The sequence below is a fragment of the Molossus molossus genome, unplaced genomic scaffold, assembly GCF_014108415.1.
Source record: "Molossus molossus isolate mMolMol1 unplaced genomic scaffold, mMolMol1.p scaffold_m16_p_1, whole genome shotgun sequence".
In the NCBI taxonomy this organism is placed as follows: domain Eukaryota; kingdom Metazoa; phylum Chordata; class Mammalia; order Chiroptera; family Molossidae; genus Molossus; species Molossus molossus.
In genome coordinates, this window is record NW_023425344.1 from 57,225,645 (window position 1) to 57,369,706 (window position 144,062).

Consider the following 144,062-nt stretch of genomic DNA (forward strand, 5'->3'; position numbering starts at 1 on the left):
GGCAGCCACTCAATGTGTCCCTTTCACATTGATGTTTCTCTCTGTTTCTCTCTCTCCCTCCCACTCTATCTGAACAAAAAATGGAAAAATGTCCTCAGGTGAGGAAAAAAAAAAAGAAATGAGTATGATGTTGGCGGTAGGTTTTCATTTATGGCCTTTATTATGTTGAGATATGATCTCTCTATTCCCACATTGCTGAGCGTTTTGATCAAAAATGGGTGCTGGATTGTAACAGACTAATTTTTAAGTTGATAATTTTGTATGGCCTATGAGTGATGTTGTAAATACCAAATGGCCCTTGGCAGAAAAAAGGTTTCCCACTCCTGCAAGTGCCTAGTCGTGCTACATTTTATATATTTATCTTAAAATGTTGTCTTTTTTTTTTTCCCCAAATTTTGTTCTCTTTTCTTGGGAGCTTACATTTCTTGGATGCTTCCTTCCCTGCTGTAGTTCCCTATCCTGGATACAGACCCAGGTCCATAGTTGACTCGTCTTAACCAGCCAGCTATGTAATTTTGGAAAAATTTCTTTGCCACTAGGACCTCAATTTTCTTATCTGTAAAATGAGAATTTTGGCCTTGATATCCTCTTAGGATATTCCTTATTAAATGTTCATTGACTTAAAGGCATCAAAAATATTCATTGAAGAAATAAGTATCAGCCTATTTTTTTTTTTTTTTTTACATGTGTGTTTGATCAGAATTATGACGGTCTCTTAGACATCAATAGAATGAGACTACTGGGAAATGGGGCATGTTAAAGGCCTCCTGGCTGTTAATACCCAATATGTGGTGTCATGAAGTTCAAGTCATTAACAGGATGTGCTAAAGCCTTGTGAAGAGTAATGAGCAAATTTTGATACTGTGATAATTTTGACATTTTCAACTCTTACTGTTATGGACATCACAAGGACTAGGAAGGGATTGGATAGATATGTTCTCTGTACCCACTTACTCTTATAATACTGTGGCAAAGAATCACAACAGACCACTGATACCTGAGAGAGACATACAATGTTGACTGTACACTGTTGGCAATCTTTAGGTAACTGAAGATTCTTTTGATTTCTCATCAATTACGGAAGAGGTTTGTCAAATTTTCCAGTATTTTGGGAATTTCTATGTTCTTGGGTAACCTATTATAATTACTGCATAAAAAATTCTCGATGAATAAACATGTTAATAGTACTTACTCTAAAGCATAAAAATTACTGGAGAGAGACTTCCATTTTTACCAATATCCTTTGGAATTACTTGTATTACTCTTGGTATTAAAAAAACTTTAATGTATTATATTAACAACCCAAAACTGAAAATAGGCCTGTTATCCAGACATTTCAATAAATGGGTGTGATTCTCAGGCTTAAAAAAATTATTCTTTACTTTCTATGGTAAATTTTACCAATACAGCAAACATTTATGAGTGTTTGGCAGAAAATTATTTTCACTCACTTCTCTCCCTTCACCAGCATTTCATTATTTTAGTGTATCCAGAGCATTATGTGTGCAGAGGGAGGGCAGACTGGACTGGAACTGTGTGAGGACACTAGGGATTTGGAGGGTGCTCAGGGGTTTTGCTGAGTTGCGGCCACACAGGACTGTGGCCATATTACTACTTTCCAGGGCTCTGGGGAGAGTTGGTAGACCCACCCTAAGAGATTCAGCCCCACCCTGTGGGTCATTGAAATGCAAATTGGGGCTCATTAACAACCAGCTTCTGCCCCACCCACTGGAAATCTCCTTACTCTGAACACCTGAGCTAGTTTTTCTTTCAACTGAGAAACCAAGGCTCTTCAAGTAACCAGGATGAGTAGCCTTCAGCCAAAAAGTTAGAGGATAACTGAACCTTTTCTGGGCTTGCAACTCTACCCAGGAAAGTAAGGCTCGACAGTGGTGTTTAATGTGGGTCCTCTCTGGATCATCCAAACCCAGGAGAGAGAGCCACAAAGAGGAGAACACCAACACCCACAGGGAAAATTTGGCAGGCTTCAAAACCCACTGAGATAGCCAAAGTGGTTTAACAACAACAACAAAAATATCCCAAATGAAAGAACAAGAGACCTCTACCGAAGAGGAGATAAATGAAATCCACTTAAGCAAGTTAACACAGCTAGAATTCAAAGCCATGATCTTGAGGAAGCTCAACAGCATGTGTAAGGACATGAGCACCATGAGTAAAGACATAGAAATGTTGAAAATCAACCAATGGGATAATAAAAACCACAAGAAGAAATGAAGAATGACATAGCAGAAGTAAAGAACACCTTAGAAGGTCTAAACAGTAGAGTAGAGGAAGCTTAGGACCAAATCAGTGAATTAGAAGACAGGGTAGAAAAAATCAACCAATCAGAAAACCAAAAGGAAAATACAATTAAAAAACAGGAAGACAGCTTAAGACAACTGTGGGACAACTGGAAATGTAATAATATTCGCATCATAGGAGTCCCCGAAGAAGAAGAAAATGAGCAAGTGTTAGAGAATACATTTGAAGAAATAGTGACAGAAAAGTTCCCTGATTTGGGGAAGGAAGAGGGCATTCATGTTCAAGAAGCACAGAGAACCCCAAGTAAGAAGAACCCAAACAGGCCCACACCAAGACACATAGTAATTAAAATGCCAAAAATGAAAGACAAAGAGAGAATCCTAAAGGCAGCAAGAGATAAGAAACAGGTTACCTAAAAAGGAACCCCCATAAGGCTCTCAGCTGACATCTCAACAGAAACATTAATGGCCAGAAGGGAATGGCATGAAGTAATCAAGGTCATGAAAAACAAGGTTCTGAGTCCAAAACTACTTTATCCAGCAAGGCTATCATTCAAAATAGAAGGTCAAATAAAGAGCTTCCCAGACAAAAAAAGGCTAAGGGAATACGTTAGTACCAAACCAGCACTGCAAGAAATGATTAAAGGACTGCTGTAATTAGCAGGAGAAATAGGAAGAAAAATATAACCACACTAAACAAAAATGGCAATAAATAAGTACACATCAATCATCACCTTAAATTTAAATGGATTGAATGCTCCAATAAAGAGACACAGAGTAGCTGATTGGATGAGAAAGCAGGACTCATATACATGTTGATTCAAGAGGCCCACCTCACAACAAAAGACTCACATAGGTTAAAAATGAAGGGACGGGAAAAAAAATTTTCCAAGCAAACAGAAAGGAAAAAAAAAAGAGCCGCAGTAGCAATACTCATATCTGATAAAATCGATTTCAAAATGAAGGCCATAACTAGAGACAAAGAAGGCCACTGCATAATATTGAAAGAATCTATCCAACAGGAAGATATATCCTTGGTAAACACATTTGCACCCAATATAGGAGCACCAACATATATTAGAAATCTTCTGGAGGACTTCAAAAGAGAAATCGACAGCAATACAGTCATAGCAGGGGACTTCCACACCCTGCTGATATCACTGGATAGATCCTCTAGACAAAAAATTAACAAGGAAACACGGACTCTGAATGAAGCACTAGCTCAAATGGATTTAATAGATATTTACAGAGAATTACAACCCAAAACTGCAGAATTCATATTCTTCTCAAGTGCACATGGGACATTCTCAAACACACACCACATATTAGGGCACAAACTAAGTCTCTACGCGTTCAAGAAGATTGAAGTCATATCAAGCATCTTCTCAGATCACAATGGCATGAAACTAGAAATCAATTGCAATGAGAACATGCAAAGACATTTGAACACATGGAGGCTAAATAGCATATTATTAAACAATAAATGGGTTACCGAGGTTCTCAAGGAAGAAATTAAAAATTTCCTGGAAAGCAATGGAAATGAACACAAAAACACACAGAATCTATGGGATGCAGCAAAAGTAGTTCTGAGAGGGAAGTTCATAGCACTACAGGTCTACCTCAAGAAACAAGAAAAATCTCTAATAAACTTTCTAACCTCACAACGTAAAGTACTAGAAAGCAAACAAACAAACAAACCCCAGTGCAAGTAGAAGAAAGGAAATAGTAAAGATCAGACCACAAATAAATGACATAGAGTCCAAAAAAACAATGCAAAGGATCAATGAAACAAAGAGTTATCGTGTTTTTTGAAAAGATAAACAAGATTGATGGACCCTTAGCTAGACTCACCAAGAAACAAAGAGAACCCAAATACACAAAATCAGAAATGAAAGAGTAGTAACAACTGATACCACAGAAATGCAAAAGATTGTTAACAACTACTATGAGCAATTATATGGCAACAAATTCAACAAACTAAGCAAAATGGACAAATTTCTAAAAACACATAGTCTCCCAAAACTGGACTGAGAAGAGATAGAAAACTTGAACAGACCAATAACAACTAAGGAAATTGAAGAGGTAATCAAGACTCTCCCAGCAAAAAAAAAAGCCCAGGGCCGGATGGCTTCACGGGGGAATTTTACCAAACATTCAAAAACTAATACCCATTCTTCTCAAACTATTTCCAAAAAATTGAAGAAGAAGGAAGACATCCAAACTCGTTTTATGAGGCCAGCATAATTCTAATTCCAAAACCACAAAAAGAGACTACAAAGAAAGAAAACTACAGGCCAATATCCATGATGAACATAGATGCCAAAATCCTTAACAAAATACTAGCAAATCAGATACAGCAATGCATCAAAAAAATTATTCACCATGACGAAGTGGGATTCATCCCAGGGTTGCAAGGCTGGTACAATATTTGCAAGTCAATAAATGTGATACACCACATGAACAAAATGAAGAATAAAAGCCACCTGATCATATCAATAGATGCTGAAAAAGCCTACGAGAAAATCGAGCATCCATTTCTGATAAAAAGGCTCAGCAATGTGGAAATAGAAGGATCATATCTCAACATAATAAAGGCCACATATGAAAGACCTACAGCCAACATCATACTCAATGGGCAAAAACTAAAAGCATTTTCCTTAAAAACAAGAACAAGCCTAGGATGCCCATTCTCACCACTCTTATTTAACATAGTACAGGAAGTCTTAGCCACAGCAATCAGACATGAAGAAAAAATAAAAGGGATCCAAATTGGAAAGGAGGAAGTGAAACTGACATTATTTGCAGATTCCATGATATTATACATAGAAAACCCTAAAGACTCCATCAAAAAACTACTACACTTAATAAATAAATTTGGCAAAGTAGCAGGATACAAAATTAATGTCAAGAAATCAACGGCATTCTTATACACCAGTGATGAAGTCATAGAAAGAGAAACAAACAAACAAACAAAAAAACAATCCCATTTACCATTGTGGCAAAAAAATTAATATACCTAGGAATACACTTAACCAAAGAAGTAAAGGACCGATTTGCAGAAAACTACAGAACATTGAAAAAAGAAATAGAGGAAGATATAAAAAAGGGGAAGCACATACCTTTTTCATGGATGGGAAGAATTAACACCATTAAAATGTCCATACTATCCAAAGCAATCTATAGATTCAGTGCAATCCCCATCAAAATACCAATGACATTTTTCACAGAACTAGAACAAATACTTCCAAAGTTCATAGAAAACCAAAAAAGACCCCGAATAGCCACACCCATCTTGAAAAAGAAGGACAAAGTAGGTGGGATCACAATACCGAATATCAGGTTATACTACAAAGCTACTGTAATCAAAACAGCCTGGTACTGGCACAAGAACAGGCATAAAGACCAGTGGAACAGAACAGAGAACCCAGAAATGGACCCAAGACACTATGCTCAATTAATACTTGACAAAGGAGGCAAGAACATACAATGGGGGTAAAGACAGCCTCTTTAATAAATGATGTTGGGAAAATTGGACAGCTACATTCAAAAAAATGAAACTAGACCATCAATTTACACCATACACAAGAATAAACTCAAAATGGATAAAGACTTAAATGTGACTCATGGATCCATAAAAATCCTAGAAGAAAATGTAGGCAACAACATTTCAGACATCATACACAGCAGAATTTTCACTGATACATCACCAATGCAACAGAAACACAGGGAAAAATGGACAAGAGGGTTATATCAAACTAAAAACTTCTTCACAGCAAAAGAAACAACCAAGAAAATGGAAAGGCAACCCACTGTATGGGAGATTATAATTGCCAATGATATATCAGATACGGGGTTAATTTCCAAAATATATACTCATACATTTCAACAAAAGGAAGACAAAGAACCCAATTAAAAAATGAGCAGAGGAGCTAAATAGACAACTCTCCAAGCAGGACATACAAATGGTCAAGAAACATATGAAAAAATGCTCAACATCACTAATCATCAGAGAGATGCAAATTAAAACAACAATGAGGTATCACCTCACACATGTCAGAATGGCTGCCATCAACAAATAATCAAACAACAAGTGTTGATGAGGGTGTGGAGAAAAGGGGACTCTAGTACACTGCTGGTGGGAATGCAGACTTGTGTCACTATGGAAAACACCATGGGGATACCTCAAAAAATTAAAATTGAAGTGCCATTTGATCCACTCATTCCACTCTAGGAATATACCCTAAGAACCCTGAAACACCAACAAAAAAATATATGTACCCCCATTTTTATTGCAGCACCTTTTACAATTGCTAAGATTTGGAAACAGCCCAAGTTTTCATCAGTAGACGAATGGATAAAAATGCTGTGGTACATGTACATAATGGAGTGAGTACTATGTCGCTGTAAGGAAGAAAGATCTCTTATCGTTTGAGATGACATGAAGGTACCTGGAAAGTATTATCCTAAGTGAAACAAGCCAAGCAGAGAAAGACAAATACACATGATCTCTCTTATTTGTGGAATATAATGAACATAACAGTCTGAGGAATTGGATAGACCCAGATATGTGGAAGCAGGGTACAGACTGACAACCCTCCGAAGAGGGGGTGATGGAGGGAGGGAAGAGAAAAACCACAGAACTTATATGCATGTACACATAACTGATGGACCCAGAAAACAAAGCCGGGTATGGGATGAGGTTGTTGGGGAGGAGGGTTTCTTTCAGGGAAAAAAGGGAGAAACATCTGTAACAAAAATAAATTAATGAAAATTATAAAAATAAACAAAAAACTTTGCTTATGAAAAAATGCCTAGTCTTTTTTAAAAAAAATCTTTATTGTTGAATGTGTTACAGATGTTCCTCATATTTCCCCCATTGACCCCCTCCTCCCCACTACCGCCCTCCTCCCACCTTTTTCCACACTATTGTGTGTGTCCATTGGTTATACATATAAGTTCTTTGGTTTATTTCTTCCCACCCCTCAACCCCTTTCCCTTTGAGGTTTGTCAGTCTAGCAATGAATTTGTACTTCTTAATCCCTTCACCTTTTTCACCCATTCCCCCAAACCCTCTCCCATCTGGAACCAACAAAATGTTCTCTGTATCTATGAGAATGTTTCTGTTCTGCCTGTTCATTTTGTTTGTAGATTCCATTGTCGATAGATATGTATTCATTGCCATTTTGTTTGTTCATGTATTTTATTTTTTTCTTCAAAAAGACTCTTCATTATTTATATAGTAACGGTTTGGTGATGATGAACTCCTTTAACTTTTTCTTGTCTGGGAAACTCTTTGTATGGCCATCAATTCTAAATGACAGCTTTGCAGGATAGAGTAATCTTGGTTGTAGGTTCTTGCTTTTCATCCCTCTGAATATTTCTTGTCACTCCCTTCTGGCCTGCAAAGTTTCTTTTGAGAAATCAGCTGACAGCCTTATGGGAACTCCCTTGTAGGTAACTAGCTGCCTTTCTCTTGCTGCTTTTAAGATTCTCTCTTTGTCTTGAACCTTTTGCATTTTGATGATGATGTGTCTTGGTGTGGGCCTCTTGGGGTTCATCTTGTTTGGGACTGTCTGTGCTTCCTGGACTTGTATGTCTGTTTCCTTCACCAAGTTAGGAAAGTTTTCTGCCATTATTGTTTCAAACAGGTTTTCAATTTCTTGTTCTCTCTCTTCTCCTTCTGGCACCCCCAAGATGCAAATGTTGGCATGCTTGAAGTTGTCCCGGAGGCTCCCTACACTATCCTCATTTTTTTGGATTCTTATTTCTTTTTGCTGTTCTGATTGGGTGTTTTTTGCTTCCTTATATTCTAAATCAATGGTTTGCTTCTTGGATTTACGTACTCTACTATTGAATCTGTGTAAATTATTCTTTATTTCAGTTAATGCCTCCTTCATTTCTGACTGTGCATCCTTCATTTCTGACTGGTTCTTTTTTATGCTCTTGCGGTCCTCACTACGTTCATTGAGCATCCTTATAAGCAGTATTTTGAACTCAGCCTCTGTTAGGTTGCTTCTCTCCATTTCTCTTAGTTCTTTTCTTGGGGTTTTGTTCTGTTCTTTCATTTGGAACCCGTTTCTTTATCTTCTCATTTTGGCTGCCTCCCTTTGTTTGTTTCTGTGTGAGACCAGATGCTGTTTGTTTGAAAGAATTTAGGAAAACCTGAAGCAGGATCCAAGACAGGCCAGTCCTATGGTTAAGCAACTGGCAACAGCTTGGGTGGGCCTGAAAGTTGGGTGGGGAGGGGCCTCAGGGAATCACCAGGGTGGGGCTACCAGTGTGAGCCAGGTTGTTGGAGTCCCAGATATGGCGACTGTCTGCCACCCCAGGGAAGGGCTCACCAAAGGAACAAAGGCCTCTGACAGCACGTTTGTCCCCGAGAAAGCCTCCTCTCCACCCTTCGCTTCAGTGCCAAATAGCTCAGTTCCTTCCTGTATGTCTCTGGTGCCCCTTGAGCTGCTTCCCCTCCAAGCTTAGAGGGAGTGAGCCTGATAAGTCCATGCATGGGCCCTTTAAGGAACTGCCTGGGGCTCCAGCTGTGTCAACTTCCCTGAGCCTCAGTTCCTGCTGGTTTTTCCAGCCAGAAGTTATGGGGACTTCTCTTCCTGGCACTGGAACCCTGAGTGGGGCGTCTGGTGTAGGACGGGGACCCCTCAGTCCTCAGGGAGGACCTTCTCTGCCGAGGTGTCCCTCCTGATTTTTATCCGCCACACTTGGGTGTGGGACCAGCCTCAGCCCCTCTGCCCCTCTGCCCCTCCTACCAGTCTGGATGCGGCTGCTGCTTTAATTCCGTAGTTGTAGGACTTCCATTCAGCTTGATTTCATTCAGTTTTGAATGATGGTTGTTCTGTAGTTTAGTTGTAACTTTGATGTGGTTGTGGGAGGACATGATACAGCGTTTACCTATGCCACCTTCTTGACTGCAAGTCCCTAATCGTTTTCAGGGAATAGTTTATATAATAAAAAATTTGATTTAACAAGTAAGTTGTATATGACATTTCAATGTCTAAAGGAATTATTATATAAAGCATATATGTTGGCAAATCTTATATGGTTTAGTTAACTTTTCCTTAAAACTACTTTGGTGTCCCCTATCAGTTCAAAGAAAGTGATTAAATGAATGAATGGATGTATAAATAAATGCATTGCTTAAGATCCCAAAGGCGCCTGGCTGGTGTGGCTCAGTGGCTGAGCATGGACCCATGCACCAAGAGGTTGCTGGTTCAGTTCCTGATTAGGGCACATGCCCAGGGTTGGGCCCAATCCCCATTGGGGGGCGTGTGGGAGGCGGCCAATTGATGGTCTCTCTCATCGATGTTTCTATTAGTCTCTCCCTCTCCTTTCCTTTCTCTCTAAAAATCAATAAAGAAAAAAAAATTTTAAAAACTATCCCAAAGGCAAGGAATGGCAAAGACAGGTGTTCATTGACTCTGTCACTTCAAACTACTGTTTGGTCTCCTGAGCCCTATTGTCTCCCCAGAACAAAGAGGTTCTGCAATGCTTTTTTTCTGTGGCAGTAAATAAGTGGGTCATTTGTTATAGTAAATGCTTGACAGGAAATGATACAAGACTAAGCCAGATAAGAAATGTCTGCTTTCTATAGGTACAGTTTAGCATCTTGGTTTATAACAAAGTAAATGTTATGATCATCATTAGCAAGACTTTGCAGTCTTTAAATGTGAAAGAGACAGTTTTGGGGCAGTGCCTGGGCAAGGGGTGGGGGAGATAACGTTTTACTTCTTTTGATAGAAAAAAGCTGCTTTTGTAACTAAATTGGAATCAGTGGCTGGTTAGTTATATAAAATGATAATTATGTATCTTAAATTTTTTTCATTTGAAATGTATACAAATCATTGATTTGCTTAACTCTTCTTTGAATATGGATCTGATGATTGTTGTTTTGAATTGTCTTTTTAAAAATAAAACACACACATAAAACAATTCCTATATTATCCAGTGTTTTTAGCTAGAAGTCAGACTTCTTAGGTTTAAAACTGGGCCCCACCATGTAATTATTTAGAACATCTTAACCTCTCTGAATTTTAGTTTCCTCATCTATAAAATGAGAGTAATAATAGTACCTACCTATAAGAGAGTAAAGTGAGTTAACATACATTAATCACTTAGAACATTTGTCTGGTACATAGTAAGTATAATATAGGCATTTGCATTAAAGTGGAACAAGAAGTTGAGCAAGAGCAAGCTGAAGGAACAATCCTCTTGATTTTTTTCCCCATACTTTTATAATTGGCTTATTACTCCAAATTTGGCAGTAATGGTTTTTAGCAGCATGCCTTTATCATGTCTTTCTAAAACACTCAAATTAATTTTTACATTAAAAAAACCTTTTTTTTTCTTTCTTGTACATATAGTTCATCAACAAACATAAACAGATTTGGGTAAACAATGAACTCTAGACTATAAAACTAGTCGTGGGAGAATTGGTGCGCAGACTGCAGAATAGATTACCAGCCAAGACTTCAAAGTGTTGTGGGAAACAGTTGATGTTTTTACCAGAGGACTGAAAAAGTTCAGGTAATTTGCTTGATTGATTCCATGTAAGTTGGTTAATAAGATATGTACTACAAATGCAAAGAGACTATCTTTTCTTTTTTTTATCCTCACTGGAGGACTTTTTCCATTTTTGTTCAGGTAGAGTGGAAGGGAGAGAGAGGAACAGAGAGAGAGAGAGAGAGAGAGAGAGAGAGAGAGAGAGAGAGAGAGAGAGAAAGATCGATGTGAAAGGAACACATCGAGTGGCTGCCACCCGCACAACCGACCAGGGCCGGGGACGAACTGCAACCGAGGTACGTGCCCTTAGCGGGAACCGAACCCAGGTCTCTCAGGACCGCAGGCCGACGCTCTAACCGCTGAGCCAAACCGGCCAGGGCGAGACTATCTTTTCTTTATCATTATTTTTAAGTCAGCAGTGACTAGATCATGGCGAAGTGTAAATGGGCACTGTGAGATGCCCCAGTGCACGAACTAGTCTTAAAAGTTTTAGTACTTTCAAAATGTGAATAAAGTTTTCCTAGGCAATGGAGATTCCATTTAGCACATTACAATCTTAGTACAATACCTATTTAATAAATTAAGTAAAATGCTCCATTCTATTTTCATATGCAATGCCAGAGATCAAGTTTAAACAATCAGTTGGTATGGTATTGAACGGGCTTTAAATGAGAATTCTGGATGGGGGATAAACAAATGTCTCAGCTAGCACTATATTTTATTCTGCAGCATATAATTCAAACTGGACAAAACACAGGACTCAGATGAAAAAAAATCTTTTAGTAATTCATTAATTAAAAAAAGAAATGATGCAAGACTAAACCAGATAAGACATGTGTACTTTCTACAGGTATAGTATAGCATCTTGGTTTATAACCAAGTAAATGTTATGATCATCATTAGCAAGACTTTGAGTGAGTTTAGACTAATTTACTGAAAGCTAGTTTACTTCAACCAATTTGACTAAAGTTTTTTTAATTTTTTTTAATTATTTTTTTATTTTATTTTTGTTACAGATGTTTCTCCTTTTTTACCCCATTGACACCCTCCTCCCCATCATCCCCACCCCTTCCCTGGCTTTGTTGTCCATGTCCATTGGTTATGCGTACATGCATATAAGTTCTGTGTTTTATCTCTTCCCTCCCCCCACCACCCCCTCGTCTGAGGGTTGTCAATCTGTACCCTACTTCCACATCTCTGGGTCTACCCTATTCCTCAGACTGGTTCAGTTCCCGCTAGGGGCACATATCAAAAACAAAAAAAAACAAAAAGAAAGAAAGGAAGAAAGGAAGGAAGGAAGGAAGGAAGGAAGGAAGGAAGGAAGGAAGGAAGGAAGGAAGGAAGGAAGGAAGGAAGGGAAAGAAAGAAAGAGTTGTTTCTACACCTCACACTTGAGAGAAACACTAAAGAGGATCTGACTGCAGTGCCAGTATACTCTGGGGCTGTTCTATAGTCCTTGCAGAGTGTGAATAGACATAACAAAGTGTTTTATGGGATTCTCCTAACTTGACTAAACAATTCCAAATACTGGATCCATATTGTATTGGAAAGGTTGTAAATCATGAAGTATGGGCATCCATTTTATGAATAGAAGGGTTTTCAGCAAAGGCTAAAAGTATAGCATTTTACTATTGGACGTACAATGAAGGTGATATTCTTACAGGAAGACAGACTCCAGGACAGGGTTAAGAACTAAAGCCCTGGCTGGTTTGGCTCAGTGGTTAGAGCGTCGGCCCACGGACCAATGAGTCTTGGATTTGATTCTGGTCCAGGGCACCTCAGTTGCGGTTCATCCCTGGCCCTTGTTGTGTTGTGTAGGAGGTGACCAGTTGATGTGTTTCTCTCACATCAGTATTTCTCTCTCTCTCTTCCCCTTCCTCCCACTCTATCTAATGATAAATAGAAAAATATCGTCAGGTGAGGATTAAAAAAAAACAAACAAAAAAACTAAAGCCAACCATAATGGGACCTGCTATGAAAGGCTTGACTTCTTGCCTATGTTTCTTTTGAACTATGGCAATAGTTATTGTTAGCATAGTATTAAAATGTTTTCACCAATATATATAATTCTCTTTGTTTACCTCACCCTTTCAGTTAAAGTCTGATCTAGCAATATATTGACTAGTTGTCTGCTTTTAGTTCTTTTCTGTGTATAAAAAAAGGCACTAGATGTGTCACAGGCTACAGCATGCTGCATTCAAGAATTTCTCTTATGTCCTCTTTGTTACCTGGTTTCCATAAACAAGAAGTTCTGTGCTCACAGAAGGTGTCGGTGAAATGTTTCTTTTTCATAGTTCTCGTTTGCCTTGCTGCCCAGGTGCTAATACTCATTCTTGGAAGGCACTGGGCAGAAGCAGGGCCCTGAGGAACACACTCAGAAGTGCCTTAACTTTCACATTAATCTTGTGCCCTTCAAATGCTCTCAGCTCCCTTAGGATAAACTGCTCCTCAGAGCCATACAAAGACAAAGGGCAGATCCTCTGTATGTCTAATATGTATTTGAGTCTCAGGGTGCACACAGCTTGGGTTAAGCAGAACCTTCCTATTACATAGCTGCTACTTCCTGAAACTGGTCTGTGAACTGTTTAAATGGTGAGTTGTGGTGACTGCAAAGTCCCCCCCCTCACCGTCAACCACCACAGAAGGCATCGGGCCGCTTTCTAGAGCAGAGCCTTAAAAACCAGGGCATCTTACTCTCCCTCGCCTTTCTTTTGGAGAGGGTTCAGGAAAGCAATGCATTCTTGTGTTTTCTTGAAGAATTACATGTTTTTATTGTTGAAATAAATTTCTATACCCAAGATGAAGCTGCTTCAGCCTGGGGTGCCACATCAGCAAACGGAAAACTTAGATAACTTTCCTGTCCCAGTAAATGCTCGGCTTGACCAGAAACACAGTATGTATATCCCGTCAGCTAATCCCCAAACTCTGAGCCAAGTCTGGGCCTTCTCACCCCAAATAAAGTTGACTATGTGGCCCCACTCCATCAGATATTTTCTATTTTCCCCTTCCTTGTTCTTTATTCTATAACAGCTTCCTGACTTCTGTCCCATTTTACAGTTCTCCACAGGAGACTCTCCAATTCATGTGGTGGTAAAGTTTGTTCGTATTACCTCTTCTTTCATCATTCAAGAATACCATATATAATGCCACAAAGGAAAGATAAGCAATTACAGTACTTTTTGTAGAACCTAGATTATTATAGCTGAATAGAAATTTTAGTTAGTAGCACTTCTATCCTTATCCCTATGCCCAGCCATTATTATTTTCCTTTGACCTATGGAGAAATCCATTAATTTTCCTAAATACAATCTATTTTTCCTGATGGATCAGAACACTAGTTACTCCCTTTTCTTTGGTGCCTGTGTATCCCTTTGAACTTTTTTTTTTCTTTCTTTGCTTGGGTAAGGGCTCTGTCATCTCTCCCACAGAAATAAAAAAAACAACAACAAAACCTTTTATTTATCTATTACAAATTAACCCTTAACAATTATCCATAGTTGTTTAGCATAACTTAATAAGATGTCACTGGAGCTGAGGAAGTGCAGTAGAGAATCATGTGCTACAAAAATGTTGTCATTCCTGTTTTCAGGTGGAAAAACTGAGGCACCAAGTGAGGATGCAACTCGGCTGGGGTTAGCCATGCGGAAAGCCTGACATGAACCTCTGACTTCTTGATTAGTCAAAGCCCCTCCACTCTGAGTCTCTTTTTCCCCATCTCTCCCCTCATTCCCTCCAACACAACAACTATTCTACCTTTCTCACTTGATAACTATGGGAAGAAGAAAAATGCTAACCCAGTAGCAACAATAGGAAAATTGTTAAATGCAATAAAATAACTTAGACAAAGATGAGATGTTCCTCCTATACATGGGCGAATATTGGAGTATTTGGACTCAATATTTTTCAGATAAAAGTGACTAAGGAACAGTTTCCAATATTCTCTAAACACCTTAGTCTCATTTCCGGAAGCAGTAAAAAGGAGCCATCTGGAGCCGGAGAAAGAGCTTATTAACCCTTAAGGTTCCTGGAGCTTGGTAAGGGACTCAGTCTCCTTTAGAGCTAATCTAAAAGGAAGACAGGACCTGAAAGGAGTACAACAACAAAATGTCAATTTCACTTCTAAGTCTACAAAACAAAAAAGCCACACAGTACAAAAGGGAGGAAAAGAGTCACATCCTTTCAGTTACTAACAGCCTCCTCTTGTGAGTTGTGCACACTCTTCTATAAAAATAAAACATCTTCCTGGGAATTGCTTTGTTGATATTTTTACTCTTCTCAGATCTATGAAATTTTTTAAAAATGCATTTCCATATTTTAGGTAAACATTTCAAGCAAGTTTTACTCCTGCCTGCATTAGAGATTTTAAAAAGTTAACTCTAATTAGTGTTTTGTTGGTGCTTGTGACTCACATGCTTGGCTTTGAAGATCAAAAATAATGTACATATGCTTCCATGCTATTTACTTTCTCCCACACGCTCTGATATTATCTGGCCGTTTTCTAATTTAAAACACTGGCATAAAAAATATTGGGTCACAGGTGCATGTATGTAAACAGCAAGTTTCAGGGTGGCAGTAAAGCAGGAGGAGGCAGTGATGACATGCACTGACTTTGCTGTTATGCTCTAACACTAGTTGTGTGGCCTTGGGCAAGTCACTAACTTTTTGGATCCTCAGTTTCTTCATCTATATAATGGGAATTAAGTAAGATACTATATGTACAGTGCTTTCACAGCATGCAACATGAAATATATGTGTGATACACATATAACACTGATGGAGAATATGGTCTCTGGTCCTGGCCAGTATGGCTCAGTTAGTTGGACATTGTCCCAGGCACTGAAAGGTTTCAGATTCAATTTCAGTCAGGGTATGTGCCTGGGCTGTGGGCTTGATCCCGGGATGTTTCCTTTTCATATTGATATTTTCTCTCCCCCTCTACTTTCCTCTCTCTCTAAAAATCACTTTTAAAAAAGACATTATTAAAAAAAAAAGAACATAGTCTCTGTAGCTAGGCATCCTGGGTTTAAATCCCAACTCAACTACTTATTAATTGGGCAAGTTATTTAACTTCTCAGTACATCTGTTACTTCATCTGTAAAATGAGAATGATTATAGTGCTTATCTCATAGGGTTATTGTGAATGTTTAAAATTTTTAAATATTTAAACACCTTATAAAGCACCTGGCGTACAGTATGTGTTCAATAAGCATTAGCTATTGTTATTAAAATTGTCCTGTCCAATATGGTAGCTAAATATGGATAGTGAGCATTTGAAATGTAGTTAGTCCTAATTGTGACATACTGTAAGTATAAAATACATATCAAATTTCAAAACTTACTATTTAAAAAAACAATGTAAAATATCTCAATTATTTTTATATTACATGTTAAATGAAAATTTTGTGAGTATACTAAGTTAAATGAGTTATTGAAATTAGTTTTACTTATTTATTTTTGCTTTTTTAATATAGCTACTAGAAAATTTAAAAGTATATGTATGATATGCATAGCCCAAGGACACAGACAACAGTGTGGTGAAGGCCCTGGGAGAGAGAGTGGGGGCTCAATATAGGTGGGCAAAGAGGGGAGAAATGGGGGACATCTGTAATAGTGTCAACAATAAAAAATTAAATTAAATTAAAATATTTTAAAGTACATATGTGACTTGCATTGTATTTGCATTGGACAGAACTACTGCAGAATATAGAAATCTTAAAGCAAGAAATTTATCAAGAAGAACCTTACCTTTTAGTCTAGTTAAAAATCTGGAATACTTTTGGTATGCTTTTCATTATAAATAAATATTGCAGAAAAGTAAGGGAATCACAAAGTACTAAGCAAAGCCATAAAATTGCCAAAGAAGTTAGTGCAGTTTTAGGTTGCATTGATTTTCCTAGGAAAAATTAACATTTTCTTTCTTCTCTGGAGTATTTTTGCTTGTGTGTGTGTGTGTGTTTGTTTGTTTTAAGATTACATTTTAAGAGAGATATATAAGCAATCTAGAGTGTATCCTTGGTGAGGCTTCTACGAAGATGAGAATTTCTCATCACCATGCCACAGAAAGGAGCAACTGTGGGTGGGTAAGGACATGAACAAACTCAGCCAAGTGAGAAGACTTAAGAGGTGTGATAGCTGTTGTCATTACCAGGAAGTTTGCCATGTGAAGATGGAATTGACCCCAAAGGTTCAATTAGGTCCAAGGTAGAAAAGATGATTCCAGCCTTAATACTATATGGAACAATTTTAACTATTAGAGTTGTCCAAAAAGGAAAGGAACTAACTTACAAAATATTCAAGAATCTGTCACCAACCATGTAAGCAGGGAATTATAAAGAGGGTATAATCAGGTAGCTAGAAGACCTTCACAAGCTTTTCAAACTCTGAAATTCTATGATTAAGGCTTTATTTACAACCAGTTCTGGCAGAGAGCTGCCAATTCATGAATGATGACCAGAATAACTAGAGTTCCATGTTTTTAATTAGTTTTTTGTTTTTGTTTTTTTTTAAAAAAGATATAATAATTCACTTGTGTAAGCTCAAGAAAGCAGGGGTTATTATAGGAAAATATATGGTAGATAGGGATCTCACAGACCCAGGGAGAGGGACAGTGATACAGCAGCCTTGGCGGAAACTGTAACAGGAACTGAAGCAGCATCTGCTATCTTCCTCTCAGAGGCTGGTTGATCTCTTTCTTCTTCATGATATCTGCTGTTCTTGACATTCTTGCTCCATTCTATTCTTGATACTGACTGGCTTCATGTAACTCTTCTTATGCATCATTTCTGCTTGCTTATTAATTTCAGCTTGCCTTTCAAGGCTTCTCCAGCCTTGACTCTACTCCATGAGTCCTCAAAGAAAATGTTGTCTTTCTTTTTTCTTTTTCCAATTTTCCAAATTTCAGTTTCACGAGAAGAACAACTGGCTCAGCTTTTCTTTTCAAGCCCAGATCACTAGCTACAGAATGGATCAGATCCAAATAGCCAGGGCTGGGGAATTTTACTTGTGTAGGAGAAGGAAGTTTCTACCAGAAGCAGATGTGGGCAGGGCAGAAAATTATTATTTCTAGTATCTCCACTGAAAATTGGAGGTCATGGAGGGTATATCTAGAAATTTGGAGATCTGCTTAAATTATTCTCTGTATGAGGCAGACAGAGCCTATTCAAAAGGTTCTGGTTTGGGACTAATGATAAAAGTACAAATTTTGCTATGGGGTGTATTCTAGAAACCTGCTTCTCAAAGTGTAGCCATGGACCAGCACCATCACCATCACTTAGGAGCCTGTTAGAAATCAGAATCTAAGGCTCCACCCATTAGAATCTACATTTTAATAAGAGTCCCAAGTGATTTACATTCATAGTAAAGTTTGAGAAGTGTAGCTCTAGGATGAATTGATTTGGTTTAGTTCTTCTGAAGTTACCAAAGGCTTTTAGCAGCAAACTTCCAGAAGTGTGCCATGGTGTTGTCAGAAATTTTGTGAGATAGTTGATTTCATGTTTGGTAGCTTGAAATCAACTATTGTGTGAATATTTACATGATGGAAACGGGAAAATTCATTTCTTTTGTACTGGAAGCCAGTTGTTAAGTATTTACCAGCAATTCCACTGGACAGTTCTAAATCTCTCAATTCAATTTGGAATTAAAATAGTCTCCTAGGGATTTTTGAACAGAGAAGCTCCTATATATGGGGGAGGGAGGACAGAAAAAGTAAGTTCCAGTTCCTTTCAAACTTTCAACTTTATGACTAAGAAATCATTATTCTAGATAGTCATTTCTTTATGAAAAAATAATTTGGGTCTGAAGTAAGCCCAAGGAAGGAAGGGAATCTAGGAGTTGGTAATACTTATAATCCAGATAGCAGACAGGCAACCACTGGAAATTTACCCAGCTGACAGCTGGATAGTTTTGGAGCTGAAATCCAGGTGTGGAGCAGCAGTTTCTGTATAAAGGAGAAGAAGATAAGAGTGGATAGATTCCGGTCCTAAAGACACAATGTGGGGAAATTCTTGTTTTTATTGCCTACATTATATGGAGCATTACATTGTTAAACAAACAACAACTCCTCCCAAAATTAATTGTAGGTATGGATACAGATGTTTTATAGTATTACAGAGGGAGTGTTATTTATTTATTTATTTATTTATTTTCCTCTTATGAATTATTTATTTATTTTTTGTTACAGATATTTTACCTTTTTACCCCATTGGCACCCCCCACCCCACCCCACCCCACCTCCGCCCCGTCCCCGACTTAGTTGTCCATGTCCATTGATCATGCATACATGCATATAAGTTCTGTGGTTTATCTCTTCCCACCCCCCCACTCCCCCACCCCCTCTTCTGTGGGATGTCAGGCTGTGCCCTACTTAGAGGGAGTGTTATTTAAAGTGTGGTCCCTGGACTAGTACATCAGCATCACCTGAAAATGTATAAATGCAAATTCACAGGCTTGCCCTAGGCCTACTGGATCAGAAAGTCTGTTGGTTGGAGCTTGGCAATATGAGTTTTAACAAATATGGGTGATTCTGATGCACACTACTGAATTAGGAAGTGTCATAGAGTTCCTTATTTTTGTCCAAAAAGAAAACCCATTTTCAACTTGAACCCCAAATGAGAAGTGATTCTTCCTGCAATGAACTTTTCAGCTCAACTGGAAGATGGTTGAGGAAGGCAGAAAACACAGATCATGAGAACCACAAGTCTAGCAAATATTTAGAAGCTTTTCTTAGCCAGGCAGGCAGCTGGAATGTTGCCAAGACTCCTAGAGAGTATAAGCCTTCCTAGAAATCAACTGGGAAAAGTTGTTTTAAAGTGAACTTTGAGGAAATGCATAAACACAGTCTAAAAATTTTCTTCAAATACTGATAAAATATCTGATATAAAGAAAGTGACATCCACCTGGCCGGTGTGACTCAATAGTTGAGCCTTGACTCATGTACCAAGAAGAGATTGTTGGTTCAATTCCCAGTCAGGGCACATGCCCAGGATGTAGGCCTGATCCCCAGTGGGGGGCATGCAGGAGGCAGCCAATTGGTGTTCTTTTTCATCAAGGTTTCTCTCCCTCTCCATTCCTCTCTCTCTAAAATTAATAAAGACAAAAAAAATTATAAAGAAATAAAATAAGCAGATATTGGAAGAAGGGATACTAGACAGCTTACTCATTTTGCCTCTCTGGTTAAGAACTCTTATTGGTTCCTTACTAATGACAACACTTAACATTAAATGAATGTTTATTTTGTGCCCAGTACTATAGTAAGTACCTTAGTAAATTATTAGCTCCATATCACAGATGAGGAATCTGAGGCTCAGGTATTCTTTCCCTAGGTGACATAGCTAGTAAGTGATGATGCTGGGATTCAAACCCAGGAAGCTTAGCTTCAGAACACCACTGCTTAACCAGAATGTTCTACTGCCTTTCTTCAATGAGAATCTCATTATGCATTAAATATTTAGATGCTTGGAGTTCCCACTTCAGAGTATGTATTTCTGTCGTTTTTATAAGTGTCAAACTAAATAAACTCTTTATATAGTGTTAGACCCAACTTGACTAAAGTCATCAAGTTCTGGTGCTCTAACTGGGCAATTAGGTGAGCTGCATCTCTATAGGACATTGCTTTAATAAGGCTACTACTACAAGCATACTACATGAGTTCCAATTCTGACTACTGAAATTTCTTGTTTTCATAGAAGAACACAGATGTGGGCCAACTGACTCCAACTATGAAAAGGGAGGGATATAGAGTCTAAGGATCAGTGACACCTCTAATGTGGGTGTTTCTTTTTCTGAAAGGATTTGGTGAACTTACACCAATTCTGGCATTTATCCCTAAATGAAATTTATTTTTAAGTATCATGACAGCAATGGTTTTATTCACCAGATCTATGCATAGTCAAGCACATGGCAAGTACTCACATATTTGTGAAAAGAAAGAAGGAAAAGAGAGAAAGGGAAATTATAAAAGTAGATTCAAGTTGTTTTTTTGTTTTTGTTTTTTGTATAACAGCCATAAATGGGTGTGGAACATTTGTAGTAACTGCTTAGGTATTAACAAGACAGGACAATAAATTAGAAATCTTATTCTTTATGTAGATAAGTCAATATATAAATATAAAATAAAACATTTGTGAAATTTCTAACTTTAGTTCAGTTCAGTTTTTTGTAGGTAGCTTCATGGAAGCAAGTTAATTTTGCAGGCTTGCTATTCTAAGTAAGTCACTAATTCGTGTATTCATTTATTCAACAAACATTTATTGAGAGCCTCCTATGTGCCAGGTACTGTAGAATGTGCAGAGGTTAAAAAAATGAACAAGATGTGATTTCTGCCCACACTGTTCTCAGACTGGTGGGGAAAACAGTTATATTGTGGTGATGGTTGCACAACTTTGTGAATGTTTGAATTGTACAATTTAGAGTGGTAAATTGTGTGGTAAGTTAAATCTCAATAAAACTTTTCAAAAATAAACAAATTAGATATCTCCCCTGGGTACTGTACAAAATCATGAAGAGATGGCCATAACTTAGCCTGGAAAGAGAGGAGGGACGCTTCATTAGTGAGTCAAGTCTGAGCTGAAATCTTTTTAAAAAAGCTACCTAGGTGATATGGTACACGATATTCCAAACAGAGGGGACAGAATGAACAGCAAGGTGAGAAACCCTGCGGGTGAAGGGGATATTGGCAGGAGGATTGAGGTTGGGGAGGTAGGTTGAGGCCAGAAGCAGCTCCAGAGGTAGTCACTGGAGGGTTTTGTTTAAACTGGGAAGTGCTATACTCTGTGACCAGATTTGTTTTATTTAAACCATACCGACAGCTATAACGTGGAAAGGATACTGATTTATTTTTTTCCCCCAGTCGGAATAACCTGTGTGTAGGTCTCAGATCTGTCATATTAAAACTAGAAGTTTTATTTAAAAAAAAAATTTTTTTTTAAATTATATAAATTCGTTTAAGTATTGTTGTCCTTCAGTTGATCCTAATGCTCCAGTTAGCCGGCAGGGGCAAAGTGTGGTGATTAAAGTTAAGATGAACTTAGAACCCCGCTGATCTTGCGCTGAGTTAAGAGAGAAGTTTGTTAGTGATTGGGACACCCACCTTGGGTGGTAGTGGAAAACCTAGCTAATTTTTAAAAGTTTTTACTAGGCTAGAAATGTGGCAGTGGAAGCTGGTGAGATTCTTCATATTTATTTTTCATGCTTTCCTGGATCCTCTCACAATCTATTAAAACGATCGTCCTGAGTACACTTGCAGATTCAAAACATAAAATGGTTAGGGCATCCTCAACAGGACCGTATTCTGCATCTGCAGGTTTCCCTGAAGACGGGTCGGCTGTTCTAGCGGAACCGTGAAACACAGGGTGCTGGGCAGCACGGAGGACTGACGGTAACACCGCCACGGGGCACCGGCGCCCCGCCCTCCCCGCTCTGCCTGATAGCCTATTTTGGTTCCCGCCCTTTTCTTGCTCCTTCTAATTTCTTCCGCCTCCGACAATTCCGGAAGGGAACCAAAAATTTCTTCCAAATTGAAGCGAAGGACCAGTTTAATCAACACAATCCGGAAATGGTCAACATGGCGGCGGCCGTCGGATCCCTCGGTAGAGGTAAAGCAACGGTGATCTTGGGGGAAAAGACCTCTAGTGCCCAGTCTCCTGTTGCAGCAGAATGCAAGCCATACTCTCCTACCCACGGGTCTGCACTGGGGGCTGGAAGAGCGTCCTGCTCTTTTGGGGCTCCAAGTTCTTCACAGGGTTACTACTACTGAAAAGCGACCTTATCAGCGATTTTACTCCCTCTGGAGCTGCCCACCCTAGGAGTGGAATGGGAGGGGGACGTACCTCGACATCCCTCCAGCCACCCGTAGGGACAGAGGCAAGAGCGGGGCGGGGAAGGAGTTAGGTACGTGAAGTGAGTTCTGATAAGGTAAGGTGGTGTATATGTGTGGCTCGCAACTGCACACTTGGACGTTTACAAAATGCTTTTTGGTGCTTTCAAAGTACTACATAGTTGCAGGAGATTTCAGTTCTGTAACTTCCAAAGATGTTGTCTAATTTGGATCAACATTTGTCATTGGGAGGCTAATTCAGGCGCACTTCTTGATAGCAACCCTTCTCAGCATTTAGTAAGATCCAATTAAGGGCCAGGATGACAGCCCTTTTTTGGTACAGTGCTTTTTAAGTTTTGTTTTGTGTGTTTGAAGCACAATGATATGTTTTATTTAATTTAAATAGGTCTGTAGGTGGAGGCGACATCCAGCATCATCCCTATTTTACACATTTTGAATATTCATATGTGCACGAATCTGTTGGGCTGTTTATTGTTTTATTAGTTTGTCTTTCTATACTTGTGCCCATACCACAGTGTCTTAATTACTATAGCTTTATAAGAAGTCTTGATCTCTGGTAAGGCAAATTCCTTCCCTTTGTTGTTATCTTTCAGAAGTACCTTGAGCAACTCAATGAATCTATTATTTATTTATAAAAATGAATAAAATTTAAATTATTTTAAAGATTCAGGATACATATACATATTCTGTAATAATAGAGGTAACATACTCTGAGCCTGAACTAGATTAAGTTAAAAATAAGTGAAGACAAAATTGTTCAATTAGTTGTGTTTACTTGGCTTTAGTTTCAAGAAATGGAGTGTCTATTATTATACTTTTGAAAGAATGGTTAAGAATTGCAAAATATTGTATGTTTTTGTTTTGGAAAACACTGATTAAGAATATAAAAATATGAATGTAATTATTATTTAATATTAATATTTTGCATGTTTTTTCTTTCAAGTCTTGATACATCAAAGGCATAGTCTTTCCAAGATGGCTTATCAGACACCTCTTTATCCTTGTTCTGCCTGCGTTCAGGTGCCGAACAGACATTTTGCTGCTGCTGCTGCTAGGAAGTAAGTTTTTTTTTAGTTTTTTTTCATTTGCTATCATTTAAAATTTTGATTAAAAAAATATTATGTATCTAGGTTCCATAAACACATACAGGATATACAGTTGTAGAAGTCTTATCATCTCTGCTACTCTGACCTTATAGTCTTGAATGAAAGAAATGACTTGTAATAATACTTAATATTTATTGAACACTGATATTTAATTATGAATTTAATCCCTACAGCCACCTTGTGTGAAAACTATTGGTATTATACTCTCTTTTAGAGACAGAAAGCAAGGCACTGATAGATTATGTAATTTTCCCAAGGCCACAGAGCTAATAAGTGTTGTGGCCAGGATTTTGTGACGTAATACATATTTATATTGATCTTTGCCCAGTTCCTGACACAGAGCTCCTAAAACTCTTATAAATCTCCTGAGTGATAGGGATGCTAGGAGCATCTTTGGTTCTAATGTTGGTTCTTTGACCCATTTCCTGATACAGGGTTCCTAAAACCCTTCTAATTCCCTGGGTGATAGGAGTACCTCTTTACTAATGAAGCAACTCTTGATGGTCTTCTGGTTTGGGGCTGGTCACCAGAAGAAGCTTGGAATTTTCAACCCCACTCTCCATCCTCCAGGATGGGGAGAAGGCCTAGAGATTGCGTTCATAATTGATCATGCCTACCTAATGAAGTCTCCATAAAAATCTCTGAACTGTGGGGTTCAGAGAGGTTCTGCGTTGGTGAACACAATCCATGCGTCAGAGGGTGGCACTCCCAAACCCAATGGGGACAGAAGCTCTTGTGTTCCAGATTCTTCTGGATCTGGTCCTGTGTACCTAGTTATCTAGCTGTTCATCTATATCTTTTATCATATCCTTTATTATATAAGAAACTGGTGAATGTTAATAAATGTTTCTCTGAGTTCTGTAAGCCATTCTAGCAAATTATGAAGTCTAAGGAAGGAGTTGTGCTACACCCTGATTTGTAGAAGTACTGGAGGCCCATATAGTGATGGGCATCTTTAGTGGGGGTAGACTTGTGGGACTGAGCCTGTCACTTGTGGGATCTAATGTTAAACCAGGTAGATAGTGTTAGAATTGTATTGAATTGTAGGATACCTAGCTGATGTCAGAATATTGGATAGTGTGGAAAAAAACCCATGCATTTGGTGCATTTCCTTCTTTTTATGGCTTAATAATATTTCACAGTTGTGAGTACACAAAACACAGAGTTTATTCTTGTATTATTATTATTGTATTATTTTCCATATGAACAACTGTAAACCTACTTTTGCCCCACCCTGTATATACCACATTTTCTTTGTCCATCCATCCATCAATTGATAATTAGGTTACTTCCATGTCTTGGCTATTGGAAATAATGCTTCAGTGGTATATTTCATTGTGTGAATTTACCATAATTTAATCATTTTCCTATTGATACACATTTATCATTTTAGTCTTTTGCTAATACATATGATCCTGCAGTGACTAGTCATATACATAGATCTTGTCAAACATTATGCATATGTTTGTAGTATAAATTTTGAGAAATAGAATTAAGTTAAAAGATGTGGGCATTTATAATTTTGATAGGTAATACCAAATTGCCTTTACAGAGATCTTGCCAGTTTATGGCCTTATCAGCAAGTATTAATTATTAGAATGCCTATTTTTCCATATACAGTGTAGTCAATTTATATTTTTCTTTACTGTGAATTTTCTGTTCAAGTCCTATTTCCATTTTTTTGTTTGTTTAGCAGGAGCTCTCTATATATTATAAATTAGCATATCTGCACTATAACATTGATGTTTTTTGTTATTGTTAATCCTCACATGAGGATATTTTCCCATTGATTTTTAGAGAGCGTGGAAGTGAGGGAGGGGAAGGGAGAAAGAGAGAGAGAGACATTGATGTGAGAGACACATCAATTGGTTGCCTTCCACACACACCCCAACCAGGGCTGGGGATTGAACCTGCAACCCAGGTACATGCCCTTCCCCGGGAATTGAACCTGTGACCCTTGAGTGTGCAGGCTGACACTTTAACCACTGAGTCACAGTGCCCAGATCTATTAGCAATTTTTTTAATGCCTGACAGTGAGTTGCTTGAAGAGACTTACAGTATTCGTAATTCTAGTTGTGGTTTTAATTCTTTAATATACTAAATTTATAATATACTAAAAAATAGTTTAAAAAAAATATTTTTTCTTTATTGATTTTAGAGCGAAAGGGAGAGGGAGAAAGAGAGAACAACATCAATTAGAACATTGATTGACTACCTCCTGCATGCCCCCCACTGTGGATTGGGCCCACAACCTGGGCATTTGCCCTGACTGGGAATCAAACTGGTGACCTCTTGGTGCATGGGTTGATGGTCAACCAGTGAGCCACACTGGCCAGGCTAAAAAATAGTTTTTCACAGCTAATTTTTAAAATTAGGATCTGAGACAGAGCGGCTTGTGTTTGCTTTTATCTTTTATCACTTGTCATTGAATCTCCCCACTCCTACACACACACACACATATGTGTATCTCCATGGTTTGCCAATGGCAGATCCTGTTAAAAAAAGGCCACTGTGTCATCTCTTACTCTGGTTCTTTTCCTTTCTTGACAATAGGTTATTTTTCTTGCTTATTCTAGTATTTCATACTTTTTTGTGGACTGCCAGACATTTTGTGTAGAACAGGGGAGAATGAAGTACTTAGTATTTATGCCTGGAAATGTGCAGGCCTCTTCTGTCATAGTCTTGAATCAATCCAGTCAGTTGATCTAGGTTTTGGTTTTATTGTTGCTATGGTTACCATCAGCTTCCAATTTCTGTAGTGTCACTTTGTGCTTTGGGTGGGGCTGGGCTGTGGAAAGTTTCTCTCAGTGTTCCTGGTCCATGTTCAGTTTTCTGTCGTGTCTGTGTAGCTGTGGAGGTGGCAGTAGGGAGTGCATGGGATGGGTGGGGGGTGTCCATACTCTTGCCCCTCCCTTAGTAGTAGACTGCTGTTGCTTATTACTCAGTGCTTGTTAGGGTGGGGATAGGTGTGTGAGGGATTCTCTGTTTTTCAAACCCAGCCTTCATCTTAAGTAGGCCCAGTGTGGCTAAACCTTGGGGATGGGGTCTTCTCGGTATTTTTGTCCCTTGTCCCCATGGTATGTATCTATTGCAGATCTTGTGTGAGAATGTCCAGGCCCTTCCCCAACTTTATTGGCAGAGGATACTGCATGCAGGACTGTTTTGTTCCCTACCCCCAAGTGTAAGAATTTTTTGTGTTTTTTTCTTCTTTCTTTCCCCTACACAGAATGGGTGTTTACCTGTGCCCTAGAAGGTTTCAGAGTTACAGGCTTTTCTGGCAGCAGCGGCTGATCTCCTCCTTGCTGCACCCTCAAGGGAGGATTTCTAGTCCCTTGGCCTTCTCCAGTATTTCCCAGGAGTATCTGGTGGAGGTCTGTGGAAAGACCCTATGAATTAAGTGTGAATTCCCCTTGTGTTTGGATCCCCCAGGGAATTTATACTATCACACTAGCCCTAAAACTTTAGCTGATTTTTTTTTTTTTTTTTCCTTACCTGGTTGCCTTTCTCTCATACTCTGTTACAGCTGAGACTTGCCCTGGTGGTATCAATGTGGGGCGGTGGTGGGGAGTGTGGGTTGACTCCTTGGGTTTCAGGCTATTCTTGCCCTGTGATCATAGCTCTGCGATGGATTCAAGAAAAGTTGTGATTTTTATTCAAATCCTTCTTATTGTTAAAGCTCTTTCCAGCTTTTTAAAATTTTTTTAATTATTTGTATTATTAACAACTGGATTTTCTTCTGTCAGCTTTTACATGGTAAGTGGAAGCAGAACTTCCGCATTTAGTTTAATGAATAAACCAGCATCAGAAATGTTAGTGAATTTATTTGTGTGATTTACACTGAGAAATACAAATTCCGGACATTTGCATACTATTAATAGTTACATGCCCTAGGCATTTTCTCTTTAGTTCTGTTTAATTCAGTGTAGTTTGACAGAGGTTGAATGCTTCCCCACACTGCCCCAATTCTTCAATGTAAAAAGTTTCTTTTCTTCAAAGGACCTGAATCTCTGGGGTCACAGAACTTCAGAGGTCTTGAAGTGAGCTTTATTATAATCCTGCTTTTTTCTTATATAGTTTTATTTGGGTGTAACTGTGGAATTATTTTTCCTTTTATGCTTTTGGAGTGAGGAGACAAATGAGGCAGGGAGAAAGTTATTACCTGAGTACAGTCTCTTTTACTCATTTAATCTATGTGGTTTAGTTACCTAGGCAACTGCAGCTAAATTCTGTTCTCTTTGATTCAGACTGCCAGGTGTTTCTCCCTCATTTTCCAAAAAAAAACCTTTCTAGTATGATTTATTTTAGACTCTGAGAATTATAGTACTTAAGCTCTCCTGATAGGGCCTTATATAATTACATGAACAACAAAGTTTTTCTGCACCTGATTCTTCTGAATAAACATAGACATTTTGTGGAGGGTCACGGAAGACAGGCAGTGGATCTATGAAATTATTATTGATAGATTTTGTTCAATTGCAGGTTGTTTTTTTTTTTAAATTTTGGAAGAAAGTGTTTTCCTTAGGGTCCTATTTGATCTGTGTTATAATGATTTATACTTTTTTTTTTACTAAAGCAGTGTTCCATCTGTAACTTAAAAGTGTTTTCACTGAATCATCTCAGATATGTATTTTGTGAAACAAGGCCCAAAGTATAAATAAGTAAATTGTTGTATACCCAACTCTGTCTCTTTATGTATCAGACTTTTATTTGGTTTAGCAAATATTTATTAATTTAAAAATCATATTTCAGCCCCTGGGAATTTCATATTAACTGCAAATTAAATAGACAGGTTCAGCCATGATTAAAAATTTAGTGGTGCCCTGGCCGGTTTGGCTCAGCGGTTAGAGCGTCCACCTGTGGTCCGGAGAGACCCGCTTTCGGTTCCTGCTAAGGGCACGTACCTCGGTTCCAGTTTGTCCCCGGCCCTGGTTGGTCGTGCGGGTGGCAGCCACTCGATGTGTCCCTTTCACATCGATGTTTCCCTCTCTCTCTCTTCCTCTCTCTCCCTGCCACTCTGTACAAAAAATGGAAAAATGTCCTCGGATGAGGATTTAAAAAAAAAAAAAAAAATTTAGTGGTGAAATCAGCATTTATGTAAAATAAATTTGTAGGTTACCCACTAGGACTCTTAATTCATTTTGTTGATTTTAGGTCCAGGAGTTTATTACCAAATAGATTCTCTAGGCTTCTTTTATTGGCCTCACTGCTCTTTTACTAAATATAAAATAAAAATGTGATTTTTCCAGTTTGGAAGGTTTTAGGATTTTGTGGATTACTTCCCAGGTAGCTGAGGCATGATGTGTCCATCCACTTGGGCTCCTGCTTAGTCTAGTGATCAGTCCAGAAGGATACCTGTGTCCCATTAAAAATGAGCATTGGCATTATCTGCTATTCTGTTAAATTGTTCATTGGCTGAGAGAATATTATTAGTTGTGGTAATAAGGTTTTGTTGAGTGCTAAAAGTGAAAATGGAATTATATTTTGAAATGGTTTTTGAGGTCCTTTTAAAAAATTATCTGTCATTCATTTCTTTCACATACATTTTATAGACACTTATGCTAATTTCTTGTTGCTGCCATAACAAATTACCACAAATGTTGTGGCTTAAAACAACACAAGTTTATTATATTGCATTTTTTTTTAATCCTCACCTGAGGATATTTTTCCATTTATCTTTAGATAGAGAGGGAGGGAAGGAGAGGGAAAGCGAGAGGGAGAAGGAGAGGGAGGGCGAGAGAGAGAGAGAGAGAGAACCATCGATGTGAGAGACACATCATTTGGCTGCCTCCTGCACAACCCTGACCAGCGCTGGGGACTGAACCACAACTGGGGAATGTGCTGGAATCAAACCCTCGACTATTTGGTCTACGGACCAATGCTCTAATTGCTGAGCCAAACTGGCCAGGGCTATATTACAGTTTTGTAGGTCAGAAGTCTAACATGGATTTCATTGGGCTAAAATCAGGGTGTCAGTAGGGCTTCATTTCTTTCTAGAGGCCCTAGGGAAGAATCTATTTCCTTGACATTCCCAGCTTTGAGAGGCCAGCCACCTACATTCCTTGGCTCATGACCTCCCTTTCTCCATCTTCACAGCCAGGAACAGTAAATTGTGTCTCTTTTCATGCTTGAATTTCTCTTGTCTCTTTCCATCCTGGTCAAATGCAGGTGGGAAAGGGGCAAGTTTCTCTGCTTTCAAGGATTTGGTTTGATTAGATTGGGCCTACCTAGATAATTCAGCATCCTCTTCCCCATTTTGAGATCTTTAACCTTAATCACGTCTGCAGAGGCCTTTTACCATGTAGATATGGATGTCTTTGGGAAGCCATTATTTTGTCTACCACAGAAACCAAACATTTTTATAGAATATTATTTCACTAATTTAAAATTTTCATGCTTAAAAGATTATAGATGTGATTTGAATTAATGTGCTTCTTTGCTTCAGACTCTTAACTGAGATTACCTGTTGAACTTATTTTCTTAGATATTTTGTAAGCACCTCGTTAGCTTTGCTTAACAAACCGCCTCACAATTATTTGTCATTGCCCACATATCTGTGCGTCAGCTGAACTAAGCTAGGTTTGGATGGTGTCTCTGATAACCTTGGCTGGGCATGTGGTGCATCAGTGAGTAGGCGGGTCAGGTGAGGATTGTCTAATCTAGCCTGGGGCTCTGTCGGGGCAGCTCCGTTTCACATGTCTCATCCTCCCACCTTTGGGTTAGCCCAGGCATGTTATGGAAATGGCAGAAATACAAACAATAAGTGGAAACACATGAAGCTTCTTATAACCTAAGCTTAGAGCAAAGAAACTGTCACTTGCTTATTCTGTTGGCCGAACTAGTCACACAGCCAAATCAAGGTGCTGGGAAATATATGTCACCTTTTTTCATGGGAGAAATTTAGCAAAGGGACTTGAGTGGAGAGTGGAGAAAAGGGTATAAAGAATACTATAAATGGAGCCACTTTAAAATGGAGTTGGAGCTGCCATCCCAGAGGAACTTGCCTTAAAGGTCCACTCCTCAGAACTTTGGAATATTAAAATGGGGCAAGGTAACTTTTAGACTGGGCCTAAAGCATCCTTGTATCCCAAACAATGTTTGTAAAGATACCATGAAAGCAGGTAATATAGCAATGACTATTGGGGTTTCTGCCTGGATCAGTTTTTCCAGAATCGCTATTAGTTTGAATCTCAAATAAATGCTTACTACTTTGTTTTCACTTTGGCCTTTGATTTTTAGGTTAATGGGATAACAAATTGGGGCCAGTGATGTAACTAATCCCACACTCAACTCTGTATTTCCCCAAACTGAACTCACCTCTGTGACTACCTTCCTGTTTTACTTTATTTCTGGTCTTACTTAGTGATACTACTCTATGTCTGGTCATCCAAGCCAGAAACCTAAGAAGTATTTTAGAATCTTCTCTATCTCCTTTTCCTATATTCATTATCTACTCCGTAAATATTTCTCTAATCTCTCATCTTCTCTAGCCTATTACCTTCACTGCTCTGGTTGAGGCTGTCCTATCTCCTTAAGAAATGGAGGAAATAGTCTCTTACTTGTCTCTAATCTAGCTTCCTTCAAGCCCATTCTTTGTATTGCAGCTGAAATACTCAACTTGAAATACATTGCCTTTAGAGGGTGCCCAAGTGATCGAGATTTACCAACTTCATCTTCTGCTATGTCCTGTCTTCTGCTTTACTCTTTAGTTCAAGATTCAGCAAAATATGACCAGTGGGTCAAAAAAATCTGGTTCGTTATCTATATTTGTATGGTTCATGAGCTAAGAATGGTTTCACATTTTTATTAATTTTTTTAATCCTCACCTGAAGATATTTTTCCATTTATCTTCAGATAGAGTGGGAGAGAGAGAGAGAGAGAGGGCCAGGGATCAAACCACAACTGAGGCACATGCCCCTGACTGTAAACGAACCCAAGACTCGTCAGTTCATGGGCCAACACTCCAACCACTGAGCCAAACTATCCAGGGCTGGTTTCACATTTTTTAATGGCTAGAAAAAATAAAAAGAACAGTGTTTTGTGACATGTGAAACTTATGAAATTTAAACCAGTGTTCATAAATAAAGTTTTATTGGAACACAACTGTACTCATTTCGTTTTTGTATATGGCTGTTTTCATATTACAGTGGCAAAGTTGAGTGATTGAGACAAGAGACCATAAAATACTTGATCTGATCTTTTGCAGAAAAGCCTTGCCAACCCCTACTCTAGTCAGGTAGAACTTAAAATTGCTCCCTTTGTATACCATTCTATGTCATGCCTCAGTACCTTTATTATGTTATATCTTTGCCTGGCTAACTTTATTTTGTTAACAAAATTATTGAGATATAATTTACATATTATACAATTCACCCATTTAAAGTGTACAATTCAGTGGTTTGTAGTATATTAACAGAGTTGTGCAACCATCATCACAGTCAACTTCAGAACATTTTCATTACCTTCCCCCAAACCCCATGTTCATTAGCAGTCACTCCTCATTTCCCTAATCCCCTCCCCCTAGCCCTAGACAACCACTAATCTACTTTCATCTATATAGATTTGCCCATTCTTGATATTTCACATAAGTGGAATCATATAATATGTGGTGTTTTGTGACTGGCATGTTTAAGGTTTATACATAATGTAGTAGGTATCAGTATTTTATTCCTTTTCATTGCTGATTAATATACCCTTGTGTGGATGTAACATATGTATGCATTTGTGAGATGATGGACATCTGGTTTGTCTTTACTTTTTGACGATAATGAGTAATGCTGTTATGAACATCTGTGTACAAGTTTTTGTGTGGTCATGCATTTTCATTTCCCTTGGTTATATACATGGGCTAATTCTTCTTTATCTTTCAAGAATTGACTTTGAGATTATCTCTTCCATATCCCTTCTAGCCTCCTAGGCTGGATTAAATGTTCATTCCCTATGGCTCAAATAACACTTGTAGTACTCAGCAAATTATATTGACATTATCTGTTTGTATGTTTATTCCTCTAAATTTCTGGAGAGCAGCATTGACTTATTCAACTTTGTATCAACTGTAAACAGTACAAAAGTTCACTTAATATTTGTGGAACTAGAAAAACTGTAAAGCAGTCTATGCTTTTGAATTAAAGTAAACGTTATCTTTTGTTATTTTTTTCTGTCTTAATGTACGTGGGCATTTTTTTTTAAGTCTTTTTGACTATGAATTGAAATAACTGATCTTGAATTTATCTTTTTTCAAGGCCTGACAAGAAAACAAGAAAAGGTGTCAAAGAAAAAGCATCAAATGAAAAACAAGATGAGATAGAAAAAATAAAGTCATACCCCTTTATGGAAGGCGAACCTGAGGATGATGTCTATTTAAAACGCTTATATCCCAGGCAGATATACGATGTGGAGAAAGCTATTCATTTACTTAAGAAATTTCAAATTCTGGACTATACGAATCCAAAGCAAGGTGTTTACCTTGATTTGACACTGGATATGGCACTGGGGAAGAAGGTATATAGACTCAATTAAAATAAATTTATTTGTGGACTGGCTGTATGAATTGACATTTCTTAATTTTTTAAAATTATTGCCTTTTGTAATAATTTTTAGAAAAACTTAATGCTCTTTGCCTGACTGGTGTGGCTCAGTGGATTGAGCATTGTCCCATGGACTGGGAGGTCCTGGTTCTATGCCCAGTTGGAACACTTGCCCTGGTTTCAGGCTCTATCCCCAGTAGGGGACGTGCAGGAGGCAGCCGATTAATGTTTCTTTCTCACATCGATGTTTCAATCTCTCTCCCTAAAAAAGTCAATAAAATCATTTATTAAAAAAAGAAAAACTTATGCTCTTTTTGTACTTTAGCATGAAAAATGTATTATTTATTTATTTATTTATTTATTTATTTTTGTGGTATGTGCCTCTAGCGGGAACCGAACCCAGGACTCTCTGGTCCGCAGGCCGATGCTCAACTGCTGAGCCAAACAGGCCAGGGCTGTATGTTTTTTTTTTAACTTCCAAATATAAAATAGAATGTTAAGCACACTCTGCATAGTTGATAGAGGTATGCTGTTTAGCAGAAAATCACTGGTATAAATTTCAACAAAAAGAGTATTAAAATTAATTGAGGTATTACTGTAACTTTGAAAAATAAGTTGTCTGGGTATCATGTTCTTTCTCTGTAAATGAGGGTTTTGGATTAGCTCAGTGGCCTTCAGATATTTCTTTAGAGTCCTGGATTGAGACTAAGTTTGCATGAGTGGGGTGCCAACCCCCTCACTTGCTTCAATCAGAACCTCTCTGCTTTATCTGTTCATACATTGTACCATGGAGGACTTGTTTGTAAAACTGTAAAAGTAGGGAAAATACCAGATTAGATTTGATGTCCATTATAGCTCTAGATTTTGTAAGCTTCTCACTTCAGAAATCTAATTTTCTTGAAAATGATATTTAAATTTTTATTCTTGAGGTGTCATTTTTTGGTCAAGCCAGAAGATATGTTTTTTTTTTTTTTTAAATACAATAATAACAGTTGAGCATGTAGGAGGAGGCAGATTAGTAATGCTTAAGAGCATGGGCTCTGGAGTCAGATTACAGTACAAGCCAGCATCTTGATGTCACCACTTATTAACTTTTTGAGCTTGGGCTTCTGGTTTAACCTCTTCATATCTCAGTTTTCTCATCTCTTTAAAAAGGGAGAGAAAATGCTTAGTTCATACGGTTATAGCAAAGATCGACTGAGATATTGCATGTAAGACTTGGTAGGTGTTTAATAATGACAATAAACATTTACTGGAAACATTTTATATACCAGCCAGCCACAATGCTAATGCTTTGCATGCATTTTTTTATTTAATTCTTTAATAATCTCAGAAGAAGAAACAGATGCAAAAAGTGAAGTAACTTACTCAAGGTCACAGAGTAAGGGTTATGGTTAGGATTTTAACCAAAGTCTCATTTCTTAGTTTTTATTTATTATAAACAGTTTATACTAGCCATGTTATAATTTTATTTTAAACCATGATATTACTGTTAGTTCATTTATTTAAAGAATGTTGTGGTGGCCAAGATGATCACTTTCTCAGTCTACTGTTAATATATTTCATAAAGATGTCTTGTGGACTACAAGCTTCATATAAATTAGGCACATTGAATGGATACTGTTGTCTTCTTAAGACATTATCTTTTTTTTTTTTTTAATCCTCCCCTGAGGATATTTTTTTCATTTATCTTCAGATAGAGTAGGAGAGAGGGAAGAAAGGAGAGAAAGGGAGAGAGAGAGAAACATTGATGTGAGAGAGAAATATTGATTGGTCGCCTCCTGCATGACCCCGACCAGGGCTGGGGACTGAACTGCAACCAAGGTACATGCCCTTGACCAGAATCAAACCCGAGACTCTTTGGTCCATGGGCTGATGCTCTAACCATTGAGCCAAACCAGGTAGGGCCTAAGACATTTTCTTAATCTTGATAGACTGCTTGTACAAGCCAGTATTCCCCAGGGGATGCTATTACTATGATTACTTGCCATTGAAAAATTTACTGAAACCAGTTGTGACATGTTAATGGCAAAGGAATGCCAGTGGATAAAACTGAGTTGCATCTGATAGAAAGTGTACTTAGGAATTTGTGCCTTCTTGTCTGAAAAGAAATCCTCAGGAGGTTATCTATTCTCAAACTAAAAATAAATTTTTTTAGTTTTAATTAGGGAATAACCTCTTTTCTCTTTTTTTCAGACCTTAGGATTGCACCAAAACTTTGGACCTAGAACTTGTTTAAATGTGAAGTTTGCGTAAGAGATCCAAATCACAAGTCTAGACAGAACCATGACCAAATGAGTAAACAAATTAGTTCTGAGGCCTTGTAGAATCTCCACCCATATTAGGGTACCTCAAGTGCATGCCACTGTTTTAGATTTTCCAATTATCTTCCCACATATATTTGAAACTGGTAGGTGGTTTAGGTGGTTTCAAAATAGACCCACTCAGAAGAGCCATTCAGGCTTGGCATTCTGTTTTGGATTTATAGTTAATATCACCAGATTGTTTAGAGCCAATTATGGAGATTAGAGGTGACCTACTGAGCATATGAGCTGGATATTGTCTATTGTTTAGTATGCACAGTTGCATTCATGTCCTACTTGATAGTGTCAAAAGATTACATGTTTCTTTACATTTAATTCAAGTTGGCAAACATTTATTGGCATCCACGTGGAAAGAGTTGTATTAGGTGCTGGGGAAGATATGGATATGCAAATCTCTTAATATATGAAAGACTGATGAATGATGTAGAGATAGAAGCTAAGTACCATGGGAGTATGGAGCTGGGAAGAGAGATTTAGATTTTCATTATGGTTTCTTACAAAAGAAATATAATTTCTTATGCCTTAAATTGTAATCAGTGAGTAGTTCTGTATTAATGAGAGGATATGCAGAAGAATTAAAATATTAAAAATAAAATGTCAGTTCTGATTTTTATAGATGTGAGAGATACAGAAAAGATGAATGAATTTTTCGTAATCATTTTTCCATTGTTATGTCTTTAGAAAAAAGTGGAGCCATTTTCCAGTGTTCTTAGTTTGCCATACCCATTCGTGTCAGAAATCAATAAAGTTGCTGTATTTACATGGGTGAGTAACTTTTATCAACTTTTTAAATCATTTGTTTAATATAACACAGAAATAAGTGATTAGAATAACTGAATGAGTAGAATTAGAGAAAATTCTAGCATTCACCTAGTCTTATTTTCCCCATTTGAGCTTAAAGCAGTAAGATGACTCATTTGAGGTTATGTCATTAGTGTGAGAATAAGCTAAACTAGAACTTTAACTTCATCATTATTGGTCTATCACATTATATTTCTCACAAAAAAACTGAAGAGAGGTATAGAATTTATCTTACTAGCTCCTGCTTCCTACTCAAACCTCTCAAACAACAATAAAATTATTTTAAAGCAATAGGCCCATGTAGTGCTGTGAAGACACAGAAACTATACTTTTAAAAATATCTATTGTGGAAAGTGAAGAAATTCAAAGCTATAAAAAATACAGTAATAATAGCTCTTTGTCATTTTTTTTGTATTATAAACATTTGTTTATAATGCATTTATGAATTTGTTTTGTAAGGTGTTTTAATTCTTCTCTGTGTCACTTTCAAGGAAGGAATTCTTTTCCAGAAAAGTGAAGCATGTAGCTATTGGAATACTACAAAAACTTGAGTAACGAAGGGAGTAATACATTTTCACAGTAAAATCAAATAGTATAAATGAAACATAGAGAAAGAAAATAACGAATGCTGTGTCTTTTTCTTTGAATATTCAGACAACAGGCTACTTTTGGTTCTATCATTTATTAAATTAAAGAAATGTTTCTCGCCCTGGCCAATGTGGCTCAGTTGGTTGGGCATTGTCCCATGCATCAAAGAGATGCCAGTTTGATTCCCCGTTAGGGCACATGCCTGGGTTACAGGCTCTGTCCTTGGTAGCTGGGGTGCAGAAGGCAGCCAGTGGATGTTTTGCTCTTTCCCTCTCCCTTTCTCTAAAAATCAATTTAAAAAAATCTTTAAAAATAAATACATAAATTTTCCTTTTCTACATTGGTTTGTTAAAATATCATCATTTAAGTTAACAAAACTAAATATATTTTACTCTTTTACTTTTGGAAGATGATGTACTTGTGGTATTAAAGACTTTAGGTTAAACTACTTGGTAGGTTCCTCATGTATTTTTTATGTATTTGCTCATATTACAAGAAATACCTCAGTCACTTACAAACTGAACTTGTTCTGTATGTAATATTTCTGATGCATTGCATTGAATATTGATGCATTTTCAATTAAAAGTAAAAGCCACGATTTTTATTTTGAACTGTGATATTGTTTCTGATAAAATACTTGAAAGCAGACTAAATTTGTTTGAAGATTGATGTTTAAACTATTGTATTTTGGTAGAATGCATCAGAGATTAAAATAGCAGAAGAAAATGGAGCTGCATTTGCAGGAGGAACTAATCTGATTCAGAAGGTACAGTGTTGTTTTCACATTCATTAGTTATAGAATTGTTCTTGTTATCTTTGCATCCATTTATTTATTACATGTGCAACATGGCCACTAAACTCATATTTTTTGATAAATGGTTAGTAGAGCTTTATAGAACAGAAAAACATTTTTCTATTTTTTTGAGTTTCAAAATCAAACTAAGAAAACACTGTCCAGACGTTGTGGTATTAATTAAGCTTGATTCATATAGTGATTGTTTTTTTTTCTTGCTTCCTATATGTTTTCTAGAGTATCATGGATAGACTGGAAAGGGCAATATGACTCTTCATGGTTTTGAATATGAGGTTTAAATGAAATCCTAAAAGTAGCATACATGTATCTCTCTATTCGTCTTTTGAAGATCAAATATTTGTTTTGCTTTTTTGGAGTGAAAAGTGTGATTAACTTTACTAGATCACAAAGGATAGTATCTGACTTGTATAATATGATGATTTGGGTTACTCTTAACATTTAACACCCTACCCCTCATCCGCCCCACCTCAGTTCAGAGTGGCATAGGTTTAGCATGGCAGCAAAAAATGATTATGTAGAATTTATGGAGCCTGTTTCAAACAGGACTTTTCTTTTTGGTACGTGCATCTCACCCGGGACTCTCTGGTTCGCAGGCCGACGCTCCGACCGCTGAGCCAAACTGGCCAGGGCTTTTTTTTTTTTTTTTTAATAAGTGGGAAGTAGAGGCATGTCTGTTGAATTTTTTATTATATCTGAAAATACTAATAATTTTATAGAATACATTACATTCTTTGTTGTTTTTAGAATAGGAAAAGGTAATTTGAAAATTTATCTTTTTTCACATTTTCAGATTTTGATTTGGGGGAAGTTTTTTTTTTTTTTGTTCAGGTAGAGTGGGAGGGAGAGAGAGGAACAGAGAGAGAGAGAAACATCGATGTGAAAGGGACACATTGAGTGGCTGCCACCCGCACGACTGACCAGAGCCGGGGACAAACTGCAACCGAGGTACGTGCCCTTAGCGGGAACCGAACCCGGGTCTCTCAGGACCGCAGGCGGACGCTCTAACCGCTGAGCCAAACCGGCCAGGGCGATTTGGGGGAAGTTTTAACTGGGCCGTTCCTCTGGGATGTAAAACAGTGCTTGTAGGTTTTTTGTTTTTTTTTTTCCCAGTAATACTATAAATTTGGTGTGGACCCCGGATTTTTAAGGAAAGTCTCCAGAATGATGATTGGGAGTAGAACTAATGGGAAATATGAAGAGATTATGCTTTCATACAGAATCTAGGTCAAAGTCAGAGAGTAGTACTCAATTCTTACTCATGTATCATGAAATTTATTTCAATAAAATTATTAAAATCATTTTAACTATTAAAAATAATACCACAGAGTCTTCAGAGTTTCTGAGTAGAGCTTGGTGTCTGGAGTCAAAGAACTGTTCTTATCAAACTTGGTACTGCCTTCCATTTGTTTTCTTCCTGCAAGCATAAGAGTATCTTGTAAAATTGTGATAGCATAAATGGAATTTAAATAGATTACCTCCACTCTTTAAATGTTAAGAAGTTACTTTTCAAGAAAGTAATAGTAAGAGAGTAGAAAGTGTTCTGCAGCATTAAGTTCATTAAATAAAATATATTTGAAAAGTAACACGAATAAGGAAAACCAAGTACACTTTGAAATGATTTGATAAATAGGTACAGAATTTCTCTTTCAGTGCCCCAGTAATTATCTATTATTAGAGGGAAAAATGCCCTCTATATGAGGCATCATAACCAGTCTAGTTTTGCAAGTTACTCCCTGCTATCTTTTAAAATTCATCCTTGTTATTTTTAGAAGGTATTCAGGTAATGAAGTAAATTGAGTAGTTTAGTAAATAGTATCTTGATTGCAATTTTTGTTTACACATTAGTGGACTTTTAAAACTAGTTTAAATACTATTGTTATTAGCACTTGTAGTAGGTGAATGTAGAATAAATTTACTGAACTTTTAGTTATATCTTAGGTAAGACCATTTTTTTAAATCATCAACCGATGACAATGACAATTTTTTTTTTTTTTTTGCATTTACCTTCAGATAGAGGGGGAGGAAGAGAGAGAGAGAAACATCGATGTTAGAGAGAGACATTGACTGGCTGCCACCCACATGACCCCAACCGGGGCCAGGGACAAACTGCAACCGAGGTACATGCCCTTAGTGGGAACCAAACCGAGGTCTCTCTGGAATGCAGGCGACGTTCTAACCACTGAGCAAAACCAGCCAGGGCAGTAAGACCTTTTTTTTTTTTTATCCTCACCCGAGGACATTTTTTCACTTTTTGTTCAGATAGAGCGGGAGGGAGAGAGAGGAAAAGAGGGAGAGAGAGAGAAACATCGCTGTGAAAGGTACACATCGAGTGACTGCCACCCACACAACCCAACCAGGGCCGGGGACAAACTGCAACCGAGGTACAAGCCCTTAGCGGGAACCGAACCCAGGTCTCTCTGGACCGCAGGCCGACGCTCTAACTGCTGAGCCAAACTGTCCTGGGCAAGACCATTTTTTATTTACTCAGTTTATTTTATTTTATTTTGAAACATCACAAGTATGCTTGGTTCTGAATGATTTTTAAATTAATTTTGTTTTTATTTGTTTCTAAAGCATAATTTCATTTCATTTAACATTTTATTCCATGATGTAATGTTAAAGTTAACTATAGAATAACTTTCAAATGTAATTTTAAATTTTCTTTAAAGAAACATATTTTAGAATTAGTATTAGAAAGTCTTGGAGTAGAAATTTCACATACTGTTCTTTGACATTTCAAAATTGCCTCTGCTTTAATATTTCTAGTGATGAGAGTCCAGGTTGTTAGATCCACACTGACTTTGTTTCAGTTCTGGTCTGCCCTTTAAATGTGCACAGAATGACTCATCCTCCCTAATCTTCAGTTTCCTCATCTGGAATATGTGGTCAATATTAGTACTTGCCTCATAGGGTTGTTGTAAAGACTGGATGAATTAAACCATGTTAAATATTTAGCCGAATGATTGGCATGTGATTTAAGGGCTTGTTTTATATAAGTTATTATTGTTAAGAGGAACACAGCATGTTATTTAGGGAATGAAAAATTTATAAAAATAAAGAATAGTAACAGGATGATAACATTTCAGAGTCATAGCTTAATTTTGCCAGAGTTCAAGTCTTTATGGCTCACTGTAATCCCAAACAGCAGCTCTGAATGTCATATAGTGGTAAGATTCAAGCAAAAAAGAATCATTGGTAAAATATTTGTTGCCTAGGCATTATTATTGTTCTAAAAATTTGCTTTGTTTTATAATCAACTTAATTTTTAAGTGGAGTATATAATCTAGTGTAATAATTATTATGGGTGTGTGCCTGAATTGATTTAAAATGCCTTTAAAAGTTAACATTATTTACTCTTAGAATGTAATTAGAGTATAGAAAATAAACTGTAAATGAACTTGTCTTTGACAGTTCCACTGTTATTTTTAGTTCTTGGAGGGAAAGAGAAGTTTAGTTTTAATTATTATGATTTTTTTAAAAATTTATTTTTGTTCAAGATTTTTCTTCTCCCCCCCACCCCCTCCCCAGAAACCCTCTTCCCTGTCCCCACCCCCACCCCCCACCCCCAGCATTGTTGTCTATGTCCATTGGTTATGCATATATGCATATAAGTTCTTTGGTTTATCTTCCCTCCTCCTTTGCCCCCTCCTCTGAGGTTTGTCAGTCTGAACTGTACTCCTTTCTATGTCTCTGGGTCTATTTTGTTCATTAGCTTATTTGTTCATTATATTCCACAAATAAGTGAGATCATGTGGTATTTGTCTTTTTCTGCTTGTCTTGTTTTGCTTAGGATAATACTTTCCAGGTACTTCCATATCATCTCAAAGGATAAGAGATCTTTCTTTCTTACAGCTGCATAGTACTCCATTGAGTATATGTACCACAGCTTTTTTATCCATTCGTCTACTGATGGAAATTTGGGCTGTTTCAAGGTCTTAGCTATTGTAAATAGTGCTGTTATGAACATGGGGACATATATATTCTTTCTGATTTGTGTTTCAGGCTTCTTAGGGTATATTCCTAGAAGTGGGATCACTGGGTCAAATGGAAGTTCAATTTTTAATTTTTTGAGGTAACACCATATTGTTTTCCATAGTGGCTGCACCAGTCTGCATTTCAACCAGCAGTGTACTAGAGTCCCCTTTTCTCCACAACCTCACCGGCACTTGTTTGATGATTTGTTGATGGCGGCCATTCTGACAGGTGTGAGGTGATACCTCATTGTTGTTTTAATTTGCATCTCTCTGATGATTAGTGATGTTGAACATTTCTTCATATGTCTCTTGGCCATTTGTATGTCCTGTTTGGAGAGGTGTCTATTCAGCTCCTCTGCCCAATTTTTAATTGGGTTCTTTGTCTTCCTTTTGTTGAGTTGTATGAGCACTCTATATATTTGGGAAATTAAACCCTTATCTGATGTATCATTGGCAATGATGCTCTCTCATACAGTAGGTTGCCTTTCCATTTTGGTGGTTGTTTCTTTTGCTGTGCAGAAGCTTTTTAGTTTGATGTAATCCCATGTGTTCATTTTTCTCTTTGTTTCTGTTGCCTTAGGTGATGTCTCAGTGAAAATTCTGCTGTGTATGATGTCTGAAATTTTGCTGCCTACATTTTCTTCTAGGATTTTTATGGATTCATGGGTCACATTTAAGTCTTTTATCCATTTTGACTTTATTCTTGTGTAAGGTATAAGTTGATGGTCTACTTTCATTTTTTGAATGTAGCTGTCCAGTTTTCCCAACACCATTTATTAAAGAGGCTGTCTTTACTCCATTGTATGCTCTTGCCTCCTTTGTCAAGTATTAATTGGGCATAATGTCTTGGGTCCATTTCTGGGTTCTCTGTTCTGTTCCACTGGTCTATATGCCTGTTCCTGTGCCAGTACCAGGCTGTTTTGATTACAGTAGCTTTGTAGTATAACCTGATATCCGGTATTGTGATCCCACCTACTTAGTCTTTTGTTTTCAAGATGGCTGTGGCTATTTGGGGTCTTTTTTGGTTCCATATGAACTTTGGAAGTATTTATTCTAGTTCTGTGAAATATGTCGTTGGTATTTTGATGGGGATTGCATTGAATATGTAGATTGCTTTTGGTAGTATGGACATTTTAATGATGTTAATTCTTCTAATCCATGAACAAGGTATGTGCTTCCACTTTTTTATATCTTCCTTTATTTCCTTTGTCAATGTTCTGTAGTTTTCTGCAAATAGGTCCTTTACTTCTTTGGTTAAGTTTATTTCTAGGTATCTTAATTTTTTTGCCGTGATGGTAATTGGGTTTTTTTTTTAGTTTCTCTTTTTGTGATTTCATCATTGGTGTATAATTATGCCGTCGATTTCCTGACTTTAATTTTTGTATCCTGTTACTTTGCCAAAATCATTTATTAAGTCTAGTAGATTTTTGATGGAGTCTTTAGGGTTTTCTATGTATAATATTATGTCATCTGCAAATAATGACAGTTTCACTTCCTACTTTCCCTTTTGGATCCCTTTTATTTTTTCTTCATGTGTGATTGCTATGGCTAAGACTTCCAGTACTATGTTAAATACGAGTGGCAAAAGTGGGCATCCTTGCCTTGTTCCTGTCCTTAAGGGAAATGCTTTTAGTTTTTGCCCATTGAGTATGATGTTGGCTGTAGGTCTTTCATATATGACCTTTATAATGTCGAGATATGATCCCTCTAATCCCACAATGCTGAGCATTTTTATCAGACATGGATGCTGGATTTTGTCGAAGGCTTTTTCAGCATCTATTGATATGATCATGTGGTTTTTATTCTTCATTTTGTTTATGTGGAGTATCACATCTATTGATTTGCGAATATTGTACCAGCCTTGCATCCCTGGGATGAATCCCACTTGGTCATGGTGAGTAATTTTTTTGATGTGTTGCTGGATCCGATTTGCTAGTATCTTGTTGAGGATTTTGGTGTCTATGCTCATCAGGGATATTGGCCTGTAGTTTTCTTTCTTTGTAGTGTCTTTTTCTAGTTTTGGAATTAGAATTATGCTGGCTTCATAACAAGTTTGGAAGTCTTCCTTCTTGAATTTTTTGATATAGTTTGAGGAGAATGTGTGTTACTTCTTTTTTGAATGTTCGGTAAAAGTCCCCCGTGAAGCTATCCGGGTCAGGGCTCTTGTTTGCTGGGAGAGTCTTGATTACCTCTTTAATTTCCTTAGTTGTTATTGGTCTGTTCAAGTTTTCTATCTCTTCCCAGTCCAGTTTTGGGAGACTATGTGTTTCAGGAAATTGGTCCATTTCGCTTAGACTTTCGAATTTGTTGCCATATTAGTGTTCATATTAGTTGTTAACAATCTTTTGTATTTCTGTGGTGTCAGTTGTTACTTCTCCTCTTTCATTTCTGATTTTGTGTATTTGGGTTCTCCCTCATTGTTTCTTGGTGAGTCTAGCTAAGGGTCCATCAATCTTTTTTATCTTTTCGAAAAACCAGCTCTTTGTTTCATTGATTCTTTGCATTGTTTTTTTTTTTTTGTCTCTATGTCATTTATTTCTGCTGTGATCTTTACTATTTCCTTCCTTCTACTTGTTCTGGGGTTTTCGTTTTGTTTGCTTTCTAATTCATTAAGTTGTGAGGTTTGATAGTCTATTCGAGATTTTTCTTGTTTCTTGAGGTAGGCCTGTAGTGCTATGAACTTCCCTCTCAGAACTGCTTTCGCTGCATCCCACAGATTTTGTGTTGTTGTGTGTTCATTTTCATTGGTTTCCAGGAAGTTTTTAATTTCTTCCTTGATCTACTTGGTAACCCATTCATTGTTTAATAATATGCTATTTAGCCTCCATGTGTTCAAATGGCTTTGCATGTTCTTGTTGCAATTGATTTCTAGTTTCATGCCATTGTGTTCTGAGAAGATGCTTGATATGATTTCAGTCTTTTTGAACCTGTAGAGATTTAGTTTGTGCCCTAACATGTGGTCTATCTTTGAGAATGTCCCATGTACACTTGAGAATAATGTGAATTCTATGGTTTCGGGGTGTAATTCTCTGTATATATTTATTAAATCCATTTGGTCTAGTGTTTCATTTAGAGCCTCTGTTTCCTTGTTTATTTTTTGACTAGAGGATCTATCCAGTGATGTCAGCAGAGTGTTGAAGTTCCCTGCTATGATTGTATTGCTATTGATTTCTCCTTTGAAGTCCTCCAGAAGATTTTTAATATATTTTTGTGTTCCTATATTGGGTGCATATGTGTTTACCAAGGACATATCTTCCTGTTGGATAGATCCTTTCATTATTATGTAGTGGCCTTCTTTGTCTCTAGTTATGGCCTTCGTTTTGAAATCTACTTTATCAGATATAAGTATTGCTGCTCCAGCTTTTTTTTTGCTTTCTGTTTGCTTGAAAGATTTTTTTCCATTCCTTCACTTTCAACCTATGCGAGTCTTTTGTTGTGAGGTGGGTCTCTTGTACACAACATATAGGTAAGTGATGTTTTCTTATCCAATCAGCTACTCTGTGTCTTTTTGTGGGAGCATTCAGTCCATTTACATTTAAGGTGATTAATGAAATGTACTTATTTATTGCCATTTTTGTTTAGTGTGGTTATATTTTTCTTCCTATTTCTTATATGAATTACAGCAGTCCTTTTAACATTTCTTGCAGTGCTGGTTTGGTGCTAACGTATTCCCTTAGCCTTTTTTTTTTGTCTGGGAAGCTCTTTATTTGACCTTTTATTTTGAATGATAGCCTTGCTGGGTAGAGTAGTCTTGGATTTAGATCCTTGTTTTTCATGACCTTGATTACTTCGTGCCATTCCCTTCTGGCCTGTAGTGTTTCTTGTGAGAAGTCAACTGAGAGCCTTATGGGGGTTCCTTTGTAGGCACCCTGTTGCTTATCTCTTGCTGCTTTTAGGATTCTCTCTTTGTCTTTAATTTTTGGCATTTTGATTACTATGTGTCTTGGTGTGGGCCTGTTTGGGTTCTTCTTACTTGGGGCTATCTGTGTTTCTTGAACTTGAATGCCTCCTTCCTTCACTAAATTAGGAACGTTTTCTGTCACTATTTTTTCAGATATATTCTCTAACCCTTGCTCATTTCTTATTCTTTGGGGACTACTATGACACAAATATTATTACGTTTCTACTTGTCCCACAGTTCTCTTAAGCTGTCTTCCTGTTTTTTAATTGTTTTTTCCTTTAGGTTTTCTGATTGGTTGATTTTTTCTACCCTGTCTTCTAATTCACTGATTTGGTCCTAAGCTTCCTCCACTCTACTGTTTAGACCCTGTAATGTGTTCTTTATTTTTGATATGTCATTCTTCATTTCTTCTGGGTTGTTTTTAATTTCCAGTTGGTTGATTTTCAACATTTCTATGTCTTTACTCATGGAATTGATGTACTTAGTCATGCTGTTTAGCTTCCTTAAGATCATGGCTCTGAATTTTAGCTCTGTTAGCTTGCTTAACTACTAATTTATCTCATCTTCGGTAGAGGTCTCTTGTTCTTTCATTTGGTTTTGTTTCATTTTGGTTATCACAGTGGGCTTTGGAGTCTGCCAAATGTTCCCTGTAGGTGTTGGTGTTCTGCTGTTTGTGACTCCCTCTCCTGGGTTTGTATGAGTGAGGGAGGATCCACGTTAAACACCACTGTCAAGTCTGACTTTCTTGGTTAGAGTTGCCAGCCCAGGAATGGTTCAGTTGTCCTCCTGCTTTTTGCCTGGAGGCTATCAGTCGTTGTTACTTGAAGAGCCTTGGGTTCTCAGTTGAATGTAAAACTCTTCAGGTGCTCAGTGTAAGGGGATTTCCCGAGGGTGGGGCAGAAGCTGTTAATAATGAGCCTCAATTTGCATTTCAGTGGCCTACAGGGTGGGTTTGAATCTCTGAGGGAGAGGCCTGGGAAGGAGTAAGATGGCCATTGTCCTGTGTGGCCACAACTCAGCAAAAGCTCTGAGTGCCCACCAAACCCTATATGTCCCCACACAGTTTCTGTCCAGTCTGCCCTCCCTCCGCCAGAGGCCTAGGTGAGTGGCTGTGGCTATTTTAGCGTCTGTCCCGGCTCTGTGCTTTGGAGCTGCTTGGGACTTTAACCTGAGGGCGTTGCTCACAGCTATGCCGCTACTGCCCGTGGGGTCCCAGCCCCCCTCTTGCGCTTCCGCAATGCTACCAGGATCGAGTCAGTGTCCCTGGTTATATGGTTCTTGCAAGCTGATTTTCTGTTGCTTTTTCCCAATGATTTGTCTGTATTTTAGTTGTAATTCCAGTTTGGTCCTGGGAGATGGTCTATGTAGCTTCCACTCACTCCACCGCCATTTTTTTGTAAAATTATCTTGTGCTTTGTTTATTAGTTTTACCATTTTGTCCATTTCAGTGGGTTTTGGAGCCTGCCAAATTTTGCCTGTGGGTGTTGGTGTTCCACTGATTGTGACTCCCTCTACTGGGTTTGTGTCAGTGTTAGGAGATCGACGTTAAACACCACTGTCATGTCTTGCTTTACTGGGTAGATTTGCAGGCAATCTAGTTTTGCCTGCTCACTTTTAGTCTCATTTACTTGATAAGCCTTGTGATGTAGCTCTCAGCTTAATGAAAATATCCCTCAGGTGTTCAGGGTAAGTGGATTTCCAGCAGGTCTAGCTGATGCTTGTTGGCGGTTTCTAGCTGTTAATCAGCCTCAATTTACATTTCTCTGGCCTCACCAGGTGGTGTTAAACTTCTGAGGAAGGGGCTGTTGCTTCTCCCCAGAGCTCTGGGAAAGGTCACTTTGAGTAAAATAGCTACTGTCCTAAGAGGGAGTGATTCAGTACAAAACTCCCAGTGCCTCCCAGCTCTCCAAACTCCTGAGTCTCTCCACCTAGTTCCAGTCTAGTCTCTTCTCCCTCTGCCAGAGTCCAAGGTGAGTGGCTGTAGCTAATTTAGTTATTCAGTCCTGGCACTTTGTGCTGTGGAGCTGGCTTGTGATTTTCACCCCGAGGGCACTACTCACAGCTAAAACAGCTGCTGTCCGTGGCTTCTAAGCCCACTCTCTCCTGCCTCTGCAGTTCCTACCAGGCTTGATTTAGTGTCCTCTTTCTGTCCCTGGTTATATGGGTTGTCTTCAGCTGCTTTTCTGTTGTTTTTTCCTGACGATTTGTCTTTATTTTAGCTGTAATTCCAGTTTGTTCCTGGGAGATGGTTTGTGCAGCTTCCATTCACTCTGTTGCTGGTTTAGAATTTTTCTAATTTTAATTCTTTGTGAAAATAATTACAAATTCAGTTCTTCTGATGCTCTAACGTTAGGAAGGGAGTGTAAGTGCTCGTGATTTGTCAGCTAGTGGTTGTTAATGTTACATGTGTCTGTTGAACAATTTTTAGCATGTTTCTTCAGTTTTAACCAACATATGAATTCAACTTTGAGATTTTTCTGAGCTATATACACATTAATGCTATGTGCTAGCTTCTAAAACTTACCTAACATAACCCAATGGAAGAATTAAACCCATTAAACATACACACACACACACATTTTAAGTGGATGTAACTGTTTCCAAGAGAAAATAACAGAAAATATTTTCTTTCTAATGGTTTTCATAATTAGTAAATGTGGTAATATGATCCTGTGTTTGAAGAAAAAATTGTGCTCATTGTCTGTTTTGTAAATTATAAGGGAAAATATTATTATTATTCTTAATGATTTTTTATCCTCACCTGAAGACATTTTTGCATTTATCTTCAGATAGAGTGAGAGGGAGAGAAGGAGGAAGAGAGAGAGAAAAACATGATATGAGCGAGACACATTGACTGGTTGCCACCTACATAACCCCAACCAGGGCTGGGGAGAAGCTGCAACCTAGGTACATGTCCTTAGCGGGAACTGAACCAGGGACTCTCTGGTCAATGGGCTGACACTCTAACTGCTGATCTAAACTGGCCAGGGAAGGGAAATTATTGGTACAGCTTTTCATATAATCTGAAATTATCTTTTTTCTTGATTTTTAGATTTTGGATGATGAAATTAAACCAGACTTTTATGTAGCTGTTCCAGAAATAATGCCCGAGCTTAATCCATTAAAGAAGAAACTGAAGAAAAGATTTCCAAAGCTTACTCGAAGTAAGGGAGAATTCTTTTTTGTTATTTTAATATATAAGCAACAATTTTCTAATATATGTTGTGTTAGAAAACAAAATTGCTAATGTATATGTAGAATAAATGATATGTCCTGGTATTTGAGTTTTATGTTATAAAAGAACATGCAGATTTGATTTTTTTTTCCCCTTTGACATTAATGTTAGAAGTCTATTTTAATTTGAAAACCTAATTACTGTATAATACTTGAAATTTAGGCCATATTCTAGCTTGAAATTAATCGAATATGTTACTCAGTAGATATGTTATCATCATACTGGTTTTATACCTCTTTATCAAAATAATATGTATGCTAAATTATGTCAGCATTCAACACGTATATGAATGATTACATTGCTCATGGCTTTGCAGATTTTTCCCTTTAGAAACTTTTCCCTTATGAATAGTTTTCCCTTATGAAATCTAGTAAGAGGTAAGGTTGCTACATAAATAGCTATGTTATAAAGTATTAAATGATGTATTCACAAGGTGCTGCAGGTGTTCAGTAGAAGAGGAATTTACACATAGGTGAGGAAATTAGAGTAGGCATCCTGAAGGGGGTGACATTTAAACTGAGCTTGAGCCCTGGCCAGTTTGGCTCAGCGGTTAGAGCGTCGGCCTGCGGTCCAGAGAGACCCGGGTTCGGTTCCCGCTAAGGGCACGTACTTCGGTTGCAGTTTGTCCCCGGCCCTGGTTGGTCGTGCGGGTGGCAGCCACTCGATGTGTCCCTTCACGTCGATGTTTCTCTCTCTCTCTCTCCCTTCCTCTCTCTCCCTCCCACTCTATCTGTACAAAAAATGGAAAAATATCCTCGGATGAGGATAAAAAAATAAAAAAAGTAAACTGAGCTTGAATAATTGGATAAGTAGATTAAGGGGAATATTATTTTAAGTATGAAGCCAACACAAGATTTACTGCCTGCTGTAACAAAGCCAGACTCATGAGACAGGTGCTGGTGAGAATGAAAGTGGTTTATTCAAGTGCCAGCGACTTGAAAAGATGGATAACTCTTGTCCCAAGGCCCACCTTAACAACTCTTGTCAAGCCAGCTAGGTATATAGAGTACAAGCAAAGTGGGAGTTGAGTTGAGGGGAGTAGTAGGGGATTTTTCTGTAGACGATGTGCATTTTGACTCATTATGTTCCTGATACTAATTTTGCTCTGTTGTGGTCAGCCGGTGAGTCTGCATATCTGGTGGTGACTAGAAACAGGAACAGTGTGCTTTTCTAAGATACTAAAGCAAAAATATGTGATTTCACAAGCATATAAATTTCTACTTCATAGTTAACTCTTGCTAGAATTTCCAGGTTAGCTTGGAATTAGCAAGTAGAAAGAATCTATTAATTATAGACATTGAAGTAAGTCAGAAATTACAGTCCACATACAAGAAATATCAATTAGTTCTCTTTAGCTGTATTAACTGGTTACCCCTGCATCGATATGAAAGAGAATAATGGGAAATTGAAATTGTATTGGAAAGGTCAATTGATGTCATATTGAGAAGGATCTGAAATAAGATCCTAGTAAGCTTGGACTTTTTCTTTTTTTTCTTTTTTTCGTATTCAGCAGGAATCCCTTAGAAGTTTCTAAGGTGGGGAATTCTTTAGAAGTTTACTCTAGCAAGAATTTATAAGATGTATTGGCAGCAATCAAAATTAGGGGTAGGGAGACCATTTTGGGTGCAACTGCCAGAGACTAATAAAAGTAATGTTTAAACTAAAGTGTTCATAATGAGACTGAAAGGAAGAGGACAGATGTCACATGTATTAGTATTGCACTAAGTAGTTAAGACTGGACAGGTTGAAAGACAGAAAAGGGGAGACTCAAATGATGCTGAGATTTTTTAGGTGGTACTGGATAGTTGGTGTTACTTCAAATAAAATTTCATAGTGTAAACAGAACAAGTATTTTAAAATTGTTTTAGTAGATTGGGCTTCACATTTCAGTTGTACTTGAGCTAAAAACATCCTGCTAAAATTCTTCATACATGGTAGCCACTAACCCTAACCTGAATTATAGATTATGTTTTGTACTTTAAGCAATTTCATATGTACTCTCCAATTCTTTTGTTGTACCAGAGTTTTATTTGTTTATTTTTGATAGCCTGCATTGAATAAACACATTCTTATTAGATGTTGGACTGAGATTTGGCACTTTTTAATAGGGATTTCCATTATAATAGTGTTTGTTATCAGGAATCAGACTTAATTTTTTCTGAGTAAGACCTGAAATTGAACATTATTTTAAAAATAAAATGTGGATTATAGTCTAATTTGATGAAAATATTTATCATAAATTTTTCTAATTCAAGCCCAACAAAACAAAACAATACTAAATATAGTCAGTTAAAATAAACTAAATACTAAATATGTCTTTATTCAGCTGGCTCCTTTCTTTGCACAGTGAACTGTTTTTTTCATAGAAGTTAATTCTGTCATCTTTGTTAGTTTATCCATTCTTTGAATAAGCCTTGAGGTTTTTTTTAAATTATAATATTCATCACAAAATTTGGCACTGTTGTTTTTAGTCTGAAAGAAAGGTTTTCAAGTAGCTTCATTTCAAATAAGAAAAGTTTCCCTTCAAAATGCTTATTTTTTGTTAATAGGCTTTATTTTTACTTTCATAATGAGTCATAGTTTCTGTACACCAGAGTCAAGTTGCCTAGGTACATTCTTCCCCTGCCCCCGCCATTTGTTTAACAAAGCATTTTGAAAAATCCGACCTTTCTACTCTAACTTTTTCTTTTCACTCCCCAACATGCTCTGTGTAACAGCACTGGCAAGCATTTGTGTTCTATAAACATGAAGACAAACGATTAACCTGTCAAAAATGTTAAAACAAAATACATCAGATATGCATTAGAACAAATGAAGGTTTGCATTATGTTTTCTCAGAGTTTGTTCAGATTCTTGTTTATTAGGAACATTTGATTCCCCTTGTATTCAACAAAAGACTTTCGGGTAAAATAGAAATTACATTTTGAGCAAATGGATAAAATTAAAAAACAAACAAGACCCTACAGCTAAGCTCATTAGTTTTCCTTTTTGTCCTACCCATCTTGGCTGGTTTGAAAGTTCACATTTTGCAGCATGTTTAATGCTGTAGCTTTATTTGTTTTATTTTTTATCTTAATTGCTTACATAACTGTAGGCAAGTTCTCTATTTTTAAATGCACATTTGGCTTGTTTTCTTAGCATTTCTTTTTTATGTCAGTAAAAAAACAGTTAAAACTTGCTTTTCAAAATTTCTTGGAAGAAAATGGGCTTCATTTTGCTTGTAAATTAGCTTCCCCCCACCCCTACAATATGTGTTCTCTGAAATTCTTTCATCTCTAATACAGATGTGTCTTGTTGATATTTTTATTTCTAACTTTATATAATATTTAGAATTTACTTAAAAAACACTGGTATGAAAAATATCTTGACTTAATAGAATCAGTTTTCTATTATGCATATTAAACCATGGTAGGTACTATAGCCTGTATGGAAATAGTTGAATTCTTTTAAAACCATACAAATTTATTGGTAAATAGTTAGGAAAGGGACAGGATTAAAAAATTGGACCCACTGATGTGTATTTCTCTGAATATACAGCTCTTAGAATTGATTGTCAGTGCTCCAGTTGGAGTCTTGTCCAAAGGATATTCCAGCAAACTTGTCCAAAGAGTATTTACATCTACTGAGTAGGGGACTGCCTTTTGTAAGGAAATTAGTGTTGTATCATATTTGAGAGTAATGGATATCGAATTATTGAAATCTAATGTGAAGATTTTTAGCATATCGACTGACATGGTATTGTTTGCATTATTTAAACAATTAGAACTCTTTCGTTATATGAGGAAAAATACTGAAAAAGGAATTTTTGCACAGTAATCAATTTGAAATTTTTCTAAATTTTCCTCCCTTGTGTATTAGTTTTAAAAATATTTATGCGTGAAAGATTTCAATATGATTAAGTACAGTTATAATTATTGTAGATGAATTATTGATGTATTACAGCTGGTTTTGTTATTCTTTCCTTCATTTCCTTTACTACAATTGTAGTGGCCCCCTTGCCCTTCCTCACACACACGAAATGTTCTCCCTTCTCAGGTCTTGGGACTTACTGTTCCATATGTGGGTAATGCTCTTTGCTTATTTTCCTAGCTCACTTTCTTATTTATCACCTAAACAAAAAAGGCCTTCCATTACCATCTGTTTTTTTTATTAAATCTTCACCTGAAGACATGCTTAGAGAGAAGAAGGGAGAGAGAGAGAGAGAAAAACAATTGGTTGCCTCCTATACATGACCCAACTGGAGATTGAACCCGCAGCCCAGGTATGTGCCCTGACCAGGAATCAAACCGACATCCTTTTGGTGAAGAGGGTGATGCTCAACCAACTGAGCCATGCCAACTGGGCCATGACCATCTTATATAAAATATTACCCATCATTTCCTATTAACACTGGATTTCTCATTTTGTGTTTTTATATTGTTTTTAGGGCTTATACTTCTGGCCTTTCACATATTTTTTTTTTTTTTTTTTTTGTGGGTGTGTGTTTGCTTCCTCCCATTAGAGTAAGGAATTTGGTTTTGTCCACTACAGTATTTCTATGGCCTAGAATAGTACCTGGCACATAGTAGGTGCTCAACAAATACAGTACATGAACATTTAATGCAACATTCAGTTGATAGAAGATATAGATTAAATACTGCATCTAAAGAGTAGATTATCTATAATTTATAGAGTTTTTTAGATTAAAATAATTGTATTTATAGTTACTGAATATCTGTTCTGTGCCAAGCCTGGAATGTGATGGCTGTGAAAATGACAGATAAGGTCCTTGCTGTCTTGGAGCTAAGAGTTTTGTTTGCTGCAATAGATAAACTGTCTTAAGTGAGCATTTAATCATTAGTCAGCCATCCTTTCTGGCTACTATCTTAGTCCTTTCTGGTGTATCACACAAGTTTTTCAAATAAATGGTCTTTAGTGGTTGGCTGTCTCCATTTCCTTAACAAGTATTACTCTTCCTTTTATTCTTCTCTCCCGTATTCAGCTAATATGTTGCTCTCAGCAATAATCACAGATTTCTTTTTTTTTCTGCATTTAAAGATCTGTTCTTAGTTTGTTTTCTTTCTTGAAACTTTCTCTTATACTATGTAAACTTAACTTACCTCATTTCTCAGTAGCTGTTCCTTCTTTGTCTTCCCTAGCTTCTATTATTTTACTTGGTTCTTCTCTGTAATATTCCCTGGTAAAGAAGAAAAGAGAAAGTACATCAGGGTGAAATACCTGATAATATAATTTCTTACATATTACGTCCATTATGGAAATCAAATTAGAGGACAAGAAAGGGAAGGAAATAAGAACAAGGAAAAAGCAGAAGAACATAAAAGTAGAGAACAGAGGAGAGCTATTATACAGCAATAAGGGATAGCAAAGCCCTGGAAATAACAGTGAAGATTTAACATCAGGTTATACTGAAAAACAGAAGAGAATAGTGGTTAACATAGACCTCTCTCAGACTTGGCTTTGTCACTTACTGTGACCTTGAACAAATTTTTTAAAACAGTTTTGGGCCTCTGTTTATTCATCTACAAAATGGGTTTTATGTTCCCCATCGTGTTTTTGTTATATAATGTATGTAGGAGCTTCGCACAAGCTGGGTATATAGCAAGTTTATAATACATATGTACCTCTATTATTATTGACTCCCTACAAATTCTGAACTAGCTATTCAGGCTCCATGATTACTTTAGAACTCATTCTTTTTCATGTCTTCAAATACCATTTTTACCTTCATAACTAGTTTATTGAACTAACATATTCAGTGCCTAATGTGTGCCAGGCAGTACACTTAGTACTGAGGATTGAAAGATGACAAGATAGTTCCCATCTTTAAGGAGATACAAATTGAACAGTAAGAGAAATGAGAACAAAGTGCTGCACTAAAATGCAGACAGTGTACCAGCGAAAAGGTACAAAGTGCTACGAGGAATGAGGGAGTACTTTGTAGAATCAGATTATATAAAGAAGGTACCAGCTGTGTTGAGCACTTAAGCATGAATAGGCATTTTCTTTCCTGATGTGCATGGGGAGAACATTGCAGGCAGAAGAAATGGCCTGTACTAATACACAAAAGTATGAGTGAGCCACTTATGTTCAAGAAATTATAAGTAGCTTTCTATCATTTGGTACATAAAGTGTTATCAGATAGTGGTGTTCAGTGAGGTTAGATAGTGATAGGCAGTGGGCCAGATCATGGAGGGCTTTGTGTGCCATGCCATGGAGATTAGATTTTATCCTCTGTGCAGGTAGGAGCCACTGAAAAATACTGCTCAGAAGAATAATATAAGATTTGCTTGTTAGAATGACTGTATGTGGGAGCTAAGTGAGGAAGTGGTGATTTGAGAACAATGAAACCTTAAGAACAGAGACCAGTGAGGAGGCCAGTGCAGAAGCCAGGTGAAGAAGGACCGAATCTGAGCAGCAGCAGTGGTGATGGAGAAGAGGATGGCTCTTGTGGGATGTGGAAGTTAGAATTAACAGGAGTTATTAACTGTGGAGGTGAGGGAAAGGGAAGAATCTAGAATGATTCCCTAATTTCTGTCTTGAGTAGCCTAGTGAATACTATTTTAAAGATGGATATACAGGAGGTGAAGCAGGTTTGGGCATGATAATGTCACAAAGTAAGGTGAGGTAGGAGGATGGAGATAGGTTGGCACAAACTTGTTTTCCTGGGAGTAAGTCAGTACTAAGATGAAGTAGGTTGTAATAAATAAATGTACACGTTGTAATCTCTAGGATAAGTAAAAGCACGTACCTAAAAAGAGATATATCTTCAAACTAAACAATGGAATAAAAAGAATATACTAAAAACTTTTTGTTTAAAACAAAAGAAGGCAGTGAAGGAAGAACAGAGGAACAAATAAGATGAGACAAATAGAAAATACATTAAAATAAAGATCTAAATCCAGCCATATCAATAGTTAGGTTGATTGGAAATGGGATAAACACTTCAACCAAAGGCAGAGATTATAACATGACAAAAGAGCAATCAAACTATATGTTGTCTATAGGAGACACACTTTATATTCAAACACAAATAGAAAGTAAAATAAAAAGTAAGATATACCATGAAAACAGTAAGCATTAGAGAGTTGGATTGGCTATATTAATACCAGACAAAAGAGACTTTTAAGACAAGGAATTTACTACAGGAAAAGATGGATGTCTTATAATAATTAAAGGACATGCTAATCCAAAAACAGAGCCACAAAATACATGAAGAAAAACTGACAGAATTGAAGGAGAAATAGACTAAATTATCAAGTATAGTTAGAAATTTTAATATCAGTAACTGATAGAATATATAGGTAGAAAAGCTATAAAGACTTAGAAGACTTGAATAATATTATCAACAGACTTGGCCTAATTAATATTTAAAAAACACTTCACCCACCAATAAGGAGTATTGTTTGGTCTATACTTTTCAAGTGTACATACAGTTTTCACCAGATCAGACCATTGACTACCCAGTAAATCTAAATAAATGTAAAAGTATTGAAATCATACATAGTATTTTTTCTAATCTTAATAGTTAAATTAGTAACCAAAAGAAATGTGAGAAATCGCCAAATACATTAAAATTAAAAAACCTATTTCTGGATAACCATTAGATCAAAAAAGAAATCCCAAGGAAAATTAGAAAATGCCTTATCTGAATGAAAATGAACATATCAGAACTTGTGCAGTATAGCTAAAGCAATAATGTAATGTGCACTTTGGAATCTGAAGAGGGAAATTCATACTTATTTTAAAGCCTACTTAGAAAATAAAGGTCTAAAATCATTGTTCTAAGCTTTAACCTTAAGATCCTAGAAAAAAAAGAAGCAAATTAATAAAAAGAAAATAATAAATAGAATGGAAATCAGTGAACTAGAAAAAAGATAAACAGTACAGAAAAGCAATGAAAAGAAAACCGATTCACTGAAAAGATCAATAAAATTAATAAAACTTTAGCTGGACGGATTTTTAAGATTGTCAAGATCGGGAATGAAAGGGGGACCTCAGCACCTAACCCATAGATGTTAAAAGATAAGATGATATTATGAACAACTTTAATAAATATGACAACTTACATTATATGGGCAAATTTCTTGAAAGTTACAAATTACCAAAAGTATCCAGAAGAAATAAAAAAATCTAAATTGATCTGTATCAAGACATTGAATTAGTAAATTACAACTTCCCACAATGAAGAGTTCAGGGCCACATGACTTCTCACTGGTGAGTTCTGTCCAACACTTTTGACAGAAATAATACCAATTCTTTACAACCTCTTTTTAAAAATAGTGGGGAACAAACACTCACTCATTTACAACCTCAGCCTTGCCCTGGTATCAAAGCTAGACAAGGACATCACAAGAAAAGAAAACTACAGATCAATATCCCTCATGAGCATAAAAGCAAAAATCCTTAACAAAATTGAATCCTGCAGTATGTATGTATATGCATAATGGTAAACCTTAATTCAGGAATACAAAGTTGATTTAACATTTATTGGACATCAATATAATAGGTTAACAAAGGACAAAGGACAAAGACCTTAAGATAATCTCAGTAGAGATAGAGAAAAAAATTTACAAAATCAAATGCTCATTCATGATAAGTAGAATTCTCAGAATACTAGGAATAGAAGTGAACTTCCCCAAGTTGACAAAATACATCTAGAAAAAATCAGCAGCTAATATTATTCTTAGTGATGAGAGACCATTAAGACTGAATGCTTTCTACCTAAGGTCAGTAACAAGGCAAAGATCTCTGCTCTCACCACTTATGTTCAAGGTTGTAACAAGTCAGAGGAATAAAGGGCATACTTATCAGAAAGGAAGAAATAGAACTGTTTTTATTCCTAGTGGATATGATCATAAGATGTTCTAGTAAGTGAATTCTAATAAGTGAATTTAGTGGGGATACAAATACAAGATCAACACACAAAATCAACTGAATTTCTAGTACTAACAGTAGACAATCAAAATGAAATTTATAAAGCAGCTTCATTCATAAGGGCATAAAAATAAAGTACGAATATATTTAACAAAAGATGTACAAGACCTTTTTAGCGAAAACTAAATGTTGCTCAAAGTTTAAGGAATACATAAATAAAACTCCCAGGAGGCTTAAAAAGGTTTTAAAGAAATAAGCTCAATCCGATATTTATTTACTTTTTATTAATCCTCACCCAAGGATATTTTTCCACTGATTTTTAGATAGAGTGGAAGGGGAGGGGGTAGAGAGAGAGAGAGACAGACAGACAGACAGATAGACATCAATTGTCTGCCTCCTGCATGACCACAACTGGGGCCAGGGATTGAACCTGCAACCCTCTTTCTGATATTTAAATGAAAAGATAAAGGACCTGGAATAGAAAAATGATTTTAAAATGGAAGAACGAACTTCAAAGTTTCATTATCTGATTTAAGACATAACTATAGAGTTACAGTAATCAAGAGTATGGTATGGCATAAGGATAAATGTATATAAATCAAGCATTGAGAGTTCAGAAATGGACCCAAACTTCCTCACCCGAGGATTTGTTTCCATTGATTCTAGAGAAATAGGAAGGAAGAGAGAAACGTCTATGTGAGAGAGAAACATCAAACATCTATCAGTTGCCTCCTTCACCTGCCCTGACTAGGGATCAAACCTGAACCCTGGGTATGTGCCCTGACTGGGAATGAAACCCTAGACCCTTCAGTGCACTGGACAATGCTCCAACCAAGTGAGCCACACCAGCCAGGGCAAGGTCAGTTGCTTTTTGATAGAGGTATCAAGGTTATATCGAGAAAGAATAGTTTTATCAATGAATGGTGCTGAAATAACTGGGTATCCCTTTCCTCACATCAAACAAAAATAATTCAAAAGGAGTCATAGTCCTAATTGTAAGGGCTAAAGCCATGAAGTTTTAGAAGAAAAATTTCTAGGTGGAAATCTTTATGCCTTTGTATTAGATAAGGATTCCTTAGGGCACAAAAAGCACAAGCCACAAGAGAAAATGTTGCTGAATTGGACTTTATCAACCTTAAAATCTTTGCTCATGGAAAGACACCACTAAAAATGGAAAGACAGGCCACAAACTGGGGGGAAAATGCTTGGCACACATAGATCTAAGAAAAGACTTGTATCCAGAATACATAAAGAACTCATAACTCACAAGAAGACTGTCTAACCTAATTTTAAGAAGAGGAGACTAGCCTGGTTGGTGTGGCTCAGTGGACTGAGAGGTCCCTGTTTGATTCCGGGTCAGGGCACATGCCCATGTTGTAGGCTCAATTCCCAGTAAGGGACATGCAGGAGGCAGCCAATCGATGTTTATCTCTCTCTCTCTCTCTCTCTCTCCCTTCCTCTGTCTTTCTCTCTCTCTAAAAATAAAAGGGAGGCTAAAGAATTGAACAGGCACTGTACAAAAGAAGATATACAATTGGCCATTAATCACTTCAAATGATACTCAAGATCTTGGTCATTAGGGAAATGTAAATTCACACCAGCAAGCTTTAGTTAGAAAGAAAAGAGAGATAGAAAAAGGAATATATAAGGTCAAAGGAAGGTGGTTTTATTTGTGTTTGTTTTAGGATTTAACTGGCTTAACAACTCAAATATATGTCATTATCTCCAATCTCACTTTTTTCCAGTTCTTATTTCTAACTGTATACAGTATTCAGTATACTGTATACAGTATTCCATCAGCACCTTCACTTCATTATGTTTTAATACAGAACTATTTCCCTTTCCTTCTTAAGCCCTGTTCTTTCCCTGTGCATTATCATTACATCTCTGATATCCAACTCAAATTATGAAGTAATTTATTTGTTCATTCTTTCAGCAAACATTTGTCATATTGTACTCCTTACTAATTACCTACCTGTATCTAGGTGGAGATATCAAGTAGGTGGTTGGAGATCATAAGGGAGCTTCTGGCTGGAGATATAAATCTGGCGGTTTTCAGTGGCTAAATGATTTTTAAAGCCATGTGTCAGGATGAGATCACTCAGAGAGGTTGCATTGATAGAAAAAGAGAAGTCAAATTATTTAACCCTGTAGTAGTTCAGCATTAGGAAGTCACCTAAATTAAGATGACTTCAGCCAACAAGAATGGGATGAAATAGCCAGTGGGAGAGTGCTTCAGAGAAAAAGTCAGATGTTTTAGAAAGAGGAGTGATGTAGTCAGAACTACTATTGCTAGGTCAAGTCAGAGGAACACTGAGAAATGACTTTTGGATTTGCCAATGTGAAGATCATTGGTGACCTTGAAAAGATTCTTTTTAGTCGAGTATTGGGGATAATATCTATTTAAAGTTGGTCTAAGAGAAAATGGAAGGAGAGGAATCAGAGACAGACAGGATAGACAGAATCTTTTGAGAACTGATGCTCTTAAAAGGAATATGTTGTAGACTTGTTTATTTCAAGATGGGGGATTTTATAGCAAGTTTGTAAGCTGATGATGATGATCTAGCAAGCAGGGAAAATGGACAATATAGAGGAGAGAAAGGAGATGTGGAGTCTCTATATGGCAGGAGTGGGATCCAGTACACAAATAAAGAGGGATGGCCTTTGGGAAGAACATAAATAGTTCATCCATAGTGACAGGAAGGAAGGCAGTGTTGTAGGTCTAGATTCAGGTTGGTCAACAGATAATTTTTCAGCTCTCTGTACACCACTATAATAAGTCCTCCCTTATCCTTGGGATATGGTCCAAGACCCCCAGTGGATCCTGAAACTGTGGATAGTACTGAACCCTATATATACTATGTTTTTTTCCTATACAAACGTACCTATGATAAAATTAAACTTACATATTTGGCACAGTAAGATATTAATAACAACTACTAATAAAATAGAACAATTATAACAATATACTATAGTAAAAGTTATATGAATGTAACTGATAATATAGACAGTTGTAAGTACCTAATGGTAGGGAGCATATATAGCATGGGTGCACTGGAAAAAAGGGTGATTCATGTCCCCAGAGGGACGTAGTGGGTGGCATGAGATTTTACCATGCTATTTAGGACAGTGTGCAATATAAAACTTATGAATTGTTTATTTCTAGAATTTTCCATTGAATATTTTTGACCCACAGTTAACCATGGGTAACTGAAACCATGGAAAGCCAAATGGCAGATAAGGGAGGACTACTGTATTAGCATCTTACTGTTTATTATTATACTACTTCTCATACCATATAGTACTCACTTACATTAGAATGTGATTCTAAAAAACATTGTACTTTTCAGTAATTGTTGCCTCTGCATGTCCATTTTCTCCCAAATAGATTTAAAACTCTTTGTGGGTAAAGTGTTCATGAGCCATACCGAACAACTCAGATGATTCTTAGAAGTAATATATGCTGAGCGTATACTGTGCTTTCTATATAATGAGATTTTTTTTTAATGCTTACCCAAGGATACCTTTCCATTTATCCTTAGATAGAGTGGGAGGGAGACAGAGAGAGAAAGAGAGGGAGTGAGACAAACATCGATGTGAGAGAGACACATCGCCTGCCTCCCGCATGACCCCAACCAGGGCTGGGAACTGAACCGTAATCGAGGCACAGGCCCTTGACCAGAATCGAACTCTTTGGTCCATGGGTGATGAGATTAAAAAAATTTTAATTGAATTTATTGGGGTGACATTAGTTAATAGAATTATATAGGTTTCAGGTGTACAATTCTATAATACATCATCTGTATATTATAGTGTGTGTTCACCACCCTAAGTCAAGTTTCCTTCCATCATCATTTATCCCCCCTTTACCTTCTTTTACATCCCCTGACCCCCTTTCCCTGTGGTAATTACTATACTGTTGTCTGTGTCTGCGTTTTTTTTTTTTTTTCCTTAATCCCTTCGCTTTTATTATCCAGCCCCATAGCCTGCCTTCTCTCTGACAGCTGTCAGTCTATTTTCTGTATCTGTGGGTCTGTTTCTATTTTGTTTGTTTATTTTGTTCATTAGATTCCACATCTAAGTGAGATCATATGGTATTTGTCTTTTTCTGACTGGCTTATTTCATTTAGCATAATACTCTTCAGGTCCATTCATGCTGCTGCAAAAGGCAAGATTTCTTTTTTTAAGGCCAAGTGGTATTCCATTGTGTAAATGTACCACAGCGTTTTTATCCACTCATCTACTCATGGACGCTTGAGCTATTTCCAGATCTTAGCTATTATAAATAACACTGTAGTGAACATAGGGGTGCATATACTTTCAAATCAGTGTTTCAGGTTTCTTCAGATATATACCCAGAAATGGAATTGTGCGGTCATAAAGCAGTTCTGTTTTTTCATTTTTTTAGTAAACTCTATACTGTTTTCCACAGTGGCTGCACCATCTGCATTCCCACCAATAGTGCACAGGGTTCCCTCTTCTCTGCATCCTTGCTAATACTTATTGTTTATTGATTTATTGATGATAGCTATTCTGACAGGTGTGAGGTGATATCTTGTTATGATTTTAATTTCCATTTCCATCATGATTAGTGACATTGAGCATCTTATTGTATGTCTAATTGGTGATCTGTTTGTCCTCTTTGGATATGTGTCTATTTTTGTCCTTTGCCTAGTTTTTAATTGAAATGTTTGTTTTCTTGTTGTTGAGTTGTATACATTCTTTATACATTTTGGATGTTCACTTATGGGAAGAATTGCTGGAGACATAGTGGGAGTGGTGTGCCTTTAGTAGCACATTACTTATTTTTTTATCCTTCAAATAATTCACATTTTCTGTGTACAAAATAAAACATTTTTCAAATTAATTATGGTATTCTGGAATATAAAAGTGTGTATTTTTTGTTTAAAAATTTGTTAAAATTTTGTTTAAATTTGAGTTAAAATTTTAATGACCGAAGATTAGTAAGATTAGCTTATGTTTGGAGTCTCCTATGTGATCCTTTGAAAATTCTTAGTTTTTACTTTGATTTCATTTTTCTCCTTTCTATATTCAATTGCATCCTTTTTTTTTTTTTTTTTTCACCTTAATGGATGACAGAGTGACCTTAGAATCCAAAAAATGAAGTTTTAATTCTTAACTCTTTTTTTCATGCCAGCTTCTGTACAGTAATGAGCTGTGTCATTCACTGTGATATTATTTTCACTGCTACATCTTGCTACTTTTCCTAGTTCCTTCTCTTTTTTATAATGAGGCAGGTCAGGTGAATTTTACACAAAGGTATGTAAAATATTCTTAAAAGATTTCAAGACTCCACTGTTATCTTTTATCATGGATTATTTTACAGATTTTTAAAAAATTTGTCATCAATATTTCTAAAATAGATAAGCAGCATCATTGTGTATACTTATTTATTAATTATCTTTTACTGTGCACAGTAAAATATTACCACAAATTTAGTGGCTTAAAAACATTTACTATTTCAGCTTCAGGGTTCGTAAAGCTCCAGTTAAGGTGGAGACTGGGGCTTTGGTCTCATCTAAGACTTACCTGGGAAGAATTTGCTTCCACATTCATGTGGCCTTTTGGCAGAATTCAGTTCCTTGCAAGCTGCTAGACTGAGGGCCTCAGTTTCTTACCTTGTGACCGTCTTCATATGCAAGTCATAACATTGTAGCTTGCTTCTTCACAGCCAGTAGGAGGAGAGTTTCCTCCAAGATAGGCACTGCAGTTATATAATATCATCATGAACACATAATCATCCTATTGGTTATAGCAAGTTACAGGTCCTGGCCACATTCAAGGATAGGGGATTACACAAGGGCATGAACACCAGGAAATGGAGCCACCCTAAAGTATCTCTGCCACAAGTTATTTACTGTATCTTAACATGAGATTTATGCTTTCTTACACAGTAATTTTTGCTACTTGTTTAGATGGAGTGATAATTTGGAATTTTTTATTTTTTGAACCAGATTCCATTGGTCGTGACATCCCCAAAATGCTTGAATTATTTAAAACTGGACATGAAATTGAGGTAGATGAAGAAAGGGAGAACTTTCTCAAGACCAAAATAGCAACAGTAAGTTACAGTAACCTTTTTTTTTTTTTTTTCTTAAGTGGTTCATTAATAATATATCATATACCAGTCCTTTGAACTTGTTTTTGTCACTAGCATTAGGAGTGGCACTAAATATACACATAGATAATTTTTTTATTGATTGAACTCATAAATTTTTATGGTAGTGTAGAATGTCTTCCAAGTTATGTGCTACCCACTGACATTTACTTGTACTTTGCCTTATTTGATTATCTATCTATATATGTTATTTTTGTTCTCTAATATTTTAAGCTTATTGAAAGTAGGGTCTAGTTCTTATGTATGCCCTATAGAACTTTGCATAATGCTGAGCCCATAGTAGGTATTTAATGAGATTGAGTAATTTGCTTTGTTTTTATGAATTATTTCTGATTATCTTTGTATGGATTTTAAAAACTTTTTTCCTGTTTATAGAAGATAGAAATCAATTTCCAAAACTACTTTTAGGATACTAATATAGAGCTGTCAAATTTTTATGGCATTGTTTTTTAAAATATAGAGCTATTTGCTGATATCTTTTTTATACTAACAAATCTCTAAAATAGAATTTAATATATGAATTTTATTCCTGTGCAATAGCTATAGGGATAATAGCAATATTGATAGCAAAATTTAAATTGCCTACCAAGTACCAGGCACTATTCTCCAGACCGCAGGCCAACGCTCTAACCGCTGAGCCAAACTGGCCAGGGCACCAGGCACTATTCTAAACACTTTTTATGTGTTCTGTCTTTTAATTGTCAAACTTATGAGAGGTAAAATATCCCCATTTTATCCTTGAAGGCATGGAAGCCCAGAGAGGTTAAACACTTTTTCCAAGGTCTTCTAGCTAGTATGAGGCAGAACAGGTATTTGAAACTTGGCAGTCTCCTCAAGTGTCTGGCGTCTTTACCCCTGTACCACCCAGCCTTGTGGCTGGACTTATTTGAATAGCTTTTATTCCTCCTCCCATCCTGCTCCTAAGAGGAATTCTGCCAACAGGTAGTAGTCCAAGCTCATTGAACTATGCCCATTGTAGATCATTAGAAACATAGAAAAGGTGCTCAGCTAGTTTTATGGAAGGAAAACCTGCTTTTTTAGAAAGGGGCAAAGCTGGTTTAATCCAGTCAGGATTGGGAAACTGCTCATTGCCATCATTACTATAGAAGCTCGGCTCCAGTTTATTTGACTTTGAGCTGTGCTAGAATATTATGTAGGAATTTCCTTGTTTTCAGAAGGCCAGAGCTTGGCAGTGCTTGTTTCTTAGGGATGACAACATTGTAATGTGAAAAAAACATTTAAAAAATACAAATTTTAAGAGAATATTCTGGAGCTATAGAGGCATGAGTTTGAATATCAGTTCTGCCACTTAAGGAATGGCAGACTTTAAACAAGTTTCTTAATATTGTTGTGTTTCAAATGTCCTCATCTATAAAATTTATATGATAATTTTATACATGTGGTTTTAAAGATTAAATAAAAATTTTAAATGGTAGTAGCTGTTGTCATTACTCTTTTGATTGGAGTTTTTGGGACTAGAATATCATTATAAGATTCTTTATAGCTAGACTTTTTTTTCTTTTTCTTAACTAATATTTTCAGTATATTCAATACTTAGTAGTTTATATAGATTCTGACTCAGAATATACAAAACCATGGCATCTTATTTATTCTTTTCAACACATATCATAATGATTAAGACATGGGCTGCAGATTAGACTACCTGGATCTTTTAGAGATATAATGCTTTTTCATAATGAAAAAGAAATTATTCTGTGTGTTTAAAGATAATCTTTTTGAATACCACAGTACTTAAATATTATGGTATAATAATGAGTTTTAGATTTATTCTGTCTGATTCAAATCCTAGTTCCAAATTAGAACTATGCCACCTTGCTCTCTGAGCTTCATTTTCTCCCCATAACCCCCATATGTAAAATGAGGTTAATAATGATACATACTTTCTAGGCTAGGAAGAAGTAGATAAAATATTGTAATAACTATGAAAGACTTCTAGCTTGAAATGGAGTAATGGACGTGATTTACCCTCCTACTAAAGCAATTAACATTACCATGATACCAAAACCAGATTTATAAAATACATAGTTCAATATCATTCATGAACATAGATGTTAAAATTATAAACTCAATATTAAAACAACCCCCTTTTAAAAATCTGCAAAAGATTCAAACACACCTCACCAAGGTGTGAGAAACACATGACAAATACATTGGAAGATGCTCAACATTATTAGTTGTTAAGGAAATACTAATTAAAACCACAATGACGTATCATTACATATCCAGTGGAATAACTAAAATTAAAAAGACTGACTGTACCAAGTGTTGGTGAAGATGTGGAGGGACTGGAAGGCGCATACCCTGCTGTGGGAAAGTAAAATGATGCTGCCACCTCTTTAGCAAACAGTTTGGCAGTTTAAGAAGCTTAACATCCACCTCTTACATGATCCCACCATTCCACTTTTAGATAGTTACTCAGGAGAGATGAAAACATATCTCCATACAGACTTGTAAACAAATGCTTATATCAGATTTTTGTTGTTGTTGTTGTTACAGATATTTCTCTTTTTTCCTCCATTGACACCCTCCTTCTCCCTCCCTGCTCTGTCCCCAGCTTTGTTGTCCATGTCCATCAGTTATGCGTATATACATATAAATTCTGTGGTTTATCTTTTCCCCACCCCCTCTTCTGGGGATTGTCACTCTGTACCCTACATCCATGTCTCTGGGACTACCCTGTTCTTCAGACTGTTATGTTCATTATATTCCACAAATAAGTGAGATCATATGATACTTGTCTTTCTCTGCTTGACTTGTTTAGCTTAGGATGATACTTTCCAGGTCTCTCCATGTTGTCTCAAAGGATAAGAGATCTTTCTTTCTTATAGCTACATAGTACTCCACTGTGTATATGTACCACAGCTCTTTTAGTCATTTGTCTACTGATGGAAATTTGGGCTGTTTCCAGGTCTTAGCTATTGTAAATAGTGCTGCTATGAACATGGGGGTATATATATTCTTTCTGATTGGTGTTTCAGGCTTCTTAGGGTATATTCCTAGAAGTGGGATCACTGGGTCAAATGGAAGTTCAATTTTTAATTTTTTGAGGTAACACCATATTGTTTTCCATAGTGGCTGCACCAGTCTGCATTCCCACCAGCAGTGGACTAGAGTCCCCTTTTCTCCACACCCTCGCCAACACTTGTTGTTTGATGATTTGTTGATGGCGGCCATTCTGACAGGTGTGAGGTGATACCTCATTGTTGTTTTAATTTGCATCTCTCTGATGATTAGTGATGTTGAACATTTCTTCATATGTCTCTTGACCATTTGTATGTCCTGTTTGGAGAGGTGTCTGTTCAGCTCCTCTGCCCATTTTTTAATTGGGTCCTTTGTCTTCCTTTTGTTGAGTTGTATGAGCACTCTATATATTTGGGAAATTAACCCCTTATCTGATGTATCATTGGCAATGATGCTCTCCCATACAGTAGGTTGCCTTTCCATTTTGGTGGTGGTTTCTTTTGCTGTGCAGAAGCTTTTTAGTTTGATGTACTCCCACGTGTTCATTTTTCCCTTTGTTTCTGTTGCCTTAGGTGATGTATCACTGAAAATTCTGCTGCGTATGATGTCTGAAATTTTGTTGCCTACATTTTCTTCTAGAATTTTTTGTTTTTTTATCCTCACCTGACGATATTTTTTCCATTTTTTTGTTCAGATAGAGTGGGAGGGAGAGAGAGGAAGAGAGAGAGAGAGAAACATCGATGTGAAAGGGACACATCGAGTGGCTGCCACCTGCACGACCCAACCAGTGCTGAGGACAAACTGCAACCGAGGTACATGCCCTCAGCGGGAATGAACCTGGGTCTCTCTGGACCACAGGCTTATGCTCTAACCGCTTAGCCAAACTGGCTCTTCTAGGATTTTTATTTATTCACTGGTCACATTTAAGTCTTTTATCCATTTTGAGTTTATTCTTGTGTATGGTGTAAGTTGATGGTCTAGTTTCATTTTTTTGCATGTAGCTGTCCAATTTTCCCAACACCATTTATTAAAGAGGCTGTCTTTCCTCCACTGTATGCTCTTGCCCCCTTTGTCGAATATTAATTGAGCATAATGTTTTGGGCCCGTTTCTGGGTTTTCTGTTCTATTCCATTGATCTATGTGCCTGTTCTTGTGCCAGTACCAGGCTGTTTTGATTACAGTAGCAGATTTATTTGTAAAAGCTAAAAATGGAAACATTCTATATATCCAATGACAGATGAATGTTTAAGCAAACTTTATTATATCTCTATAATAGAATATTCTTCAATAATAGGAAGAAAGTACTGATCCATGCTTTAACATGGATGAGTTTTAAAATAATGTGCTGAGACAGAAAGGAGTACATACTATATGATTCTAATTATATAAAATTCTGGTAAATTTGAAATAAGGTATAGTGACAGAAAGCAGATGAATAGTTGCTTTGGGGACAAAGGTGGGAAGGAGGGATTATGAAGGAGGGATTACAAAGGAGCATAAGGAATTTTGATGATGGTCGGGTTGTTTGTTATCCTGACTTGTGATAGTTTCATGAGTGTATACATATTTCAAAAGTTAATAAATTGACACTTTAAGGATGTGCAGTAGATCCCATGGAATACTATTTAGCCACAAAAAGGAACAAACTATGGATATATGCTATGTTTTGGATGAATCTCAAAATCATTATGCTCAGTGAAAGAAGCCAGACACAGAAATCACTTACTGTATGCTACCATTTATATGAAATATCCAAAATATACATTTCTTTTTAAAGACAAAAAGTAGATTAGTGATTACCTGGGGTGGGGACAGGAAGAAACAGGCATAACAGTAAATGTACATAAGAAATCATATTGGGTTAATGAAGATGTTTTAAAACTGGCTGCTGGTTGGTAATGGTTGCCCAACTTGGTCAACTTATTAAAAAATGATTGAATTATAGCTCTGGCCAGTTTGGCTCAGCGGTTAGAGCATCGGCCTGTGGTCCGGAGAGACCCGGGTTCGGTTCCCACTAAGGGCACGTACCTCAGTTGCAGTTTGTCCCCGGCCCTGGTCGGTCGTGCGGGTGGCAGCCACTCGATGTGTTCCTTTCACATCGATGTTTCTCTCTCTCTCTCTCTTCCTCTCTCTCCCTCCCACTCTACCTGAACAAAAAATGGAAAAATGTCTTCTGGTGAGGATGATAAAAAAATAAAATAAAATAAAATAAAAAATGATTGAATTATAAATTAGAAAATGGTGAATAATATGAAATGCAAAGTATGCCTCAATAAAATTATTAAAAATATGCAGTGAGTCAGGAGTACCTCAATAAAATTGTTTTAAAGGGAATAAAAATCTGTTTATCATTGTATATAATACTGTATAATTACTCCATAGAAATATATTGGTTGTAATTATCTGAGATAACAGTTTTTTTTTTTTTTTTTTTGTGGTATGTGTCCCTAGCAGGAACCAAACCTGGAACTCACTGGTCTATAGGCCGACACTCAACCACTGAGCCAAACTGGCCAGGGCAACAAATTTTTTTTTTTAAGTTTTCAAAGCAAAGTAACAAAGCTTCCTTAAAAGTTTGAGATTTTTAGAGGGATGCTATTCTTATTTATGGTTGGAAATACTGAAGATGTTTTTTGTTGCTACCTGATATTAGAATTAGATTTGGGGATGAATATGCAGAGAAAAGGGCGCTGACAGCATCACGGTTCTCGTTTGGGGAGGGTTCCTCCTCATTTTGGATAGAAGGAGGGTATCAAGATTAGGGTTAGGAAACGATACTCTATGAGCCAAACAACTGTGGCCTGTTTTTATGTAGTCTGTGAGCTAAAAGTGGTCTTTATAGTTTTAAATGGTTGTAAAAAAGCAAAACAAAACTTGCTACAGAGACCATATGAGGCTCACAAAGCCTAAAGTATTTAATATCTGACTCTTTAAGGAAAAAAGTTGGCTGGTCCCTAATCTAGAAAGATGGTTTTTAGGAGAGTGAAAAAAATTAGTTTTGTGTTTTTATTTGCCTGTACAAGACAGACTATCTTAACTAGTTAAATTGTCTTGATGTCCCTTGATATGGTTCTGCAAAGAGTCTGCACTGATACATTGCCTTATAATCCAGTTCAACTATTGATGGAATGTGAAATTTATCTTGAGTGGTTTAAGCTGGTTTTCCTTCTGTATCAAAGTGATAAATACAGTCAGTTGAATGATCTTTTATAGTTATCTGACTTGAAGATTAGCATCTTGGTTATGAGAACTCAGCCACTTATGATGCCTTTGTCCATCAAAACTGGGCTAATGTGTTAAATTGGTTTCGTTTTTCTTTCCTAAAAATAGAATATATGTTGAAAATTTTATCATAAATATTAACAAATTACTCTCTAAAATGTTTGCACCAATTTATAATTTATCCAATAATTTGTTAACATGCAGCACACACTCACCAGCATTCATTATTATCAAACATAATCATTTTGTCAGTTTGTTGGATGATATATGTGTGAGTACATGTGTACTTTTAGTAACTCAAAAATTCCAAGGTAAACATCACCATTGTTTTCTTCTTAGGATAAAATCTTCTGTTCTACTTCTTAAGATTTTAAGTTTCCTCATCTGTCCCCCATTCTTAATCCCTCTCAAATATTCCTATGCCTGACCTGACACACTGCCTCTCTCTCTTTTTCTATGTGGGGTCCTGTGACTCCCTGACTTCCCTCTGCCATGACTTGCTTTGCTTACTAGTGACTACTAAATGGAATTGGCAAGAGCCATGTTCATACAAGGTGGACTGCTTATAAAATTGAAGGGTTCACAAACAGATTATATGGCATCTGTTAACTATGGAAAATAAATCCTTTTCCTACCCAGTGTTTGGGACTGATATATACATTTTTTTGACCCATGATGTATTAGAGATTTTTTTTTTAATCAGAAGTGTGAGTTTATTAATTAATTTTTGTTACAGATGTTTCTCATTTTCCCCCCACTGCTTCCCCCCTCTCCCTCCCTCCCTGCCCTGTCCCCAGTTTGTTGTCCATGTCCGCTGTTCATGCATACATGCATATAAGTTCTGTGGTTTATCTCTCCCCCACCATCCCCTCTTCTGGGGATTGTCAGTCTGTACCCCACATCCACATCTCTGGGACTACCCCATTCCTCAGACTGTTATGTTCATTATATTCCACAAATAAGTGAGATCATATGATACTTGTCTTTCTCTGTTTGGCTTGTTTCACTTAGGATGATACTTTCCAGGTCCCTCCATGTAGTCTCAATGTATTAGAGATTTTTACTATATCCTATATATTTTTAAAATTATCTTTATCTATTGACCTTTCTTAAACTTTATTCTCTGAATCGGAAAAATTATTCTTAGCTCATTTATAATCTAGTCAAAACAAGAAAAAGCAAACAAAACAAAAAGCAACCAAAGTAATGTTCAGGTTCTCTTTAATAAATATTTATTAAGTAATACTGACTCTGCCAGGCACAGTGTTATCTAGGCAGCAAAATAGACTAAGACCTTTTTTTTCTTAAGAAAGACATATGTGGTAGAGGAGCTACATATGGAAATAAATTATAGAATAGTGTGATAATAATGATAGATAGAAGATAGAAGGAAGTTGCAGAAAAGAAACAATGATTGATGTGTCATTATGGCATGGAGTAGGTTAAGGACTGTTTCTAGGAGGAGTTTGAAAACATACACCAGGTAAATAAGGGTCATTATTCATATTTTAAAATAATATGTAACATGGTGAATGGACTACTATACATGTATATTGGTTCAGGTGTTTTAAAGGGACCAAATAACAGTGACTTAATCATGATAGAAAGTTATTTTTCTCCCAAGTTTGAGCTGGTGGACAGCTCAGAGCTATTTTGCTCCACAGAGTTAACCAGGAATTAGGGTTTCTTATCTCTCTTATTTATTTATTTATTTATTTATTTATTTATTTATTTATTTATTTACCATCTCCTAGGGTATTTCATTCTCTGTAGATGAATATTCTCTGTAGATGATACCAAGTCTGACCTATTGCCAGTTTGAAGGAGACCACAGGCAATAGACAGCAAGCAGCTTTCTTTCAAGCATGTAAACCATTGGCCTCATCACTTCTGCCCCCATCCCATGGTCCCAAGTTAGTCATGTGGCTTACCTGAAGGTCTGTGCTTTATAATATCTAGCTGGGTGGCCATGTGCTCAGCTAAAACTTTATTTAAGAGAAGAGGGGGAGACCCTGGCCAGGTAGTTCAGTTGGTTAGAGTATCATCCGTCCTGATATGCCAAGGTTGTGGGTTTGATCTCCAGTCAGGACACATACAAGAAGCAACCAATGAGTGCATAAATAAATGGAACAATGAATCAATCTCTCTCTCTCTCTCTCTCTCTCTCTCTCTAAAAATCAATAAATAAATACAAATAAAAGAAGAGGGAATGGCCCTGGCCAGTTTGGCTCAGCAGTTAGAACGTCGGCCCGTGGACCAGAGAGTCCTGGGTTCGGTTCCTGCTAAGGGCACGAACTTCAGTTGCAGTTTGTCCCTGGCCCCGGTTGGGGTCCTGGGATGGTAACCACTCAATGTGTTTCTCTCACATCGATGTTTCTCTCTCTCCCTTCCTCTCTCCCTCCTGCTCTATCTGAAGTTAAGTGCAAAAAAAAAAAAAAAAAAGAAAAAATGTCCTTGGGTGAGGAGAATACATACATACATACATACATACATACATACATACATACATAAATGAAGAGGGAATGGATTTGGGAGACAGTTAAGGTTTTGCCACAGCTGAGGAGGAGCTAAGAAACCTGAAAGAATAAGAAAATAAAAGGTAGAAATTTTTCTCATTTGTTTATTGCTGTATCCCCAGTTCCTAAAATAGTGCCTGGCAAATAGTAGGTGCTCAATAAGTAATTGTTGAATGAATGAATGTACAAATAAACAAAATCTAACTGCTAATTGAAGATCAGTTAGAAATTATTAAAAGATACTGTTATACATAATATATAGTGAATTGGTGTTTTGTTTTATAAAAATTTGACTGATTTACACTAAACTTTTCAAGCAATTTTATGGAGTAATATAGAAAGTGAACATTTTAATTTTGGGAATTTTACAAAATGAGAGTCAGAATTATCCTGTCCTCTATTAATTATGGGAATACTTAGCCAGGTGCATATTTTGACATTGCACAAGAAAATTAAGCATTGTCTAGATATTATAGCATACACCTGCCAGAATAAAGACTTTGAAGTAATTTTCAAAGGGTGCCTGTTTCATATTTTATAACATACCACAAGTCCATTTTATGTTAGCTTTGAGGCTCTCAGAACCTGCTTTGTTTTTTTCTCACTTATGGAGTCCTTGTGTGATTTAAGATACTTGGCCTCTAGCCTACTTTTCTAGAACACTTGTAAGTGTAGTTTTAAGCCATTTGCATTGTTGATTGACTGTCTTAACTTGTGCTTTATCATAAGGTAAAAGTTCTTTCTAATTTTATGTTAGTGGTGACTTTACCATTTTACAAGAAGCACATATAATACCTTTATATTTGTCAAAAACTGGGATGTTCTCTCCTTTCACTTTGGTTAGTGTTAACTGCCTCACATATTTCAAAAACAAACAGGTGTGATAACACTGTAGTAAAATACGGCACATTAAGACGTGTAATAGGAAGCATTTATTCAGAAGTAGGACATGACCTGTAGTTTAAAGGAAAATTTGAAATGTGCTTATTTGGTGTATTTAACATATCATAGTATTTAATACCAGAATAAATTATATGACTCTCATGGCCTATTATATACACTCCTGAAAGAGCCTATAAAATCAGACCCATGTTCTGTATGTGTTTTCAAGCTTCAACTAGCTAACTTTTATATGTGAATCTAGTTAAATAGGATCTCACATGTGTAGAAGTACTTATTATAGTTTTCATGGGAAATGACTTTGATTTTTAAATCAATTCTAACTGAAAAATCTTTTGGGCTTAATAAAGTTAGATAAAGTTTGAGGATAAAAACATAAATTTGGCCCTGGCCAGTTTGGCTCAGCGGTTAGAGCGTCGGCCTGCGGTCTGGAGAGACCCGGGTTCGGTTCCCGCTAAGGGCACGTACTTCAGTTGCAGTTTGTCCCCGGCCCTGGTTGGTCGTGCGGGTGGCAGCCACTCAATGTGTCCCTTCACATCGATGTTTCTCTCTCTCTCTCCCTTCCTCTCTCCCTCCCACTCTATCTGTACAAAAAATGGAAAAATATCCTCGGGTGAGGATAAAAAAAAAAAAAAAAAAAAAAAAAAAACATAAATTTGCATTATAATACATACTGGACCTTTTAAAGACTACAGTATACTATGAAATCTTCTTAGTTTCAGATTATATTTTGTAGTTTTGGCCCCTTTTTAAGTGCTTTGCTGTCAGTACAGTAACTTGGTAGAATTTTTCATACTTTATAACAATTATTTGGCCTTTAAAAGAAGGTTTAGGTGAGGATCTGCTATATAGTCCAGTCAACTTTCTATTTTAATTTTTCACTTCAAAGCAATTCTTTTCAAGTATACATGTACATACAAGTGAGACGATAGAGGCAGTCTAGGCAGTGAGGGACAGCACCATGGGAAGGGAAGGCTGAGCCACATGGGAAGTTTGAGATGACTTGGAGCTCAGCACACAGGCAGGCAACCCAGTACACAGTATATCTGGAGGTTTATTCAGACTCTACAGATCTCAAAATAAAACCCAAAATTAACATGGGAAATTGTGTCTCCAAGGCCAGCAACTTCCAGCCCACATTTATAGAAATGCAAATTAGAAGCTCTGGGAAGGAGCACAGGTCAATTACATAACAACAATAACAACAAAACCAGAGAGGCTGGTTTCAGGCAAGGCAGTCGGATTCCTGAATGAGTTCTGCTGCCAAACTATGGAGTGTGTTTCTATCGCAGAAGCCAGGTTACCTTAGAAAAGATAATAGGGACCCAAGGTTAGATTTGGGGGAGAAACCAAAAAGCAAGCATAAGGTTGCTCCAAGGGTGTTTCCCCTCCTACTCACTAATAGTCTGGGAGAAGATGAAATTATCAAAAAGGGAAGCCACTAAGGTCCCTATACATGAACGAAGGCTGAACCCAGTTAGGTTTAAACACAAGCTTTAAAATGTATGGATGTTGCTAAGGCAGAATTCCTTGAAAGGACCAATTGGAAGCTAGCAAGGCATATACCTGTAGAGAACAGAGCCTCACCAGCACCTCACCTGGGTTACCTCCCTGTTGCAGGGAGTCTGTCTTTCAAATAAAACTTTTCTTTCACTTACCCCTTTGTCCATAAACTCATTCTTTAATTTTTTGAGACAACAAACCCAGACCCAATCACTGCTACTTGGTTTCACAAATGAGGCTTTTAAAAAAGACTTTTCACTATAAAAATTTTCTGATAACCATAAAATCAGGAATCTTGATGTTTTATCTTCATTTTATTTTAGAATATTGGGTCGCCCAATGTTCATAGCACTTTAGAAAAGAAAATCTAAACAGAAATTAAATCATATTCATAACATATCAGATAAGAAAGTAATGAAACATCATACATTTTCTTGGAATTTATTTCTTCATAAAGACTTACCTTTAGTTAAGCTGGTATTTATAAATATCTTCAATGTCTGCATATCTTTTTCCTCAGTTTTTTATTTTGAAAAAAAATTTAAATATATTTTTATCGATTTTTAGAGAGATAGGAAGAGAGAGGGAGAGAGAGAGAGAAACATCAGTGAGAGAGAAACATCGATTGGCTGCATCCTGCATGCCCTCACTGGGATTTGGCCCACAGCCTGGGCATGTGCCCCAACCAGGAATTGAACTGGCGACCTCTTGGTCATGGATTGATGCTCAACCACTGAGCTACACTGGCTGGGCTATTTTGAAAAAATTTAAGTGAATGGAAAAGTTGAAAGAATAATACAGTGAACACCTATATACTCATCACATCTAGAGTCACCAGTTTTGTCACATTTGTTTAGAAAAACTAGTAAAAGTAGTTTGTTGAGAAAATAGATATGCTTTCTTTTTCTGAATCACTTAAAATTAAGTTGGAGACATAGCATTTCACCATATATATTTTCTCATGCATAGCCAAGAATAGATAGGTCATTCTCCTATACATGCCTTTTAAAGTACTTTTATTTTTTAATATAGCTTTTAGAATTTATTTATTGCTACTCTCTTCTATTTATAGTTTATTGATTTTATCTTTATCCTATTACCCTGAGGTTTATTTGGTTTTTGATTTTCTAGTTTTCTAAGTTTTATATGAGATTTCTGAGTTTTCATTATTATTATTTTAATAATGAATTGAAATCTGTGAATTTATCTCTGCATGTTTTGATATTTGGTTTTCTTGTTACTATTTTCTAAATACTCTGTCGTGGTACTTTTTAGTCTTATTTGGGAAAGTATTTTAAAATTTGGAACCTTTTTGGCTTGTTTAAAATTTTATTATATTCTAGTTTGACTGCATATGGTTGAAGGAAGCATCCTTTGTGGTTTCTACTTTTAAAAATTTCTTGCGACTTCATTGTGGCCTATGGTGTAAGAGTAATACTCCTTTTCAAAGTATTCCATGAACACTTGAAACTAATGTGTGTTCTGAGGCTTCCAGGTTAAGATAGTGGGTTGAACACCACAGTGATAACTGATTAGAAAATGCCAAGTTCTAAATCAGCAATGGAGAAAGCCAAAAAATAAATGCAATCTGAATTTCAGGATCTTTAAAAAGCCTCAAGATCTGGCTCTAGAAACCTCTGGACTGTTAGTGGTATGTGTGGGGATCAGGCAAGGGCCTCTCAAATAGGGAGGATTACTTGAAAACTATTGAAGATTCTTACATACTTCATGGCACTGGTTATCTAACCTTTCCCATGTCAGCAGATGGCTGGAAAGATTAAAACAGAGGGTCTCTAAAGAGGGCGATCAGAAGTTGAGAAAATTCAAAACAGGGAGAGTAAGTGAATAATATATACTAAATGCTGAGAAAATCTACCCCCAACCCCATGCCATCCTTCTTCCCTGACTTGGATCTCAGTATTCTGGCAGCCAGGCCACACCCTCTAGTCAGGAGAAGACTAGATGGGGCTTAGTTCAGGAATAACAACAACAATAATAATAAGGGCTTTGAGCAGCTTAACAATGTTTTCCTTCCCATTTGAACATTCATAGTGGTTTTACTCTCTTTCTTTCTTTTCTTTTTTTTTAAAATTATAAAACCAGTATTTATTAAAATACATTTCATTTTTAAAAGGTAATAGAATCTACAGACACCCTGTATACATTTTTTGGGGATACTCTGTATGTTTTTTTGTTTGTTTTTTTTTAATTTTTTATTTATTTTTTTGTTACAGATATTTTACCTTTTTACCCCATTGGCACCCCCCACCCCACCCCACCTCCGCCCCGTCCCCGGCTTAGTTGTCCATGTCCATTGGTCATGCATACATGCATATAAGTTCTGTGGTTTATCTCTTCCCACCCCCCCACCTCCCCACCCCCCTACTCCCCTACTCCCCTACTCCCCTACCCCCTCTTCTGAGGGATGTCAGTCTGTGCCCTACTTCCATGTTTCTGGGTCTACTGTATTCCTCAGACTGTTATGTTCATTATATTCCGTATATAAGTGAGATCATGTGATATTTGTCTTTTTCTGCTTGGCTTCTTTCACTTAGGATAATACTTTCCAGGTCCCTCCATGTCGTCTCAAAGGATAAGAGATCTTTCTTTCTTTCTTTTTTTTTTAAATTTTTTTATTTTTTTTTATCCTCACCCGAGGACATTTTTCCATTTTTTTACTCAGATAGAGCGGGAAGGAGTGAGAGGAAGAGAGAGAAACATCGATGTGAAAGGGACACATCGAGTGGCCGCCACCCACACAACCCAACCAGGGAAACTGCAGCCAAGGTACATGCCCTTAGCGGGAACCGAACCCGGGTCTCTGTGGACCGCAGGCTGACGCTCTAACCGCTGAACCAAACCGGCCAGGGCAGAGATCTTTCTTTCTTACCGCTGCATAGTACTCCAGGTTTTACTCTCTTTCAATCTCTGGATGAAGACATAGTTGTTTATTTCTGGTACTAAAATGAGAATTATTTGATATAATTTTAAAATAATTGTTACAAATTGTAGTTTTTTAAAATATATTTTTAATTTTTCAATTATAGTTTACTTTCAGTATTATTTTTGTATTTATTTCAAGTGTACAACATAGTGATTAGACAATCATATACTTTACAAAGTGGTCCTCCCCCATAGTTTCAGTACCCACCTGGCTCCATTAAGTATCTTAATATTATTGACTATATTCCCTATGCTGTACTATATATCTCCATGACTATTCTGCAACTGTCAATTTATACTTCTTAGTCCTTTCACCTCTTTCATCCAGTCCACCAACCCTCCTCCCTTTGGCAACTATTAGTCCGATCTCTGTGTCTATGAGTATGTTTCTATTTTGTTTATTTTTTTCCTCCAATTTCACATATAAGTGAAATTATAGGGTATTTGCCTTTCTCTGACTGACTATTTTACTAAGCATAATACTGTTTAGGTTCATTTATTCTATCTCAAATAGTAAACTTGCATTCTTTTTTATGGCCCAGTAATACTCCATTGCATACCACCGCTTGATGGGCACTTGGGTTGCTTCCATATCTTGGCTATTGTAATTAACACTGCAATAGACATAGATGTGCATATGATCTTTCAAATTAGTGTTTTGGGTTTCTTCATATACATACCCAGGAGTGTAATCACTGGGTCATAAGGCAGTTCCATTTTTAATTTTTTGAGGAACCTTCATATGTTTTCCATAGTAGCTGCACCAATTTGCATTTCCACAAGCAATGCACGTGGGTTCCCTTTTCTCTGCATTCTTGTTAACACTTGTTTGTTGATATATTGATGATAGCCATTCTGACAGGTGTGAAGTGATATCTCATTGTGCTTTTAATTTGTATTTTTCTGATGTTTAGTAACATTGAACATCTTTTCATCTATCTGTTGGCCATCTGTATGTCCTCTTTGGAGAAGTGTCTATTCATGTCCTTTGCCCTTTTTTTTTGTTTTTAATTGGATTGTTTGTGTTTTTGGTGTTGAGTTGTATGAGTTCTTTATAAATTTTGGACATTAACTCCTTATCAGATGTATCATTGGTGAATATATTCTCTCATACAATGGGTTGTCTTTTCATTTTGTTGATGGTTTCCTTTGCTGTGCAAAAAATGTTTTAGTTTGGCCCTAGCCGTTTTGGCTCAGCAGTTAGCGCATTGGCCGGCGGGCCAAAGAGTTGCAGGTTTGATTCCAGTCAATAACACATACCTTGGTTACGGTTGGGTCCCCGGCCCTTCCAGGTTGTGCGGGAGGCAACCAAACCGTGTTTCTCACATTGATGTTTCTCTCCCTCCCTCCCATTCTGACTGAAGATAAATGGAAAAATATCAATGGGTGAGGATTTAAAAAACAAAAACAACAAAAAATGTTTAGTTTGGTGTAGTCCCATTTGTTTATTTTTTCTTTTGTTTCCCTTGCTCAAGAAGATATATCAGAAAAGATATTGTTAAGAGAAATGCCTGAGTATTTACTGCCTATGTTTTCTTCTAGGAATTTTATGGTTTTGTGACTTACATTCAAGTCTTTAATCCATTTGTTTCTTGTGTATTGTGTAAGAAGGTCATCTAGTTTCATTTTTTTGCATGTATCTGTTCAATTTTAACAACACCATTTTTTACTAGACTGTTCATACCCCATTGTATGTTCCTGCCTCCTTTGTCAAATATTAATTGCCCTTATAGGCATAGGTTTATTTCTGTGCTCTCTAGTCTGTTCCATTGATCTATATGTCTGTTTTAAAGCTAGGACCATGCTGTTTGATTACTGTGGCCTGATAGTATAGTTTTATATCAAGCCACAGTAATTTTCTTCATTCTCAAGATTGCTGTGGCTGTTTGGGGTCTTTTGTGGTTCTGTATAAATTTTTGGATTATTTGTTCTAGTTCTGTGAAATACACCATTGGTATTTTGATAGGAATTATGTTGAATAGATTGCTTTTTGTAGTTTGGACATTAAAAAAAAATTTTTTTCTTTATTGATTTCAGGGAGAGGGAGAGAGAGAGAGAGAAACATCAATGAGAGAGAACATCGATTGGCCGCCTCCTACATGCCCCACTGGGGTTTTGGCCCACAACCTGGGCATGTGCCCTGATGGGTAATCAAACCAGCGACCTCTTGGTGCATGGGTCAGCGCTCAACCACTGATCCACACCGACCAGGCATAGTTTGGACATTTTAATGATGGTAATTCTTCCTATCCATAAGCACATATAGTTTGTTTCTGATACTTGCTTTCAGGTTCCCCTTTTCCTTCTATTTTCATTTTTTTCTTTCTTTTTTCCTTCCCTGTATTTAATTTTTTTTTTATTTTAATAGCTCTTTAAAATTTTGGGGTTTTTTTAACCTCTTCTTTTACTTTTTTTCCTCTTTCCTTCATTCTTGTATGTGTGCTTACATTTTGGAAAGACATGAAAAATATAATTTAATTTATGGGAAAATTAGTATGAATTAGTGGGAAGTAAATATACAGAATAGTTTGTCAATGATATGCAACTTAATTTAAATTACATAGAATATCTAATAAAAAATTTTGCTTGATAAATGCTGCCTAAGTTAATCTGTTGTTTATACTAAAAAATGTTTTTAACATAAAAGTTCTCCAAATGTTTTCTAATAATTTTATTCATATTACTAATTACATCATAAATCTTTTAAACATACTTTACAGTCTGAATTATTACTGATTTTAAATTAGTGGCACCAGTAAGTTTATTATATAACATTGATTTTTTTCATTGAGTGAGGGAGTTCTACTCTTCCTGTTTATTTTCTTATATTACAGGACAGGTCCCCACTAATATTCTATAAAGTCAAGTAAATAAAAGACAATAGAGTATTCTATAGAAAGTCTGTACTTTTAAAATACCCATGTATGCCACTTGTTCTGTTTTAGTTTAGAAGTTGACGATTTCTATACTTTTATTCATATGTTACAAGAACATAAAATCTTAAATAATATGGAATAGGGAAGACTTCTAAAAACTTCACTAAATACGATTGAAATTGTGAAGAACATCTTTTAAAAATTTATTATGTAATAGCCTAGCTTTGACATGAAATTATCATAACATTAAAGGAAAAACAACTGTAGCCCCTTTAAAATCATGTAAATATTCAGATTTTGAGGACGTATAAGTAATAGTAGTAGTTGCAAATCAAACCTAAGCTCATTTTCTAAAAAGAAAAAAGTAGAGGGTAAGACAGCTCATATGTGTGTTTATACCAACTTATGCCAAGACCTGATTTATCTAGTGTTTCTAGTCTGGGTTTCAAATATTCTTGGATCTTTGACATACTTAGTATAATGGGAGTGTCTTTGATGTGCTTTTCTCTTCATTCTTTTAAAAGTTTAGACATGGTCCATTCATAGGTATGTATCACTATGCTTGTTTAATAGTGAATTATTTTGTGGCAAGAATATTTTCAACCTGGAAGCTGATGAAAGATGAAGGATATTGTAACAAAAATAAACATGTTCAGGGCAAGGAAATAAGCACCATAAATTTTGTGTTGAAATCAAAGCCTTTAGTTTTAGCAAACATGTTAGAACAGGAAAAGTGAGTGTGTTGGAGTTCAGTTAAACAAGATGTGGATAGTATAGTATATGGAAATTGAAGGCTTGCTTATTTTGAAGCAATTAGGAAGGTCCATAAGTTGAAAAAATGGCAAACAAGGAATATTTCTTAGATCAGTTAGAAACAATAGTTGGCTAAAAGGTGGCAGCTCATTGGCTCAGGGCTCACTGCCATTTCCTCCTCCTTTTCCTCCGTTCCTTCCAGTCAATAATAAACTTTTCTTTTGTTGCATTATTTTTGGTATGCTATAGTGTGCTGTATCATAGATAAGGGAAAATTATAAAGACATGAAAGTAAACTGTAGAAGGTAAAAGTCAAATTCTATACTTGTTAGTTTTCATTAAAATTAAAGAAAGTATATTGGCAATAGGTCTTAGATCTCCAATAATATGGGGCTAAGAAAGAGGGGAAAGGAATAATTATCCAGAACTCAATATGTGCTAGCATTTTGATTGATGCTTTATTGTGAAAGATGTATATTTAACTGGGATGAATAATTCTTGTAGTATTTTAGGTTACATTCTTTGGATAGATTTTTTTATTTTTTTATTCTCGAGGACATTTTGTATTTATTGGAGCGGGAGGGAGAGAGGAAGGAAGAGAGAGAGAGAGAAACATCGATGTGAGAGAGACACATCAACTGGTTACCACCCACATGACCCCATCCGGGTCCAGGGACAAATTGCAACTGAGGTACGTGCCCTTAGGGAACCGAACCCGGGACTCTCAGGTCTGCGGGCCGATGCTCCATCCGCTGAGCCAAACTGGCCAGAATTGGATAGATTTTTATCAGCATTCTTACCAGTAGGAATATAGAATGAAAAATAGTTTGTTATTTCCAGTTTTCTTATCTATACCATTATGAAATCAGATGATAATTTCCCAGAATTTGGGGGAATTCAATCTGTGACTTTCCCCTTCTTTAGATATAAATAATAGCATAAGGAAATCCATATTATTTGAGAGAACAGCTAACTTTTCTCACTTATTCATTGCATTAACTCAACAACGTAGTAATCCTTGATCAATAGACTAACATGAAAAATACAAACGCTGCATAATGTGTTCAAGGAAAGGAAACTGACATGCTTTCCTTTGTTTGCCAGTCCATTTGTTGTCAGTGCACTGCACACAGGGCTTCCTTTGTTAGCTTTATTTCAGAAACCAGTAATAAATATGGTAGCTTTTATAGAATTTTGTCTTTATCCAAATGCTGTGAGAGGAAATTGAATGGATCTGAAAGATAATTCTTTGTACTTTCATTAGTGTTACTTTTAAACAAATAATAATCACTAATATAATATTTATAATAAATGATAAGACATCTATTAGACCTTATTATGAATTATTAAATATCTTAAAATATAAAAAACAAAAGTAAGCATTTTTAAAATAGCTTTATTATAAGCAATGATGAAAGCTTCTTATTCTGTTAGAGTTTGGTAGATAATTTTTATTTGTTAAAGTGACATAAAGCATAACTTATATCACTTGCCTTTGCATGCATTTTTATCTACTTGTAGACATATAATGTGTCCTAAAACAGGAGTTAGCAAACCATGGCTTTGGTTTTAAATCATATGTGAACTTAGAGTGGCCTTTTAAAGGGTGTGGTAAAAAAAAATTAAGAATATGCAGCAGAAATCATATGTGGCCCTCAAAGCCTAAAATATTTATTAAATGATCCTTTACAGAAAAAATTTGCCCCAGCTTTCTGGGCAGTGTCAAAGGGAGAGCGTCAGGGAATCAGAAAGTACTAGGGAGATCAAGGAGAAGGAGAAAACTTGGGAAAGGGACCCATAAAATTATTTATGTCTTAGGAGACATGAATAATATCTCTGTAATGCTTAAAACGGAGCTCGACTAAGAGTAAGACCCAATAAACAGCCACTTAATACATCAATTATTATTTTCCTTAAAGTTGTATAGGAAATACACAGGTTATCTTTCTTTTCTTGGTTTAGACTGATAGGGGTCATGGGGATTAAGAGTATTGGCCCATCTGGAGCAGCCATATGCCAGGCCACATTATATAATCTTGGAACATTGCACTTGGAAGGGATTTTGGAGGTCAGATGCTCTAACAAGTGCTTACTCAAAGCAGCAGTCCTCTCTGCAGTTTCCATTTAGAGATGATCAGTCATCTAGAAGCTGTCAGTACATTTGCAGTGACAGAAGCTGGCCACTTTAGGGGGTTAATACGATTGTTTAGCAATCATGTATACATACTTCACAATTTTTTTTAGTTCTATCCTCTGTGAAATGTAAAAAATTAAGTTGAATCCTTTTTTTACATTGTAGCCTTTAGTCATCCAGACTGTTTGAACAGACTTAATTCTATACTGGCAATTCTCACAATATGGCCCAGGGATCTCGTTTAACTGACACAGTTTTCTCAGCACCCTTTTTTCTCTCTTCCCCCTTCTTTTATTTTAAATATATTTTTATTGAGTTTTGTTTTTTTGTTTGTTTGGTTTTTTTTAGAGAGAAGAAGGGAGAGAGAGAGATAGAAACATCCATGTGAGAGAGAAACATCTATTGGCTGCCTCCTGCATGCACTCTGCTGGGGATCGAGCCCACAACTCGGGCATGTGCCCTGACCGGGATCAAACCAGGAAGATGTATGCTAACATTCTTTCTGTGTGCCTGTGCACATTTTTCTGGAGTGAATTTTGATAACCTGAAATACACTTAAGAATTTCTGCCTTAGACACGCTCACAACTACAATTTACCCTGCTTACATCTGTATCTCAAAGGGACAGAAAATGGTGAAAAACCACTGTGTTTTCATTTTCTCACAGTGGTAACAAGTCATTGGAGACAAAGGTTAGGAATTTCACAGAAAGAGGAAAATCTGAGTTAAAGCAAAGAAGTAGATAGAGTTCACCTGTATCCTCTGAGTCAACACCTGATATCTTTGGTAAGTCCTCCATCTAGTCTGTTAGGGAATTATTCCTGACATAATAAAAAATATTATGCAGAAGGTAGGGTTCAGTGAAGTAGTCTTTTCTTGAAAACATCTACATTGCAGAATGAGGAATAACTATTTTGTCCTGTAGTGAACAATTATTTTAGCTTAAGATAGATAGTATTATGACTATTATATATTCAAGTACATACATCATGCATACACACACACACAGATATGGTGCTTAACATAGTTCAATTTTCCTTCAAGGTCAACTCATTCCTGTTTTATTGATTTTTTTGTTTTAACCTGCTTTACCAAGTCTCATGGTCGGTTGTTGAGACTAGAACAGGTACTGTCTCCTCATAATGGTCATCCTTGTCTTCCTTTGTAAGACCACAAAGTGTAATTGCATGGGAAAGCACCACTTGAAGTGCAGAGTGACTGAGACATAGGTAGAAAACTTGGAAATGTTGCTTTCATGAGTTATCTCTAGATTATTGTCAGCCCAAATAAATTTCTCAGGCATGCATGCATTTTGTAATTGTATATAGCTATTTTATCATCAGTAGCCAATTAAATAATCATAGCTATGCCCCCAAAATATATAACTTTTTGTTTGTTTGTTTTGTTTTTATCTTTATTGTTGAATGTATTACAGATGTTCCTCATTTTTACCCATTAACCTTCTCCTCCCCACTCCCTCCCCCTTCCTGTCTATTCCCACACGTTGTCTGTGTCCATTGGTTATGAATATAAGATCTTCCCTTCGAGGTTTGTCAGTCTAGCAACCAATTTGTACTTCTTAATCCCTTCACCTTCTTCACCCGTTTCCCCAACCCCCCTCCCATCTGGCAACCAACAAATTCTCTGTGTCTATGAGAATGTTTCTGTTCTGCCTGTTCATTTTGTTTGTAGATTCCATTGTCGATAGATATGTATTCATTGCCATTTTGTTTGTTCATATATTTTATCTTTTTCTTCAAAAAGACCCTTCATCATTTCATATAGTAACGGTTTGGTGGTGATGAACTCCTTTAACTTTTTCTTGTCTGGGAAACTCTTTATATGGCCATCGATTCTAAATGACAGCTTTGCAGGATAGAGTCATCTTGGTTGTAGGTTCTTGCTTTTCATCACTCTGAACATTTCTTGCCACTCCCTTCTGACCTGCAAAGTTTCTTTTGAGAAATCAGCTGATAGTCTTACAGGAACTCCCTTGTAGCTAACTAACTGCTTTTCCCTTGCTGCTTTTAAGATTCTTTGTCTTGAACCTTTTGCATTTTGATGATGATGTGTCTTGGTGTGGGCCTTTTGGGGTTCATCTTGTTTGGGACTGTCTATGCTTCCTGGACTTGTATGTCTGTTTCCTTCACCAAGTTAGGGAAGTTTTCTGCCATTATTGTTTCAAACAGGTTTTCAGTTTCTTGCTCTCTCTTCTCCTTCTGGCATCCCCAAGAAGGGAATGTTGGCACGCTTGAAGTTGTCCCAGAGGCTCCTTACACTTATTTATTTGGATTCATTTTTCCTTTTGCTGTTCTGATTGGGTGTTTTTACTTCTTTATATTCTAAATCGATAGTTTGTTTCTTGGCTTTACCTACTCTATTATTGAATCTGTGTAAATTATTCTTTATTTCAGTTAATGCCTCCTACATTTCTTACTGTGCATCCTTAATTTCTGACTGGTCCTTTTTTATGCTCTTGAGTCCCTCACTAAGTTCGCTGAGGTTCTCACTAATTTCATTGAGCATCCTTATAAGCAGTATTTTGAACTCAGCATCTGTTAGGTTGCTTATCTCCATTTCGCTTAGTTCTTTTATTGGGGTTTTGTTCTGTTCTTTCATTTGGGACCTATTTCTTTGTCTCCTCATTTCGGCTGCCTCCCTGTGTTTGTTTCTATGTATTACTTAACTAAAGGTATGGGGCTAGCTGAGACCAGATGCTGCTTGTTTGAAAGAATTTAGGAAAACCTGAAGCAGGATCTAAGACAGGCCAATCCTATGGTAAAGTAACTGGCAACAGCTTGAGTGGGCCTGAAAGTTGGGTGGGGCCGGGCCTGAGGGAATCACCAGGGCGGGGCTACCAGTGTGAGCCAGGTTGCTGGAGTCCCAGATATGGCTGCTGTTTGCCACCCCAGGGAAGGGCTCACCAAAGGAACAAAGACCTCTGACAGCAAGTTTATCCCTGAGAAAGACCTCTCGCAGCCCTCGCTGCAGTGCCAAACAGCTCAGTTCTTCCCTGTATGTCTCTGGGCCCCTGGAGCTGCCTCCCCTCCAAGCTTAGATGGAGTGAGTCCAATAAGTCCATCTGCGGGCCCTTTAAGGGGAGCTGCCTGAGGCTCCAGCCACATCAGCCTCCCTGATCCTCAGTTCCTGCTAGTTTTGCCAGTCAGAAGTTATGGGGACTTCTCTTCCTGGCACTGGGACCCTGAGTGGGACACTTGGTGTGGGAAAGGGACCCCTCAGTCCTCAGCGAGGACCTTCTCAGCTGAGGAGGTCTCCTCCTGATTTTGATCTGCCACACGTGGGTGTGGGACTAGCCCGTCCACCTCCACCCCTCCTACCAGTCTCGATGTAGGTGCTTCTTTAATTCTGTAGTTGTAGGACTTCCATTCAGCTGGATTTCAGGTGGTTTTGAATGATGGTTGTTCTGTAGTTTATTTGTAACTTTGATGTGATTGTAGGAGGACGCGATATTGCATTTACCTACGCCACCGAAAGTCCATATAACTTTTTCATAATTTTTCACAATATCTAAAAGAATAAGTAAAAATGAAGTATTAATGGCTACAAATATATTTTTTAATTCAGTAGAGATGTAGTACTAAGTAAAGATAGAAGTGTTGAAATTGGATAAAAGTGTAAACTATTTTAAAACTTAATGAAATCACTGAAGTCATCCTACTAATGAAAGTTACAGGGGATGTAATTGTTTTTCATTTCTAAAGCCATGTCATTATTAGCTTACTGTAGAAATGGCAGTACAGGTCAGCAGGAATTATATAGTAGTTACAAAAATCTGGTAAGTTTAGTCTAAATAGTGTAACAAACTATTTAAGTTAGGTTGAACATCTCACTTTTTCTTGTATTTATTGCTGTCCCAAATTTAAGGTAGGTTTAGGTCTTTAACAAAGGGTAAAGGAATTTATTAGATCTGTGGTGGTTACTTCAGTTAATATATAAGGAAGGACAGTTTGAGGTAAAGTGGAGAATTAAAGGAATTAGAGAAGACATGAACATGTGTTGATACCCTTGGCATTTTTTTTTTTTTTTCTCTATTTTAACAGCAAATGTAAGGTGCCTTGTCTGTCACTGTACTACTTGCCACAGTGCAAATTTAAGTTTGTAAGGTCTGTGGACTTAGTGAAGTGACCTAAGCATTTCTTGATATTTTTCTTCCCAGAATCCCACTTGTGCATTGGCATAACGTGAAAATACACCAGTAATGTCTGTACCTTCTCATTTAGGGTTTGGTACTGCATCATGCCCAAGAGAGTGTCAGGTAGATGTCTGATAAGGAACATGTGAATCATGTTTTCAGGGGGAATTCTCTTTATGGTCATATGGCACATTTCTCGCAGTCATTGGAAAATAGAAATCTTGTTTGAACTTGAACTCTTACTGTGTGATTTTTTTTGCTGGTTACACTATTATAAGTTTTATATGAATTTTTAAAAATGGATTCATTTTGTAAATTGCAAAATCCTCTACATATTGAAATGCAATATAACTGGTTTTAACTGGGATATTTAAGAGTAACATGCATTGAATTTGAATGATAAACACAAGGACTTTCCAAAGATGTGAGTTTTTCAGGGTTTAGGAGTTTTATAAATAGGTCTTGTTCCTGTATGTATTTACTTGCTGTATTATTGCTAAATAGCAGGATGATTATTATTGCCTAGTTAGTGTTAGCATAGCATCCTGAAAATGTCTCTGTGTGAGATGTGTTTTCTGAATGTGTATAGTCAAGTAGTTTTGTTTGAAATGTGTGAGAGCTTTAATTTCTAAACATTTCTGTTTCCTTTAAAAGTAAATCAACAAATAACTTCAAGAGAAAATATCACTAATTCCTTGAGGGGTAAAGGGTGTGGTATATCCTGCCTCAGGATTGATTTCGGGGAAATCACTTGGTAATCAAGGAATCTTGAGTGGAACTTCAAAACACTTTGCTGTAATATGTACTGTAAGGTAATTAAGTCTTCATTCTAAAAGAAGAGTTATAGAAGGATTTTCTTTTCCAGAAAGGTCTCTTATTAGATAATTTGCATTAGTTGAATACTTGAAAAATACTGTCGAGGATAAATACTGATACAACTACCAACATTTGTTTTATTTTCTCACTTTCACATCATTAATGTTATATATCCTTTTTTTCTTCTTTTTTCAGCTTGATATGTCAAGTGACGAGATAGCTGCCAATCTGCAAGCTGTTGTCAGAGAAGTTTGTAGGCACAGACTGCTGAATTTGGGTGAGTGGGTAGCTGGGGTAGACTTCCCTATAGCCCTGTGTACTTTAAAAATGTAAGATATTTAGAGGACTTCCGGTCAAAATGGTGGCGTAGGTAAATGCAGTATTGCGTCCTCCCACAACCACATCAAAGTTACAACTAAACTACAGAACAACCATCATTCAAAACCACCTGAAATCATGCTGAATGGAAGTCCTACTACTACAGAATTAAAGAAGCAGCTACATCGAGACTGGTAGGAGGGGTGGAGGTGGAGGGGCTAGTCCCACACCCACGTGTGGCGGATAAAAATCAGGAGGACACCTCGGCTGGGAAAGTCCTCCCTGAGGACTGAGGGGTCCCCATACCACACCAGGCGCCCCGCTCAGGGTTCCAGTGCCAGGAATAGAATCCCCATAACTTCTGGCTGGAAAAACCAGCGGGAACTGAGGCTCAGGGAAGCTGATGCGGCTGGACCCTCAGGCAGCTCCTCTTAAAGGGCCCGCAGATGGACTTATCGGACTCACTCCGTCTAAGCTTGGAGGGGAGGCAGCTCGAGGGGCACCAGAGACATACAGGGAAGAACTGAGCTGTTTGGCACTGCAGCGAGGGCTGCGAGAGGTCTTTCTCAGGGATAAACTTGCTGTCAGAGGCCTTTGTTCCTTTGGTGAGCCCTTCCCTGGGGTGGCAAACAGCAGCCATATCTGGGACTCCAGCAACCTGGCCCACACTGTTTGCCTCACCCTGGTGATTCCCTCAGGCCCTGCCCCACCCAACTTTCAGGCCTACCCAAGCTGTTGCCACTTGCTTAACCATAGGATTGGCCTGTCTTGGATCCAGCTTCAGGTTTTCCTAAATTCTTTTAAACAAGCAGCATCTGGACTCAGCTGGCCCCATACCTCTCGTTAAGTAATACATAGAAACAAACACAGGGAGGCAGCCAAAATGAGGAGACAAAGAAACAGGTCCCAAATGAAAGAACAGAACAAAACCCCAGGAAAAGAACTAAGCGAAATGGAGATAAGCAACCTAACAGATGCTGAGTTCAAAATACTGCTTATAAGGATGCTCAATGAACTTAGTGAGAACCTCAGTGAACTTAGTGAGGGTGTCAAGAGCATAAAAAAGGACCAGTCAGAAGTGATGGATGCACAGTCAGAAATGTAGGAGGCATTAACTGAAATAAAGAATAATTTACACAGATTCAATAGTAGAGTACGTAAATCCAAGAAACAAACCATTGATTTGGAATATAAGAAAGCAAAAAACGCCCAATCAGAACAGCAAAAATAAAAAAGAATCCAAAAAATTGAGGATAGTGTAAGGAGCCTCTGGGACAACTTCAAGCGTGCTAACATTCGCATTGGGGATGCCAGAAGGAGAAGAGAGAGAACAAGAAATTGAAAACCTGTTTGAAACAATAATGGCAGAAAATTTTCCTAACTTGGTGAAGGAAACAGACATACATGTCCAGGAAGCACAAACAGTTCCAAACAAGATGAACCCCAAGAGGCCCACACCGAGACACATCATCATCAAAATGCAAGAGGTTGAAGACAAAGAGAGAATCTTAAAAGCAGCAAGAGAAAAGCAAGTAGTTACCTAAAGGGAGTTCTCATAAGGCTGTGAGCTGATTTCTCAAAAGAAACTTTGCAGGTCAGAAGGGAGTGGCAAGAAATGTTCAGAGTGATGGAAAGCAAGAACCTACAACCAAGATGACTCTATCCTGCAAAGCTGTCATTTAGAATCGATGGCCATATAAAGAGTTTCCCAGACAAGAAAAAGTTAAAGGAGTTCATCACCACCAAACCGTTATTGTATGAAATGACGAAGGATCTTTTTGAAGAAAAAGATAAAATATATGAACAAACAAAATGGCAATGTATACATATCTATGGGCAATGGAATCTACAAACAAAATGAACAGGCAGAGCAGAAACATTCTCATAGATACAGAGAACATTTTGTTAGTTACCAGATTTTGGAGGGGGGTTGGGGAAATGGGTGAAAAAGGTGAAGGGATTAAGAAGTACAAATTCATTGCTAGACTGACAAACCTCAAAGGCAAAGGGGTTGGGGGTGGGAAGAAATAAACCAAAGAACTTCAATGCATAACCAATGGACACAAACAATAGTGTGGGAAAAGGCAGGAGGGGGGCGGGAGTGTGGAGGAGGGGGTCATTGGGGGAAAAATGAGGAACATGTGTAAGACATTCAACAATAAAGATTTTTTTTTTAAGTCCAAATAAATAAATAAATAATATAAGAATGGGAAATTGAAAGAAAAATAAAAATGTAAGATATTTAGAAAACAACCAAGTTCATATGCAGCTACCATAGCAAAAGTATTTCCAGGGATTAAGTAAATAAAATTTAATTCTCCAAAGGATTCCTAATTGCCTTATTAAAAACTGTAGTTATTTAGAGAGGAGACTTCTTCAACATTAGTGGTAATATTCTACACCCTGAAATCTTTGTAAATTTCTACATGATTTCTACCATTAAATGGGATAAATAAAGTTTGAAGGAAAACTGATTGCCTTAAACTTACAATGGCATTAAATAGAAACTAAAATCACTTATGAAATGATGTGAAGCCACACCATTGACTTTGTCACTGGCACTAGCTTTCTAAATCTTACTTGTTTTAGAAAAGAAACAAGGTTTTAATCATGTCATGAGAGTCACGTCTTATAAACAGGGTATTCGTGGTGAACAGTGAAACGTGATCGAGATGGGGAAGCTGTGTAGGGGCCAGGCACCCGTCCAGTGCCCTTATCACTGCATTTGTGCAGCTCACATTCCTTCCTGAGGCAAATGTCACTCACAGCTGTCTGAAGCCAAGCGAGAGTCCATTACGCTCAGTAGACTACCTTATGATTTTATCATTATAGGAGTTGGTCACTTTGCGTTGTATAGCCAAGTGTCTAACTAAAGCACAATCTTACATAATTTTTCACCTTCTTTGAGAGTTAAACACACTGGTGATAATGGCCTCATTTGCTAATTCTGTTGTCCTAGATTTGGCCATAGTAACTTAGTAATGGTATGTGTGGGTTCTTATATTCCATGGAGAACTTAGAGTATAGGCTCCTCTGAGACTATAGTTGGAGTAGAATGATAGTTAGTAAATTTCTAAAAACAATATAGTTATCTGGTTTTTGCCAGTTTAAACAAAGTCCTTTAACATTAGTCATAGGAAAGGCTTTTTAATTTTTTTTCTTTTTAATCCTCACCTGAGGATATTTTCCTATTTATCTTCAGATAGAGTGGGAGGGAGGGAGAGAGAGAGAAGAGAGGAGAACATCGACGTGAGAGGGATACATCTACTGATTGCCTCCTGCGTGACCCCAAGCAGCGCCAGGGACGAACCACAACCAAGGTAACATGCCCTTGGTCGGAACGAACCCGTGACTCTGGTCCTCGGGCCGATGCTCTAACCACCGAACAAAACTGACTAGGGCAAAGCTTTTTAATTTTTAAGACATTTTATTAAATGTTTGTAAACCCAAAGGTAGCATCTGTGTTGACTGTTTTTAATAAATATTTAGACTATTTCCATCAAAAGTACATACTACTACCTGCTCCTTCACTGCCGACTTTGCAATAAAATAAATTCTAAGTGGCCATGTTCTGGCATAGAGAAATGAATTATTCGTGAGTATGTGTAGTTTAAAGGATAAATCTCTGATATTCTAGAGAGTAGCTAGCTTGTCTTTGCTCTAGAAATGAAACGATCTTTCCTTTCTTATATTTCAGAATGTTAATTCAGTAATGTCAGTACTTACAACATATACCGTGAGTTCTATAGGGATTCTTGTATGTTTGTATTTGCTTATTCTATGGAATAAAATGAAAGGTAATTCTTGTCTTTGTTTCCAGGACCCTTTGTGGTACGAGCTTTCCTTCGTAGTTCGACAAGCGAGGGTTTGTTACTAAAGATGGAGCCATTGTTGCCTAAAGAAGAGGAAACCAAAGAAAGTAACAGAGAAGCTGCCTGAATGTGTTGTATTGTGAAGTTATTTTTAGTGGATGAAGAAGCAAGAGAGGAAATATAAAACTCTATAATCTCTACGTTTGGTGTCTTGTTGTTTCTTGATCATCATTCTTGGAAGTGGATTTTAACACTGGAAAATCTTACAACATTTTCAAAAATAAGAAAATAAAATTTCTGTGTCATAACTTACCTTTAGATCCCATTAAATCTGCTTCCTTAGAATTCAGATTTTACATGCTGGTAATTATAGCAGCAATTTTTAGCTTAATAACTTTCCCTTGAGAATGATACCGTCTGAGGGAAAAGGAACATTCTCAGTTCCCATGAGAGAGAGTGGCAGGATCATGAGCTACATCACAGATATGACTATTTTCTAAAGAAAACATGGAAATGTTGGGAAATGTTCATTCTAATAAATCCTGCATGTCATTCGTGATAATATGAATATAAAAAATGACTAAGCCATTGAAATGTAGGTGGGAAATCTTTATTTCCCCTTAGAAATCAATTTATAATATTTATGTTTTTATAATAATAATACTGTATATTTTTATGGTGCTTTGCGTTGTACAAATCACTGTGTGTAGTATTTTCATATACTTAACCTTGTTTGATCCTGAATTCCTCTGCTTAATAGGAAGTAATAAGTTTGGTTAATGTTTGTTGAATGAACATCTGATGAGTTGGATAGAACTACTTTCTTTATGGATGAAGAGTCAGGCTACCATCTTTTGAAAGCTTACTAATTAATCATTATTTGAAGAGTCTAATCACAGTAGAAGCTTTATATTTTTAGATTTTCTTGTGATTAACAATATATATTTACTCTCTTAATCACAAGAAAATCTTGACAATTTTAGAACCACTCATAAATATTTTAAAAATCACATAATTCTACCACAAATAGATAACTTAGCATTAATATTTTGATGCTTTCCATTGTCTCTTTCAATCGACAGACAACGTGCAGACATGTAAGCATTTCCCCATATTATTTAAAATTTCATGTGAAAAGCATCACTTTAATATTTCATCCTATTGATGATTTAATCTATGGAGTCATTGCCCAATTTGGGATCATTTGACTTGCTTGGGTGCCCCTCCCCCTCTATTATTTTTAATACTTTAGAGAAACTCTTTCGGCATAATTTATTTTCCTCTATTTCTAGAAGTAACATTCCTGGGTTAAAAGGTATGATATGGCTAAAGGTCGTATGTGTTAGAAAAGTGCCTTTTGATCCGAACTAGGAAATATGGTTGGTAAACTTGCTCTAGGCAAGAACATTCCAGGGTCTTATTAACTGGTCTATGAATAAATAATTAACTACCCTTCCATTAGAGCATTTTTTTCTACTGGCTAACTAGAACTAATGTTGAGTGTTTATAATGATATGCTTCTGGAGAAATAGAATTGTCCTAGATTTTTTTGGTATTACTATTATCTTCTTAAAAGTAAATTAAATCTTATATTTAAAAAGAGTAAAAACTTTCCAATTTGATAGTAAATACTAGTGATTCTCAAACTTAAGCCCACATCCAAATCATGTGGAGGGCTTGCCAGCACAAATTGCGGAGCTCCATCCCGCAATTCGAGGAGTTCCCAGGTGATGCTGCTGCTGGTCCAGGGACCATACTTTGAGAACCACTGGTATCGACTAACGACTCTTCTAACTGTGGCTGGATAAAAAAATCTCTGGCTTTGGTACAAGCATCATTTTATTAAAAAATTCCACAGATAATTCTGATATATCAGGGTTGATAATCACTGATATATGCAATTAGCCAACTTATGAAAGGTAAAAGTTGTGATAGGAAAAAGATTTTTAAAGAGTGAAGTGAAAAAAAAAAGAAAAAGATAATGCACTATATTTAAGAGCCAGGACTAATTTCTAGCTTTCAGGTTTATCCCTATGTGTAAATAGTTTAAATTCTGTGTTCTAACCCTGTGGAAAAACAATTTAAAATCTGGGGTTTTCTATAAAACAAGGACATCATAAGATGATTACTGATGAAATTTCCAACAAAAATTTTGATAAAACTTTTGCAGATGGCATTTCATGCTGTTAGAAGTGATGTAATATAACATTATTAATTAACATTACTAATACAAACACACACGTAAGCATAAATTTAATGGTATTAGCATTATTTTATTAAAGACCAAAGGCACAGGAGAAGGTATTTGGCTTTTTATAGCAAGTAGTTAATCATAGTGTCCAGTAGGTGGCGATAATAACCTTTCATACAACTAAAATAGCCCACTTACTGGTAAATTATTGTTTTTTCATTTCACTATACAAATAGCAAAAATACTTATAGACCACTTAGTGCTTTGTTTGAGAATTAATTGTTCTTGTTAATTTTGTTCTGTTTTGGGTACGTTACAGTGGTTGCTTTATGTGTCACTAATAATACTTAATAAGGATTGTTTTATCTGTTTCTGTTTTAATCTTTATTATAGAATCGAATATTCAAAAATTTAAAAAATACGATAACACCTATTTAGTTACCACCAAGATTTAGCAGTTATCAACATTATGCTGTTGTTCTAGTCATCTATCCCTTCATCTACCCACCAGCCCCAGCTTGTCCTCAGTCCTGCTGGAGTAATTAAAGGGAAATCCCCTATATCATATTACTTAACCTACAGAGTTTTAAGAATATCAAACTATAATTTCAAGTCCATTTTTCAGAATTATTGTTTTTGTATTCTACTCTGGCCATTGAGGGCATTTCGTGTTTATTATTATTATATTATTTGTTATGTAATAATGGGAAAAATATTTTTAGTGTTTTTGGAACTTAAAAAACATAGTAGTACAATTAGCCCAAAATGTATGAAATATCGTTACTTAAAAAAAGAAAAATTGGTATTTTCATTAAAATTTTTATTTTTGAATCGAAATATAAAATTGGAAATGAAATGAGAAATTTAACTATGATTATAATGGATTAAATACTAAATTTTCATCTGAAGGTATCAAAAAATAAAAGTTTTACTGTACTTTATTAAAAAAAATAGAAGCATATTAAATAAGTTTGGCAAGTAGAGAAAAGAAGATCACAAAGGAGGAAAACAATAACCTACAATTAACAACACCTTTTTATGCTTCCTTTGTTTTTTTATTTTCCATACATGGAGGTCTTCTGTTCCCCCCAAATACAGGGTTGGATTACGTTGGGTGTACAGTAGGAAAGAAGGCATCTTGGCCCTGGAGGTTTCCCACACGTCCAGCTCTATTGTCACTTTCAATTGAAAAAAGCCAACTGGAAGGCTTTCCAAGTATTTGCTAAATGAAAGGTCCAATTCTTTCTGTATTTCAACATGTGCTACATAAACTTTATATTACTGTTTTCTAAGTTGGAAACTGCTTTAATGAAAACTACTTTATACAAATGTTTAAGTTAAATAAAATAACCTAGTGTTTCCCAAGGGGCAATATGTATTCCATTAGTGGCACAAGAAATTAATTTTAATAGTAAGTGAACCACATTTTTTTTTTTTTTTTTGGTACGTGCCCCTAGCAGGAACCGAACCTGGGACTCTCTGGTCTGCAGACTGATGCTCCAGCCACTGAGTCAAACTGGCCAGGGCGAACCACATTTTAAATTAATAGTTAAGTATGTCTTTAATGTGTATAGGAAAATATAACTAACATATAAAGCCCATGATTTCATGGGCGTTATTGCCTAGGATAACATTACAATAGGTGGTTCTTTGTAGTCCATTTAAAAATATTGAGTAAATTATATAAATTCACAAACTATATATAAGCTGCTTTCAGAAGAGGCTGCATCATTTTACACTCTCCCCATCAATGCATAAGGTCCCAGTTTCTCCACATCCTTAACACTTGGAATTGCCTGTCCTTTATTACAGGCTTTCTAGTGAGTGTGTGGTAGTTATATATGTTTTCATTGAGAACATGAGTTATTTTGCTGAGAAAGTATTTAGGGATAAATAACAGTGGTTTTTAAATATGCACCATTTGGAAGGTTGAGTACATTTATACTATGAAACTCCAGATTTAGAGCTGGGACCAAATATAGATGATAGAGAAGCAAATTCTGGTGCAAAGTTGAACACAATGCTGTGGACTCTTGCAAAGTAGTAGTGACTGTTTTACTGTGTATTTATTTACATGCAGCTCTATCAGTTAGTGTTCTTCAGTTACAGTCAACGGAAATGACTGACTAAACTAGAGAAGGAATGTATTGTAAGGATATGGGGTGATTCACAGAATAGGAAACAGCTCAGCTCGAGGAATCTAAATAGCAGGAACCAATGGACAGTGTCCCCAGAGAGCTACTGTCATGGCAAGCAAATCAGCTCTGTTTTCTGACCTTGTGTCACTCCACTCAAGATTCTAAGGAGAGAGAGTCTGTTTGGCCTACTTCAGTGTACATGCTCACTCCTTGGTCAGGAGAAGACAGAATTGATAATTTCACCTGAAGTACACGCAGTTGGGGAATATTGAAGTACCTTTACCAAAGGAAGGGGCTGCTGGGTGCTGGGCCTGCAAAACCAATAAATGCCCACTACACCAGGTCACTTCCTCTGATGATTATTTAGGAAGAATTAGTAACAATGATAGGAGGTTCCACAAATCCCTAAGGCCCATTTATTCTTTAAATATTTATTCAATGTGTCCTAGGATGTCTATGAAATCAATAACTGTACTTCTTTAAACTAAAAATATTTACTTTGATACTCAAAGTATTTTTGCATAGCGCATATTCTTCAAATGTAAAAGAAACATTGCCTATTTTTTAGAGGGGAGAAATGTCAATTTCATTTTATTAAACATATACCTATGGACAGATTCATTCTCATGGTAAAAGATCAATTAAAACCCTGGCTGGTTAGGCTCAGTGGTTAGAGGTCGTCGGCCTGCAGACCAAAGAGTCTTGGGTTTGACTCCTGGTCAAGGGCAGGTACTTTGGTTGCAGGTTTGATCCCTGGCTTGATCAGGGTCATGCAGGAAGCAACCAATTGATGTGTCTCATATCTATTTCTCCCTCCCTCCCTCCCTCCCTCCCTCCCTCCCTCCCTCCCTCCCTCCCTCCCTCCCTCCCTCCCTCCCTTCCTTCCTTCCTTCCTTCCTTCCTTCCTTCCTTCCTTCCTTCCTTCCCAGTCTATTTAAAAAAAAATTAGCCGGGCAGGTGTGGCTCCATGGTTGAGCTTTGGCCCATGCACCAGGATGTCACTGGTTTGATTCCAGTTGGGGCACATGCCCAGGTTGTGGGCCCAATTCCCAGTGGGGATCATGCAGGAGGCTGCTGATTGATGTTCTCTCTCATTGATGTTTCTATCTCTCTCACCCTCTCTTCCTCTCTATAAAGAAAATCAATAAAGAAAAAAATTTAGAAAAATCAATGGAAAAATATCCTTGGGCAAGGATGAAAAAAAACCCCACGATCAATTACAGCAAAATTTATGTGATACCCATCCCCCAGCCTCCCTGAAACTTCATGCGGATCTTCTATACTTGTACAAATTATGTTCCTAGAACTACACAGTCTATTGCATGTTGGCATATGGAGGCTTTGATATTTAAAAATAGTATTATGCTAAGCAAACTAAACAAATCAGAAAAGACAAGTATCACATAATTTCACTTATTTGTGGAATATAATGAACAAAATAAGTTGTCAAACAAAATAGATTCAGAGACATGGAAGTAAGGAACAGACAGAAAAACCTCAGAGGGAAGGGGGAGGGGGCCAGGAAGAGAGAAACCAAACAACTTATACACATATATGCATAACCAATGGACACAGACAACAATGCAGTGAAGGTGGCGGTGGGGGGAGGTGTCAATGGAGGAAAAAAGGGGGAACATCTGTAATACTTTCAACAATAAAGATTAAAAGAACATTAAAAAAGTAGTATTATACTACATATATCATTTTGCAATTTAAGTTTTTACATTTTATTTATTTATTATCCTCACCCGAGGACTTTTTTTCATTTTTTTGTTCAGGTCAAGTGGGAGGGAGGGAGGGAGGGAGGGAGGGAGGGAGAGAGAGATGTGAAAGGGACACATCAAGTGGTAGCCACCCGCACAACCCAACCAGGGCCAGGGACAAACTGGAATGGAGGTATGTGCCCTTAGTGGGAACCTAACCCTGTCTCTCCGGACCGAAGGCCGACGCTCTAACCACTGAGCCAAACCAGCCAGGGCCGATTTAAGTTTTTTTACTCAACGTTACCTAGAGCATTATTCTGTGACTACTGTATTTTAAAGAATGCTTTATAGTTCTCCCAACACCATTTATTAAAGAGGCTGTCTTTACTCCACTGTATGCTCCTGCCACCTTTGTCAAATATTAATTGAGCATATTGCCTTGGGTCCATTTCTGGGTTCTCTGTTCTGTTCCACTGGTCTATATGCCTGTTCTTGTGCCAGTGCCAGGCTGTTTTGATTACAGTGGCTTTGTAGTATAAGCTGAAATCTGGTAATGTGATCCTTCCAACTTTGTTCTTCTTTTTCAAGATTGCTGTGGCTATTCGAGGTTTTTTTTTGGTTCCATATGAACTTTTGAAGCATTTGTTCTACTTCTGTGAAGTATGTCATTAGTATTTTGATGGGTATTGCATTGAATCTATAGATTGCTTTGGGTAGTATGGACATTTTAATGATGTTAATTCTTCCAATCCATAAACAAGGTATGTGCTTTCACTTTTTTATATCTTCCTCTATTTCTTTTTTCAATGACCTGTAGTTTTCTGCAACATGCAAAAAAAATGAAACTAGACCACCAACTTACACCATACACAAGAATAAACTCAAAATGAATAAAAGACTTAAATGGGACCCATGAATCAATAAAAATCCTAGAAGAAAATGTAGGCAACAAAATTTCAGACATCATACGCAGCAGAATTTGCACTGATACATCACCTAAGGCAACAGAAACAAAGGAGAAAATGAACACATGTGATTACATCAAACTCAAAAGCTTCTGCACAGTGGAAGATACAACCATCAAAATGGAAAGGCAACCCACTGTATGGGAGAGCATAATTGCCAGTGATATATCAGATAAAGGGTTAATTTCCAATATATGTAGAGTACTCATACAACTCCACAAAAGGAAGACAAAGAACCCAATTAAAAAATGGGTAGAGGAACTAAATAGACACCTCTCCAAACAGGACATACAAATGGCCAAGAGACATATGAAGAAATGGTCATCATCACTAATTATCAGAGAGATGCAAATTAAAACAACAATGAGGTATCCCCTCACACATGTCAGAATGGCTGCCATCAACAAATCATAAAACAACAAGTGTTGGCAAGTGTGTGGAGAAAAGGGGACTCTAGTACACTATTGGTGGGAATGCAGACTGGTACAGCCACTATGGAAAACAATATGGTGTTACCTCAAAAAATTAAAAATTAAACTACCATTTGACCCAGTGATCCCACTTCTAGGAATATACCCTAAGAAGCCTGAAACACCAATCAGAAAGAATATATGTACCCCCATGTTTGTAGCAGCACTATTTACAATAGCTAAGATCTGGAAACAGCCCAAGTGTCCATCACTAGACGAATGGATAAAAAAGCAGTGGTACATGTACACAATGGAGTACTACGCAGTTGTAAGAAAGAAAGATCTCTTATCTTTTGAGATGACATGGAGGGACCTGGAAAGTATTATCCTAAGTGAAACAAGCCAAACAGAGAAAGACAAGTTTCATATGATCTCAGTTATTTGTGGAATATAATGAACATAATAGTCTGAGGAATGGGGTAGTCCCAGAGACGTGGAAGTGGGGTACAAAGTGACAATCCCCAGAAGAGGGGGTGGTGGGGGAGAGATAAACCACAGAACTTATATGCATGTATGCATGAACAGTAGACATGGACAACAAACTGGGGAAAGGGCATGGAGGGAGGGGAAGGGGGAAATCAGTGGGGGGGGGGAGGAGAAACATCTGTAACAAAAATTAATTAGTAAAAATTTTAAAAAATAAAAAAAAAAGCAGCCAGGGGAAAAAGAAACATCAGGGGTAACAAGATAAGAACTCTTACTGATTTCTTGTGAGAAATTATGCAAGCCGAAAGGAATGGAATGATAACTTTTAATATGTTAAAAAAAAAAGTTAACTTGGGACTTTAAGTGACAATATCTTTCAATAATGAGAGTATCATAAAGACTTTTTTTTACAAAAGCACAGAGAGTTTATTTCCAGAAGATTTGAATTACAAGAAATGTTAAAGAAAGTCCTAGGGAAAGAAAAATAATACCAGACACAAAAGCAGTTCTGTACAAATGATGTAGAATGCTAGAAATATGTGGAAAATACAAAAGACGTTTTTCTCATTTCTATTCAACAAGTACCTTTAAAAGCAAGTGTAATAACACTATAGTGGGGTTTATAACAGTTTGAAGTAAAATATATGAAAATAGCATAAAAGCTGGCAGAGTGTATATTTATACATGGCTCGCTTCAACTGGGTATAGTTTTCTGTGTTCATCTAGTGTTTTCAGTGGACAAAATCACACAAAATCAAAAATAAAGTTATAGTAAACAATTTTGCTATCCTATTAAAACAAATTTGCATTTTCCAAAACATGCATTATACTAGAACTGACTGTATAGTTCACTGAGCTTGAGAAACGTTTACACCCATGAGACCATGATGAAATTAAAATACAGAATATTTCTATCGTCCCAAAAAGGTTACTTGTGCATTTTGTACTAATTTCTGCCTTCAGCCCCAAGCAGCATTAGATTGGCATTCTGTCACTATAGTTTTGCTTGCTGTAGAATTTCATATGAATGGATTACATAATGTGATGCATGTGTTTTATGTCTAGCTTCTTTGCTTAGAATAATGTCTTTGAAATGCAGCCATGCTACTGCATGTATCAATAGGTCATTCTTTTTTTTTTTTTTTGCTGAAATACACTTCATTTATGTATACACCAAATATGTATCTACTCACCTACTCATGGCTCTTTCTGTTGTTTCCAGTTTATGGGGCTAGAATGAATAAAATTTTAATTCATATACAAGCTTTTTTTTGGTGGACATTTGTTTTAATTTTCCTTCGATAAATAATGGAACTGCTAGGTTATATGGTAAGTGACAACTTTTATAAGAAAAAAACAGTAGGTCTCCAAAATGGTTGTACTATTTTACACTCCCATAGCAATGTCTGAAAGTTGAAATTGCTTTATATCTTCAGGAACTGTTGAATTTTTAACATTTAATTTTAGCTTTTCTAGTAGGTATGTAGTGGTTTCTTACTGTGCTTTTAATTTGCATTTCTCTGGCGACTCATGATGTTGAGCTTCTTTTCATGTGTTAATTACCCATTCTTATATATCCTTTGGTAATTAGAACCAAGTGTCTATTCAATTCTTTTGCTCTTTAAAAATATTGGGTTGTTTGTCTTTTTATTATTGAGTTGTAAGAGTATATAATCTGGTCTCAAGCCCTTTGTCAAATATATGTGTTGCAAATATTTTCTTCCAGTTGTGGACTGACTTTTCATTTTCTTAGTTTTGTCTTTCAAAGAGCAGATTTTTGTAAATTTTTTAAAGTCCATTATATTTGTATTTCTTGTATAGTTAGTGCCTTCTGTGTCCTAAGATATATTTTCCTTTCCCAAAGTTGCAATTTTTTCTTCTATATTTTCTCATGTTACATTTCTCTTGTAAGGTATACATTTTATTTTTAGGTTTATGATTAATTTCAATTAAAGTTTTGCATGGTGTAAAGATCAAAGTATATTTTTTCTGTACAGATATCAAATTGTCTCAGCCTCAATTGTTGAAAAGATTGTCTATATGCCCATGTTTGGCAACTTGGTCAAAAACTAATTAACGGTTTAAGTGTGGGTCTGTTTTTAAGTTCTCTGTTTTGTTCCACTGGTCTATTTGTCTATCCTTATAGTAATAACAAACTGTCCTAATGACTGTAATTTATGGTAAGTCTTGAAATCAGATAATGTAAACACTTCAGCTTTATTCTTAAAAAAAAAAAAAAGGGTTTTTTTTGTTTTTGTTTTTTTGTTCTGGCTGTATTAGGTCATTTGTATTCCTATATAAAATTTTGAATCGGCTTGTCAACTTCTACATAAGACTAATGAGATTTTGATTAATATTTTTAGTGAATCTATATTTTATTTATTTTTTAAATTTTGTTTTATTTTTCAATTACTTTTACTCTTATTTTGCATCGGTTTCAGATGTACAGCATACTGGTTAGAAAATCATATATGACAAAGTTTCCTCTTGATATTTCCCGTTCCTAGTTGACACCATACATAGTTATTGCAAACATTATTGACTATCTTCCCTACACTGTATTTCAATTTAGAGAGAATTGGTACCTTAACAATATTGAGTCTTCCAAGTTGAGAACATTTCTTTCTATTCCTAATTTTCGGAGAGGTTTTTTTTGTTGTTGTTGTTCATGAATAGGTATTACATTTTATCAAGTGCTGTTTTTGCATCTATTTGGAGAACCATATGGATTTTCTGTTTTAGTTTGTTAACATGGTGAGTTACATTGATTGTTTTTCAAATGTTAGACTAACCTTCTACTCCTGGGATAAATCCTACTGTTCATGATGCATTTTCCTTTTTATATATTGCCAATTTAGATTTGATAATATTTTATTAGGAACTTTTCTAACTAGGTTCAGGAGAGATACTGGTCTTTAATTTTCTTGTAATAGCTTTTACTTTTGGTATCAAGGTAATGCTGGACTCAAAATGATTTTTGGAACTACTCCCTCTATTTTCTGAAATTTTCTGTAAGATAACTATTTGGTCATCCTCAGATATTGAATAAAATTTAGCAGTGAATCCATCTAAAACTAGGGTATATTTTTTGTGGGGGAAGATTTTAAGTCATTAATTCATTTTCTCAAATAATATAGGGCTATTCTGGTATTTGGCTTGTGCCAATTTTGGTTTTGTAAAATTTGGCTGTCAAGAAATGTGTTAATATTTTCTAAGTTATCAAATTTATTGCAATAAATATGTTTTTAAAATCATTTTTATCCTCTTAATATATATAGTATCTACGGTGATGCCTCTTTTTCATTTCTACACTGGTAATTTGTATCTTCTCTGTGTTTTTTCTTGATTCATCTAGAAGGTTATCATTTTATTGGTTATTTATATTTTTATTTTTTATCTCCTTTTTTATTCAAGTTTTTTTACTAATTTATTTTTGTTACAGATGTTTCTCCTTTTCTCCCCATTGACACCTTCCTCCTGATTCTTCCTCTCAGCCCCCACCATTGTTGTCTATGTCCATTGATGTCTACTGGTTATGCATATATGCTTATAAGTTCTTTGGTTTTATCTCTTTCATCCCTCTGCCCTCCTCTTCTGAGGTTTGTCAGTCTGAACCTTTCTTCTATGTCTCTGGGTCTACAGCTTGTTCATCAGTTTATTTTGTTCATTATATTCCCAAATAAGTGAGATCATGTGGTATTTGTCTTTCTCTGATTGGCTTATTTCGCTTAGCATAATACTCTACAGCTCCCTCCATGTCATTTCAAAGGGTAAGAGATATTTCCTTCTTCCAGCTGCATAGTATTCTATGGTGTATATGTACCACAGCTTTTTTATCCACTCATTTATTGATGGACACTTGGGCTGTTTCTAGGTCTTAGCAATAGTAAACAGTGCTGCTATAAACATAGGGGTGCATATATTTTTTGATTAGTGTTTCAGGCTTCTTAGGATATATTCCAAGAAGTGCATCACTGGATCAAATGGCAGCTCAATTTTTAATTTATTGAGGTGATGTCTGAAATTTTGTTGCCTGCATTTTCTTCTAGGATTTTTGTGGAGTCACAAGTCACATTTAGGTCTTTTATCCATTTTGAGTTTATTCTTGTGTATGGGGTAAGTTGGTGGTCTAGTTTCATTTTTTTGCATGTGGCTGTCCAAGTTTCCCAACACCATGTATTAAAGAGGTTGTCTTTACTCCACTGTATGCTCTTGCCACCTTTGTCAAATATTAATTGAGCATAATGTCTTGGGTCAATATCTGGGTTCTCTGTTCTGTTCCATTCATTTATATGCCTGATCTTGTGCCAGTACCAGGCTGTTTTGATTACAATGGCTTTGTAGTATAACCTAATATCCGGTATTGTGATCCCTCCTGCTTTGTTCTTTTTCAAGATTGCTGTGGCTATTCAAGGTCTTTTTTGGGTCCATATAAACTTTTGGGGTATTTGTTCTAGTTTCGTGAAATATGTCTTTAGTATTTTAAAGAGTATTGCATTGAATCTACAGATTTCTTTGGATGGTATGGACATTTTTTAATCCTCACCAGAGGACATTTTCTCATTTTTTGATCAGCTAGAGCAAGAGGGAGAGAGAGAAAGAGAGAGAGAGAGAAACATCGATGTGAAAGGGACACATCGAGTGGCTGCCACCCGCACAACCCAACCAGGGCTGGGGACAAACTACAGCTGAGGTACGTGCCCTTAGCGGGAACCAAACCCGGGTCTCTCTGGACCGCAGGCTGATGCTCTACCCACTGAGCCAAATTGGCCAGGGCAGTATGGACATTTTAGTGATGTTAATTCTTCCAACCCATGAACAAAGTATATATGCTTCCACTTTTTAAAATCTTCCTCTATTTTTTTTTCAATGTCCTGTAATTTTCTGTGACAAGGTCCTTTACTTCTTTGGTTAAGTTTATGCCTAGGTATCTTAATTTTTTTGCTGGAATGGTAAATGGGATTTTTTGTTTTTTTTTTTTTTTTTTTTTTTTTTTAGTTTCTCTCTACACAGTTCCAGTTCAGTTTGCCCTCCCTCTGCCAGAGCCCAAGGTGAGTGGCTGTAGCTGACTTGGTGCTTTTTAAAACCCTCACTTTCTCAGCAGGAAGTGCACTCGGCTAATACAGCTCTCCACTGCTGTCTGTGGGTCTCTGCAGTTCCTACCAGGCTCAATTTGGCATTTTCTTTCTTTTTCTGATTGTATGGGTTCTCTCCAGCTGCTTTTCAGTTGTTTTTCCTGGATGATTTGTCTTTTTTTTTGTAATTCTAGTTTGGTCCTGGAAGATGGTCTGTGTAGCTTTCATTCACTCTGCCACCATTTTCCAATCCTATTGATTTATTTAATTTTATTTATTTATTTATTTTCCCTGTATTAATTTGAGAGAGAGAGGAAGTGAGAGTGAGAGAGAGAGGAAGTGAGAGAGAACATTGATTGGCCACCTCCTGCATGACCCCACTGGGGATTGGGACCACAACCTGGGCATGTGTCCCTACCAGGAATCAAACTGGCAGCTTCTTGGTGCATGGGTTGATTCTCAACCACTGAGCCACACCAGCTGGACCCTATTGATTTGTTTTTAAAGCAGCTTTGGATTCATTGATTTTTCTCTGTGCATTTTATTTTTAATTGAAAATTTTATAGTAACAATAAGATACAATAAACATACCATTCAATTCAGCCACTTAAAATATACACTAATTTTTTTAGCATATTGAGAGTTATGCAAGCATTACCATAATAAATTTGAGAAAATTTTTATAATTTCCCCCTCAAAATCTATTCAGTCACTCTTCATTTTTCCAGCTTATCTTACATCAGCCTTAGGCTAGCATTGCACTACTTTCTGTCTCTAAAAATTGGCCTGTTCTATATTTTATATAAGTAGGATCATATAATATGTGGTCTTTTGTGCTGGACTCTTTCACATAGCATATGGTTTTTAAGGTCCATCCATGCAGTAGCAAATGTCAGTATTTCATTTATTTTTACTGTTGAACTAAGATTCCATTGTATGGCTACATCACATTTTGTTTATCTCTTCATCAATTGATGGGCATTTGGATTGTTTCCATTGTTTAACTGTTATGAACAATGGTGCTGTGGACACTTATGCATAAGTTTTTGTGTGAAGATATGTTTTTATTTCTCCTGGTTATATACCTGGCAGTGGAATTGCTGGTCCAAATAGTAACTCTATGTTTTCCTGAGTTGCTGCATCATAATTTATTTCAAGCAGCAGTGTGCAAGGGTTTCAGTTTCTCCACATCTTTGCCAACACTGATTATCTGTTTTTTTTTTATTATAGGCAATCTAGTAGGTATGAACTGGTATCTCCTTGTGGTTTTCTTTTCCTTCCTTCCTTTCTTTCTTTCTTTCTTTCTTTCTTTCTTTCTTTCTTTCTTTCTTTCTTTCTTTCTTTCTTTCTTCCTCTTTCTTTCTTCCTCTTTCTTTCTTTCTTTCTTTCTTTCTTTCTTTCTTTCTTTCTTTCTTTCTTTCTTTCTATTAATTAATTAATATTTATTTATTTATCCTCACCTGAGGATATTTTTTCCATTTTTTTGTTCAGACAAAGTGGGAGAGAGAGAGAAACATAGATGTGAAAGGGACACATCAAGTGGCTGCCACCCACACTACCCAACCAGGGCCGGGGACAAACTGCAACCAAGGTACATGCCCTTAGTGGGAACTGAACCCGGGTCTCTCTGGACCGCAGGCTGACGCTCTAACCACTGAGCCAAACCGGCCAGGGCTATTACAGATGTTTCTCCTTTTTCCCCTATTGACACCCTCGTTCCCATTCCCCCCACCCCCACAGCATTGTTGTCTTTGTTCATTGGTTATGCATATATGCACATAAGTTCTTTGGTTTATCTGTTCCTCCCTTCCCCCTGTCCCTTTGAGATTTCTCAGTCTAACAATCAATTTGTACTTCTTAATCCCTTCACCTTTTTCACCCATTCCCCCACCCCCCTTCCTATCTGGCAAACAACAAATCTTCTTTGTATCTATGAGTCTATTTGTGTTCTGCTTGTTCATTTGGTTTGTAGATTCAGTTGTTGATAGATATGTATTTATTGCCATTTTATTGCTTTTATTTTTTATCTTCTTTTTCTTCAAGAAGACCTTTCAACATTTCATATAATACTGGTTTGGTGGTGATAAACTCCTTTAGCTTTTTCTTGTCTAGGAAGCTCTATATATGTTCATCGATTCTAAATGATAGCTTTGCTGGGTTGAGTAATCTTGGTTATAGGCCCTTGTTTTTCATCACTCTGAATATTTCTTGCCACCCCCTTCTGGCCTGCAAAGTTTCTTTTGAGAAATTAACTGACAGTCTTATGGGAGCTCCCTTGTAGGTAACTAACTGCTTTTCTCTTGCTGCTTTTAAAATTCCCTTTTTGTTTTGAACCTTTTGCATTTTGATGATGATGTGTCTTGGTGTGGGCCTCTTGGGGTTCATCCTGTTTGGAGACTCTCTTTGCTTCCTGGACTTGTATGTCTGTTTCCTTCACCAAGTTAGGAAAGTTCTCTGCCATTATTGTTTCAAACAGGTTTTCAATTTCTTGTTCTCTCTCTTCTCCTTCTGGCACCCCCAAGATGTGAATGTTGGCACACTTGAAGTTGTCCCAGAGGCTTCTTACACTATCCTCAATTTTTTGGATTCTTTTTTCTTTTTGCTGTTCTGATTGGATGTTTTTTGCTTCTTTATATTTCAAATTGATTGTTTGCTTCTTTGCTTTACCTACTCTACTATTAAATCTCTGTAATTTTTCTTTATTTCAGTTAGTGCCTCCTTCATTTCTGACTGTGCATCCTTCATTTCTGACTGGTCCTTTTTTATGCTCTTGAGGCCTTCACTAAGTTCCTTGAGTACCCTTATAACCAGTGTTTTGAACTCTGCATCTGTTAGATTGCTTATCTCCATGTCATTTCGTTCTTTTCCTTGAGTTTTGTTCTGTTCTTTCACTTGAAACATGTTTCTTTGTCTCCTCATTTGGCTGCCTCCCTGTGTTTGTTTCTATGTATTAGGTAGACTTGCTATGTCTCCTAGACTTCCTAGGGTGGCTTATTATAGTAGGTGTCTTGTAGGACCCAGTGGCACATCCTTTCTGATCACCCCAGGTGCACTCTCAAGGTGTACCCCTTGTGTGGACTGCACACCCTTCTGTTGTAATTGAATCTTGATTGCTGTTGGCACATCAATGGGAGGAATATACTCTGGCTGATCAGCTACAAGGACTGGCTCTATCTACTGCCCACTGACCTCTGATTACCCATCTATGCAGGGGCCCATCACACAGAGCAAGATGTATTTCAGCAGGGCCCTGGTACCTACTGAGTCCATTCAATGAGTGTGTTGCTGGTGGAGCTGGTTAGGTGGTGGTGCTTCGCCATGATCTGAAGCTATCCACTGGGTGTGCTGACTCTGGGGTAAGGTCAGCCACTGCCTGTGTTCTACCTGAGACCACCAGGCATAAGCCACAAAGCAATCTGCAGATGGCTGCTTTTTGTGCTGGTCCTGGAGGTGCCCAGGCAAAGACAAGTTGTAGACCAAGGCTGGCTACGCCTAGTGCTGGGCCTGGGGCCACTTAGTGAGAGGTATGGGACTCGTTGAGGCCAGATGCTGCCTTTTTGAGAGAATTCAGGAAAATCTGAAACAGGAGCCAAAACAAGCCATTCTTATGGTAAAGCCACTGCAAACAGCTTGGGTGGGCCTGAAATTTGGGTTGGGCAGAGCCTTAGTGAATCACCAGGGTGGAGCAAATAGTATGAACCAGGTTGCTGGAGTCCCAGATATGGCCGCTGTCTGCTGACCCCTTGGGGGAAGGACTCACCAAAGGAACAACAGCCTCAACCAGCATGTCTGTCTGGGAGAAAATTGCCCTGTAGCTCTTGCCCCAGTGCCAAACAATTCATTTCTTCCCTATATGTTTCTGGTGCCTTTCAAGCTGCCTCTTCCACACTGGAGACTGGAGGGTGTGAGTCTAAGTAAGTTCCTGTGCTGGACCTTTAGGAGGAACTGCCTGGGACTCTGGAGGTCTCAGCCTCCCTCAGTCTCAATCCCTGCTGGTTTTTACATCCAGAAGCTACAGGACTTCTCTTCTTGGCACTGGAACCCTGAGTTTGGGGCCTGGAGTGGGACAAGGACCCCTCAATCCTCAGGGGGGAACTTCCCAGCTGAGGCATCCCTCCTTATTTTTATCCACCACATGTGGGTTTGGGAACAGCCCATCTGTGCCTCTACCCCTCCTACCAGTCTTGACATGGCTCCTTCTTTAATTTTGTTGTAGGACTTCTCCTCAGCTTGATTTCAGGCAGTTTTGAATGATGGTTGTTGTATAGTTTAGTTGTAATTTTGATGTGGTTGTGGGAGGATTTAACTATGGCAATATCTTGACTGGAAGTCTCATTGTGATTTCTATTTGCATTTTCTTGATGGCTGAAGATATGCTAATTGGGCATTTGTATTCTTTGAAGACAAATGTATTCAAATTTTTTGTCCATTGTTAATTGGGTTGTTTGTCTCTATATATTATAGATAAGAGTTCCTTATCAATATATGATTTGAAAAATTTTTTTCTCCTGTTGGTTGGCTTTTCATTGTCTTGGTGTGTCCTTTGAAACACAAAAGGTTTTACTTTTGATTATGTCTTATTTATCTATTTTTTGTTTGTTTGTTTGTATTTTTGGTATCTTATCTAAGAAACTCTTGCTTATTTCAAGGCCATAAAAATTAACTGTTGTGTTTTCTTCTAAGATTATTAATAGTTTTAACTCTTACATTTAGATCTTTGATCCAGTTTGTTTTATTATTTATATGATGTAAAGTAGGAGTTCTAACTTTATTCTTTTCTATATTAATATTTTGTTGGTCCAGCATCATTCATTGAAAACACTGTTCTTTCATCATTGAATTTTCTTGGCACCCTCACTGAAAATCAAGTGACTATAAGTGTGAAAGTTTATTTCTGGACTTAATTCTATTCCATTGATTTATATGTATATCTTTTTGCCAGTACTGCTCTGTTCTGATTACTGTAGCTTAATAGTAAGTTTTAAAAGCAGAAAGTGGGAATCCTACAATTTTGTTCTTCTTTCTTAAGATTGTTTTGGCTATTTTGGGACCTTTAAATTTCTATACAAATTATAGGATCTGCTTTTCAATTTCTGCAAAGAACCACCTGGACTTATTTTGTGTGGGGGGTGGGTGGGGTTGAGGGTATTTAAAATAATGATATATGAGTGTATCTAAAATGGTGGCAGAGTGAATGGAAGCTACACAGATCATCTCCCAGGACCAAACTGGAATTACAACAAAAATAAGCACAAATCGTCAGGAAAAAGCAATAGAAAAGCAGCTTGGAGGACCATACAACCAGGGACACTGACTTAATCCTGGTAGGATCTGCAGAGCTGCCAGAGGGTCCTGGGAGCCCATGAACAGCAGCAACCTTAGCTGTGAGCAGCACCATCAGGTTAAACTCCCAAGTGGCTCCCCAGTGCAGAGCCAGGACAGAGGCTAAAGTAGTCACAGCCACTCATCTTGGGCTCTGGCAAAGGGAGGGTGGATTGGACTGGAAATGTGTGGGGACACTTGGGATTTGGAGGGCGCTCAGAGCTTTTGCTGAGTTGCAGCCACATAGGACTCTGGTCATCTTACTCCTTCCCAGGGCTCTGGGGAGAGGCAGTGGCCCCTCCCTTGGAGATTCAACCCCACCTAGAGGCCACTGAAATGCAAATTGAGGCCCATTAACAACCAGCATCTGCCCCACCCTCGGGAAATCCCCTTATGCTGAAAACCTGAGGGAGTTTTTCATTCAACTGAGAAGCCAAGGCTCTTCAAGGAACTACTACAGATAGCCTTCAGGCAAAGAGCTAGAGGATAACTGTACCATTCCTGGGCTAGCAATTCTAACCAGGGAAGTAAGACTTGACAGTGGTGTTTATTGTGGGTCCTCCGTGGCTCAACCAAACCCAGGAGAGGGAGCCACAAACAACAGAACACCAACACCCACAGGGAAACTTTGGAAGGTCCAAAGCCCACTGTGATAGGCAAAATGGTGAAACACAGAAACAGGAGCCAAAAGAAAGAACAAGAGACCTCTACCAAAGATGAGATAACTGAGGTGCAGTTAAGCAAGTTAACAGAGCTAGAATTCAGAGCCACAATCTTAAGGAAGCTCAACAGCATGTGTAAGGACATAAGCATCATGAGTAAAGACATAGAAACATTGAAAATCAACGAGTTGGAAATTAAAAACCACCAAGAAGAAATGAAGAATGACATATCAGGAATAAAGAACACATTGGAAGGTCGAAATAGCAGAATAGACGAAGCAAAGGACCGGATCAGTGAATTAGAAGACAGGGTAGAAAAAAAAATCAACCAATCAGAAAACCAAAAGGAAAAAACAATTAAAAGAACAGGAAGACGGCTTAAGAGAACTGTAGGACAACTGGAAACGTAATAATATTTGCATCATAGGAATCTTCAAAGAGGAAGAAAATGAGCAAGGGTTAGAGAACATATTTGAAGAAATAGTGACAGAAAATTTCCCTAATTGGGTGAAGGAAGAAGGCATTGAAGTTCAAGAAGCACAGAGAGCTCCAAGTAAGAAGAACTGAAACAGGCCCACACCAAGACACATAGCAATCAAAATGCCAAAAATTAAAGACAAAGAGAGAATCCTAAAAGCAGCAAGAGAGAAGCAACAGGTTATCTACAAAGGAACCCCCATAAGGCTCTAAGCTGACTTCTCAACAGAAACACTACAGGCCAGAAGGGAATGGCACCGACTAATCAAGGTCATTAAAAACAATGATCTGAATCCAAGACTACTCTACTCATTTTGAATGATCCAAGGCTATCATTCAAAATAAAAGGTCAAATAAAGAGCTTCCCAGACTAAAAAGGCTAAGGGAATACATTAGCACCAAACCAGCACTGCAAGAAATGTTAAAAGGATTGCTGTAATTAGCAGTAGAAATGGGAAGAAAAATATAACCACACTAAACAAAAATGGCAATAAATAAGTACATATCAATAATCACCTTAAATGTAAATTGACTGAATGCTCCCATAAAAAGACACAGAGTAGCTGATTGGATAAGAAAGCATGACTCATCTATTTGTTGTTTACATGAGACTCACCTCACAACAAAAGACTCACATAGGTTGAAATTGAAGGGATGGAAAAAAATCTTCCAAGTAAACAGAAAGGAAAAAAAAAAAAAAAAGCTGGGGTAGCAATACTCATATCTGATAAAATCGATTTCAAAATGAAGGCCATAACTAGAGACAAAGAAGGCCACTACATAAAATTAAAAGATCTATCCAACAGGAAGATATAACCTTGATAAACATATATGCACCCAATATAGGAGCACAAAAATATATTAAAAATCTTGTGGAGGACTTCAAAGGAGAAATCAATAGCAATACAATCATAGCAGGGGACTTCAACACCCCACTGACATCACTGGATAGATCCTCTAGTCAAAAAATTAGCAAGGAAACAGAGACTCTAAATGAAGCACTAGACCAAATGGATTTAATAGATATCTATAGAGAATTACACCTCAAAACTTGACAATTCACATTTATCTCAAGTGTACATGGGACACTCTCAAAGATAGACCACATGTTAGGACACAAACTAAGTCTCTACAAGTTCAAGAAGATTGAAATCATATCAAGCATCTTCTCAGAACACAATGGCATGAAACTAGAAATCAATTGCAACAAGAACATGTAAAGACATTTGAACACATGGAGGATAAATAGCATGTTATTAAACAACGAATGCATTACTGAGGAGATCAAGGAAGAAATTAAAAACTTCCTGGAAACTCAGTAGACGAATGGATAAAAGAGCTGTGGTACATATACACAATGGAGTACTATGCAACGGTAAGAAAGAAAGATCTCTTATCCTTTGAGACGACATGGAGGGACCTGGAAAGTATTATCCTAAGTGAAAGAAGCCAAGCAGAAAAAGACAAATACCACATGATCTCACTTATATACGGAATATAATGAACATAACAGTCTGAGGAATACGGTAGACCCAGAAACATGGAAGTAGGGCACAGACTGACATCCCTCAGAAGAGGGGGTGGGGAGGGTGGGAAGAGATAAACCACAGAACTTATATGCATATATGCATGACCAATGGACATGGACAACTAAGTTGGGGATGTGGTGGGGGTGGGGTGGGGAGGGGGGGTGCCAATGGGGTAAAAAAGGTAAAATATCTGTAACAACAACAACAACAACAACAACAACAAAAAAAAACTTCCTGGAAACCAATGAAAATGAACATACAACAACAAAAAACCTATGGGATGCAGCAAAAGCAGTTCTGAGAGGGAAGTTCATAGCACTACAGGCCTATCTCAAGAAACAAGAAAAATCACTAATAGACTATCTAAACTCCAAACTTAAAGAACTAGAAAGAAAACAAAAACAAAAAAACCCTAGAGCAAGAGGAAGGAAGGAAATAGTAACGATCAGAACAGAAATAAATGACATAGAGTCCAAAAAAGCAATTCAAAGTATCAGTGAAACAAAGAGCTGGTTTTCGAAAAGATAAACAAGATTGATGGACCCTTAGCTAGACTCATCAAGAAACAGAGAGAACCCAAATACACAAAATCAAAAATGAAAGAGGAGAAGTAACAACTGATACCACCGAAATATAAAAGATCATAACAACTACTATGAACGATTATATGGCAACAATCTAAGCGAAATGGACCAATTTCTAGAAACACATAGTCTCCCAAAACTGGACTGGAAAGAGATAGAAAACTTGAACAGACCAATAACAACTAAGGAAATTGAAGATGTAATCAAGACTCTCCCGGCAAACAAAAGCCCAGACCCGGATGGCTTCACAGAGGAGTTTTACCGAACATTAAAAACAAAACAAAACAAAACTAACATCCATTCTCCTCAAACTATTTCAAAAAATTCAAGAAGAAGGAAGACTTCCAAACTCGTTTTATGAGGCCCACATAATTCTAATTCCAAAACCACACACATTAAAAAAAAAACTACAAAGAAAGAGAACTACAGGCCAATATCCCTGAAGAACATAGACGCCAAAATCCTGAACAAAATACTAGCAAATCAGATTCAACAATACATCAAAAAAATTATTCACCATGACCAAGTAGGATTCATCCCAGGGATGCAAGGCTGGTACAATATTCGCAAATCAATAATGTGATACAGCACATAAATAAAATGAAGGATAAAAACCACATGATCATATCAATAGATGCTGAAAAAACCTTCGACAAAATCCAGCAACCATTTCTGATAAAAATGCTAAGCAATCTCGGAACAGAGGGATCATATCTCAACATAATAAAGGCCAAAAATGAAAGACCTACAGCCAAAATAATGCTCAATGGGCAAAAACTAAAAGCATTTCCCTTAAGAACAGGAAACAAGGCAGGGATACACACTTTTCCCATAGTACTGGAAGTCTTAGCTACAGCAATCAGACAAGAAGAAAAAATAAAATGGATCCAAAATGGAAAGGAGGAAGTGATAGTGTCATTATTCCCAGATGACATGATACTATATGTAGAAAACCCCAAAGACTCTATCAAAAATTTACTACTTAATAAATGAATTTGGCAAAGTAGCAGGATACAAAATTAACGTGAAGAAATCTATGGCATTCTTATACACCAATGATGAACTCACAGAAAGAGAAACTAAGAAAATAATTCTATTTACCATTGCGGCAAAAAAATTTAAGATACCTAGGAATAAAGTTAACCATAGAAATGGACCTAGTTGCAGAAAACTACAGGTCATTGAAAAAAGAAATAGAGGAAGATATAAAAAAGTGGACGCACATACCTTGTTCATGGATTGGAAGAATCAACATCAATAAAATGTCCATACTACCCAAAGCAATCTATAGATTCAATGCAATCCCCATCAAAATACCAACGACATACTTCACAAAATTAGAACAAATACTTCAAAATTTCATATGAAACCAAAAAAAGACCTCGAATAGCCACAGCAATCTTGAAAAAGAACAACAAAGTAGGAGGGATCACATTACCAGATTTCAGGTTATACTACAAAGCCACTGTAATCAAAACAGCCTGGCACTGGCACAAGAATAGGCATATAGACCAGTGGAACAGAATAGAGAACCTAGAAATGGACCCAAGGCAATATGGTCAATTAATATTTGATAAAGGTGGCAAGAGCATACAGTGGAGTAAAGACAGCCTCTCTAATAAATGGTGTTGGGAAAATTGGACAGCTACATGCAAAAAAATGAAACTAGACCGTCAACTTACACCATGCATAAGAATAAACTCACAATGGATAAAAGACTTAAATGAGACCCGTGAATCAATAAAAATCCTAGAAGAAAATGTAGGCAACAAAATTTCAGACAACATACGGAGCAGAATTTCCATTGATACATCCCCTAAGGCAACAGAAACAAAGGAGAAAATGAACACATGCGACTACATCAAACTCAAAAGTTTCTGCACAGCAAAAGATACAACCATCAAAATGGAAAGGCAACCCACTGTATGGGAGAGCATAATTGCCAATGATATATCAGATAAAGGGTTAATTTCCAAAATATATAGAGTGCTCGTACAACTCAACAAAAGACAAAGAACCCAATTAAAAAATGGGCAGAGGAACTAAATAGACACCTCTCCAAACAGAACATACAAATGGCTAAGAGACATATGAAGAAATGCTCAACATCACTAATCATCAGAGAGATGCAAATTAGAACAACAATGAAGTATCACCTCACACCTGCCAGAATGGCCGCCATCAACAAATCATCAAACAACAAGTATTGGCGAGGGTGTGGAGAAAAGGGGAATCTAGTCCACTGCTGGTGGGAATGCAGACTGGTACAGCCACTATGGAAAACAATATGGTGTTACCTCAAAAAATTAAAATTGGAACTTCCATTTGACCTAGTGATCCCACTTCTAGGAATATACCCTAAGAAGCCTGAAACACCAATCGGAAAGAATATATGTACCCCCATGTTCATAGCAGCACTATTTACAATAGCTAAGATCTGGAAACAGCCCAAATATCCATCAATAGACGAATGGATAAAAAAGCAGTGGTACATATACACAATGGAGTACTATGCAGCTGTAAGAAAGAAAGATCTCTTATCCTTTAAGATGACATGGAGGGACCAGGAAAGTATTATCCTAAGCAAAACAAGCCAAACAGCAAGACAAGCATCATATGATCTCACTTATTTGTGGAATATAATGAACTTTAACAGTCTGAGGAATGGGGTAGTCCCAGAGATGTGGAAGTGGGGTATCGACTGACAATCTTCAGAAGAGGGGGTTGTTGGGGAGTGATAAACCACTGAACTTATATGCATGTGTTCATGAACAATGGACATGGACAACAAAGCTGGGGGCAGGGCGGGGATGGAGGGGGTGGGGGGGTATCCATTTGGGAAAAAGGAGAAACATCTATAACAAAAATAAATTAATTAATGAAATAAAAAAGCATAAAAAAACAACAAAATAATGAGATTATAATTGACATATAACATTAGTTTTAGTTGCACAACATGATGATTTAATACATGTATGTATTGTGAAATGATGATCATACAAATTTAGTTAACATCTGCCCTGGTCAGTTTGGCTTGGCAGTTAGAGTGACAGCCTGTGGACCCGAGAGGCCCGGGTTCAGTTCCCACTAAGGGCACCTACCTCAGTTGCAGTTTGTCCCAGGCCCAGTTGGGGTCCTGTGGGTGGCAACCACTCCATGCTTCTCTCTCTCTCTCTTCCTCCGTCTCTCACTCCCACTCCATCTGAAGATAAATGCAGAAATGTTTGCAGGTGAGGATAAAAAAAATGTTTAGTTAACATTCATAACCACACATAGTTATAATATATATTTTTTTATGATGAGAACTTTTAAGATCTACTCTCTTAGCAACTTTCAAATATACAATTTTGTATTGTTAACTATAGTCACGAGGCTGTGCATTATATCTCCAGGGATTATTCATTTTATAACTGGAATTTTTACCTTTTGACCCATTTTACCCACTCCCACCCCCCCCTCTGACAACCACTAAACTGTTCTTACTACACTTTTCTGTGTGGTCGATAGGAGTATCTCCATTTTCATTCCTAGTTTTAGTAATTTGAATATTTTCTTTGCTTGGATAGTCTAAAGATTGTCAACTTTATTGATTTTTTCAAAGAAATAAATTTTGATTTTATTAGTGGTCTCTATTATTTTCTGTTTCTTATTTGATTTATTACCACTCTATTCTATTATGCTCATTCTTTCCCTTGCTTTTTTTAATTAATTCAATTTTTTTATTCTCACTTGAGAACATTTTTGCATTTATCTTCAGATAGAGTGGGAAGGAGAGAGGGAGGAAGAGAGAGAGAAACACCAGTGTGAGAGACACATTGACAGGTTGCCACCCACACGACCCCAACCAGGGCCAGGGACAAACTGCAACTGAGGTACATGCCCTTAGCGGGAACTGAACCTGGGACTCTCTGGTCCATGGGCCAACACTCTAACCGCTGAGCCAAATTGGCCAGCGTCTTCCCCTTGCTTTAAATTTAATTTATTCCTCTTTTTCTAGTAACTTCAGGTGGAAATTTAGGTTATTATTTTGATCATTTTTCTTTTTTAATGTAGGCATTTAAAACTATAAATTTTTCTTTGAGCACTGCTTTTGTTGAATCCCATAAATTTTGGTATGTTGTATTTTTATTTTTATTCACCTCAAATTATTTTCCAATTTTCTTTGTGATTTCTTCTTTTACGCATTGGTTATTTAGTAGTGTGTTATTTAATTTGTACATATTTGTTAATTTTCCAAATTTACTAGTTATTAATTTATAATTTTACTCAGTCTGGTAATTGGAGAACATCCTTTGCATGATTTCAGTTCTTTTCAATGTATTGAGTTTTGTTTTATGGCCTGGGACATATATCTATCCTAGACAACGTTCTATGTGCACTTGAGAAGAATATGTATTATGCTATTTTTTTTATAAATGTTAGTTCTAGTTGGTTAAATTTGTTCAAGTATGTTATTTGTTTATTAGGGGTGTGTGTGTGTGTGTGTGTGTGTGTATCAATGACATAATCTTTGACTGTTATTCCACTGACCCCATTTTTCCCCTGGGTTCTTTGTTGTTTTTCCTTATTGTGGGAATTTGTATAGTACTATGATTTTAAGGAGTACTTATACTGAGTTATAGAAGAAATGAACATATGCTTAAAATGGGTGTATTTTATTTTATATAAATTATACATTATAAACATTATACCTCAATAGAGTTCATTTTAAAAGAAACTAATTCTGGGAAATAGTTATTTAAGAATGTAAATTAAAGTTACTTAGTGTAACAAATTATTGTATTGAACAAAACAATTTTGAAAACTTACTCCTTAAAAGGGATTTTTTAAAAAATCCATCATGCCTTTTCTAATGGGTATTTAAATCCATTTTTCTACTTCCACTAGTCTTGTCATAAAAATCCATATTTTTTCACTAAAGTTTGATTATTTTTTCCTCTAAAATTGTTTAGTGAAATGCTTCCACATTTCTTATTTATAAAAGTTTCTAAAAGCTTCTGATAATTGGTAGTATCTGACCTTAAAACTCTAGCTGTCAACCACATCAGTCTAAGAGAGCATATTTACCAAAAGTTGCTCTTTAATCCAAAATACAATGTTCTCTTTATGTTCATTTAAAAAGAGTTGATTTCAACTGTTGCTCTTTTCCCAGCATTGCCTGAAAGTGAGACAGCAATTTTATGCAGATTCAAAGCCTAAATTAACCATTAAAAGCAGGTGGACATTAACCCCTTATCTGATACATCATTGGCAATGATGTTCTCCCATACAGTGGGTTGCCTTTCCATTTTGATGATTGTTTCTTTTGCTGTGCAGAAGCTTTTTAGTTTGATGTAGTCCCATGTGTTCATTTTCTCCTTTATTTCTGTTGCCTTAGGTGATGTATCAGTGAAAATTCTGCTCCGTATGATGTCCGAAATTTTGTTGCCTACATTTTCTTCTAGAATTTTTATGGATTCACGGGTCACATTTAAGTCTTTTATCCATTTCGAGTTTATTTTTGTGTATGGTGTAAGTTGATGGTCTAGTTTCATTTTTTTGCATGTAGCTGTCCAGTTTTCCCAACACCATTTATTAAAGAGGCTGTCTTTACTCCACTGTATGCTCTTGCCACCTTTGTCAAATATTAATTGAGCGTATTGCCTTGGGTCCATTTCTGGGTTTTCAGTTCTGTTCCACTGGTCTATATGCCTGTTCTTGTGCCAGTACCAGGCTGTTTTGGTTACAGTCGCTTTGTAGTATAACCTGATATCTGGTATTGTGATCCCACCAACTTTGTTCTTCTTTTTCAAGATTGCTGTGGCTATTCGGGGTCTTTTTTGGTTCCATATGAACTTTTGAATGATGTATCAGATAAGGGGTTAATTTCCAGTATATACAGAGTGCTCATACAACTCCACAAAAGGAAGACAAAGAACCCAATTAAAAAATGGGCAGAGGAGCTGAATAGACACCTCTCCAAACAGGACATACAAATGGCCAAGAGACATATGAAGAAATGCTCAACATCACTAATCATCAGAGAGATGCAAATTAAAACAACTATGAGGTATCACCTCACACCTGTCAGAATGGCCGCCATCAACAAATCATCAAACAACAAGTGTTGGCGAGGATGTGGAGAAAAGGGGACTCTAATACACTGCTGGTGGGAATGCAGACTGGTGCAGCCGCTATGGAAAACAATATGGTGCTACCTCAAAAAATTAAAAATTGAACTTCCATTCGACCCAGTGATCCCACTGCTGGGAATATACCCTAAGAAGCCTGAAACACCAATCAGGAAGAATATATGTACCCCCATGTTCATAGCAGCACTATTTACAATAGCTAAGATCTGGAAACAGCCCAAGTGTCCACCAGTAGACGAATGGATCAAAAAGCTGTGGTACATATACACAATGGAATACTATGCAGCGGTAAGAAAGAAAGATCTCTTATCCTTTGAGACGACATGGAGGGACCTGGAAAGTATTATCCTAAGTGAAAGAAGCCAAGCAGAAAAAGACAAATACCACATGATCTCACTTATATACGGAATATAATGAACATAACAGTCTGAGGAATACAGTAGACCCAGACACATGGAAGTAGGGCACAGACTGACATCCCTCAGAAGAGGGGATGGGGGGTGGGGGGTGGGAAGAGATAAACCACAGAACTTATATGCATGTATGCATGACCAATGGACATGGACAACTAAGCCGGGGACAGGGTGGAGGGGGGTGGGGTGGGGGGTGCCAATGGGGTAAAAAGGTAAAATATCTGTAACAAATAAATAAATAAATAAATAAAATTAAAAAAAAAAAAAAAAAAAAAAAAAAAGCAGGTGGACATGTCAAGTGATCCCAATGACTTCATTGAGAATTCAAAGGAATAACAAATGAGAGCCTTCATTACATGTCTTTAGTTTGAAAAATTTTTTTTCAATGAGAAAGCTAATCAGTTAACAAATATGTGTTCCCATGGGAAACTGAAGTTTGGCTATATCAATGATAACTCTCAACATTCTAAAAGAATAAAATTCAACACAACAAAATCCTTTGAGTGCCTACTAAAAATAAGGCATGATGTGAGTTTGGTTTAATGATAGTATGTAATTTTAAAAGCAAGTTTTAAGATTTATAGCCAAGTTTTAATATCAAGGTCAACAAACATTGAGCTTGCCGTTGTGAGAACTGAAATGCGGGGGTGAGTGGATAATGCTGTCATTGTTTTTCCAATTTTTTATTTTAATAGCTCTGTCTTGGATGGTTAATTCTAAATGATATTGATAAGTTTCTCCTGATTGGGTGATGGCTAGAAATAGTAATATGTATAAAAATGAATGAACATTCTCTAAAAATACATGTCTTGTTAAAAGAGTGAACTGTTTTTGTTGATAAATTTTAGTTAAATGTTTAGCCTAGATGTAAATTAGGGCACTCTCACTTCTTGTTTTTCTCTCATCAGATGTTGTTCCTCTTTTATAGCATTTATTAAAACTTATTTTTGTGTTCATTTGTTTTTTCCTTTTCCTTTTTTTTTTTTTAATCCTCACCCGAGGACATTTTTTCATTTTTTGTTCAGACAGAGCGGGTGGGAGAGAGAGAGAGAGAAACATTGATGTGAAAGGGACATATCAAGTGGCTGCCATCCACACAACCCAGCCAGAGCCGGGGACAAACTGCAACCGAGGTACATGCCCTTAGCAGGAACTAAACCCAGGTCTCCCTGGACCTCAGGCCAACGCTCTAACCGCTGAGCCAAAGCAGCCAGGGCTGTGTTCATTTGTTTAATGTACAGCTACATCCCATATCCGACTCTTAAATGTACATATATATTTTTACCACTCTATATCTAGTACCTAGCATGATGCCCGGCACATAGTATGTACTCTAATAAAAATATACTGAATGATCAAGTAGATAAAAGGTCTATACCTCAAAATCTAGTCTTAACTTTATTCTGAGTTAAAAAATAACTTAAGTTGGTAACTTACCCTTTTTGCCTTTTCTGCCTTCTGTAATTTGGTAGTCAGTTTAGCATAATAATGACACCTTACATATAATATATTACATCTCTTTAATATTCAAAACATTTTCATAGCATTCACTGAATTATTGCTATGTGCCAGGTACACTGTAGGTATTAAGCCAAAAAGACAAAAATTTGTGCCTTTCTGGAGCTTACATTCTAGTGAAATCTGTTGTCTGTTTTTGGTCTTCACAACAACCCTGTGAAGTGGGCAGGGCTAATGTTATTAATAAATTAGTAATGTGGAAATAGAGACTTGGCGAAGTTATGTATTTCCTCAAGATCAATCAGCTAATGAGTCTAAGAACCAGCTATTTTATTTCCATTCCTTTTCCTTTATTCCCTAACTCCTCATCTATCATGTAGGAGTTTCTTGGGGGAAAAGTAAGATCCAATTTACTCAACATTTTCTGTAAAATATACTACATAAATACAAAGTGATGGCATGATTCAGTTTTTTTTTTTAAATTGAGGTATAATTGACATGCAGCATTACATTAGTTTTAGGTGTACAACGTAATGATTCTATATTTGTACATATTGTGAAATGAGCACCACAAGGCTAGTTAACATCCACTCATAATTCAGGTTTTAAAAACTATGGCATTTCCACTTAAATCCAAAGAAAATGTAAAATTTAAGTCTGAACGCCTTTGTTTAGACGTGGCCTGCTGTTGTTTATGTAACACCTGACTCATACGTAGACTCTTGACCACAGGAGTTGGGACTTCCTATTGTTAAATGTCCTAAAACTGTGCATCAGTATGGAAATCTAGACAGTGCTTATAGTGGATAACATATTAGTTGCTAAGCAAGGGAATTTATTATGCCATCTGCTGCCTCTTATAAGGTGGGTTATTAGCAACTCATTTTCTGAATCAAGATACCAAAAGTATCAAAAGTAATGTAAATTATAGTAGTTTGCACATTTCTCAACTAAATAAGCAGTTTACAAGGAAAGACATACACCAATGTTGTGCCTCTTCTCAATTTTAATGGATGCCCTGAAAAATTATTTTTGTCCTTCAAACTTTGTTTTCATAAGATAACTTTTAGTAGACCATCAGAGATCTCATACTCAAACAAGAATGTTTCTTTGTTATGAACTTACAATAGTTCTTTTTGTTGTTGTTGTTCAGATACAGCGAGAGGGAAAGAAAGGAAGAGAGATAGAGAGAGAAAGAGAGAGAAACATCAACGTAAAAGGGACACATCAAGTGGCTGCCTCCCACACGACCCCAACCAGGGCTAGGGACAAACTTCAACCGAGGTACATGCCCTTAGCGGGAACCGAACCCAGGTCTTTCTGGACCGCAGGCTGACGCTCTAACTGTTGAGCCAAACCGGCCAGGGCTTACAACAGTTCTTTGAGAGTAAGCTACTCATGGAAAATTTGGTATTCATTTTAATTTGAGTACTTCAAATTCTATAAGCATTAAAATGCCCCAACATATCTGTAAGCTTGCACAGAGAAACCTAAATATGGAAAATATATCTATTTGATAGAAATGACAAAGTAATTTCTTTATAAATCTACCTTAAAAACCATACATTTGATATAATTCTATTTGACCTTTTATTCTATTAAAAGATTAGCCCTGGCCGGTTTGGCTCAGTGGTTAGAGCGTCGGCCCGCAGACCAGAGAGACCCAACTTCAGTTCTCCCTAAGGGCACGTACCTTGGTTACAGTTTGTCCCCACCCTGGTTGGGGTTGTGTAGGTGGCAGCCAGTCGATGTGTTTCTCTCTCTCTTCCTCCCTTCCTCCCTCCGGCTCTGTCTGAAGATAAATGCAAAAATGTCCTTGGGTGAGGATAAAAAAAAAAGATTAGATTAACATAGAAAAACACTTCTCAAAATGTGTTCCTTGAGTATATTTCTTAAGATATTAATAACTATTATTGGGGGAGAAGGAAGGTGCCTATAGAAAAATATGATGAAAATGCCAAAGATGTTTCTTCCCTCTTGGACTTCTCAGAGATTTAATATGTTGATATGTTAGTGTGTATTACAATCTCCAGTGGGCAATATTTCCCCCAACATTTTGTCAAAGAATGATTTTTTTTTTAAAGGAGTATTTTGTGGGACTAATGTTCTGCACTAATGTAATTTGGGAAACACTACCTTAGCTAATATGTTTGTATTTGCATAATAGCCTAGGAAATCTGTATTTGCTACAGGTGGCTCCCCAGTCCTCTTCTCCCCCTGGTCACTCTCGATTTTACCCAAGGCTTTAGGTGACTTGTAGTCTGACGATGCCCAAATATGTGAAGTCACCAGCTCTGTCTCCTGAGCTCCATGTCCATATATACAAATGCCTACCCAGCTTTTCCAACTGCATACTGAGGCCCTCAATTTCAGATATCCAAAATTGAACTCAATATTTTCCTCTCACATCTGCGTCTTTTGCTTGTTTCCTAGATCACTCAAGATTATCCACTCAGTTATCCAAGCCTGATACCTGGAAGTCATCCTCAACTCTTGCCACTAATTTTTCTTTCTCATCCAACCATCAACATGACCTGATTATTCCTAATTCTTTATATTTCTTTCTTTTTTTTTTTTTTTATACTGACCTGCAAACATTTCTGCATTTATCTTCAGACAGAGCAGGAAGGAGAGAGGGAGGAAGAGAGAGAGAGAATCATCGATGTGACAGAGACACATCGACTGGTTGCCACGAACACAACCCTAACGGGGGCCAGGGACAAACTGCAACCGAGGTTCATGCCCTTAGTGGGAACCGAACCCAGGACTCTCTGGTCTGCGGACCGATGCTCTAACTGATGAGCCAAACTGGCCAGGGCTTTATATTTCTTAAGTAAGTACACTTTATTCAAATTGTATCTAATTTATTTCAAGCATTCATCATCTTAAACAGATTGTTAAAGTAATCTTTTAGCACCATTCAATAGAAATACAATGGAAGCCACAAACCCAAGTTATATATGTAATTTTAAAATTTCTAATAGTCACATTAACTAAGCCAGTCAGAGAAAGATAAGTACCAAATGATTTCACTTATATGTGGAATCTAATAAACAAAATAAATAAACAAAGAGGAGACAGACTCATGGATACAGAGAACAGACTGATAGCTGTCAAAGGGGAGGGGTGTGGGGGCTGGGTAAGAAGAGTGAAGGGATTAAGCAAAGAAAAAAAAAAGACAAGTGGGCACAGACAATGATATGGTGATTGCCAGCCCTGGCCAGTTTGGTTCAGCAGATAGAGCATCGGCCTGCGGTCCAGAGAGACCCGGGTTCAGTTCCCGCTAAGGGCACGTACCTCGGTTGCAGTTTGTCCCCGGCCCTGGTTGGGTCGTGCAGGAGGCAGCCACTTGATGTGTTCCTTTCATGTCAATGTTTCTCTCTCTCTTTTTCCCACTCTCTCTGAATAAAAAATGGAAAAATGTCCTCGGGTGAGAAGACAAAAAAAAAAAAAAATATATATATATATATATATACACACACATATATATATAGTGATTGCCAGAGAGAAGGGTGGTTGAAGGGAGGTAGAAGAAGGTAAAGGAGGGATAAATGGTGATGGAAGGAAACTTGACTAGGGATGGTAAACACATAATACAACATACATACATACATACAGATGATGTATTGTAGAATCATATACCTGAAGCCTATATAATTTTATTAACCAGTCACTCCAATAAATTCCATTTAAAAAAGTAAGACACAACAGGTTAGATTAATTTTCATAATGTTTTATTTAGCCCATTGGATCCAAAATATTATAATTTTAACATATAATTACTATGAAATTCTTGAAATAGATAAAAATTTTTGATATATTTTACATTGTTACTTTTGCACTAGGTCTTTGAAACCCAGTGCGTGTTTTACTCGTTCAGCCATCCCAGTTGGTACTAGCCATATTCGACGAGCTTAACAGCCACATGTGGCTGGTGGTTATAATATCTAAGTTATTTTCCTGCTTCCAGATTTTCCCCTTCTTAGTCATTCTCTCCACTGCCACCAATGTGGCATATCTGATAGTATCACTTCTTCTTAAAGATCCTTGCTTGATTCCATGTTGCTTCAGACTTCAAGACCCATGATACATGGTACATGTTCACTAAATAATTTTTAAATGAAAGGATGAGAGACATAGAGTAATGTAATAGCCAAAAGACATCTGCCTCAACTCCAATGATAACAGCATCAATTCCTAATTCCCCACACCTGGGAGCATATTCATTCAGAATGTATTCCTTAATCTGCTGTATGTCAGGCACTGCGCTAGGTATTTCCTGGCATTGTGGGAAATAGCCTGCCTTACTGATCACCAATAATACATGTTTTTATGTTACCTTATAATATGACAGACCTGAATTATCATGAGTCAAATAAGTACCATAAATTAAAATTCTGTGATTATAAGAAACAGACGTATTTCTGACTAACCTACAATTAAAGGAGATTTATTGAAAGGATACTGCAGGTAGGCTGCAGAATAAAACGAAAAACTGAATAACCAAACTTTAGGACACTTTGGGAAGGACAATTACCAAGATAGCTCCAGATTTCTCAGCCTTGGGAGCTCACAGATATGGTTATCAAGCATGTTTCCATCAGTTTACTCAGGTAGGTCCTAGGTGTATCTGCTCAAGAGGTAAGTTCTTTGGAGAAAGAAAAAGAAATGAAAACTGTCCCAGTATGAAATATCTGCCTCTGTGGTCAAGATCAGGAAATAATCCTGGAAGAAGGTGGGATAGTAGGCATGTACTCCAGGAAGACAAAACAGTATCTGTTAGAGTTGTGAGAGTATCTCTCAGGAACAAAGGTTCATGGAGAAGGTATTCGAGGGACTTAGTCAGCTTCTTAATGATTATTATTTTAATTAGCTATTTATCATGTGGAAGATCCAATAATCCAAGTAAGATTTCAATCTTTGTATCTGATACATTAATTTATGATTTGCATTCATTCACTTATTCATACATAGAGGACCTGTCATGCCAGATACTACTAAGCAACAGGGTAATAAACATTAATTTAATGTAGTCCCTGCCTTCAAAGAACTTGGTCTTGTAGAACAATAGTCATGGATGGATAATAGGGAGAAATTGGAGTAAGTTTCACAGAAGAGGTCGGACTAGCGTGAACATTAACGTCCCCTTGGACATGAAGTGGGAAAGAGTTCTAGAACACCAACAGAGAAGATGGGAGATGAGCAGTTACCAAACCGGAAGTATGTTTAAGAACTACCTGCAATTCAGAATTTCAAGAATGTACTGTGTTCTTATATGTGTGTGTTGAGAGAGATGGGGCAGAGAGAACGACTGGTGATGAGACTGGACAGGCGAGCAGGAGCCAGATGGTGAAGGGCTTTGCATACCAGGATCAAGGATTTAAATTTCATCTTGTGTACGATGGGAATTCATGGAGAGTCCCAAGCAAGAAACTGCAATGATCAAATTTCCATATTAAACAGAGCATGTGATGGCTGTATAATCAAGACATTGAATGAAGGAGAAATTAAGGCCAAAGAAACTTGCTAGGAACTGTATAGTAAAATTAGGGAGAAAAAGGATAAGGCTTAAACATAGGTAATGACAATTATGAAGGGGGGAGGAGGCACATAAAGAACACGTGTGGGAGGGTACAAGGCAAGATCTTAGGATGTGCAGTTTTCTTTTTGATTTTGTTGTTGTTGTCTGGTTAACAGAAAACTGAGTTTAAATAAAGGAGTTTATTGGGTCATGTACCTAGAAATTTTAGAGGAAAATTCAGCTGTTAGGCTCAACAGTGCCATTTAAAAAGTTTTCATCTTGCAATTCTGCCTTCCACAGCGTCAGATTATTTCAAGCTTGGTTTCCTTCCTGGTGACAAAATGACTGCAGCAATTTCAGGCCTCAACTCAGAATAATACAAGATCCTCAAAGTGAGAGAAAGTATGAGGCAGCCTTTTGGAGGCTTTCTTGAAAGGTAGAGAAAGCCAAAAGTTATCTTGGCCCATTCCTGATCTAATCCCTGTGACCAGGAGGATTTTAAATTTGCCTAAACTGGCTTATCTGAACCAATCACTTTAGCAAGGAGGATGTGGGATCTGGGAACAGGGTCAACTTCCGACAAGCACAGCACTCTCAGGAATGGGATGGATCTCAAACTGAAAGGTTAGCCATTAGAAGATGAATGCTGGGTAAGTCTTCTCAGGGAGGATTACTGTGGGGCATGTACTCTTCCCAGAATGTTGATGATGAGAGAAAGAAGAATATGTAGAGAGTGGTAGGGTGAAGGGAAGGATTTAAATGTTTTCTTCTTTACTCTCTTCCTTTCTCCTTTCCTTCCTTCCTTCCTTCCTTCCTTCCTTCCTTCCTTCCTTCCTTCCTTCCTTCCTTCCTTCCTATGGATAATAAACCATATTTATAGGCTTATGCTTTCTTTTAATTTCATTCACCACACTGGGTCACACCCAGCTTCAAGGGAGCCTGAAAAGGGTAGGCACTAGTTATGTAGTAGGAAACAACAAGGGAGGGAGAAAATAAGAACAGCTAGTGAGTGAACTAAACGTAAGTTTGCTATAAGTACTTCTTTTGAAGTTTTTTCCTCCTCAACCCCCAAGATTTGGGGAGTGTTTTCTTAGTGTGTTTGAGATATTGGAATTACATGACAATGCTGTTGGTTTATTACGAAGTCTGAGTACACCCGTGTAGGGGAAAGGAAGTGTATTTCCTTCCTTTTTACTAAGATTACAGGTGGAAGTTGCAAATGGAAGTGCACACTCCAGATTTTACTTTCCACGACAATGCTGAGGCAGGAATTTTGTTTTCTTGGATGAACCTCGAGCTAGCACGAAGTGAATGGCTCCACAGGATAGAGATGAACACGGGCGTCATAGAGCATTAAGTCCTAGCAATCAACGCATGACAGACAGCAGCTCCCTCTCTGACCCAGCACAATAAGAACCATTCCCTGGAAGAAGCAAAGCGTCAGGTTATATATGAAATTCTCATACCAGTATTGCGACAGCTGGTTCAGATGACTATGTGATCCCAAACTGCTGTGCCTTGTTTCTTCAACCAGAGATAGATCAGAAACGGAGATGAATAAAAATTGATCTATAATGTAAAGCAGATGAACCAGCCACAGCAGACTGCCTTCCCACTGGCAGGACTCCTGCTCTGGCTGTGACTCTCTTTCAGAAGGCAGCCTCCCTGACAGCAGCCATCAAGTAAGTGAATGATGCAGAAGCGTCTACGGATCCCACCAGCATCTATTGACCTAACATGATTCATTCTTCATCACTCACTTCCTGGCAAATAGAAACAAAGTCAGAATGACTGAATGCCTTGAAAGGGTCAGTGTTTCTAGCTTTGGCAATACACACTGCTTTCCGTCCCCATTTATTTCTCATCGGTGGATTTGCGCCAGCAGTCATCCAGCAGCAGGGAGACCATTATTGCATGAAAATGTTCTGTGACAGTGACATTTACTCAATTTCCTAAAGCTAAGCACAGACTCTAGATCCCTCTAAAAATATAAGACAAGCAGCTTTCATTTGAGGAGTGATTGGACACTTTCAAAATTTGGAAAACTCAACCTTATTCAGATTTAGTAACATCAATGGTTAATTTTCTTTTGTGTGTGTGTGGGGGGTATTTTATTATTTTTGAATTAATTAATTTATTTTTCTTACAGATGTTTCTCCTTTCCCCCCCACTGATCCCCCCTCCCTCTCCCTCCCCACCCTGTCCCCAGCTTTGTTGTCCATGACCTTTGTTCATGCACACATGCATATAAGTTCTGTGATTTATCTCTCCCCCACCACCCCCTGTTCTGGGGATTGTCAGTCTCTACCCCTCTTCCACATCTCTGGGACTACCCCATTCCTCAGACTGTTATGTTCATTATATTCCACAAATAACTGAGATCATATGATACTTGTCTTTCTTTGTTTGGCTTGTTTCGCTTAGGATAATACTTTCCAGGTCCCTCAATGTAGTCTCAAAGGATAAGAGATCTTTCTTACAGCTGCATGGTACTCCATTGTATATATGTACCACTGCTTTTTTATCCATTCGTCTACTGATGGACATTTGGGCTGTTTCCAGATCTATTGTAAATAGTGCTGCTACAAACATGGGGGTACATATATTCTTTCTGATTCTAGCTATTGTAAATAGTGCTGCTACAAACATGGGGGTACATATATTCTTTCTGATTGGTGTTTCAGGCTTCTTAGGGTATATTCCTAGAAGTGGGATTACTGGGTCAAATGGTAGTTTAATTTTTGATTTTTTGAGGTAACACCATATTGTTTTCCATAGTGGCTGCACCAGTCTGCATTCCCATCAGCAGTGGACTAGATTCCCCTTTTCTCCACACCCTCACCAGCACTTGTTGTTTGATAATTTGTTGATGGTGGCCATTCTGACAGGTGTGAGGTGATATCTCATTGTTGTTTTAATTTGGATCTCTCTGGTGATTAGTGATGTTGAGCATTTCTTCATATGTCTCTTGGCCATTTGTATGTCCTGTTTGGAAAGGTGTCTATTTAGTTTCTCTGCCCGTTTTTTTTTTATCCTCACCCAAGGACACTTTTCCATATTTTGTTCACATAGAGTGGGAGGGAGAGAGAGCGCGTGCAAGAGAAACATCGATGTGAAAGGAACACATTGAGTGGTTTCCACCTGCACAACCCAACCAGGGCCAGGGACAAACTGCAACCGAGGTACGTGCCCTTAGCGGGAACCGAACCTGGGTCTCTCTGGACTGCAGGCTGAAGCTCTAACTGCTGAGCCAAACCAGCCAGGGCCTCTGCTCATTTTTTAATTGGGTTCTTTGTCTTCTTTTTGTTGAGTTGTGTAAGCACTCTGTATATATTGGAAATTAACCCCTTATCTGATATATCATTGGCAATGATGCTCTCCCATACAGTGGGTTGCCTTTCCATTTTGATGGTTGTATCTTTTGCTGTGCAGAAGGTTTTGAGTTTTATGTAGTCCCATGTGTTCATTTTCTCCTTTGTTTCTGTTGCCTTAGGTGATGTATCAGTGCAAATTCTGCTGCGTATGATGTCTGAAATTTTGTTGCCTACATTTTCTTCATGAGTCACATTTAAGTCTTTTATCCATTTTGAGTTTATTCTTGTGTATGGTGTAAGTTGATGGTCTAGTTTCATTTTTTTGCATGTAGCTGTCCAATTTTCCCAACACCATTTATTAGAGAGGCTGTCTTTACTCCACTGTATGCTCTTGCCACCTTTGTCAAATATTAATTGAGCATATTGCCTTGGGCCCATTTCTGGGTTCTCTGTTCTGTTCCACTGGTCTATATGCCTGTTCCTGTGCCAGTACTAGGCTGTTTTGATTACAGTAGCTTTGCAGTATAACCTGATATCCGGTATTGTGTTCCCACCTACTTAGTCTTTTGTTTTCAAGATGGCTGTGGCTATTTGGGGTCTTTTTTGGTTCCATATGAACTTTGGAAGTATTTATTCTAGTTCTGTGAAATATATGGTTGGTATTTTGATGGGGATTGCATTGAATCTGTAGATTGCTTTGGGTAGTATGGACATTTTATTGATGTTGATTCTTCCAATCCATGAACAAGGTATGTGCTTCCACTTTTTTATATCTTCCTCTATTACTTTTTTCAATGACCTGTAGTTTTCTGCGAATAGGTTCTTTATTTCTTTGGTTAAGTTTATTCCTAGGTATCGTAATTTTTTTGCCACGATGGTAAATGGGATTTTTTTTAGTTTCTCTTTCTGTGAGTTCATCATTGGTATATAAGAATGCCATCAATTTCTTGACGTTAATTTTGTATTCTGCTACTTTGTCAAATTCATTTATTAAGTCTAGTAAATTTTTAATGGAGTCTTTGGGGTTTTCTACGTATAGTATCATGTCATCTGTCAATAATGACAGTTTCACTTCCTCCTTTCCCATTTGGATCCCTTTTATTTTTTTCTCCTGTCTGATTGCTGTGGCTAAGATTTCCAATAGTATGTTAAATAAGAATGGCAAAAGTGGGCATCCTTGCCTTGTTCCTGTTCTTAAGGGAAATGCTTTTAATTTTTGCCCACTGTGTATGATGTTGGTTGTAGGTCTTTCATATATGGCCTTTATTATGTTGAGATATGATCCCTCTATTCCCAGATTGCTTAGCGTTTTTATCAGAGATGGGTGCTGGATTTTGTCGAATGCTTTTTCAGCGCCTATTGATATGAACATATGATCTTTATCTTTCATTTTGTTTATGTGGTCCATCACATTTATTAATTTTCAAATATTGTACCAGCCTTGCATCCCTGGGATGAATCTCACTTGGTCATGGTGAATAATTTTTTAGATGTATTGCTGGATTCGATTTGCTAGTATTTTTTTTCAGGATTTTGGCATCTATGTTCATCAGGGATATTGGTCTGTAGGTTTCTTTCTTTGTAGTGTCTTTTTCTGGTTTTGGAATTAGAATTATGCTGGCCTCATAAAACAAGTTTGGAAGTCTTCCTTCTTCTTGAAATTTTTGAAGTAGTTTGAGGAGAATGGGTATTAGTTCTTCTTTGAACATTCAGTAAAACTTCCGCATGAAGCCATCCAGGCCTGAGCTTTTGTTTGCTGGGAGAGTCTTGATTACATTTTCAGTTTCTTCTGTTGTTATTGTTCTGTTCAAGTTTTCTATCTTTTTTCGGTTCAGTTTTGGGAGACTATGTGTTTCAGGAAATTGGTCCATTTTGCTTAGATTGTCGAATATGTTGCCATATAATTGTTCATAATATTTGTTAACAATCGTTGTATTTCTGTGGTGTCAGTTATTATTTCTCCTCTTTCATTTCTGATTTTGTGTATTTGGGTTCTCTCTCTTTGTTTCTTGGTGAGTCTAGCTAAGGGTCCATTATTCTTGTTTATCTTTTCAAAGAACCAGCTCTTTGTTTTATTGATTCTTTGTATTGTTTTTTTGGTCTCTATGTCATTTATTTGTGCTCTGATCTTTACTATTTCCTTCCTTCTACTTGCCCTGGGGTTTTCTTTTTGTTTGCTTTCTAGTTCTTTAAGTTGTGAGGTTAGATAGTCTGTTAGAAATTTTTCTTGCTTCTTGAGGTAGGCCTGTAGTGCTATGAACTTCCCTCTCAGAACTGCTTTCGCTGCATCCGCAATGGTTAATTTTCCATTCTTCAGGTAAAAAGGCCTAGAAATATCAAAGACAATGAACAGTTTCTGAACATTTCCAAACATTATTTAGACTATTTTGTATACCTCAGTATTATTTTCTATTAAACCCTTTTCTTTTTTTTTTTTTTTTTAATCATCACCCAAGGATATTTTTCCATTTTTTGTACAGATAGAGTGGGAGGGAGAGAGAGAGAGAGAAACATCGACGTGAAGGGACACATTGAGTGGCTGCCACCCGTACGACCAACCAGGGCCAGGGACAAACTGCAACCGAAGTACGTGCCCTTAGTGGGAACCGAACCCGGGTCTCTCCGGACCGCAGGCCGACGCTCTAACCGCTGAGCCAAACTGGCCAGGGCTTAAACCCTTTTCTTAGAGCTTCTGGAGAAGCAACGCTGGTGTTTGACTCCACCTTTCAGCCTCTCTACAGGCCCCGGGTGAAAGGAGGACACAGCGAGTGGGGAAGGCCCCAGCTGCACAAGGAAGAGAAAAGCGGGGAGAAAACCAAAAGTTTCTAGATCACCTGCTGTCTCTGGAGTCTACCACTGAATTAACTAGCACTGATTATTTCTTTAAGGCATCTGTGATTGTGAACCAATCTGCCCATTTCAATCTGTCTTTCTTGGACCAGCATCTTGTGTGATGTGGTTTTATTCTATTATGTGAACAAAGACACTGATTTTAATCACATGAAAATTGATGTTTATTGTGAGCTTTTAAAAAAGTTTATTTTATTTCTTTTTTAATTTTCACCTGAGGATATTTTTCTATTTATCTTCAGGTAGAGTGGGAGGGAGGGAGAGAGAGGAAGAAAGAGAGAGAAACATCGATGTGAGAGGGACCCATTGACTGGTTGCCTCTAGCATGACCCTCTCTGGACCTCAGGCTGATGCTCCAACCGCTGAGCCAAACTGACCAGGGCTCTAGCATGACCCTGACCAGAGCCGAGACCAAACTGAACTAAGGTACGTGCCCTTGACTGGAATCGAACCTCGACTCTTTGGTCTGCGGGCCATACCAGCCAGGGCTACTATGAACTTTTATGAAGAGTAAATATTGCATTGGAAAATGATTCAAAGAGAAGTTATTCATGTTTATAGTCTTTTATTTGCATGTAAATGTGTCTGATCTCTAAGGTTTAATAGTGAGAATAAATTGTTTATTATCTATCTATCTATCTATCTATCTATCTATCTATCTATTTTTTTAGTTAAATTTTGGTGCACTTATAGTTTTTACTTATTCATAACTGTTGATATCAATGCTTTGTTTAGCTTACTTCCTTTAAAAAATTTTTTTTTAAACTTTTTTGAGAGAGAGAGGAAGAGAGAGAGAGAGAGAGAGATATTAACATCGATGAGAGAGAACATCAATTGGCTGCCTCCTGCATGCCCCCCACTGGGGGTTTGGCCCACAATCTGGGCATGTGCCATGCCGGGGAATCGATTCCTTGGTGCATGGGTTGATGCTCAACCACCGAGCCATATTGGCCAGGCAGCTTACTTCCTTTTCAATATATTGCTCCCTAAGTATGCTTGGACACATCAGACTTTTTGCTTCCATGACTAGACGTTGCCTTCCTCAAAGTCAGAGATCCCATCTTAATCAGCTTTGCAAGTATCCCTAGGAAGCACACCACCTGGCTCATACGAGGCATTTAAATAAAAGTTGAAGGAAATAAATTGAGCTCAAATGGATAATTTTGGAGAAACAAAATAATCTGTTTGTCTGCATTGCTGTATCTGAAAAAGAGGCAGTTTGATTTGCATCACAGGTATATGTATTTCAAGGATCTATATGCAGTGGTAAGAGCAGTTGCTCAGAAGACGGTTGTCATACAAAATTCAAGGGAAAAATCTTCCCCTGGTTCTCTGCTATAATATGTCTATATAAAATCCTACTCTCCTTGTTCTGCTGATGTTGCAAGTACCTGAGCAATGTGCTGTTCCCATCTATTCCTGGATCCAGATAGTATTAATGCTTTACAGGTTTCTCATTTCCATTGAATAGCAGCTCTTCAGATTAAGTATAATCTCAGAATTTAATTGGGAATCAGAGCAAAGATCAATTGGTGTCATACTGTGTGGGCTGGGGGTGGTGGTGGTGGTTTGAAGATGATTACATTTTTGCCTGGTGCCCATTGCTCATTTTAAAGAAAAGTGAAAGTTAGCAATGGTGCGAGGCCAGGTGTGTTCCCCATATGCTGTCCCTGATAGCTGAAGCTACTTCATCAACGTTGATTAATATGCTCTGGCAGGTGCAGGTCTCTGGAAATTGGTTTAAATGATTAAACACTTTATTTACCAGGGGTTTCTAGAATGTATGTCCCAACTTTACTTTCTACCCATGGTCAGGGGATCATGAGGGGACTGAATGATACTCTGACTCTTTTCACTACCATTGGGATTGGGAGTCTTTATTTAAAGAGTTTCAGCCTGCCTTAAGTATACTTTTACCCTTTGATCCAGTAATTCTCCTTCTGGGAATTTAATAGAACAAAACTGGTAGAGATCCATGTAGAGATCATTTGTTTTAACATGTTTATAATATTAAAAAACCTGGAAATAATCAAAATGCTTAAGTAAAAGACTGGTTAAATAATATAATCACACAGTAGAATTCTGTGGAGCTACTAATAATTATTTACTTTATTAGATGGTGAAATGCTTATTATATAATATGAAGTGGAAAAAAGCAGAATACAAATATAGGTACACATAGCCATAATTCTGTAGACCAAGCTATACATGTACATAATTTTGAAAAAAAAAATGTATTTATATTTGGTTGGTGAGATTATGTTTGTCTGCAAATATTTTTTTACATTTAAGCCTATCTGTATTTTCCTAGTTTTCTATAATCTTATCAAAAAGAGTTAATTTTTTAATAATAAATTACTTCAGCTATTTTTTTTTCCTGGAGTGATAACTAAAAGGCAGTGAGTCACATACAGCAATTGTGGGAACCTTCTATGAAATAGAGACTGTAGAGGTGAGAAGCTGGGGTGATCAGCTTAGTTGGGTCACGGTACCAGTGTGGGAGAGGAGCCGTTCACAGATTTCGGTCACCCTGGCCTGGGGATCTCTGAGAAAAAGGTGAAAATTCCATGCTAAATCAAATACATAGAGCGATTATTACTGCTTATAGATGAACCATTAACATGCTGTTGATGTTAATAGGGAGACAGCCAGGTCCGGCTCTGTTGGCTGCAGTGGAGGGTGCAAGAAGGAAGAAGCTTGAGTGAGCAGAGAGAGCAGCCCACCTGGCTAAGGAAGAGTTTGGAAACAGAAACGGAGGGACGGGGTTGTTGTAAGTGGAGAGGGAGGAAGTGAGCCCAGCAGGCAGAGCAGAGGAAGCTGTCGGCGGAGTGGTACGGCACAACAATGGGAAATACAGGACGGAGCAGTATTTGGAGGCCCACATGCAGCAGAAGGAACCTTGGTAAGTTCAGTGCCCTTTGTCACTCCTCCGCTCAAAGCTCTTCAGTAGCAACTCTGTTCACTCAGAGTAGAAGTCATATTTACCGAATCTAAATTTTAAAAGTGTTCTTAGGAATTGGCTTGAGCTATCACATTCCCTTCCCCATGGTTCTTGGACTGCATGAAGATGACCTACCCCCGAACCCTCGAAGAGCCACAGCTACTAAGCCTGGAACCTTAGAGCCTAGAGCACATCTCATTCAGAAGACAACCCAGAAGGGAAAACTTGTTTGATAGATGCAAGTTGGAATCTAGGGCTGGGGGTGAACGGGGCTGCAGGGAATACAGTGACACTGATGATTTGGGTCTGGAGCATAAAGCATCACCCATGAGATAATTGCTGTTGTGCAGAGGTGGAATCCTCTGGTTCAAAGAGTGTCACAGATGTGCTCCTGTACTTCTAGCAGTGTGAAGCAATGAGATAGTATATTTAAGACATAGCTGCCTGTATTCTATTAATTTGTATCCCCAGGATCTGAAATTATACCATTGTCATTCTTGCTGTTACTGGTTGGCCAAGTGGATTTGTAAGCAACCATTGTGGAACTGCAGGGAGGGGAAGGGATGCAGAGAAGAAAAGAGGGGAAGGCGACTGGTTAAGATAGTATGTGACTGTACCGTGACCTGTTCCACCAGAGCAGAGTGAAAAGTGCTGCTATTAGAGTTTTGAGTGAACTTTCTGATTGTACACCCAGGAGCCCTTGGTCTAAATCTACCCCAGCTTTTCCGAGGTCAAAGACTGAGTCAGTGAGACAGCTAAGAATAGAACCCCTGAGCACCAGATGCCCGCCTGTGACCTATCTGTTAAACCACACAGAGCAAGGTGTGTGCACACAAAGCATTTTTTATTATTAGTGATGGGAAACAGGGCTTGCCAAGTTTAGAAACTTCTTTGAAACCAGAGGTCCAGTCTTTACAATCTGAACACTGACGCCTACCCAAAACATATATTCCTTTTTCTTCTTAGGAAAACGGTTTTTTCAAGGATTCAAAGATGTTTTCTGAAACATGAATGGCTTTAAAGCAGCATATTTATTTTTAAAAATAAGTGTAAATGAAGGGGCTGGATTTAAACTGACATGCACATTTCTAAATCACATTGTTTTCTATCAAAGCCAACCCAGGGAAAACCAACAATGAGAACCTGTGATCAAAGCTCATCATCAACCATTTCAAAAGCTCATCAAATCAAGGTGACCACACAATGATTTTGGTTCTACCTGTCTGTTTTTGCTAGCTCTTGGCTTTTATTCAAATATAAGAAAAGCCTTGTACCAGTGCCTGGCATGGAGCTGACCCAAACCATGTGGGATTCCCAGCTGGGCTAATAATTTAGTGCATCTATCAACTGTTACTAAGTAAATACTGAGTGTGGCAAGGAAGAAAACTTTTGTGGCAGTACCTGACATTTTCTATCCTGTGCTGGCTGATATGGTGGCTATTATACACATGTGACTATTTAAATTTAAATTCAAATAAATTAAAATTTTAGTCATTTATTCACACTAAGCATGTTCCACATGTGGATAGTGGCCATTGTATTGGATAGCAGCCATTGTATTGGATAGTACTGATTTAAAATCTTTCCATCACTACAGAAATTTCTCTGGACAGCATTGTCACGTCCCAGTTATTTAGATTCCAAACATGTATGCCCCTCACAGCATAGCAAGAGCCCCACGGTTTGTTTATTGACAAAGCAGTTTAATGGCAATCTATTATACTCAAACATTCACTCATTCAACAAATATTTATTGAGTACCTGTTACATTTCTCGGCTTTGCTTGCCTCTGGGCCAGACAGGTACCTGTGGCTTCAGATTTCAGTGAACGTCCTGAGATAGAAAATGGAAAGACTGCTGGTGGCGTTTGAGGTGAGACTGTCAAATTGTCACTGGAGATCAGAAGTGAATTTAGAGGATGTGACACAGGCATCAAAAGTATGTGCTACAAACACTTTGTGACTGTGAGTAACTACTTTGCCTTCATTTTATCATTTTCTCTTATTATGATTTAAAATGTTTTTAGTACCGAATAGAAATGCCATCTAGGCATTCATTTAAATGAGGTTCAAATGATGGTGCTGAAAAACTGGGCCTGAAAATCAGTATCTTTGGAATGGAAGTTAGATGTGCTAAAATAAGACTGAACACCCTAACACACCAGGCTATTACTTTTGGATAAAGCCTGTTATGACATATTAGGGTAATCCTGGGAAAACTTAAGGCAAAAATAAGCAACAATGATAGATGCATATGTTGTGAGATTTCATCTTTTCCTAGTTTCCATTCTTTCCCTTTGGAAAAATTAGTCTGAATTATGTACACCAGTCTTAAGGAACATGATGGCCCTCGCATGGAATAGCCCTGAACAACTTTCTCCATCTAGATGCATTTCCAGTGAAGGCTCCTGATAGATCGGCACCCTCAGCAACTACCCAGCTGGCGCATCCTGTTGGTCAGCTTCAGTATGGTGGTGAAACATGGCAATAAAAACAATATTGTTTGCCTCCATAATATCTATTTCACCCTCTTGCCTGGAGTAGAAACCATGGGTCAGGGTGGAATCAACTCTTTCCCTAGCTCTAGAGATGGATTCTCATTAGTCTACCTCTGGCTATGTTACTGCTTCAGGCACGGGATTATTTCCCAGGTCTGAAATTACTGTGGTACATGACTTCCCTGGCCACAGTCATTTTTTCAGAGGGAAAGTCCAGGCAGTACAAAGCCTAAGAATTTCGTTTTATGATGGGAAGGAAGGGCAGCTCCTACTGCCCTCATGTAAATGAGAAAGCATTTAGTCCTGGAAACTACTGGCGATTGGCTTGCTACCATAAGGAAAGCCAGTCTAACTAAACAGCCAATACAAGAAGGTGGGCATAGCCAAGGGAATTGAATAAAAATGGGAAGCACTGGCCCTGATGATATTACAACCTTTTGGTGCAAACTGACCCTGAAGTTTGCTCTCTAGTCTCTCTGGTTATGAGTCAATAGATGCCTTTATTCTCTAAGTCAGTTTAAATTGTGTTTGAGCTACAGAAGCTTCCTAACTGATAACAGACGCTTAGAAATAAATGTTCCTTTCCGCTCCCTTCCATCAGCGGTGTCTTCAGAGCAAGCAGGACTCAAAAACAGAATGTTATACATGAAGCCCCTAGAAGACTGTTTTTGTTTTTTTTTCCATAACCCAAATCAAATGTCCTGGTCTTTTTCCACTAAAGTTTTTTTTTTTTTTTGTATAACTTTATTATTTTACTATTAGTCCTTAATTGCTGGCAATTTACTTCTAAACTGATTTGCATTGCTTATAAAGTGAAACATCATCTACTACTCAGTTTAATTATTGAATTCTGATTGCTTACATAAATAAACAATTCTCTGCATGTGACAGTCTGGGCATTGCTGACCTCAGATTGGTCGACTTTTCTAGTGGTTCCCATGGTGATCAGTGATGTGCATGTGTAGGAGTTCCGGTTGTAATAATGCTCTGCTGTAACAAAGTAATATTGCATAGTTTCATATTTTACAAAGTACATAATTGCTTCCATTTGTCCTAGTTATACAGCTAACAATGTTTATTTCAACAGATTCTGCAAATTATCTCCCAATAGAAATGGCTGAAAGTATAAATGCATTTTTATTTTATAGTTTACACAAAGACATTTGTGTAAATGTAACGTTCATACATCAGTTTGGACTCTTTCTGTTGCCAGTGATTGAGGACCCAACTTAAATTTGTTTAATGAGAAGGGGGATTTGTGGGCCCAGGGACTTGAGGTAGGGCAGGACTTGTGATTCAAACGGTACTCTTAGGACTCAGTTCTCTCTGTCTCCATCTCTGTCTGAGCTCTACCCTCAACTGCATTGGCTCTATCCTCAGGCTCCACCCCACGTTCTCTGGAAGCTCCAGGTTCCCTCGCATCTCTTAGCACAACAGAAGTGATAATATCTTCCCCCAAAACTCAGAGAGGTCCCAGAATTTAAGGTTGTAAGTATTGACTGGCCTAAACCAATTATAGTGACCAAGAGATAGAACACATTCTCAACCTCTGCATCCAATGGAAGAGGTAGTTCACTCAAACCACGTTCAAACCTACTGAAAGTAAGAAGAATCCTAAGTTTATGTATGCACCGTATATTCTTATCTCAAAAGAGGGTAGGAAGTGACATGACTACAAACCATCACAATATGAGGCCATATCCCATTCTTGTCTTGGACTCCAGGGAACTTATGGTGGTCTAGCTGAGGCCACTTTTTGACCACTTTTTACTATGCTTCATGCTTCTAGGAGAGACCCACATTGCCTTTTGGTAAGACTTCTTTGCTTTTCTTCCGGCCCAATTTGGGTTCCATCTGAGCACTGATTTCTGGGTGAACTCAATTCTTACTTTATCACACAAAGTTCATGGTTATAAAGAAACTGTTAAATCCATTGGCTGTTTGCCTTTCTAATTTATTTTTAGTTTTTAAATTAATTTATTTTTGTTACAGACGGTTCTCCTTTTCCCCCCATTGACACCCTCCTCCCATTTCTGCCCCGCCCCCCCAGCAGTGTTGTCTATGTCCATTGGTTATGCTTATATGCATAAGTCTTTGGTTTATCTCTTTCCTCCTCCCTGGCCCCCTCCTCTGAGGTTTGTCAGTCTGAACCCTACTTCTATGTCTCTGGGTCTATTTTGTTCATCAGCTTATTTTGTTCATGATATTCTACAAATAAATGAGATCATATGTTGTTTTTTTTTCTCTGATTGGCTCATTTCACTTAGCATAATACTCTCCAGGTCCCTCCATGCTGTCTCAAAGGATAAGTGATCTTTCTTTCTTACAGCTGCATGGTATTCCATGGTGTATATGTACCACAGCTTTTTTATCCACTCATCTATTGATGGACACTTGGGCTGTTTCCTGACCTTAGCAATTGTAAACAGTGCTGCTATGAACACAGGGGTACATATATTCTTTCTGAGTGATGTTTCAAGCTTCTTATGGTATATTCCTAGAAGTGGGATCACTGGGTCATATGGCAGTTCCATTTTTAATTTTTTGAGAAAACACCATTTGGTTTTCCATAGTGGCTAAATCAGTCTGCATTCCTACCAGCAGTGTACCTGAGTCCCCTTTTCTCCACATTCCCATCAGCACTTGTTGTTTGATGATTTGTTGATGGCAGTCATTCTGGCAGGTGAGAGGTGATACCTCATTGTTGTTTTAATTTGCATCTCTCTGATGATTAGTGACATTGAGCATTTTTTCATATGTCTCTTGGCCACTTGTATGTCCTGTTTGGAGAGGTATCTATTTAGGTCCTCTGCCCATTTTATAATTGGATTCTTTGTCTTCCTTTTGTTGAGTTATATGAGCACTCTATATATTTTGGAAATTAACCCCTTATGTGATGTATCATTGGCAATTATAGTCTCCCATATAGTGGGTTCCCTTTCCATTTTGATGCTTGTTTCTTTTGCTGTGCAGAAGCTTTTTAGTTTGATATAGTTCCATGTATTCACTTTTTTATTTGTTTCTCTTGCCTTAGGCATTGTATCAGTGAAAATTCTGCTGCGTGTGATGTCTGAAATTTTGTTGCCTACATTTTCTCCTAAGATTTTTGTGGAGTCACAAGTCACATTTAGGTCTTTTATCCATTTTGAGTTTATTTTTGTGTATGGTATAAGTTAGTGGTCTAGTTTCATTTTTTTGCATGTAGCTGTCCAAGTTTCCCAACACCATTTGTTTAAGAGGCTGTCTTTACTCTATTGTTTGTTCTTGCTACCTTTGTCAAACATTAATTGAGCATTATGTCTTGGGTCAATTTCTGGGTTCCCTGTTCTGTTCCATTGATCTATATGCCTGTTTTTGCGCCAGTACTGGGTTGTTTTGATTACAGTGGCTTTGTAGTATAACTTAATATTCAGTATTGTGATCCCTCCTACTTTGTTCTTCTTTGTCAAGATTGCTGTGGCTATTAGGGATCTTTTTTGGTTTCATATAAACTTTTGGAGTGTTTGTTCTAGTTCTGTGAAATATGTTGTTGGTATTTTAATGGGAATTTCATTGAATCTATAGATTGCTGTGGGTAGTATAGACATTTTAATGATGCTAATTCTTCCAATCCATAAACTAGGTATATGCTCCCATTTTTTTTAAATATCTTCCTCTATTTCTTTTTTCAATGTCCTGTAGTTTTCTGTGACAAGGTCCTTTACTTCTTTGGTTAAGTTTATTCCTAAGTATCCTAATTTTTTTGTTGCAATGGTAAATGGGATTGGTTTTTTAGTTTCCCTTTCTGTGTGTTCATTATTGGTGTATAAAAATGCCAGTGATTTCTGGATGTTGATTTTGTATCATGCTACTTTGCCAAATTCATTTATTAAATCTAGCAGTTTTTTGATGGAGTCTTTAGGGTTTTCTATGTACAATGTCATGTCATCTGCAAATAATGACACTTTCACTTCTTCCTTTGCAATTTGGATCCTTTTTATTTTTTCTTCTTGTCTGATTGCTGTGGCTAAGATCTTTAGTACTATATTAAAAAAAGAGTGGTAAAAGTCACATCCCTGGTCTTAAGGGAAATGCTTTTAGTTTTTGCCCATTGAGTATGATGTTGGCTGTAGGTTTGTCAAAAATGGCCTTTATTATGTTGAGATATGATCCTTCTATTCCCATTTTGCTGAGATTTTTATTAAAAATGGATGCCGGATTTTGTCAAATGCTTTGTCAGCATCTATTTGATATGATCACATGATTGTTATCTTTCATTTTGTCTATGTGGTGTATCACATTTATTGATTTATGGATATTGTACCAGCTTTGTATTCCTGGAATAAATCCCACTTGGTGTTGGTGTATAATTTTTAAAAGTATATTGCTGGATTCGATTTGCTAAGATTTTGTTGAGGATTTTGGCATCTATGTTCATCAGGGATATTGGCCTGTAATTTTCTTTCTTTGTAGTGTGTTTATCTGGTTTTGGGATTAGGATTATGCTGGCCTCATACATAGAGTTTGGAAGTCTTTCTTCCTCTTGAATTTTTTGGAATGGTTTGAGGGGAATAGGAGATAGTTCTGTTCTTTTTCTTTAAAGT

The 144,062-nt window shown here is 37.2% G+C and overlaps 1 protein-coding gene across 7 annotated transcripts; it reads left to right on the top strand.

Annotated features, from left to right (window-relative positions):
- The first annotated feature begins 22,226 nt into the window (after window positions 1–22,226).
- Window positions 22,227–93,116, top strand: MRPL1 (mitochondrial ribosomal protein L1). 7 transcript variants are annotated; one of them, XM_036245588.1, is made up of 9 exons: window positions 22,227–22,363; window positions 23,549–23,663; window positions 32,951–33,209; window positions 36,241–36,324; window positions 37,643–37,714; window positions 48,690–48,801; window positions 63,722–63,828; window positions 88,878–88,959; window positions 92,821–93,116. In XM_036245588.1, exons 1-9 carry the CDS (start codon window positions 22,324–22,326, stop codon window positions 92,937–92,939), a joined length of 990 nt encoding a protein of 329 aa, XP_036101481.1. In that variant the 5' UTR covers window positions 22,227–22,323; the 3' UTR covers window positions 92,940–93,116. The 7 variants fall into 7 exon arrangements, 6 of the variants coding, with proteins under 6 accessions (XP_036101481.1, XP_036101494.1, XP_036101512.1 ...); XR_004957119.1 differs by lacking the exon at window positions 92,821–93,116 and adding an exon at window positions 88,521–88,678 and having other exon boundaries at window positions 22,229–22,363; XM_036245601.1 differs by lacking the exons at window positions 88,878–88,959; window positions 92,821–93,116 and adding an exon at window positions 66,979–67,024 and having other exon boundaries at window positions 22,228–22,363.
- The last annotated feature ends 50,946 nt before the right edge of the window (window positions 93,117–144,062 follow it).

Coding starts and splice junctions, on each gene's coding strand:
- MRPL1 (XM_036245588.1), top strand. CDS start 22,324: ATGGTCAACATGGCGGCGGCCGTCGGATCCCTCGGTAGAG. Junction 37,715..48,689: donor GAACTAATCTGATTCAGAAG/GTACAGTGTTGT, acceptor CTTGATTTTTAG/ATTTTGGATGATGAAATTAA. Junction 48,802..63,721: donor ATTTCCAAAGCTTACTCGAA/GTAAGGGAGAAT, acceptor TTTTTGAACCAG/ATTCCATTGGTCGTGACATC.